Below are 144179 nucleotides of genomic sequence, written 5' to 3'. Positions count from 1 at the left end.
GTGGCTCCCCAAAATTCATATGTTGAAGCCTTAACCTCCTATGGGGATAGTATTAGGAGGTGGGGGTCTTTGGGAGGTAATTAGATATAGAAGAGGGTAGGGTCATGAGGGTAGGGTCCCCATAATGGGATTAGTGCCCTTAGAGAAGAGGAAAAGACACCAGAACTTCTTCTCCATGTGCACACACACCAAGAAAAGGCCGTATGAAGACACAGTGAGAGGGTGGCTGTCTGTAACCCAGGAAGGGGGCCCTCACCTGACACTGAATCTGCCAGCCCCTTGATCTTGGACTTCTAGCCTCCAGAACTGTGAGAAATAAATATCTGTTGTGAAAGCCAGTCTACGGTATTTTGTTATAGCAGCCTGAGCTGACTAAGACATTCCTCAGAACGCTCACCCCTCTCAAGAAGAAACCACTGTGCCTCTGGCTCAGGTGTTGGGAGATGCTAATGGGCTGTTCCTCCTCCCAGGCTTCTCTTTGCCTGGAAAGGCAGAGTCCCAGTGATTGCTTCATCTGCACTTTGGTCTTTCTCCCCAGAGGATGCCCATCACTGGTTTCTTCCTGAATCACCTACAAGCATATGCCACTATGGAAACCAATTTTTTTCTGAGGATGACACAGTCTAGTCTATGAAGAAAACCTATTTTTTTCTATTTACCTGACTCTGACCTTGTGAAATAACACTTGCCTTTTTATGCCATATGTATATTTGTCTCCTTTCTGAACTATGTTCATTACAAAAAGCCCCTCACCTCAACCTTCACCCCCACATTATCTGAGATTGCATTTCAGGATGGAGGGCACTATCTCCACACAGCTTCTGCCTGGAAAGTGAGGGAGGGCCCATTTCAGTTCCTCTCCACAGGCATGCTTTTCCTTTAGACTGCAATGTTCCTTCTTCCCCAGTTCCATTATCTAAATGTCTTCTGCTTGTCTTTCGCTTCTCAGCTCAAAGTTCCTCAGGGAGTTCGTTCGCTCGTTCGTTCGTTTGTTCATTCATTCATTCATTCCTTACTTCCTAGCTCTGTACCAGGCCCTGGGCCAGATGTTGGAGATACAATGATGAGCCAAGACAAGTATGTCCCTTATGGAGCTCACAGTCTTGTGGGAGCAGACAATCAAGTTGGAAGGCATAGAGTGCCACTGTGATAAGCTCCAGGAATGCATCACTGGACAAATTGGACACATTTAGGGAGGGCAACAAGGGAGATGTATGAGCATTCCAAGCAGGGGAACCACCCGTGGAAAGGTCGTTCGTCAGGAGGGAGCAAAGCACGTATTAGGGATTGAAAGAGGGCTGGGCTGGCTGAGGCAGAGAGTGTAGGCTGTGTTTTAGTATGAGTTTGGGGAAAGGGAAAAGGGCAGAATATCAGGACTTTGTAGGATATGTTCTGGAGTTTGTCTTGACTCTTAAGAGCAAAGAGACATTGAGATTTTCAGTGTTGGGAAGGGGGTGGGGGTGTGGAAGGGTAGAGGAATAGAGGTGAGGGTAAGGGTGGCATGATCAGGTTTTCCTTTCAGAAGACCACTGTGGCTGCATTGTGTAGAATGGACTGCAGGGGCCCCGGGGTTGGGGGTAGACCCGGTAGGGGTACTACAGTGGTAAACACAAGAGACAACAGTGCTAGTGGAGACAATGGCAGTGAAGATGGAGAGAGGTGCAAAATTCTGGAAGATACTTAGGAGCACAATCCAGGGGCTATGGTGTGGGATTGGTAATGGGGAGTGAGAGGGTATGAGGATGAGTCCTTGGTTACTGGCTTCCACACAGGCATTGGGGGTGGGAGTTCTGTGTTCCCAGATGGATAGGACTAAAATAAGACCTGGTTTGGGAGGGCAGATCCTGAGTTCTATTATGCCCTCCCTGTACAAACCCAGCCAGCGCTCAGCAGTGTTGTCATTAATCAATATCTGGGTAGTTATGTGTTTATTGTATGAATTTTCTGGACAATTATTCATTCCACGAGGGTGGGACTAGAGTTGGTCTTATTCACCAGGAAATCCGCAGGGCCTGACTTGCTGGCATTCAGCAAATGTTTGTTGAATAGATTAGTGACCATCTGCCTTGGTCCGTGTGCCATTTGAAACATTTGCCATTTCTGTGGCCTCCATGTATCCCAAACTGAATTTGTAACTAACCTTGCATGTTGGAGTTGAAAAGCGCTGGGCTTGGAATCAAAAGATCTGGGTTGAAAACCTACTAGTTATGCGCTAGGCTAGCCAAAGGTCTACAGATGAGTCAGAAATATTCAGAAATATGTTCCCTCTTGGGTAGAGCAACCTGGAAGCCAGGCCAGTCAGAATATAAACACAGCAAATTGAGAAGTGGTGATTATCATTCTGAAGGTGCTAGCTTTAATATACCTGTAATAGCTTATTTTATCATTTCACTTCATTTCATTTTTATTATTTTTAAATGGTGGGGTCCTAGAGGGGCCTCAGAGTAGATCAAAGGTCTCTAAGAAGGGACTGAGTTTCTCCCCAACAGTGGGGCTTCCCCAAAAGGAATTTCTCTAGGAGACATTTCTCTAAAAGACATTTGCCTTCCATCATTCTTTCCTTGGGAAGAAGTCAGAGGTCAGAGGGGTTAGGGTGTGAGCTCTGAGTCACGCGGGGGAAGGTGGGAGCCCAGCCTCAGGAGTCCTGGTTCCAGACCCAACCTGCCATGTGGTGATAGAGAAGCTAGCCCCACCCCAGCCAGAGCTTGAGTTTCTGCATGTAGAGAATGTACTAATTTAATGCCGATTCCCAGGGTGGCACTAGGTATTGGGGGTGCTGTTGCAGAGGCAGGAGAGGTGGTAGCTTACAAGGCTAAAATCAAGGAGGCCAGAGTTGGTGGGATGAGGCTGCTGACCTGATACCAGGAGGCACAAGTTTAAATCTCCAGCCACCTGAGGTCATTCTGTTGGCTCATCAATAAGGCACCCCCTGAACCCCAACCTAAAGTGGGCCCCCCATTATTTCCTATCATAGTGCCCTATTTTTGAAATAAACTATACAAATTGTGCAACTTTAAACTAAATATTTGTGTGATTATGTTTCAAATGTGTCTCTGCCACCAGGCTATAAGTTCTATTAAATGACCATTCTGTATGAACAGAACTTAGCATAGTGCCTGCCAGGCACAGAGTAAATGGAGATCTGTTGAATGAATGGATGGATGGATGGATGGATGATTGAATAGATGAATGAATGGATGGATGGAGGGATGGATGGATGGAGGAGTGTGTGAGTGAGCGAATACGGAAACAGCAGTTCCCATGCTCCAACACTCCCTGTTGTACTGGGACTTCTGCCTTCCATTTTTGATAAGTTCACTCCCTCTTCCCCAATGACTGCTCCCATCCCCCACCCTAGCAGAGTCCACGCCACTTTCCTTGGCCCCAGGAGAAGACCCAGATCTCTTCAGCTCACGTGCCAGGCTCAGCAGTGGGACTCTTTTTACTACTTCTGTGGCTGCTGTCCTGGTAGTCTTTGCTTCTGTGATTAGAAGGGCTAGAAATTAGCCCAGTTCTGAAGATTACTTCACGGGGACTAGCTGCCATCCAATTTCTGGCTTGCCAGGAGTTTGCCAATACCTCCAAGATGACTGTGGTCCTGACAATGACAGCAGCTCCATTATTATGTTCTTATTACTTGTCAAGCTGTGCTGAGCACTTCCACATCATCATTCATTCTCCCAGGCATCCTGTGACATAGATGCTATTCCTGCCTCCACTTCCCAGATGAGGGCACTGAGGCACAGAGGGGGCCTGTCCATAGTCATGCAAGTAGCAATGGGCTGAGATGAATTTGGATTCAGGCAGTCTGAGTACAGAGACCATGCCTGTAGCCATACGATAATTTCCTCTTGTCCTAAAAGTGTGTTCCTTTCCGTTGAGTTCTGGCTTCAGCTGTGAGATTTCTATTCTAGGGTTCATATTGGGTCTCCAAGTAATGCCCAACTGCAAAGCGGGTGGGTGTGGAGAGGGCTGCTGTGTCCTGGGGAGAGGAAATATTTTGATTTTTGAGTGTCAATGGTGCATACAAGTTCTGCAGATTGTCCTCCTGGGGGTGCAGGCTGTGCTTTCAGGAAAGGCTCAAGTATCCACTCTGGATGCGATCAGCCCAGGGAGGAGGGGCAGGTGCCCGACCTCTGAATGCCAAGTGTGGGCCCAGGACAGTGGTGATTCTCACACCTTGGCTTCCCAATAGAAGGATGCTGAAGCTCTGCTGCATCTCTTTCTCATTGAATTTATTTCAATTTTAAACAATAAGGATTTAAAAAATCAAATTTAGGAATTAAATCCAAAAGTGTGCCAAACAGCAGACTATAACACACGGAGGATTGATGAGTATTTCATAAAGCACCATTTTAAAGTAACAGAAACGCTCCCAATTAGTGCTTTTAACCCTTTTTTTAAATTGCTTGGATTAAAATCAACTCTTAAACAAGCCTGGAACCAATATGCTGTTGTTTCTTCTGTTTGTATCAATCTTACAGCTGTTGCCTTGCTAGGATTAATTTGTCTCCGAGGGGTTTCAACACTATCCTCCCTAGTGTATTTTCAGAGCCCATAATGTCATGTAATCGGGACCATGTTATTTTTGTCTGAATCTCTGGGAGTGATGTAAGAGGAAAAAGGAAACCAGCTAACTCCCAACCATTTGACCAAAGGTTAAATTAGTCTTGGCCTTTCCCCAGCTGGACGGAATGCTGCTCAGTCAAACATTTATTCCACCCAGCAGAATGGAAGTCCTCTTCCTTTCTTCTTGAATTATTTTCCTTACAATATCCTTCCCCATCATGGCCCCAAGTAATATGCCAATACTCGCGTCCCCCTCCTGGGCCCCCACCATCTTTATGTTGTTCATTATGGATCATTGGTACAGAGTAGAAGTATGTAGAAAAAGTCATACGAGATGAACAAAGATCCTGACGTGGGAACTAGAGGCATGTTATTCTTAAGAAAGATTTCAAGCTGCTAAGTGGCTGCAAGGAGAACACACTGCTTGGCCCCTTGGTCTTGTCACCAATGCAGATGCACGGTGTTGCCAGCATCTCGGGAACACCCTGATGGCTCTGATTGCAGCTTCTTCTGAAGCCAAGCAGGACAAGCCAAAAACCCCACATGAGCCAGTAGATGGTCCTCTTATGAGACCCATAGACATGTTGACTTTCACTCCATCAAACTTATACTTCCTGTAAGTACAGGAAGCTCTCTCGGAGCCTGAGAGCAGGTCTTGAAAAATTAACATCTCTCCATTGACACTATCTGTTTTGTATTTGAAGAAACTTCAGGGCATGAGTTGTGGCTATTGAATGATGTAACAGGCCCAATGAAATAGTCATGTTTCCTTTAGGTGTTCTTCTTTTGTCAGCAAGCCGATTTATCCAGTGGTAAACTACAGTCTCCTGAAAATAATGTCCCCCCTCCCAGGAGTGGGGACACTTTGGTAGAGGAGAATGATCTGGGACTTTGGAGCTAGAAGAGCTGGAAAAGCAACAGCTGACATTCATTGAGACTTCACCAGGTCTGTGCCAAGCACTTTACGTGCATGATTTCCTTTGGCCTATGCAGTGATCCCAGGAGGCAGGTACTTTTGTTGTCCCCATTTTCCAAGAAGGAAATTGAGATTTTGAGAGTTTGGGTAACAGGCCTAACATCACAGAGGCAGGAGGTAAGAGCTCAGTCTGGGACTGTCGGGACGGGTTTCCCAGGCTGCTCCCTATTGCTTCCCTGGGAGTGGGTTGTGGATGCGGCCTCACCGTCTTCCTCCCTGAAATGGGAACAATAAGACTTGTCTTTCCTACAGAGAGGGTGGTTATAAGACTCGAAGGAGGTACAGATGTGAAAAAAAAGGTGGGCCTGTGAAACAATATGCAAATGTCTGTTATTTTATGGTGGAGAAGTGAGGAGCACCAGGGACCCGCTGCCTCATGAGGCTCTGTTTGTAGTCTGAGCTCTTGTAATCTGTAGGACAGTTTGTGGGGATGGGGGTCTATGTGGACGGTAGTGGTGATATTTCAGTTCTTAATGGATGAAGTGTAAAATCAAGTAGAAGCAAGAAAACAGGAAAGGGATCTAAGACAACAAGGGCAACTCAGTGTTGTGGAGAGAGGAGAGAAGACAAGATGCTGCAGTGTCAACCCTCAGGTCAGTTACTTTCCCTCTTGCCTCCTAGCCTGCAGTCCATTTGGTCATCCTCACCCAATCAAATTCTGTCAAATGCATCCCCCAAAGAGCTCACTCCCATCGACACTCATCTTGTCACAGCCTCTACCTGTTCTCTATGCCTCTAGTCTCATCCCTTTCCTCCACCCTGCCATCAGAAAACTTACCCTTCAATGGCTACACAGTTCTTTGAAGAATCATGTCTAAATTCTGAGCATGAGTTACTGCCCTTTAGGACCCAGACACTGCTAGGACCTGCAGCCTCAGCCACAACTCACAGCCCTATATTCCAGCCATATGGAAGCACTGGCCATTGCCCATGCCTGACATTTCCTCTCTCAACCTTTGGGAGGTGGAAAAGATGTCCTTCCCTTCCTTACCTAGAACTCCTATGAGAGGTCCAACTTATGAATTGTCCTTCTGTATATTCTGATTGGACTGTACTTGAATTATCCAACAGTACTGTAATAATTTAATACCTGTCATTCTCACTCAGGATTTCTTAGCTGTGGGAACTATGTGTTAATCTCTAGAACTATAATCCCCAGTATTGGTGTCTGGCACATAGAAGGCACTTGAGAGAGGTTGTCTGAAAGGATGAATGAGCCTCTAAATTTGGAATTGGGCTTGTATGCAAGATGGGTCTTCCTCTTCTCTTTGTTCAGTTCACTGGCTGTGTTCTACAAATTTTCATGAGTTTTTCAACAATTGTAGAGATTGTATTCAGATCTTATGATGTGATATGGCTACTTCTGATTATTCCTGAGTTGGGGGAGTGGGTGGTAGGTAAATTATCTTAAAGCAAGTAAGCCAAAAAGAAAGCTTTTTTTTTTTAACTGGAAGAAGAAGAAAAGATTTTGGTTCAGCACAAGGTTTGAACAAAATCTCTGCCAGCCAATTAATCCAGGAAAATGAACTCCCCACACCTCCCTTATCTGCTCTTCTCAGTGGTTTAACAGAAACAACTGGAATGTCATTGACGCCACCATGTTATCCAAAGGAGCAAGATTCAGAGCTGTTCTTTCCATCAAAAGGAAACTATATAAATTCTGCAAGCTGAGGCATGTTTCTGTTATTTTTTCATGAAAACCTATTCCAATTCAGTGGGTTAACCACAGCTGTTTTGGAGATACACTGTATTAGGTGTATAGTCTCAAAGCCAAAATGTCACAGACATTTTAATTAGTCTAGTTGACTAAATATTAATTCATATATATATATTCTGTTCTGAATTTTCCCCATCAACCAGCATATATAATAACCTAAAAATAGAAATAGATTTAACTTTTAATTTTTGCTAATCTGATTACAAATGAGAAATCCTGTGTGGCTAAAAGCAACAGCAACAACTTCAGTTAAATTAAAATGAATAATGTCCACTGAAAGCCTCTCTTTAGAAATATTTCTTGGGCTTAGCCAGAGTTCTAGCTGAAACCAACTTATTTTCTAGGAAGTTGCTATACTGGGAACAGTAATCTGGTTCAGTGGTTCACAAATACTAACCCAAGGATTAGTGTAAGGCAGGTGGCATATGGAGCTTGAAAGGAGATTTTCAAAAGTGCTATTTCCAGATCCCCCTAGATATTGGGTTGGCCAAAAAGTTCGTTTGGGTTTTTCCGTAAGATGCGTGGAAAAACCCGAACGAACTTTTTGGCCAACCCAATAGATACTGATTTGGTGTGTCTGAGTTTCGGGGAGCCTGGAAACCTGTACTTTTGCAAAGCCCCAACTAATTTTTATGCAAAGTTGGGTTTGAGATCCACTCCCATCCCATCCTTCACCTTGTATGGGTCTAATTTAAGATAGCATCTTGGTACTTCTTTAAGTGGCATCTCTGTCCAGGACCTAAAATATGTGGCAGTGCCCTGCATGCTGGTGTTCTATAGCGAGAGCCACAGGCTAAATGAAAATGTGTTTGCCACTCAGAGAGCCAGATTTTGGTATTCCTGGGCAGTCAACAGCCTCTTCATATGTAAGTGATTTGTCACAGATTATTCTGGAGTAATTCTATTACGTAAGAGAAGTGGAACGGCCTAAGAAAAGCCACTCTTCAGCAGCCTCTGCTCTCACGAATTCTGAAGTTTTTCTCAGACCAGGGTAGGAAAGACCTAGTCTTTCAAGCTAGACTGTCTTCATCTGGTACAGATCTGGCCCATGCGTCTAAATGCAAGGGCCTTTCCCCACAAGGTCAGCAGAAATCAGATACCTCAGCCTGTTCTCCCAGCTATATATCAGAGGCCTGACTGAGGGATAAATGTTCTGGGAAAGCTCTTCAAGGATGAATGGGGCTGTAGCTACCTTAGAACACCCAGTAATGGCTGGACTCTTTTATTTTGAAAGCTGGGTCAGGCAGAAACATAGTGAGTTATGGAAGATGGCTCATGTCCAAGGCAGCAGGTGCCCACTGGACATGAAATTGTTTCTTTCAATACAAACCATTAAGCACTCTACACTTCCTTATTTGTCATTAGATATGTATAATAGAGTTTAAAGAATATATTTTTAAAATTTTTATTTATTTATTTTTGGCCACACCACGCAGCTTGCGGGATCTTAGCTCCCCGACCAGGGATCGAACCCATGCCCCCTGCACTGGAAGTGCGGAGTCTTAACTACTGGACTGTGAGGGAGGTCCCTAAAGAATATTTTATTATTTAAATTATCTTGTCCACAAATATGGGAAAAACAATTTTAAAAAATCACTCCAGCTGATTGTACTATTCCTATCCAGGCAAAGAAAGTAATTTAAGTTTGGAGAAAGTAGCTGAATCCTCGTTTTTCTTTCAGTTATAAGTTGGAATGAATAGATATAGATTTGTATTTCTTAGTTTGCTTTTCCTTAGTTCCTTGATTTCTTGTTATAAAAGGAATTTCCCCAAAGGGAAGACAATTAACTAGGCAACAGCAGACAAAACTGCTGCTACTGAGAGAGAGAATTTTAAGTTCAGTAGCATGAATCCAAGTGTTCAGGAGATTAGCACTAGTAGCAGAGATCACTTCAAAACCTCAACACATTTTACATATTTCACCCTAAACCCAGACACTTATTATCTCTAGAATTGTGTAGAGATGAATCCTAGAATCATTGGTTCTTCAAGGTGAAATGAACATAGGGAGGCCCTTATCCAGTCCTGTCTTTACAGATGAGGCACCAAAGCCCAGATCAATTGTGTCATCTCAGGCCATAGAGATGTTAGTGGCCATGCTGACTCTGAAACCTGGGATTGTGATACACACCCAGGCCACAGCCCTTCCTTTTCCAACCGTGAACAGTTAATCCTGGGATGAGGGATTAAGACCCCTGACCAAAGGAAACAATTGTGTGGCTAATATGTGTTTCCTTAATGATGACAACTGACTCTGTCACTGCACAGTCCTGTTTTCAGGATCTCCAGTTCCTCCCCAATCAAAAAAAATCAGCAATGTTAAAAGAAGCCCTTTCCCTGCACTATGTTCAAGGCCCTGTACTATGTTCAAGTGTCTGAATAACCAGCACATGTTCCATTTTTCTCTTTGGGAGATGTCAAGAACAGTGTCTATGAGGATTCATTCCTCCCATCTAGTCACCACCTTGTGCTCGACTTGTCCTTCAGATCAGACCAGTTCCTCTGCAGCAGAGAACAGCTCATAGTCCTACTGCTTCCCTCTGAGGAGACCCCAGTGGACTGCTGCACAGAGGGGCTGCAACAAAGTGTATGTAGGCAAAGTCTCTCATTTCTTCCTCCCTCCCTCCCTCCCTTCTTTCTTTTTCCCTCTTTCTTTCATGTAATTCACCCCAGTCCCAGATATTTGAAACCTAGGGTGTACTGAATGAGCCCCACACTACATGTTAGTAGCTGGAGGTTTCCCTCACATTCTTCTTCACTTCAACCCATATCGGGTACATTGGTAGTACAGTCTACCTACCGCCAACAGCAGACCTTGCCATGTGAGTTTCTTTGCAGTTTCAGTAACTTTCACTGATAATTTGGAAAGCATTCTACTAACAGTGTATTTCCTATTTCTTTAAGGAATTGAGATTTGTAAGCATAACTTTCCCTCAAAGCTATTGGTACTATATCCTTTCCTTTCCCTTCTTAGCAATTAATTTGTGATGGCTGCTCTGATGGACAGACATTATCCTGGTATTAGGGTCTAAGCCTCAACAACAATGTGTAGGTTCTCCACCAACCCCAAAGAGAATTCACTTCATGAACAAGCTTTTAAAATATTAATTCTCGTTGGTGGCACTCATTAGTCATTATTACAAATCGGTCCGAGTTATTTCTTACGGTGGAGATTTTAAAAAATCTTTTGGCATGTAGAGAGACATTCACTGACATCCCCTGGCTTCATCAACAAGCACTGAAGTTACAGGAGAGATGCTGGAAGTAAATCCCGTGCACTGAGGAGTGTGCTCAACAATTGCTACAAACACTCAGATGCTGGAAAGGAAGATATGCCACTAACAATCTCCTGAATGCATGTAAAATACGGTAGGTCCGTACTAGAAAAACAAAAATTCTCAGATGCTACTGCGAGAACCCCATCACCCAGAGTGGTCCAGGAGGCAGTGGGAGCCTGAAAGATGGGTAGGCTGAGGAGCCCACGCTCCATCCATCACCTTCAAAGCAGCAGCCTGGGTGGGAGTGCTTACCAGGGTGGGCTCCGCTGGGCAAACAAGTGTCCCATTTGCATTTCTTTGTTGCACTGTTTTCATTTTGCACTTCACCACTTGTCAGTACCCAAAGGTAGAAGTTCATTAAAATATCCTCCTCGCTCAGGAGATAGGGTTTCCCTTTTCCCACAGGAAAAGACTTCAGGGAAGTCCAAGGTGGCCCCTTTTCTTCAAGACAAAGGAACTTGGTGCTCAGAAGCTTCTCCTTTGTTTTCCGAGCCCCTTCCTCTTCTCATTTATATCTAAATTTCATGTCTCCTTGGACATATCTACCCCACTCTAATAAGCCTCCTTAGATTAACTTTGTGGATTCGAGAGAGTGAAGCACTTGACTCTATTCACATAAACTTCTGGATGGACAGTGGGTCTGACCAGATGGAGTGGGATCACCAACACTTCTCTGCAGATACACACCCTGCACTTGAGAGCTGAGCATCTCTGTTCCCAGAGGCATCTTCTGGAGGCGATGAGCACTGACTCCCAGAGAGAGGAGTATTTTTCTTTAATATTTCTGTCATCTCCAGCTACTTCTGGACCTATTGACAGTTGGCACCCTGTGAAGGGGCGCCCCCTCACATGGTTCACGGCATGTTTGGATGAGTTTTTGAAACTTTTCTTTAAAGGTTACTTGGCTCTATTTATCTACTTACACTTATTTGCCACCCAAAACTAAGATAAAGGTGAAACAGCTGGAAATTATGATCACTGTTTCATAATGATATTTTTGACCTTTAATGAATCTTGGATTAAAATATTTCTTCTTAGGAAAGGTAACTACTTTTTCTTAAACAGATAACAGTATGCAAATTCTGCCCATAGGGCAACATGTTTGAAAATGGCTCTGTTAGAGACTATCTACACAAATATATGTTCTCATAGAGGATGTTTTAACATGTTTCTATCCCACCTCTGTAAAAACAACAAAAACTGTATTTCAAACCTTTCTCATTGCCTGGTTTTTACAAATGAATTTTAAAGTTGCCATTTAATTTAGTAAAAAGTTAAATCCTCTCTAAAACTCTTGGGCAAACTACTTAAACTCTCCGAGTCTCAGTTTCCCCTCTGTAATTTAGGGATAATAATGATACTTGCCTCCCTGAGTCTTGGGGACCAAATCAGATAATATGTGAAAGTGCTTTGGAATACAAATATTAATTGGTAGTGATTTCCTTGGAGCACTGATGGGGAACAAGAGAACCATCATAACCAGGATGTGTTTTGTCTTTGCCCTCAAGCAAAATACTCATGCCATGAGTTAGGCTTTTACTGGGGTTGCACTTTTCCTAAGGAAGTCTGGTGAGATGTGTATAAAGAAAAAGACATTAACATTTTACAGGCACAGAAATGAAGCCGAGTCTGAGTGTTTTTATGCCTTGGAGAATTTAACTTTGTATTATTAGAGCACTAAGCCTTGGAACCAGAATCTGAACCAGGAGCGTAATTGAATCTCTCTGGTCTTAGTTTCCTTATCTGTAGAATGGCATTAGGCTAAATGTGGGCCTTCCCATCTCGCATATGGAATGATTTTTGCCGACCCATTGTAGGAAGGAAGGTAATGACAGTAAAAGCTACATTATTGAGCCCTTTCTACATGCCAGCCACTAAGTTGTTCACATGTATTGTTTCATCTATCTGCACAACAACTGCCCTTGGCAAGTACTACTATTATGCTTATATCAAGAATGAGGAAACTAAGGCAGGAGAAGTTAGATGACTTGGCTAAGCTCAGACAGAGTAAGTGGTGGAGCCAAGGTATGCACAAGACAGTCTAGGTTCAGAGCTGGAAATGTTAACTATACCCCATGTTGAGATAAATTCTTTTACACACACACACACACATATATATATATATATATATATATATTTTTTTTTTTTTTTTTTAATTCACTTAACGTATTCATTTAAACTAATCTACAAACACATTCTTATAAGAAATTGAAACTTTCCTGATAGAGCTAAAGTGCCCTTTGACAACTCTCCCCTACCAACCGATGGCAGGCCCCTCCCTTGAGGTAGCCACTAATAAACATTTGGTGTGAATCTTTTTCAGTCTTTTTCTAGACATTTACAAGAATACAAGTGCACTATGGACATATATAGTATGTTTGTGTGTGTGTTTCAACCTACATGGTATCATGCTTTATATATTATTCTGCAATAAGCTTTCTTCACTTAACATTCTATTTAAAAACACATTGTTTTCCCTCTTCCCAGCATGTGCAAAGGAGTCAGTAAGTGTAATTTATTTCATGGTAGAGCTACATAAAGTATACTTAACTAATATTGATGGCATCTCACTGTGAATCTGCACTGCCGGGATTACTAGTAAGAATGAGGATCTTGTCATACGCTAACTAAACAGGCCTTTATGTTTATTCTTCTTTTATTTTTCTCTTGAAGAATATATTTATTCTTCAATAGTTTTCTATTGGCTTTTCTTTTTCTTATTGATTTCTAGGAGCTCTTTATATATTCTAAATACTGATAATTTGTCTGTTACATATATTGCAAATATTTTCTCCTAGTTTGTTGGGTGGATGCTTTAAATCCTCATAGCACTGCAAACTATATATTACTCTCTCTTCAGTTTTATAGGAAAGGAACATGAGACGCAGAGGATAAGCATCTTGCCTCAAGTCACACACAGACAACAGAGTCAGAATTTGAAGCCTACCTGTCTTATTCCAGACTCAGTCTTACTATCACTCTTGACTTGTCTATTCTAACAGTTCCACTTGGCCAAATGCAAGGATTCTTATAATAGACAATGAATATAAACTCTTTAATTCAACTAGTAAGTTCTCATCCATTTTCCATTAATGTCATTTGGTGTGACAATGTGCAAGCAGGTCCAAGAAGTATAAATCAAACCACAAGCCTCTTAAGGCCGGAGCCAAGTCTTGCTCACGGTGCTACACCAGAGCCCACTGCAGTGCCTGGTATGTGGAGGTGCTGGGAAGCCATGAGGTGAAAGTTTCTGTCTCTAGCAGGCAGAGTTCTACTTGCCTGGTGTTGCCACCCATGGAAGGATTTGTGTTCTTCGGTGTCCATGGGGATGTCTTTCCACCAATGCATCCCTATCCTGAAGCCTGGGTTAAGAGCTGTGTGACTAGATCTTACCCTGTAGTGGGTTCCCTCTTCCTGACCATTCACTGCTCCTCCTGGACTCCAGCAGAGCAGCTTTCAGTCCACTTGCCAGCCTGGTACACTAGAAACCAGGGGCTAAAGATCACAGAGCAAAGGAGAAGTGGACCTTGAAACTGCATTTATCTTCAAGAGCCCCTCTTCCAGAACGTGCCCCATCCACCTCCTGCAAGGTCCATTTAGAATTTCAGAGAAGAGTGTGCAGTCATCCCTTCCATTTGTTGCCTTCAGTTCTTGGTCGCTTTCTGAATCAGTCTTCAAGGCTCTGCCAACACCTCACTGTTCTGCTTATGCACACTTAGAATCTATCCCTGCTTGGTAGACAGATATTTTCCCCTTGAGGTTGATTCCATATACTTTCGGTTTTCTTTTGTGGCTTATATCCACACTTTTTTTTCCCCTAGAAGTTACTGTCCCAGAGTCAGTATGAGATTAAGTAAGATTCTGGGCTTTGGATATGCCTCTGAATCTCCTAACTATGTGCCACTGGGCAAGTAAAAAATGCCTGCTATGTAATAGGCCACATGGTAAATCATAATGTTCTCACTCTCTAATCCCTACCCAGTGTTCATCCTTCTAAAATACTTCTGGAAGCAGGGAGGTATTAAAAAAACTCAAATGTCACCTTCTGCATAAAACGTCCCCCCAAACTCACCCTAGCTCCTGCTCAAATCAAAGTTTATCACTTTCTTCCTCTGCCTTCCCATTGCAAATTTTCTTCTTCGTACAGCACTTATGATATTACAGTGATTTATTTCTCTGTCTCGCACATTAGACTGTGAGCTCCAGATGACCAACACTTCTCACTGGCTAGGTATTCCCAGCACCTAGTATACGCCTGAAACCGAGCACAGGGCAATCATCCTGCTGAAAGTATAAATAAATGACAGAAAGAAAGGGGACGTCAAGGGAAGTGGGGATGGGTTCTGGGTGGGTGGCGGCGGGGAGTAAGTGTCAGTGAGCAGAGTGGGAACAATACCAAATGGGTGCGCTGGGGCTGGAGGAGGAGATGAGTGGGGGGATGTGGTGATGGAGATGTGTGGCTGGGCAGAGGCTGGGGGTTAGGGTCCCATCACTTCTGATACTCCACCCCAAGGCCTGGAACTCTAGTTCATATACTGCGGCTCCTGAGCTCCTCTCAAATCTCACTGCCATCAACGAAATGGGACTCATGTACCTCCCTTTCAGGGCAGTGGTGAGACTGAAGTGGAACAACGCAATGGGAAGAAACTGTGCGGAGGAGAGACACCAGCACGTGCAGAGGAGGACGCTGGCTCCAAGGGTGTGGCGTCAGCACACAGCCGGGACCAGAACCCAGGTGCCCGGACTGTTAGTCAGGGGTCCCTCCCACTGCAGAGGGCTGCCCCCATGGGAGCTCTAGAGTGAGGAACGTTGGATTTTAAGTAATGCGAAGGAATTCTTCATATGCTCACACACAAAGCCCATACTCATGGCCAGCTCCAAGGCGAGCCAATTGGATGCTGAGAAACAGGAAACAACCAAGCTATGAAGTAAACTGATCCAAGTGTTGAAAAGATAATACGTCCAAAAACAGACCCCTGGTGAAGCTTCACTGTGTTATTTATTAGCTAAGGGCAGGAGTATGTGGAAATGGAGGGTTGCTGGGACCACTGCTAGAAGAACCTTAAGGCCATTACTAACTCAAATATCAGGAACGAAGGCTCTTTACTCTCCAGGATTTCCACCTCCTTTTCTGGGAGGATTTTTCAGATATGAAACCAGTCAACTTTGGGAAAAAATACCTGCGTTCAAGTTTTTGATGCCACCAAAGACAGAGAGAGGAGGGAAGGAGGCAGTGCCCATGGTGGAGCTCTTATCTTCCCAAGGGCCTGGGGAGATGCATTTTTTTCACCTTGCCAGGCTTCCTTCTGAGGCAGCACCTGGGGGTCCCAATCATTCATCCAGCAATTTGGAAGCCCAGCCAGGTGTCTAGCTCTGAGCGCAGGAGACCCTTCCTGGCAAAGTTCCATGCGAGGGGCACAAGTCAGCTCTCCCGGCTTCAGGAGAGGAGAGAGAATCTGGGGCTGGACACACCATAGCCCTTCAATCCCATACAGCAGTGGCCTTCAGCAAGGCAATGACAACAGCAAGCATAGGCCTTAAGACATGCCAAGCACAGATTCAAGGGCACCATACATCAGTGCTGCTGTCAGTTCCCAAACACTCCATGAGGAGTGATGTTTTAATGTCTGTGAGCTTTAGTTCCCCCATCTGCAGTAGGGAAGCTCTAGAGGAGACACCCCAAATGCCTATCTTCAAGCCAGCTGTACCACAATCACTTGAGCTACATGTTAAAAGCACTGATGACATCTTTGGAAAGATACCAAGAAACTGATATCAGGTCTACTTTGGGAAAGAGGGATGGGCGATGAGGGCAGGGCACTGGAAGGAAGCTTTCCAGTATACAAATACTTTTTTTTTTTTTTGTCTTTTGAGTTTTGAACGTACCTCATGTAATTATTCAAAAATAATTAAAATAACTCACATTTAAAATAAGATGAACCACAAATATAGATTTCCAGGTCCTACCTGAGTCCAGAGGAAATGGGGCAGTGTTTTTAACCAATTCTCCAAAATGACTCTGATGCCAGATTCAAGGACTCCTATCCTCGAGGATGACACTTCCCTCCTGACGAAGGACCCTGTTTTACAGATAAAACTGAGTTCTGAGAAGGGTAAGGATGGGGCCAAGTCACACTGTTGCTTAGAAACAGAACAGTAAGTAAAATCTAGGTTTCCAGTACCCAGATCTTCAAACATTGTATCCCTTACCCTCAATCCCATGGGGGCCTCCAGCATCTTCTCCTCTCAATTCTACTTCTCTACACAAGAAAGACTTTTCTTGTCTCAGATCCCTTGCCCTTCAAACCCTTCCTTCAAGCTAATCTGGTAAACTGAGTGATGATGTGTTTAGTGGGTAATAATGGGCAAATGCGCTCTATTAAAAAACACTCATGAACCCTTCTGGAAACATTTGCAATCAATGACTGCATTTCACTTCTGTAAAGTAATATGGGGGATTCAGTATAAAAATTTTTCTAAAAGTCTATCCCAGGAGGCAGGGGAGAAAAAGCAACAGACTTAAGTTCCAAGACCTGGGTTGAAAGGTTTACCGTGTGGAAGTCATCTCTCTTTTTGGCTCATTTTCTACATCTGTAAAATGAGGGCATTAGACTGAATAATTCAAAGGTCCCCTTTAATGCTTAAAATTCTATTATATAATCCCTGACTAAATCTGTCTTTTCTGTTTAAATCTATATTTTCAACCATAGGCACTAGAAGATATAATTGTCCTTTTGGAAAAGAGTTCTCAGTAACTAAATACTGTGTAGCTCTGAGCACGAGTAGCATGGTTTTAGCCATTTCAGGATTAGGTGGGTGGCAAAGGGGACCATTCAGTGCAAATTCAATCTTGACCACAAGAAAGAGGAATAGCTTGGGATTCGCTAAAAGAAACTGAAACCAAACAAAAGTTAAAGATGGAAAATAGCCTATTAGAATAGGAGAAGACCCAGCACGGGAAGCTGCAGGTCAGCATGGACACGCCTGATCCCTAGTGATTTCTGCTCCTGCTGAGGGAGGAAAGCCAGGTATACGTCTGAGAAAGAATGCTCAAGAAGAGATGCTCTATTTTTCATTCCCTTAGGTCCCCCTGTACCAGCTGGGATAAGGAGCCTTGATCTAAGGCTTCTCTCCTGCTAAAATGCAAGTGTCCTGAGAGCCAATACTCTAAGTCTTATCAGCCATATACTCACCCCAAGTGCATATGAATTTATCAAATCTTTTTATGAGTAGGGCTTTTTAAATTGTGGTAAAATATACATAACATAAAATGTACCATTTTAACCATTTTAAAGTGTATAGTTTAGTGCCAATAAATACATTCATAATTGTGCAATCAATACCACCATCCATCTCCAGAAATTTTTCATCCTTTCCAGCTGAAACTCTGAACCCATTAAATAATAACTCCACATTTCCTCCTCCCCCACTGCCAGTAACTGCTATTCTACTTTCCATCTCTATGGATTTGACTATTCTGGTACCTCGTATAAGTGGAATCATGCAATCTTTGTCCTTTTGTGACTGGCTGATTTCACTTAGCACAATGTCTTTAAGGTTCATCCATATTGTAACGTGTCAGAATGTCCTTCCTTTTTAAGGCTGAATAATATTCCATTGTATGTATGTAGCACGTTTTGTTTACCCATTCAAGGACACTTGGACTGCTTCTGTCTTTTCTGTAAATAACACTACTGTGAACGTGGGTATCCAAATATCTGTTTGAGTCCCTGTTACGACCAGGTTTTGGCGGAGTGGGAGAACCAACTCCCTACTTCAGGGTTTCTCATAGCCTTCCCATGGCACAGGTCCCCCACCCTCATTGCTTTAGGTCTGTTCACACCCCGGCATCTATCACAGCAGATGGAGCCCCACACACCAGTGAGCCCTCACTAGTTGGCAGCTGTATCCAACACCCCCCGGCTCTCCTTCCCAACCAGGAAGGGCCTGGAACAGCACAACTTGGTGGCTCTGTGGAACGTTTTCCTCACAAGCGTGGACCTTCCTGCCTCTTCAGCTGAGGACACGGATTCGTGACTCAAACTCACGTATAAGAATATCTTCCAAAGTCTTAATGACCTTCAAAATAGGAAACAATTTAATTGAAGGGTATGGGAACCTCTCTCCTAGAGTAGGACTTTAAAGGTTACCAAAACATTTCTGAACAATGTGTTGAATAGACAAGACTAACATTGTGGTTGAGTTTCCTGAAAAGAATGCCTGACAAGCTTATTTATTACAAAGCCCTTGATGTCGCTGAGCGTAAGTGGAAAAAAAAAAAAAAAAAAAAAGACAAGTGTTTCCAATATGGATGTGGCTTTGTGCATTAATTTATTTGTTATCTTTGAGAAGGAAAAGAAAAAAAAAAGCCAAATCAGAATCCTGGGTCATCATGCCCCAAGTCGAGCCCTCGGGATTGAGTTTCCAGGGTGGTTTTATTTTCCCTAGGTTCTTCAAGGTTATCGATTCTTCTTGTGGGTAAGCCTTGTAACAGGTTTGTAAGAATAACAGTTTCTTGTGGGAATGAAACAGACAAACAGGGAGCAGAAGAATGTGTTCTGGGCATTTTTCAGGTTTGCTCTCTGTGGCCCTTTAGGCTTAGCTGATTTGATGTAGGTCCCTGCTTGGGACAGGGCTCCTGTTTCCAACATCTGGGCCTGAGCTCCTCTGAAAGGGCCAAGAACTTGCAGAGAGTCATACTTTGTAGCTTCAGGGGAGAGGAGATCTTTCAGATTGTCACTCTCCCATAGGTGTTACCATCCCCTTCCTGAGAATCACTGCTGGGCTTCAATTTAAATATTCAAACCAGACAAGTGATTCCCCTCCCAGGCAAAAAAGCCACCATGTTCCTTGAATTAGAGAACGATGACAACAACAATAATAATTTAATAATATTCTATTATTTTCTGTTACTATATATAATAAAATAATAACGTCAATACAGCTGACATTTATTCAGCACAAGGTGGTAAAACCCTCTTCTGGGTTAACACTGGCCTGTCTCACCCCTGTGCCTCTTCTTGCTACCTGTGCTTTTAAACAAATGGGAGCCATGATATCCTCTGTGTTAAGAAATCCTTAGATCTCGGTGACTCAGCAAAACTGACTGGGCACCAATGTCATTTTAAATGGTGATTATCCTTCCAGCCTCCCAGCATTCACCAAGATTCCTAGTTCCAATCCCACCATCTAACACAGGTGTCCTCCTGCCTGGCTTCTGCACAAGAACCCAAAGCCCCAATGTGCTAGACGAAGGCCAAGGGAAAGTGAGATTTACACCTTCTTTGGGACTATAGCGCTAGTGAATACTTACATATTTATTCATTTTTAATAGTTGCTATTTTTTTTTTTTTTTTTTGCGCTCTTACAATGGGAACTATTCAGCACTTTACATGTACTTTCTCGTTCCACTCTTACGACAACTGTGTGAGGGAGATAATTTTATCACCCCGTTTTCCATGTCAGGAAACTGAGGGTTGGGATGGCTAACTGATTTTCCAAGGGCACACAGCTGGTGAGCCGTGGAACACTTTAGGATTCTGCTCCTTTGGCCACTGGAGAAACTCTTTATGTTACTAACAGGCTTCCCTTTCCGGAATTAGTGTGTCAGATCTGAATTTAAAAGACTAGACATATGATGGATGGACAACTTTACACACACACACACACACACACACACACACACACACACACACACGTGCACGCCCCTGGTCCCCAGCCTTTGCCTGACGAGCTCCTGTCCCCACCTGCCGCTGGCATTTCTTTTAGCACACACAATTAGAGGCTGGGAGCGGACACGGCTCCAGGCTCTGAGAGTGTTTGGGGGCATTACACCTCCCGCAGGGCCGCTAGAGAGCATGAGCTAATTGTATTAACAAGTGGCATCTGAAATTTATTCAATTTTACACGAACGCTGCATTGTTTATGAATGAAACTAACTTGGGAAATGGAGACTAGGATCCCGGCTGTTTAACAAACAGACCCTTCCCTTGGGTTTGCCAAGCTCTGGCAAACTAACAAAGCACTTGGGTTCATGTTCACTGCTATCCATTGGCTACCCCATGCGAGTCTTGAGAGTTCTTATTCTAGGTTATCATCCAATAGGACTTGGGCAGAGGTCCTACATTATCCTTCCATTAAACTGGATGCACCTGCCTGGAGTCGGAAAGAGAGAGGTCTTCCCAGGGTCCTGGAATCCCCGTGTTTGGCTCCAGAAGGGGTAGGGATTGGAGGAGTCTCTATTCTTTGCAGCTCAGGGGTGCCTGGGTTGGTGTACTTTTTAACCTGCTCAGAGTATAAACTATGAAATCAGCTGCACATTTCTGCAAAACAGGCTGGGGAAATGGTCACCGGCAAAGCCCACCGGGGTCCTCGGGATAAATAAGATGGAATCTAGGGTGGTAAGATAAAGTCTACCATTAGTCTCTTGCTATCTGAAACTGTCTGGTGTGCTCTGTTTCCAAGAGGTTGTTAGACCATTCGCTCAGGGATGCGAAAAGTCAGGGTGGAGGCCTGGGACAATCAAGCACGTCTAAAAGCAGCTGGGGAGAAGTCCTGCTCCTCCGCCCGGGGTCAGGACGCCGCCCCAAATCAGCAGAAAGCAGTTACAGACAATGGACCTGTGCCCTCAAGAATGAGGAACAGGGCAAAAGACACAGGAGGGACTTGTCACCGGCAAAGCCCATTAACCATTCCCAGGCAATAAAAATAGAGTTTGGATAATAAAATAAAGCCTAACCTTTTTTCTTTTTCTTGGTGCTTAGTCTGGTTGCTCTTGCTCAGAGGGGGCCGCGTGCAGAGGCCTCTCAACCGGCCCTTCACACCAGAACTCCTGGGGCAAAACAGCAGCGCCCAGCACCTCAGCTCCGGGCTGTGAGCAGAATCGCCGCGCTCAACACTGCAATTCAAGATGGCGGCGTCAGCGTCGGCGGGCTGTGCGCAGAGACGCTGCCCCCGGCGCTGAGATCTGGAGCCCGGAACTGCGCCTGCGCCTGCGCCCCACCCCACCCTAGAACCCCACCCCCTCCCAGCTGAAGGATCCCTATAAAGCAGCCACGCCCGCCCACAGCATGTCGGGGGAGTGTTTTGGACTCCAGAGCTGGAGCTCGCACCTTTCCCTTCTCTGATCAAAAAACAGAGTTTCCCTTTGCTTCTAAACCGAACTCAGTCTCATTCTGTTGGTTCAGACGACACGGGGCAGGAAGATCCTTGTTGGGGACTGACTTGGAAGGGTCGGTAACAAAACCATGTAGTAAACGAAATTTGTCAACTCGAGCCGACTTGGTAAATAACATATATTTCATTTCACGAGAAGGAAGACAGGGACCTGCTCTTGAGAAACAAACCAAAAAAGCAGGGTTAAAAGACCTTGAAACCATTCAGAGGCATTCCTGCTCCAGCAGTAATGGCGCCTGAGCCATGCTGGCTTCAAGTTCCTCCTTGCTGCGTAAATGGCCAAAGGAAACATTATCCAGGAGTTCCACATCAAAGGCTAAATGGCAGGCTGATTTTCCCTTTAATCTGTCCAATAAGCAAATGAGGATTAGACAATGTACATGTTTAGGAAGAGGACTTCATGCCTTTCCAGAGTGGACTTCCCTGCATTCTCATTCCCAGCTGGTCCCCACCGAGGAGCAGCTGTTGTGTAAAACATTCAGGGTGGCACAGACAGTCCGGCCAGAGCTTGGAGGTCTTGTAATCACCCTATAGAATGTCGGAACAATGTACTGAATATACACAACCAAAACCTGGGGAACAGTTGGAGCTGCATTCACCGCCTTACTCCCAGCTGGCTTGAGGAGTTCAGATGAGGTCCACCTTTGGGAAAGGAGGCCTCCTGGAAACCACAGGAAACCTGTCCTAAAGAGTCAGGTTCTACATGACGGCCTCAACACTGGATGAGAAATGATGGATTCTGATGTCCTATGGACTGAGCAGCAAAGCAACAGAGTCATCTTGTTCGTACTTTTTGTGGTTGTTTAGAGTTGTATGTGTGCAGCATGACATCTCAGACCAATAGAAGAGATACATCATCCATGATGTTGTTTAATGCTCACACAACGTTGTGAGGTAGGCAGGGCAGGAATGATCATCTGGATCCTACAGAGGACGAAGTGGAGGCCCATGGAAGTTAAGTGACCTACGCAAAGACACACAACTTGCAAATGGCCAGTTAGGGACTTCAGGTGAGGACTTCTGATCACTTCTCTGACCCTCTGATGCTTTTCACTCTGTGATGTTGCTAATCGGCTATTTCTGTGTGCAAAGTTGTCACTCTGGATTACCAAGAGGACCTGGAAAAGGTTCTACATTATCCTTCCATAAATTGAATGTATGTGCCTGGCAAGGAGTTAACAGCGAGAGAGCAAAGAAAACTACCAACTCTTGGCTCGGAGTTGCCATATGAGACCATGAGATTCACGAAGGCAGTAGCCATGCCTGGCCCGCTCTGTATCCCAGCGCCTGTGCTGGCATCTGGCATAGTGAACATTTGTGGAGGTAGGGAAGAGGAGAGGACGGGAGGGAGGAAGGGAGGTTAATTTCTTAGGATCACTGGCCTGCGGTGTTGGCTCTTCTCTCACTAGATTATCAGATTCCCCTAAGACGAGTGATGATAGGACTTTGTAGAATGTGTATTTTCTGGTCTCATTTTGGCTGCATTAGTTTCTCACCTTTGTTTTGTTTTTTCCTTTACTCTTGCTTTTAATTCATGTGATTTTGTTGTTTTCATTTTTTCTGTTATACTTTAAGCATTGCTGTTGCTGACTAAATATTTCTGGGACATTAGTCAACCAAAAAAAAAAAAAAAACCTAGAAAAGTGAATAAATAGCTATATAAACACATGTAAGTAACAATGGGCATTTCTGTTCTATTTGTGCCCCTCCCCCTGCCAAGAATGCAGCCCATGTGACATTAACAAATTCTGTGGGGAGATTTTTTTTTTTTCCCAGCAGTCTTGCTATCCCTCCTCTTCACACCTTTCCAAATTCTACTCACTCTTTTAACACCTATTACACGGACAGTTTCCTCCTCCCTGACCTCAGCTAGCTAAATAGAGCTCTAGTTTCTTCTAACTGAATGTAGCATGTGCCACTTTTGAGCTCTGAGGAGCTCTGAGGCTGGCAGGAGCACGGAGCAGGGCAGTGCCATGGAACTCTCCGGCCGACCCCCATCTGACCAAGTTACGGCATGTGGTACCTGCTCTTGCTGGTCCATCCTCTATCACAAAAGCATGCCTTGGCCTCCCTCACCTCTGTGCCTCTGCAGGTTACTCCTTGGAGCAGGAATGCCTTCTTCTTGCTCCCTTGCCTATTGAAATTACATTCCTTCCTCAAGCCTTGTTCAAAACCCACCTCTCTTCCATTAACTTGTCTCTGACTGTTCTCTTTTCTTGGGTGCCTTCCTGTTTTAATGACACACTCCAGTAGAGTCACTGTTCCTTTCTGCTCTTTACTCCCTACATCGCAATATTTTTGTCTTTTATTATCTAAAATGTCATTAAAAAGAAAGACACTGTCAATATGAATGCACTGAGGGTGTTTCGGAGGAAAAGGTACAATGAAAATCTCAGGGGTTAACAAAAAGACTGTAATTATGTAGTGCCGATGACAAATCACCAATTGGTGTCTCTGTGTTGGTTTCATTAATGACACCTAAAATGCCATCTCTCTTCATTTTCCTTTATGTCAGCATCATAAATGGATGAGGTTTGAGGGACTTTATGCTTTGAAGAACTGTCAAATTATGCCTTACTTTATTCCAGATTCCTGCTATCTATAACATCTACTTGGCACCTAACAAAGGACTTTTACATGATTACTCTGTGTCCATCTTGTTCTCATTTTCTCCCCGATGCCCGGAGTATTGAACACGAGGTAAATTCGCAGAAAGCCTACAGCCTACGTTTCAGAGTTCACCCCATGCCCCAGGGACAGCATTCTCCGACGCCCAGTTTGTTCCTCTGAGGAACAAGATACCAGCAGTCAGAGCAAGGAATCCCAGTCCAGAGCAACATGTCTCTCCCTGGGTCTCACTTCCTTTGTGTCTAAGTCATCAGTTTTTGTTTTTGCTTCACTTGACCAGGACTTGGGTGGGGAAGCACGGTTGGAAGGAGGGGATGTGCAGGTCTAAAGGGTGGAAACCGCTCTCCAAAAGCACAACCCTGAGAACACAGAGAAAGCAAACAAGCTCTGGCTGGTCCTACCGTCACCATTTACAGCTTCGTTTCTACAGCTGCAAAAATATTACATCAGGTTGTCAGTTTTTGACTTTGTTCCACTTCGGTAAATAAAAATAAAGCTACTGATAAATGCCATTAGCAAATGTGAGCTCTCATCACGTGGTCCATGTTTGTGAGAACAGGCCTGAAGACTCCTCTACATGTTAGCTTTCACAGAGGCTCCTTTGGATGAAAATTGTCATTTCATATGTTTCATACATGGTTATACTTGTTTGCCACACAGAACTGTATGTATACCTGGATTTTAAACAGTGTCAGAAATAAGGGTCTTGTTTACCTTATGGCAAGAATACCCTCCAAATTCTGCTCAGTAGCCAGAGGCAGCAACATACCTGAAAAGCCCAGCAGCTGAGAGAAGGACCTAGATGGACTCAGTATGACACAGAGACACTGATAAACACAGCCAAATGATCCCGAGGAGTACACAATATAAATGCTTTATTGCTAGCACAGAGGTTTCTTTTTAAGTAAATTAAAAGAAATAAATCTTCATTTTCACATTCTATATTGCAGTTCAAAGGTAACTAGCTGGTTAATGGATATGTTCACTGGGACACAGGCTATAGGAGGAGAGCATGACATTCACAGGAAAGAACTCAGAAATGTGGCATCTCTCAAGGCATCTGGCCACTGTCCTTTGTCAATAACAGCAAGGAGAGGTTTCTTTAAAACATCATGAATAGTCAAGGGTTATAAATAGAAAACCGGTATGGTTAGAAAGCAGAAAACCATTAAATACAGAAGGCTATATATGTGTTGCCCATATTTCATATATTCTAGGTTATGTTTGGTACTTTTAAATAAATGATCTTCATCTAGGTTAGAGAATGAATTGGATTTGGCAGCTGGAAAGAGGGAAAAAGGAAAGGAAGCTGACACTGCCCATGTCAGAGGTGGAGCCTTCAGTGGGAAGCAGAAGAGGAGCGCGTGGCTGGAGGAAAGGGAGCCAGCCTGCTTCATGCTTCCCCCTTGGGAGGCCAAGAGCAAGAGTGGTGTGTGGACGAGCCACGGGCGTGACAGGTGGAGATCTGGTGCAGCGTGGCAATCGTGGCACACTGGAACTCTACAAATGGAGAAGGAAACCTCCGAGCCTGGCCAGATTTTCCAAGGTTACTGCCAGTGGATCTAGGGCATGGGAGGCTGAAGTAACACCCACAGCACTGGGACTGGGAGGTGGCGTGCACCAGGGACAGGGGCAGGGACTGGGGCGGGAGGGCCGGTGCAGAAGAAGCTATAGATTCCAACTGCAGAGATAATTCATTTAGTATGAATTGTCAGCAGTATTGGAAATGGAATTATTTCTACAAGGCACCCAGCATTACCTTTTTCCAAATTCTCAAGCCCGCTCAGATCAGTTTTTGGATGATTTTAAAGACAAGCTTTGGAAAAGATCAATCCATGAAAAACAACCCACCCCCTGACTTATTCCAGAATGCTCAAGAAGGAATTACATGCACAGATGCGCACGCGCACGCGCACACACACACACACGTCCCTCTCTCTTACCCCCTCAAACCATGCAGTGATGAGCTCCGAGGCTATGAACTACACATGATGATCTCTGGAGCTCCATCTCCTGATCTTTCACTCATGTTATATATGGATGTAAGAAAGCCAGACTGGGTCAGGAATATCCCAAGTTCTTTCTCCTTAGTACATCTGCAGTGTACCAGCTCCTGGCATTTTCAGTCTGGTCTGGCTCTAACTGAAACCATTTCATGTTTTGCTTTGAAGAAATGGATGACATGAAACGGTAATTTGGCTGCAAAACCTTGGAAAATTGTTCCCGGCCCAAACATCTGCCCCAGATGAGCTCAGCTAAGATCTCCTTGGAGGAGCGAGAGGGGTGCGTGAGCAGGGAGAGCCTGGAAGGGGGAAATGAAGACAATGGAAAGGCTACCTTTGCTCACAAGCAAAGTCCTGTGTGACAGAAGGCATCAAATAATACAGCTCCCTCATTCAGCCCCTCACCCCAGAAAGAAATACTGGGTATGCCCCACAGCTACTCCTCGTGCCTTTATCCCACTTTCCCCAATATTTGGTACTGTTAAGGTGATCCCTCACAGGGTGCCAAGAAACCACGCCCGACTGGTTTGCTTTCATTACGCAGCGAATGGCCTGGCCTACCTGCTGTCATTTAAATCGTTAAGTAAGGACTGAGTATCAAGTTTGGATTCCTGAGAGCTGGGCCCCACAGGGAAAGCAGAGGGGGAGAGTCGTGCAGGCTGGCCTTCACCTTCCTTCTTGGCCATCTTAAGAGTTCTTCTGGGGGATCTTTACTGTCACAGTCTTAACTTCGGAGTACTCTCGCAAACCAAATTCTCCCCTGAAAAACAGAAACGGGCTGTATCAGGTACCAGAGGCCCAGGCAGCCCAACATGGGCTTTCCTCTTCAAAAACCCTGTTCCAACCACTGGACGCCCAGGATGTGCCTGTGCTCTAATGGCTCTCCTAGAGACCCGGTCCGCTTTACCTGAAAGAAAACCACGAGGGTCCTCTCGGCTTGATGGTCTACATTCCTTCTCACTGGTCCTTCGGTTTAATAAGCGGAAACGATACCCAAAGGCCCACCACAGAAGAGTACAGATCACACGCAATGCCTTAAAGACAGAACCCTGAACAAATACCGTCTGCGGCCTCCACAGTGTCAGGGGAAAGAGGAAATCAAAACAACGGACGGGATAGGAATTGGGAAGTGTGAGTCAGCTGTCTCCCGAGACTTGCCCTCGGCCACTTCCCCTCCTGGCTCGTGCCACCCTCTGGGGCCTTGATCAGGGACCAAGGATTTCTGTCATCTGGCAAACAAACGTTTATTGCACTGTTACTGTGGGGCAGCACCGTGCTGGGCCGGGTGCAGGAGAAGGTAGATAATCGGCCCCGGCCGCTGAAGGGCCCGTGGGTGGCCGGGCCTGAGAGGGAAGAGCGGGAGCCAGGTCACCTGCCTAGGCGGCCCCGGGAGAAACAGCGCCTCCGACCACTGCTTGAAGGGCGCTGGCGCGTGGAAAAGCCTCACTGCTACGGTGCTCCTTTTCTTCCCTTCTCTTCTCTAGTTCCTTCTTATTCCTACCTCTCTTTAATTGCCTTTCTTTCTTTTCTCGATTTCATTGTCACATCAAGCATGTTCTCTTAATTTTTTTCTGCAAAATACTTGACATTTTCTTCTTCTTTTCTTTTCAAAGTCACTCCTCTGTGAAGCTTCTCCTCAAGTTCTCAGCAGAAGGAGCGCCCCTCCTCCTCTGTGTTCAGAGCACCTTGTACCCACCTCTACCACAGCCCTGTCATGCCAGGAGGGAAGGCGGGGGCTACTCGAGCGTCTCTGTCTCCCCCACCAATCTGCATCTTCCTGATCTTGCTTTCTGTCCTCCCCCAAACCTAGCGTGCGGCCCACAGCATCAGGCTGAAAGAAGGCACTTGATAACTGTGGGAGGGAGGAAGGGGGGGCAGGCTTCTTCCTACCCCCTCTTCCCCAGTTCCACCCTGCTGACAGACCATCTCTGCCAGAAAAAAACATAAAAGAACGCTTAGAGATATATTTGAATAAGAAAGGATTAAGAAAGGCCGTTTTTAAAAACAGTCTTATATAAAAGGTACAAAGTTACTGCAACTGGGCTTTACAGTGAAGACCCGCTGTAAAGGATACATTCTGCTTCCCTGGCCCGACACAGAGCTGCCCTCGCTGTGCCAGCAGCTCCTCTGAGCACCAGGGCACCTGAGTGGTCGCGCCCCCCTCCTCCCCCACAGCCCCCAGAACGTCAGCGACTCAGGCGGCATGCTGCTCTCTCGTCTGCACTGGCCATTCTGCGTGCAGGAATGGGAAGAATAAACTTGGGATTGCCCCACTCAGTATGTGGCTCCCTCATCCGCTCTGTCCAGGCTGTCTCTTTATTACCAGCTCAGCGCTGGCTCTCGCTGGACTTTCTCCTGCCCTTGGGCAATTGTGCATGTGTCTCTTCATCACGGACATCATCTGCCTCCTGTCTGAAGTGTGGCTACTCCCTTCTTGTTCCCTCGCTTGTGCACGCACTTGGGGCAGGCCCTGAACCACTTTCCTCCCACTCAGATCTCTAACCAGGTTGTGAGAAATGTAAGAAAGTCTACAGAGCTAGAAACCTTGCTTTCGAGTGTGACTGCCGGATCCCAAATCTCTGAGTGCTCAAAGCAACGGAAAATTCTGCTGGACTGGAGGTGCTCCTCTCTCGGGTCCCAGGCGGCCATCTGCTGCGTGGCCGGCACACAGCCTGCTCCGAGATGGAGGAGTGGACTCACATCTGCCATGAAAGGAAATACTGCCCATGGGCCCAGGCCTCAAGGAAAGCCAATGAGAGGTCTCAGGGCAGCACGTGGAGCAGAACACTGAGGGTGGGGGTCGGCAGACAGGAGTGCCAACTCGGCTCTGCACTAACTGGCTGTATGACTCCAGCTGACTCTCTCCCTCCTCTTGGCACCCGGTCGTCTCTCTGACATCAGTTCCTGAACCTTAATATACACATATCAGCCAGGAAGCTTGCTTAAGCTGTAGGTTCCTGACCATCCCCCACCAAAGATTCTGTTCCAGCAGGTCTGGGGAGGAGCCCAAGAGACCATGAGACGGGTGGCTATTGGACCCACTCTTGGAGCAACACTGCTGTAAGGTCTCGGAATCCAGTCCCTGACATTTGGATTCTTCAGCTATTTCGCCATCTCATTCCAGGGTCTTTCTCTCAAATCTACTTAAATTTTTCTCAATCCAGTTAAATTCTGTGGGACATAGTTCCATAGTTAAGGAAGAAGTCCACTACTGCACAAAAGGCAGACGTATTGTTATTGACATGCCCCAATCTCTTTGTATAGTCACCTTTCCAGCTGGGCCATGTGTCAGGGCACAGCACATTTAGAAGCCTGTATTCCTGCTTCTTGGCCAGACTAGGTTATATTCCCAAAGATGAACCAAACTCGGCATACGTAAAGGTAAGGTAAGATGTTAGATTTTGGTGTCTCTCAGCCAGCCATTGTAGGAAGTCACTCAGACTCACGCATAAAACAAATAGGGATTTCTGCTTAGGGTGTATATTTCCCTGCCCTTTTCTTTGACTTACAGCAGCATTTCTCAGAGCAGCGTCCCCAGACCACCTGCACGAGAATCATTCCAGAAGCCTGTTAAAAATGCAGGTCCTGGGCCCAAGCCCAGATCTACTAAATCAGTATCTCTGAGAGTGGATCGCCAGATAGGCAGGGTTAGAAAGCCCCTCTCCCAGCCTGCAGGTGACTTTCTGTGCATACGCATGCTGTGCACACACACACTGACTCAGAGCGTCCGAACAACACTTCTCATCTTCAAAGCGTGTGTCCCTAGTTTTTAAAATGCTGAGGTTCACAGCTTTCTTTCCATCCCCTAGGTCTGTGATACATATTTTATAGTTTGGGCTCTATGACCTCTTGTCTCAGGAGAGCTTAAATGAGACAGAAAAGGATGGGAAGGCTAAAATAGATGGAATTAGCTGGACAAGCAGAACTGAGAGAAACTCAGCCCAAGTCTCTGACCCTGGGAATTAGAGGCCAGCCCATCGGATAACCTGTAGAGGGCAGCCCTCTCCACAGCTCTCTGTGGGGTAGCACTCAGGGGCTCCGACAGCCTCCTTGGAGCTCGTTTCCAGAAAGTGCTACTTCCCTTCTCTGTTCCTCTTAGAGGTGGGCAAGGAGATGTCAGGGACCAAAGCTGCAAGGAGCCTGCAGGCCATGAGATAAACACTTCTGTCCAGGTGGAAGGCTAAGCAGAGTTTCCAGGACTGTATTAAATGAGAAGAAGAGTGGGGAACCAGGACAGGGCAGGTTCTTTTATTTGAAGCATTTCCTACCACTCCAGGTCATTTAAGGAAGAGAAAACATGTTTTGGGGGCAAACAGGAACAAAGACTCATATAATTTAGATAAGATGAAGTGAGTCTCATCAAAGAGCACTGTTTCCTAATTATTTTTTAACTGCACTGGGAAGGCCAAATCACTACTGTGCCCATGAGACGAGTCGAGAAAGGCCACTGTTCTGTGTGGTTCTGACACAGCCAAACTGTCTCTTGGACCTTCTTTCTAGGCGAGGGCGATGTTTCTGACAGGAAGAGACTGCGCCTGAACGATGTCCCAAGCCCGAATCCTGGTAGGAGGCTTGCCTGTGATGAGAGCGCAGGGCTAGCCTGAGATGAGAAACCATCAACCAGCAATCATTTATTTCAAGTGTATTTTATGCCCATGATACACCCTGTTAATGATCTGTAACAGTCAATGTGAGCAGCATTCCCAGAGCCGGCGATGGCCCCAACATTTCAGAGACTGGGAGAGCACAAACACAGGGGCAGGAAATGAAAGAAGTTGAATGCATCTTGAAAAGTGGAAGCAGAAAGTTAAGGCCATGTGCAAGTTAAGAAGAGCTACTCAGAGTACATGAAGACTTTATAAAAGCTGAAGGAATACTAATAACTTAGCAAATAGGATCCAGACTGGGTACGGGTTCTGGCTATAAAGCAAGTGGGAGGCACTGAAGGCCACAAGCAACGGTTCAAGCAAGAGCAGTTTCTCCCTTTCTTAATACATTTATTAAGAAAAAGAAGGACTGCCTACATTAACAGTCATCTACTTGATCAATAATGATGATAGTAGCTCACATTTTCTGAAGGTTTGCCAGATACCTTGATGGATGTTTGGCATACATGATTCTAACATTTAATCCTCACAGCAACTCTGTAGGGTAAGTACTATCTATAATTATTCCCATTTTATAGATGAGGAAACTGCGGCTCGGTGAGATTAAATAGTTTGTCCAAGGCTGCACAGGTATTAAGCAGTAGAGCCAGGGTATATATCTGTGCAGTGTGATTCTAGAAACTCTGCTCTCAGCCTCAAAGCTATATCTACTTCATGGTTTCATGGCTCGGGACTAGAAATTACCAGCTACAGTATCTGAAGATGTAAATCCCCTGTGTTAGTCATGGGTTCACTGCACTTCCCCCCAAACACCATACTTATTTCTCCCACAATGCCTTTGCTCACTCTTCCCCCACTGCTATCCTGTTTTGCCCACCAACCATGAAAAACTATTCCTCTCTCCTCACCTACTCAAATGTTCCTCTCCTTTAAAGGCCAATTCAAATCCCTACAAAAGATCACATCTAAAGGTTTCCTGGACTTCTCCAGCTCACAACGATCTCTATCACCCCTGAATTCCTCTACCACTCCACAGGCTTTTCTGGAATTCTTTTGATTCTTTCAATGTTGCATATTTCATTTATCCAACAAAATTTTAAGTAATTTAATGAGTTGCACCTTCCCCTACAGACCAAGCATCATGCTTTGCACAGAGTATGTATGTGCTCAATACTTTTTAGCAGATTGATTGCGAACTAAGCATTTGTTCAAAAAAGTATGCACTCAGTAATGCCAGAGGGAACAGGCATGGAAGATGTTTCCTCTGATGAGTCACAGGATTTAGAAAACATGGATCTAGCTCCTTTCGAAATGAGGGAAAATGAAAGTTTTTGGGGATGAGGGGAGATGTCAGCTCAGGAAGACCCTAGCTACCATTCATTCTCCGAAAGCAATTCTAAAAATCCATTCATATATGAAGTTGCAAATGCAATCCCTCTAGTTTTCCTCTGCCACAGTCCCATTTTTCAAGTCCTTAGCATCACAAGAGGGCAGCCCAGCTCTGATTCTGACCCGGAAGAGTCCTTACACCTGGTTCCCATGCTTCCTTGGCCAGACATCATGGAAACTAAGCCACTAAAATTTAGGTTCAAAGCTCAGATCTGCCACTTACTGGCTGTGAGACTTGGGCAAGCTACTTAACCACTCCAACCCTTAGTTCCTCATCTGAACCATCTGTAAGATAAAGATAAATGTATCTATCCCATAGAATCACTGTGAAAAGCAAATGAGACAATGTTAGGTAAGAAGGCAGAATAAAGCCATATGCAGAGCAGGCATTTAATTAATACTTATTATTGTTATTGCAAAATCCTTGTAATGGGTCATCTTCCTGTAATCTCTGCCAAAACATCCTCTATACACCAAGAATGTTGGCCATAAAAACTTTGGTATCCCCTCAGCTCCCACAGCATGCCCTTTAAAAACCCTTTGAGATTGGGTTTAAAGCAACCTCTCCACTTGTATCCTCAGCAAGTCTCCTCCACGCATCCTGTGCCCTAGGCTCTGCAGCCCCAGACTCAAAGATCCTATAGGCACTGAGCAGGTGACAGTGAGTGAATTGGGTACGTGTAAAACTAACACAACCAATATTCAGTTCCCAGAAGCAGGCATGATGGGGAATAAGGAAAACTGCAGAGCTCATAGCTACAGCAATTTTGCTTTCGGGGAATGAAAATAAGCAAGAAATCTAGATTTTTATGGAAAGTCTCCTCATTTTGAATGTCAGGTAAAGGTTTTTAAATGTTATAAGGAAAAAAAAAAAACAAAACATTTCTCTAAGCCAGATTTGTCCCTGGGTGGGCAGTTGGTGACCTCTGTTTTAAACACGCCAAACTCTGTTTTGTGTCTGGACTATTCTGTATTTGCTATGCCTTCATGCCTTTGTTCTTGCTATTCCCTCTGCCTGGAATGCCTGCTCCTAAGAAACTGAAATGTTATTTCCTCTGTGAAGTCTTCTGTGACCTCATCAGGCAAAATTAATTGATTTTTCCTCTGTATTTAACAAGATATTTGACATACTTGTATAATAGCACCTATTACATGGAATTATTGGTACATGAATTTTTCTCCATTCCCACTTAAGGTAAGGGTATTTACTGTGTTTTATTCATCTTTGTAATGTGTGTTTTGCTTATACATTTATGTTTTCAACAAAGTGTTTGTTTAGTGAATGGATGAGAGTAAGAGAATTCACTGATGTTGTGAGTGCCCCTCTATGCTGCTATTCGCAACCCTGTTTCTCTTCAGGCACCAGCAACTCTGGACACTTACATTTCTCTCCCATTTCCAGACATCTTGAATCCCCCAAAGGGACTCTGGGCATTTAAGGCATTGTAACAATTGATCCTGAAAGAAGAAAACATGGTACTGTTAGTGTGTATTCTGCTTACACAGAAACAATCCCACTGGCATGATATTTCTTTTGTAAGTTCTATTTTTTAATTCCTTTTTCCCCACATGAAAATTTTATAATTTAAGATTTACTTTGATTTCCTGATCTAGCCAATAGGAAGTATCCTTTCTCAGGGTGAAGTCTTCGGTCTCCCCCATCCTTCCAGAGCCTATGCTTTTATTTCACGCAGGCTCTGGAGAATTACAAGCCCCCTTCCACCCTCATGGAATGTGTTATGGCCAGAACGAGACTGACTCTGGTCTTACCAAACAGTCCCAGCTTGCATTGCAGAAGACACCGTGAGGGCCTTGTTGATGTCATTAGTAAAGACAGCTGCTACAAGTCCGAAGTCTGAGTTATTGGCTCTTTCAATAACTTCATCCATAGTCTTAAACCTCAGAATTTCCTGAACGGGGCCAAAGATCTGCAATAAAATAGGTTGACCAAACATGGTTGCTTCGCCATCCTTTCACCTGTTTTCTATGTTTCAAAGCAAGTTTACTCTGCCTTCATCATTTAAGTGATGTTTAAGTTTAGCAGAACATAACTGTAAAAATATCCCAAACTTTCCCAGAATAAGATTACATAAGTCTACCCTTAGAGTTTAACTCCTCCACTCCCCCACCCTGCCTGGCAACACTTGATTCCACAGTGTGTTCTAAAGCTGTGTTCTCCATCATCCCCCAGGCACTGCTCCAGAACTGAGAACTACCGCTCTGGAGAGCTGGCTGATCTGCAACTGGTCCTCTCCTACAGAAGCGTGAGGATGCTTGGGTGCTTTCTATTTCCTGATTAACAGCCTAATGACCCATATTTGGGGAAACTGAACTGTTGACAATGTATCACTGAGACCAGTGATTGGGTTTTACGATGGTTCTGTTGGCTAATAACAATTGAGATCATAAAGCACATCACCTGGCCTCCATCTAGCTTGCTTACCTCTTCGTCTAACTTATTTCTTGAAACTGGGGATTTTCATAGCCATGTTTATTGCTATTGTACAATGTATATAAAATACAAAGAACTAAACCTCTAATATTGTCTACTAGAAATGCCCTGGAAACCATCCCAAGGAAGATGTGGCTGCTGTTAAAATCTACGTGATACCTCCTCCTTGGCAATCCGCATGTCGTCGGTGACGTTGGAAAACACTGTGGGCTCGATGAAAAACCCCTTTCTGCCCAGCCCTTTGCCTCCACACTCCAGCTTGGCGCCTTCGGCCACACCACTCTGGATGAGTTCCAGGATCCTGTTGTACTGTTTCTTATCAATCTACAGAAGAAAGTGCCTGATGACTCCAAGTAAAATCTTCTATGAAAATGGAAATAAGCAAGTGCTCAAGAATCTCTCTCATTTGTGATTTTTGGCCAAAGCTTCATTATACCTAGTCAAATCATATGGAACTGCTGTTAATTAACCATTTTTGACCTATGAAAAAGGGTAATTTTGTATGGTTCAACCTAATACATCAAGAATTCCAGTGAATGCACTGCTTTGATGATACTGCCAAATCATAAGTACCAGGTCAAGATTTAAGCAATATTTCTAAATGATGGAGATACTGGCTAATTGATTATTCACTGTTTACATAAGTAAAAATTAACCTTATAAACAAATGAATATTGGGGTATATTTTTATGGAACTACTGTTACACCATCAGAGGAAAGGATTAAGTTTAAAGAGTGAGAGCTAGCATCCTAGTCCATAAAATAAGGTCATACTCGCCCCCCACAAGCCCCCGAGTTATAGACTTATCACTCAGTTATTACGGTAAATAAAAAAGAAACCTACATTCACCTGAGTTTGAATTGCTGTTACAACTTCAGTCTTCTCTCAAATGGCCCCAAAACTAAGGAGATGTTGCTTATCAGGAAAACCCATGCTCTAGTGATCCAGATGAAATCTGGTCGACATATTCCTTGAAAAATTCTCAGTTCAAAACCAGAGTTCCAACTGGAAATATACCTTGATGACCATGGAGAACCTGCAGAGCTCAAGAGTGCAGCCGGCAGGGACCTTTGTGGCCCTCCTCATCCACCACAGTGCATGAAGCATTCAGGGTAAGAGAGAACCATATGGCAGAAGAGAGAGCAGACAGCTCTCCATTCCCTACACATTTACAAACTGCAAGTGGTCATCCCAGAGTAGGTCAGGTTGGTGGAGAGAATCCTTGGCAGCTGGTAAAAGTATAAATGGGTTTCTGGGAATGAGAGATACCTGCCCTCCTTGACTGTGGCACCTGTGGGGATGTCTTGAATCCAGCAGTTAAGGACTGGGGCTGGGTTCTAGTCAAGATCCATCTTGCCATGCCTGGGTCCCTTTTTGGAGCTGAGAGACTCCAACCTACCCCCAAAGTTCAAGATATCCTTAAGGCAATCCTAATCTCTTGGTTTTTCAAGGATAAAATTTAGAAACAGAAAGAGAAGCACAAGACGTAAGCAAGCAATGCCTCACTGGCTACATTTCCAGCCATGAAGACAGATGAGGAAGAAGAATAAGGAGTCAGCAGAAAAAGGAAGATGATGCTTTGTCGGGTTCCACCAGAGTGTCTGGTTTCTGTGTTCATCAGAGATTAAGTAAAGAAACGGCACTTCCAGCACATGGAAGCAACCTAAGTGTCCATCGACAGATGAATGGATAAAGAAGATGGGGCACATATATACAATGGAATATCACTCAGCCATAAAAAGAAATGAAATTGAGTTATTTGTAGTGAGGTGGATGGACCTAGAGTCTGTCATACAGAGTGAAGTAAGTCAGAAAGAGAAAAACAAATACCATATGCTAACACATATATATGGAATCTAAAAAAAAATGGTTATGAAGAACCTAGGGGCAGGACAGGAATAATGACGCAGATGTAGAGAATGGACTTGAGGACACGGGGAGGGGGAAGGGTAAGCTGGGATGAAGCAAGAGAGTGGCATGGACATATATACACTACCAAATGTAAAATAGATAGCTAGTGGGAAGCAGCCGCATAGCACAGGGAGATCAGCTCGGTGCTTTGTGACCGCCTAGAGGGGTGGGATAGGGAGGGTGAGAGGGAGACGCAAGAGGGAGGAGATATGGGGATATATGTATATGTATAGCTGATTCACTTTGTTATACAGCAGCAACTAACACACCATTGAAAAGCAATTATACTCCAATAAAGATGTTTAAAAAAAAAAAAGAACGGGCATGTCTATGATTTCTCTACCTGGGGTCCCTGCTCGGTGGTGGGGTCAAAGGGGCTGCCCACGACGCGCCTTTTAGCCCGCTCCACGCTTCTTCTCACAAACTCTTCATAGATGGACTCCTCCACGAAGATGCGAGATCCTGCAGTGCAGCACTGGCCTTGGTTGAAGAACACACCCTGGTGAGCCTGCTCCACGGCATGGTCCACTACAAGAGGAGACAGACAGCCATGCTCTCAACACTGCTTTGCCCGTGGAGGGGCCCAAGGGACCGAGCCTCTTCCCTCCCCACAGTCCCAGGTGTAATGTCATGCTCCCCACAGAGCAGAACCGTGAGCAGCCCAGTGAAAAGCACTGGACTGAGAACACAGCTTGGTTCTACTTCTAACCAGACCCTGACGTTACTGGCTGTGTTAACTTGGACATCTTCACTTCTTGGAATCCCTTTCTTCTGTAAGAAGAGGGATTAGACCATGTTATCTATAACAGGAGTCTCAAACCCCAATAACCAAAGGGGCTAGGCAGATAATAGTAAAGCAATGTGACAGAGACTCAGAAGGAAAGTACTGCATTTGGCTGTTGCTATGCATAAACATAGCCCAGGGATGCCAGATTTCCAGTTTTAAGAAAAAACAGAAATCAATATTTTGTGTAATACTTAGAAGTAAACATAGCCATACCTTGCATCTGGCCTATAGACTGCCAATTTGCAATCCCTAATCTATAGGACCTTGCAGCTATACTTTTAATTAGCATTTTGGCAAATTAAACTGTAACAGCAATGATCGTCTTTGAAGACACTAAATTTCCTCTGTATTTACATGGAATTGTATAGTAGCATATGGTAACTCACTTACATCTCATGTGAAAACAAGAGATACTAAATAATACTCAATATAGTATTAATAAATCTGGTGTCTGCTAGTTGCTAAATGACTCACTGACTGAATGAATCAATGTACTGTCAGTGGAGTGCCTACACCTTAATAGGAATTTAGGTACAGAATTCTGATCCTCTTGACAACTAGTATAAAGCTGAAGCTGAACTCCTTGCAAATTCCAAGCTGGGGCTGAAATTCAGGCAATCTGCTTTCTGCTCTCTGATCTCTCTAGTAGTGAAATTGAGGAAGCAGTGCTGGCCTGGCAGGATGTGAAGAAGAAAAAGGATGCCTGAAAGAGGTTTTGTCATTTCATTCCCTGGAAGGTTTTTCCAAACATGAGGAGCACACCCATGCAGAGTGGACTAGAGAGCATCCTGCCTGGAGACGTGGGGTTTCTAGGTTATAGCTCTAGGCCTCTGTATCGTCCTACTGCCAAGATGTAATCACCTCCAATTGAGGTCTATTCATACAGAACTGACCATAGTGTGTTGTCATCCTGACTAAAAGCCATGGGAGCAACAGAAAGGTGTGGGGATGGCTAAACAGAGAAGGGGGTGTGGGTTTGGGACAACGTTGGTAGAGCTAGTGAACTAAAAAATTTTAATGATCTACAAAGCCACCAGGCATACATGAGACATTTCGGGTTTCTTGAATCTAGGCAGAGGTTATATTTCCTTCCAGTGTTCAGAGGCTTAGACCACGGCTCTTTCCACTATACAACACCGACGAGGGCTTCACCTCTTCTACCCTATTTTACAACAACACAGAGTCAAAATGTCTTACTATGTCTAGAAAACAAACTCTATCTGATTGTCAACTGATAAGTGGCCTTTACCAATATTATTTTCTCCTTAAAAGGAAGGGTCTAGATTTTTCTCCTTGAATGCCACTTAGCTTCAAAGACCTTTTTCTTAGTGTCCTGTTGAAAGTGGAGATAATACAAGTGAGCACCGCAGGCCAGTGTGCCAGGCCACGTAAGAGATCTGTGGTTGACTTACAATCAGCATCTGCAAAAATAATATTGGGACTTTTCCCTCCAAGTTCCAGAGTTACTCGTTTCAAATTACTTCTTCCAGCTGCTTCTTGGATAAGCTTTCCAACCTGAAAGAAGGGAAATGGAGAAAGGTTTTGCACACCTTGCAGTTGAGACCGTCAGTGGCCAGAGCCAGCTGTGGGCAACAGTGGGACACAGCAGTAATGGATCCTGCAGGGCAAAGCACCCACCGGATACACAGGAACAACTCCTGTGGTCAACTTGTGTGGACAAGATATAAGTCAGTTGGGATGCAGTTTAATGTCTGTTCTGAAGTGAGTTGGAAGACTGCTTTAGTATCATGATGGAAGGAGCAAGGAAAAGGGGGTTAAACCTGGAATCTTAATCACTGAAAGATTTCTCTAAAAAACAACTGGCAAGCAAAATGTAACTAGAGATTTTCCATCATGGCATTGTGACATTTAGCTTTGGACTCTGGCCTCCAGAAAAAAGCCAACTGGCTCCACTTGAAAGACATGATGAGCGTAAAACAAACTCTTTAAGTGCCTCCAAAAGTGCCAGGTATGACTTTAATCACATGGTCCAAATATATATATTGATGTGATACCTTTGCTTCTGCCTAGGGCTATAGTAAAAGGATTCCAGAAAGCTGAGGATCTCTCTTTATTTGTGCAATGCCTATTTACCTAGAATCCAAGCAAATAAGAGGCTGAGTTTGAAGAAAGCATTTCCCATTGTGTAGACTCACAATGCTAATAAAATTGAGTGTCAAGATGGAAACACGGATGCAGCACCTAGAGCCCCCTTTCAAGGAAGAAGGCACTGCCTCAGTGACAAGGAATGCTGTCGGCTCCTTCAGAGTCACCTCAGCTGAAAAGAGCTTCCTTGCCCAAGGGGATGCCCACCTTCAGGTGTCCCACATCCACCACCTGATGGTGGCGGTGGTACCACCACTAGGCAGCTCTGAGAGACCACGTCTGCTCCCCAACAGCCAGGTGCTTGGCTGAGGCCATCAGGCCTGCACTGCAGCTCAACTTCCCGTTGTGTCAACTGCCCTTCGGCTGGGATCCCTAATAAATAACCTGCACGGCAAACTCCACCTCAGCGACCCCTTCCAGGGCACCTGGCCTGTGACAGGGTGCTGCCCTAACGGAGGGCAGAGGTCACTCTACGGAAAGTGCTGGGCCACCCTATAGCTCTTACAGGCAGTTTGCCCTCATTGAGATGAAGACTGCTACTTGTGCCTGGAATCCCACTGAAAATAAAGTATTTTAAAAGGCTGGGGGGGGGGGGCTTCCCTGGTGGCGCAGTGGTTGAGAGTCTGCCTGCCAATGCAGGGGACACGGGTTGGAGCCCTGGTCTGGGAAGATCCCACATGCCGCAGAGCAACTGGGCCCGTGAGCCACAATTACTGAGCCTGCGCGTCTGGAGCCTGTGCTCTGCAACAAGAGAGGCCGCAATAGTGAGAGGCCCGCGCACCGTGATGAAGAGTGGCCCCCGCTTGCCGCAACTGGAGAAAGCCCTCGCACAGAAACGAAGACCCAACACAGCAATCAATCAATCAATCAATAAATAAATAAATAAATAAATAAATAAATATTAAAAAAAAAAAAAAAAGGCTGGGGAAGAAAAATGCTAAATATATGCTGGACCCCTCTGGTCCCTGCCTGAGATCCTCAGGAAGGACGTGTAACTCCTCAAGCAGTATAGTAGAGCAGCGGTTAAGAGAAAAGGCTCTGGAGCCTGCATTTTTTTTTTTTTTACTGATTATATCACTTAACGACTGTTTGACCTTGGGAAATTTTTTATCTTCTCTGAGCCTCCGTTCCCTCCTCTGTAAATGGAGCTAAAAACCATATCCACCTCAGAACTTAGGTGTCCTGAGGATGAAGTGACTTAGGGTCGATGGCCCCCAGAACCCAGACTGGCATGCAGTAAGCGCCTGCACAAGTTAGCCGCACGCAGGTATGAGAGGCCAGGGCCCCTTCTTCCACGCTGGGCGCAGAGAAATGGAGGTGGTTGTCGGGGGCGGAACCTTCCAAAGCAGGTCTCCTCCCAGGGCCCCTACACTCTCTGTGCGTGTCAATTACCTCAGGAAAACCCTGAGGAAGCCCTCTGACTTGCCACCAGTCTCCAGTATTGCTCATTAGCTGGGCTAAATGCTTTACATGTTTTTATTGTTACTCTACCTCGTGCCAAAACATTTTTAGAAAATATACTCTCATTCTGAGGAAATCTAACTTTGGTGAAAAAATAGTGATGTCTCTGAAAGAGGTAAAATTAGAGTCTCTTAGATGCAGAACACTGTTACTCATCAAAGGTTTAAGAAACACCAACATCTGGCCCTAAGGATTAATGGGCAGACATCAGCCCACAGCCAGACGGCCCTTCCCCACCGGGCCGGCTTGTCTCTCTTCTACCTCCAGGTAAACCCCCTAAGAAGACGGGCTAATGAAGGCCCCGTTCTCAAGCAAACATGCTCTCCTGCAAGAGGAAAGTATGGATACACAAAGGAAAGGAGAATCTGGCCCTCCATCCTGGCAAGAGAACAGCAGTCAGGTGAGATTAGGACTGAAGCCTGAGACCCTAGCAGAGGGGACCCCACACGAGGGCAGCAGGGCAATAGCACCGTGGGGCGTCCCTGAGGAGGCTGTGGCCTGCAGCTGCCTGTTCTGAGCAATTCTACTGTGCTTGTCTCTCTCTGCCCTGAGGAATCCATATCAACTGAAGGGGACTCATTTCAAAGTCCAGGAAGATAAAGAGACAAGCGCTTTCTCAAAGAAGATAACCACTGGACGTCATGAACATTATTATTAATTATATTTTAAAAACTAGCATTTATTGAGTTGGTTTATATCAGACATTTACATGTATTCATGCATTTAAGCCTCTCAAAAACCCTACAAAGTAGGTATTACCTCATTTTAAAGAATATTAAACTCAGGTTAGAAGTCAATGGATGTTACCAGGTTACCCGGCAGTTACTCGCAGAGCCTGTTGGACTCTGTGCAGGTTGACTCCAGGGCCCAAGTGTGGATCACTTCCTCTCCTTCCCTTAACCTCCTCCCAGCACTCTGCCTCCCCTTCTATATTTACTGAGCACCTAATGCATGCCACATACCACCAAAACCTTATCCCTGAACTCCAAATTAATTTAAAAGTGAGGAGGAATATCACTTTTTATAGACACAAATAATGACCACAGTTCATCAGTTACAAAAGGTATATTCCGCCTTCAGACTGACATTTGAAAAACAAACAAAAGCAAGGAGAAATCACGGATTTTACACATAGGAAGATGCTGAATAAATGTGTGGAGTTGGTAAACAGAGTGCCGACTCACTAGCATTACATTTCCGTTAGCTCTGCTCCCCGACATTCATCAAAGTGCCCTATGGGTTGATATTTGTTGCACTAGGAATGCTGTCCAATGATTAGTATTTTCATGGCTACAGTAACTATACAAAAATCTTGCTCAGTCTATGGTCAACAGAGAAGAATACCTAAAGAATAATTTTTCCTGCATCAATGCTTTGCCATTTTTTCCTTAGAAACCAAATTCGTGCTAAACACCGAAAGGCGAATCTCAGATGAATAATGATTTTCCTTTTCATCTTTGGAAGAAGATCAAGTTGCAGCCCAACCTCAAGAAAGAACTGGATGTGTTACGCTACAGGAGAACCACTTCCATCTGGAGTGGCCTCAGGACAGGATACTCTGAAAAACCCCAGTTGTTCACCAATCCCCTTCATTCAACACTTACTCCTGGTTCTCCTACTATGTGCCAAGTGCAATGCTAGGCACAGTTCCTTACCCACAAGGAGCTCACAGCTAAGAGGATTCCCATGTAAACCTAACAGGTGTTCAATAAGTACAGAAAAATCTGGGCCTGATTTAATATTAGATCTGAACAGTGAAATTATAGTTGTGCAGCATTTTGTTATAACCCAGAGTCAGGCTCCTCTGGGCCCCACCCACAGAAGTGGGCTAGGTGTAAAAACCTTCATTAATTACGTGATTGGGTATCATCTGCCTTCCCATAATGCTCTCAGTTTGCAGGTCAGACTCTCTTTGGAGAACATATTACTACTCATGAATTCTCCCTGCGAGTGGAATGAGGTTAAGTGACCCTGAAGGGAGGCACTCCTCACTGTCATTACCATAAGGGGGAAAGAGACAATACGAAGAAGAGATGCAACTCCAAAGCAGGGAATTCTTAACAGGAAAGAGTAATGTTTAAAAATAAAGAGTTCATGTGAGAGCCAACTCTTACAAAATATGATAGGTCCTGTGCAAACCAACCTAAAATATTACTTGTACAAATCCCATGCAAAGGTTTCCAAAGTTAAAATCTATGGGGTAGGAAAGTCCAGGAAAGAATGAAGTACAGACATCAAACAAAGGCCTGGGATTAAGTGACCCATCTCAGAAAAGTAGTAAGTTCCGCAGGGATATGTATGTGCTACGCCAGTCATATTTATACATGACTACAAGGTGGGAGCATGAGGTGAGATAAATGAGGCTGCCAGGATGCACAGGTCTTCTGAGTGGTTCAGGTCAAGTCAACAGGGGTGGACTTCGTAACACCAAGCCCTATTCTGATAAAAAGGCAACCTGTGAGATAAAACAGAGAAATACACAGTTTGAGAAATTAAATCTTGTATGTGAACACAGATTAAATAGAATAAAGGCACAGAGAACAAATTTTGACCAAGTTCATCATTATCTTTTTTTTTCAAATCAGAAAAGATTTCATAATATACTCTTATTATACATCCTGTCCTATCTCTGACAACCTAGCTAATTATAATCGTAACCAGGTTTATGGACGACAGTTTGGCCCACAGGAGTGAGAAGACCTAGTTTCTATAAGCTCTGGCTTGGCCTCTAACTAACCTTTGATTTGGGGAAGCCACTTCACCTCCTTGGGCCTCAGTTTCTTCAACTGATGAATGAAGACACAAACCAAGCAGTTACTCTGGCCCTTAGTACCCCAGTTAGTTGGAAGAGTTAAAAGAGACTCAGGGCCCCTGCTCATTCTGAGAGTCTGTCCAGAAGAATCCAATTCTTCTGGATTCTTCTTGTCTTACTGAGCAGACCTTGCTTTTCACAGAGGCACCACAGCTGCACTGAATGGTAGATAAACCTGACCTTTTTCGGTTCCCCACAAAGAGCTCATTATGAGAGAGTGAGTGATAATGTTCCTGTCATGGGGTGTCTTAACTTGGCACTCCCTGCAGAGTCTCTCAGCTGTATCTGTGTACCTCAGACAGGCAAGGGCGAGGAACCAGGGGCTCGCCCACACATAATGGAACTGGGCTAATTCTCAGCAGGAATGTTGGCACACATCAACTCTGACTCCCATCCTCATTCTGAAGAGTCTTCACGATTGATATCAGGAGTATCCCTGGAAGAGCCACAATGTACCAGAATCATGCTCACAGCAATGCAGCAGGGCAGGAAATGCAATTGGGAGCTTTGCATGGAAAATAATTTGTTATACAGGACAAAAAGACCATGGAAGGCTTTCTGTGCCCTCTTTATTCAAGGCTGTTGCTCCCTGAACAGAGTTTCTAAAGTCTGGTAAAATTTTTATTTTTATTCATTAGTTAATTACCCATATTTCTAGGATGGGTTTCTTCTCAGAGACATTTCTTTTTCTTGATTAGTTAAGTATACATATTGGGGTGGATTCCTTCTCAGAGATATGCCACCTTTTTTAAAAGATGGAAAACTCTCTAGTAGAGATCTCAATAAACAGGTTGAAGATGAATGCTTTTTCCAATATATTTTCCTTTCTTAAACCCCAAACAGATTGACTCTGTGCTTCTTTCCTCCTCTCCTTTCTTGATTTTCATTGTGCTACTGGTTCTATGATAGAAATAGAAGTGCCCAAAATATGTATAATTGGACATTTCTTGTCTTTCTGAAATATCCAGAAATAACAGACCAAATCAGTCTGTTCAGATCTGCACCAGAAAGTCACAGAACCAAGGCATCTAAGCAGTTCCTTTAATTTAAGGGATAATAGCAATTTCAAAACTTTGTGAAATTCAGATTGTGAAAAACGATGCAGCCTCTGACTATGCTTCCAGCCCCTCTCCTCCACCACCATTCTCACCACCACACACTCATCACTACAGCACAGGAAACCACTTGCCCTTCCTGGAATATGACCGTGTCTCTGTATTAGCTGTTTCCTCTGCCTGAAATGTCTTCCCTCTCCTTGCTTACTCATTTTTCCAGCCCTACCTTTGCCACTTCCTCTGAGAAGCTAGCTTTCTAGATACACCCTTGCTATAGGGTTTGGTTTTCCCACTTTTCTGATCCCAGATAACTCTCATACTGCTCTTGTTTAACAGCTGTCTTCCCTACCAGACTGACCGTGCGCAGAGGGACTCCTGTGCACGCACATGCACGCGCACACACACACACACACACACACACACACACACACACACAGATTTTCAGCAACATTTGATGAGCCAATGAGCCAGAACATGACAGCTGCTCTTGAAGTCTCTGGAAATCAGAGGCTATGAAGTCTTCAAGGAAACAGAGGTGAGCGATTAGAACACGGAATGCCTATGTCCAAGGCTTTTGCCTTGACACCACTGGCAGAATGATCTTGAGCTTTCCTCTTCTTACTTATCTTTGGCTGAAATTTCCACATCTTTAGTGAAGGGGATGGCTTCATGGTTCTGACATGACTGCACGTTGGAGCTCCCGGAGCACTTAAAATCGTTTTCTTTGTCTGGGCTCTGCCCCCAGAGATTCTGATCATCTTCGTCTGCAGTGGAGCCCATGGGCATGGGTAGTTTAATGTGCTGCTAGGGTTAAGAACCATGGAATTAAAGAATCCTTAAGGGCGTTTCTCTCATACTGTCTCTAACCTTTCATTGTTGGTTCTGTTTTCCAACTGTTGAACATTATCATTTATTGAGCACCTATTTTGTGCTGCTTGTTCTCACAAACATTATTTAATCCTCATGGTGATCCTGTGAGGTAAGAATTATTACCCCATTTTAGAGCTGAAAAAAAAGCATGACAGGTCAAGAAATGACTTGCTGACAGGCGCTCACTGAGTGGCAGAGCCAGGACTGCTTCTCTTCTCCAGATGTTCTCCTGGGGTTATATACCCTCTGCTATGAGCAGAATTCTGATGGCCAAACACACCATCCACAGCTAACAGATATTCCAGAGCGACTGCCCTGTACACTTAGCCCTCCTTCTGTTACATAAGACTCTCCCTTTTAATCTCAAATAAATTTTAAAAATCAAGATTTTGATTTTGGGGGAGGGCTCTGCTTTGATAGGAAGAAGCCTGGAATCCTCAAGTCAAAGGTACTACATGTCCCACTAACCAGGTGGACTAAACGGATGGGCTTCTTAGGATCGGTTCATTCTCAGCCTGAGCTCTGAGGAGATAAATCTACTGCAGAATGAATCAAAGAATCTCAGCTAGCAGGCCAAGACAACAGCATACTCTTTCCTATGCTTCAGTACTCAAGGTTTTATTTAAGTATTAAACAAGAAAAGGAAGAAAGCTCATAATTTAAAACCTGTACATCCAAAGGTTTTGACACAACAAACTGGTATTTTTCATTCAAATTCTGGATAGTTTACTAATGGACTCATACAACCTTAGAAAGAGGCTTATAAGTTGTTTTAAAAAAAAATAACAAAAAAACTCTAGCAGGCCACTTCTCCCCACCTACAAAGAGGGGTGAGGCTACCCAGAGGGGAGAGCTGACCTGATTCACTACTCAAGCAGCAGAGAGGGTGTCTGTATCATGTAAGATGACATGCATCTCACTTAGGAAATGAAAGGAGAACCCTGGCTGCGTAAATTAGAATCAGTGATAATACAGCTGTTAGCTACAAACATTTGTTTGGCACAGATCAGTCTGGACTCTCCTGTAGTTTGCTTTGATGGTCTCTCTACTATCTTGTTGACTAATGATGAAATCATGGTTTGTTAATTTAACTGAATAAAGAAAACATCATACCAAGCAAAATGCAAACTGTTTTCCTGTACTTTATTGAGGTTGTTTATTGACTCTGTGCTTATAAGAGCCCTTTTATATTCACTTATCAAATATTTACATTCATTGCTTATGTATTTAGCTGCAGAAGGAGAAATTAATCCTATCTTTTGAGTCACTTTGTTTTCTTTTTAAAGGCCTTTTGCTAAAGTAAAATGGAAAGCAGCCACCTCAAATAAGCTTCTTGTTGCTGACTGTTCCAGACATTTTGTGATGTATAAACAGGTCCCCTCTACTAGGATAATCATTACTGGAGCCACATTCAAATCCATATTTAAGTGACATGTACCCTCTGGAAGAATCTATACAGTTTCCCAAGTAGCCTACAAAATTAAGAGAGGGTAGATAAATAAAGAAGTAAAAAAACTACAAGCTGTAAAGGGGTTTGGTGATTACATGATTCATTTGCCTGTGAAAGTTCTCCACCTACCACCATTAATATAATTATAAGGTGGCTTTCGTAGTCTAGTCAAATACTTCTCCCTCTGGTTCTCTATTATCTGTCAATGATATCATCCCAGAGAAGAAACTTGGAGATACTCCAGATGCCACAGGATTTGTTTCCCTCCTAGTAAATGTAAACCCCTCTAGAGAGAGAAATATCAATAGACTCCGCCAGAAAACTTAAGGTGAAACTTGCTCTATGCACACTGCTATAAGCTATCTCACTGTGTGAACGTTCCTAACAGCAAAATACTTCATGGGGCCACCTTTCGTCTTATTCTCTTTCCCAAACTCTCCCTTCTCTCTCAGCTCCCCCACTGGATATCTGCTTTGTTGAAGATAACATATTAGTTGTTAATGTTCTTCCTGTGAAGATAAAGAATTTCCTGTGTTATATAAAGCAACAGTGAGACAGCACTATACCCCTATTAGAATGGCTAAAATTATAAAGACTGACCATACCAAATGCTGCTGAGGATGTGAAGGAGCTAGAAGTCTAATACATTGCTGGTAAGATGATACACCCACCTTGGAAAACAATTTAGTAGCTTCTGAACCTAATAAGATCCAGCCATTCCATTGCTAGGCATTTATTTACCCAAGAGAAAAAAGAATCAATCAATCTATCTATCTAACTATCCACCTACATGCGCACACAGACACACAGACACACACACACACACACACACACACACACACAAAGGACTGGCACATAAAATGTTCACAGGAGATTTTATGTATAGTAGTTCCAAACTGGAAACAACCTAAATGTCCATCAACAGGCAAATGAACAAACTGTGATGTATCCATAAAATCGAACACTACTCAGCAATAAAAAGGAATTAATTTTTGATATATATGCAAAAATGTGCATGGATCTGAAAATAATTGTGCTGAGTAAAAATAGTCAGACAAAAGAGTACATACTGTATGTTTCTATTTACATAAAATTCTAGAAAATGCAAATGACCTACAGTGGCATAAAGCAGATCAGTGCCTGGGAATGGGAATGGGGGGAGGAGCAGAGCGAAAGATGCAAGAGAGATTACAAAGGCGCAGTAGGAAACATTTGAGGCTGATGGATGTATGTACTATGTGAACTGTGGTGATGGTTTCACAGGTGGATACATATGTCAAAACTTACCAAACTGTACACTTTATGTGAAATTTATTGTATATCAATTATACCTCAATAAAGGTGTTAATAAAGATATATTAAGCAATAAAAATGTTACTTTATTAGAGTAATTATGCCATACTTCTTTTTGTTGTCCTTTGTGAATTATTGGTGGGGAAATTATATTGAATCCACATGACTATTTAAAATATGATTTAATGGTTTTAATTAAAGTTAAATGCATTAGAATAAGTTAATTAAATTTTAAAATAATTAAAGCCTGACAGGGAAAGAGAACAAGTGAAGAGGAAAAAAAAATAAACTTAAGGGAAAGCAAAAGGTGGTGAAAACAAAGAACAGATTAGAAGCCAATAAAAGAAATTATTGGAAGTAAAAGGGTGACAAATTTTGAGATTATGAATCTAAATAAGAATAAAGCATCATACTCATTATAGAAATTGACCAGTTCTCATTTATCTGCACAGATGGTAGAACAAAATCATTGAGCTAAGATCTCATTGGGTAGATAAGGGAAGGGTGGTCATTTTTGTCAGAAGAAATGACATGTGCAAAGTCACAGAACTGTGGGGACTTCCCTGGCATTGCAGTGGTTAAGAATCCACCTGCCAACGCAGGGGACACGGATTCGATCCCTGGTCCGGGAAGATCCCACATGCCGCAGAGCAACTCAGTCCATGCGCCACAACTACTGAGCCTGTGCTCTAGAGCCCGCAAGCCACAATTACTGAGCCCGTGTGCCACAACTACTGAAGCCCACGTGCCCTAGGGCCCACGTGCCGCAACTACTGAGGCCACGTGCCGCAACTACTGAAGCCCATGCGTCTAGAGCCCATGCTCCACAATGAGAGGCCACCACAATGAGAAGCCCACGCACCGCAAGGAAGAGTAGCCCCACTCGCCACAACTGGAGGAAGCCCATGCACAGCAATGAAGACCCAATGCAGGCAAAAAAAAAAAAATTCAAAATCAGTTTATTCAAGCAAGCACCCCAGGTAATCTTCCAAAAAAGTGAAATAGAACAGCAAAACAAAACAAAAATAAACATTTATTAGAAGACAAAAATATTTGTAAAATATTTATAAAAGTCATAAAACAAACAAAAGGAAAGTAAAATTTCTAGAGGAAAGCAGGAATTCGTTTTCGACAGACATATCCTTTGCAAACAGATTCAACTAGAATCAATCAGATTCAACTAATATTCACTGAATTCTTACAATGTGCCAGCAATAGGACTGGAACTTTCAAATACACTATCTTCATTAATCCACAAATAAACATGTAAGCAGTTCTTCATAACCCCTCTTAATAGATGAAGAAATGAGAGATGAGAAAGACTAAATAATATGCCAAAGAGAGCTGGGATTTGATCCAAGCTTGGATGAATCCAGCGCCCTTCTATATTACACCACATTTTCCCAAGACTATATTGTTATATAAATTTCACTTAACAATAAATAGAAAACAGTAACAGCTAATATTTATTGACACTTTACTAAGGGCCAGGCCCTGTGCTAAATACTTTAGATATACTAGCTTACTTCCTCCTCACAGTCGATGAATTAGGTACAATCATCCCTTATCTACAGACGGAATCTGAGGGTGGGAAAGATTAAATATTAACATATACTGTGAACAAATGCACACTACCATGAGAGAGGTTTAAATTATGTCTAGTTTTCTCATATAGATCTGATATTTAATCTTGATTGCTTTTAGGATGATTTGAAGACTATGTTTGGCATTTCTTACTGAAAAAATACTTTCCTCTAGTTTTTTTAGAGGTAGTGTGATGCAGCATTCTTTCAAGCTTTCATTTTAGCAAAGCCATGAGGAGTACTTTATTTTTCTTTAAGAGACTCTAAATAAAGGATTGAAAGAAATAAACTCAAGGTGAACTACATTAAAGCTCTAAACTCCCTAATGTAAAATTCTGTGAGGAGGTCTTCGTTGATCGTGAGATTGATCACATTGATTATTAACCCTTCAGCTCAGTTATTACCTTTGCTTATCATAAACCACTGGATAGTTCTGTAGATGGAAATTAACTTGGCCTGAATGTAGGTGAGAGTAATATAATCTGAGCATTAGAAAGATGATTTATGGAAAATGGGTATACGGGAAAACCTAATATTTTTCCTAGCTTTTGCACACTCTTGTGTCCCTTAAATATAAAAATACTTCCACTAGAACACTGGAATTATGTGTTTAGCGGTCACTGACTGAACATCTGGTGTCCAGCACTAGATCACTCTACCAAGTGTTCGGGGCACGAGGAAATCAGACACCCACTAACTCCTCTACAAGTCCCATCTGTTCTGATTTAGATTCATAGGGCTATTTTTTCCCCCATCTCTATTAGGCTTTTCACTTTAGAAGAGATTTTAAGGATATACTGAATTAGTATAAAATCTACAGCTCTGGAGTTAAAATGCCTGTTAAAAGCAGAGCTGACAAAAATGCAAAAAACAAAAACTGCATCTGCTATTGAGAGGCAACAGTGAAACCTAACGTCCCATTTTACATTCCAGCAAAATATGTATCAAGCCTTTTGAAAGTGCTGGACTATCAGGCATGGGAAACGATTCTGAGAATTGAATGATACCAGTGTTTGATGATTATTCCCCAATATCAAGCAACACATTACTCACAAGGATCCCCACAGCTGCGGTTCCTTTCCCACAAGTCCTTTTCGAACTTTGGCTCCCATACCATACCACCATAATTTCATTTTCTCCAAAGAGAAAAGGAAGATAGACCTATATTTTCCACAGTTGTGAATATTAACAACTGTGGAATTAAGATGTAGAATTATCTTTTTCTTAAATGGTGTTACCTTTGAATGAAATAGCTTTTCGTTTGAATTTAGACATCTTGAACACATTATATTTCTCCTTAATGCACAGATATAGATACATTTGAAAACCATGTTGAGCAAAAGAATTTTAGTTCTAGCCTTGGTCTTAGAAGGCATCCTCAATAAAGAAGTATTAAGAGAAATGGTGCAAAATTATTCTTCTCTTTCTCCATGCTCCCATACACACCACACTATACTAGTTACATATTCACAGACTATCACTGGGTTAGACTGAATTGGACAATTTCTCTAAGGTCTAACATTGTACATGATATTTAGTTAGTGCTCAATAAATATTTGCGGAGTCGACAAGACAGCTTAGGTTTAAAACTGTAAGTTCTATGCCAGAGATCGTCCACTGGAAGCCCTATAATGTATCGAATAAGATTTAAAGAGGCTAAAGATGCGATTTTAAAGTAAATTTTAGAAAAAAGGAAAAAAAGTTGAGTTAGAATAGTGTCTATGACCTTTCAGAATTACATACGTTTGACCATGCTTTGAACAGAATATGTTCCACTGATATTATCCTTCCTAAGTATCCCCTTTGATATGTCATTCCTGATTTTAATGGCTCCCTCCTTCCATGGTACCGAGTGCAGCCCCTTAGCAGCATAGCACTGTCATTTGAAGTGTAAGCTCTGGGTATGATTCTCAGACCCACAACTTACTAGCACGTGACTACGGGCAGGTAATTTAACCTCTCCCAGCCACACTTGCTCATCAATGTATCTCCTAGAGCTACTGTAAAGATGTAGTGAGATGATATATGCAAAGCACTTAGCAGGTACCTGGCATACAGTAAGTGCTCAATCGATGTTGGCTATTAATATCCACAATTTTAAGCCTTAAATACTTCTTTAAAAACATCCATTTTTAACAGCTTTATTGAGATATAATTCATATACCATAAAATCTACCTTTTGAAATTTAAAATTCAACGTTAGTATATTCAGACAATTGTGCAATCATCTCAATGATTACTAGTATCTAATTCCAGAACATTTCATATCTATTAGTAGTCATTCCCCATTCTCCCCCTTTTTCCTGCCCCTGGAAACTACTAATCTACTTTCTGTCTACAGATCTGCCTATTCTTGACATTTCATAGAAATAGGATCACACGACATGTGGCCTTTTGTGACTGGCTTCTTTCATTTAGCATGTTTTTAAGGTTCACCCATGTCAGCCTATATTGGTACTTCCTTCTTTTCTGTGACTGAATAATATTCCACTGTATGGATATGGATACACCCACATTTTGCTTATCAACTCATCATTTGATGGCTATTTTGATTGTTTCCACTTTTTGGGAATTAGGAATAATATTTCTGTATGTTTCTGTGTGGTGTTTGATTTTGTCAAATGCTTTTTTCCATGTCTATGGAGATGATGGTGTGGTTTTGTCCTTTATTCTATCCATATGGAATATTACACTGACTGATTTTTTGGATATTAAACTAACTTTCCATTCCTGGGATAAATCCCACTTGGTCATGGTATATAATCCTTTAAGTTGCTGATTTCTGTTTGCTAGTATTTTGTTGAGGATTCTGGCATCTATATTCATAAAGGACACTGGTGTATAGTTTCCATGTGATGTCTTTGTCTGAAAGGTCTTCTACTCTCTGGCCTCAATTTTTAAACTGAGAATTATTTTCAATGGTTTGATTTGCAGAATAGTACTTTCTAGTTCATCTGCCTGCCAACCTTTCTCCCCAACCCCTTCCCTATCCCTATTCTGCTCCACTAAGACTTTCTGTACACTCCAGCCTCTAGTTGTTGACTAATTCTACTTCTTCTCCGTTCACTCTACTTACCCATATCTTACAAAACCTGTATCAAATCCCTCTTTCTCTTGAAGCCTTGACAGATCATCCAACTCACAGAGCTCTCTCATTTTTTAGAATGCTAATGACATTACAAACTAACATTTGCTTGTTGCTTACAACTTATAAAACTCATTGTGCATTTAATTCTCACAACCCTGAGAAATGTGTGCTTACTATTAAGCAAATTTTGTACAGAATTAAGTGGTCCATAATTATATAGCTACAAAGTAAAAAATATTAAACCCTAAGCTATTAGTGACATTTTGAAGAAAGAAAGTGTTCCACTGATATATCACCTTCTAGCTCTGAGATTAAGCTTTTATTTCTCAAATTCAGTCTTTCCTCCTTCGTGTACCTAACAAATACTTATAATTCATGCTGACTACACATCAGATGCTACGCGGGGTAGTGAGAAGAATGACTAAAGGATAGAATCCAAAGAGAATGCAAACCACCACCCCCCCAAAATCGGTATGTTTGACCAGAAACTGTAATCTTCAAAAATTAAAGCTAAAAAATCACCACTAAACTGATAAGCAAATTATCTCACCCCCAAAGATTAGAAATTAGTGTTTTATAGGCAAATCTTGCATAGAAATGTTATCATTTGTATAATAAATAAAATTAAAATAATTTTAAAAAAGATTAGAAATTAGTCATTTATGGGATTAAAATACTTTAAAAATATTCTACACCGAAGAAACCAAGGACTTTTAAATCCAAACATTGTTAGGGTTGTATTCTTAAGACTTTAGTTGTATCAACAGAAGTATATAAATTTGTAACCTCATTGAGTATAATATATTCAATTTGAGACGATGATAAACTATGAGAATCGGTGACCTGCCTGAAACCTACCTAACCAAAGGCAAATTAGAATATCAATGGTGATTATAGGAAACTTTTGAAATCCTCAAACTTACACAGGTCTAAAATTTCCCAAACTGAATGGAACACCTATTTCAATTGGTAATTTGATGCTTCCAATCATTAACAGAGCTTACTTTCAGGAGACCCAAAGAGCTGTGGGAAACAGAGACTCCACTCTTAAAGGGCACACACAACACATGTTCTGAGACCAAAGGCAGCAGCAGTAATTTGAAAGAAGCCTGGGTCATACCCACCTGCTGATCTTACAGAGCCTACCAGAGAGGAAGGGGGCAACTGGGGCTCACCCAGGGGACACCAACGCTGGCAGCAACCATTTTGGGGAGCTCATTCTACCACGAGGGCACTGCTATTGGCAAGTGCCATTTTGGAATTCACCCTCTAGCTTATTAGCACCAAGACCTGGCCCTGCCCACCAACCAGTAACCACCAGTCCTGGGACACCCCAGTCCTAGCAGATAGTGGTGCAGGGACACAGTCCCACCTACTAGCAGGGCTGCCATAGGACACCCTGAGCCCCAAGATGCCCTGGAACTGGCCCCAGCCACCAGAGGGCCCAGGACCCTGCTATACCCACCAGTGGGCCAGCACTAGCCCCAGGCCCCCAGGACCTTGCAGCCAGCTGTCGGGACTGGCCCAATCCACCAGTGGGCTGGCACTAGCCCCAGGACCCAGTCTCACTCACCAGTGGGTGGGTACCAGCCCTGGGATCCCTTGGGCCCAGCCATACCCAGCACTGGTCAGGACCCAGACCACTCACCAGCAGGCTGACACTAGCTCTGAGACTCCTGCCCCTGCAACCTGCCACCCCCTCCCCTGGGACCCAGCTCTGCCCACCAGTGGTCCAGCACTAGCCCCAGAACCTCTGAAGCTCTGCAGTGAGGTGCCCTGTGACCCAGTCCTGCCCACCAATGGGCCAGCACCAGGACCAGAACTCCCAGGCCCCGTGTAGCCAGTTGTGCCAGGACCTGACCCTGCCCACCAGCAGCCAGCAGCCTCCACATTAGGCAGAGCCTAGCAACCAACCAGGCCAGGGGCCAGCCATGCCTACAAGTAGGCTAGCAGTAGTCAGCTCGCCACAACAGAAGGGCCCACAAAGCCCACACAGAGGGGCCTCTAGAGCAGGTAGCTCTGCTGAACAAAGGGGAATGTACTGCTGGGTCCCATAGGATGTCTCCTACATAAGGCCACTTTGCCAAGATGAGGAAACATAACCAACATACCAAATACATAGAAATAAAAATAGGAAATTAGGCAAAATGAGGTGACAAAGGAATATGTTCCAAATGAAAGAACAAGATAAAACAGCAGAAGAACTAACTGGAGGTAAGCAATCTACCCAATAAAGAGTTCAAGGTAATAATCATAAAGGTGCTCAAAGAACTTAGGAGAAGAATAGATGAACACAATGAGAATTTTGACAAAGAGAAAATATAAAGTAGAACCAAACAGAGCTGAAGAATACAGTAACTGAAATAAAAAATACACTGGAAGGCATCAACAGTAGATTGTATGATACAGAGGAACAGATCAGTGAACTAGAAGACAGAGGAGGGGATATCACCCAAGCAAAAAAGAAAAAAGAAAAAAGACTTTTGAAAAATAAGGACAGTTTAAGAGACCTCTGGGACAACATCAAATGTGCTGGTGGTCCCAGAAAAAGAAAGAGAAAGGGGCAGAGAACATATTTGAAGACATAATAGCTGAAAACTTCCCTAACCTGGGAAAGGAAGCACAGAGAGTCCCATACAGGATTAATGCAAAGAGGAACATACCAAGGCACATTGTAATTAAAGTGACAAAAATTGAAGATAAAGAGAGAATATTAAAAACAGCAAAGGAAAAACAACTAGTTATATACAAGGGAATTCCCATAAGACTATGAGCTGACTTTTCAGCACAAACTCTGCAGGCCAGAAGGGAGTGGCATGATATGTTTAAAATGATGAAAGCAGGCCTTCCCTGGTGGCGCAGTGGTTACGAATCCGCCTGCCAACGCAGGGGACACGGGTTCGAGCCCTGGTCCAGGAAGATCCCACATGCCGCGGAGCAACTAAGCCCGTGCGCCACAACTACTGAGCCTGCGCTCTAGAGCCCGCAAGCCACAACTACTGAGCCCGCGTGCCACAACTACTGAAGCCCGCGCACCCTAGAGCCCGTGCTCCACAATAAGAGAAGCCACCGCAATGAGAAGCCTGCGCACCGCAACAAAGAGTAGCCCCCGCTCACCGCAACTAGAGAAAGCCCGCGCGCAGCAATGAAGACCCAACACAGCCAAAAATAAAATAAAAAATTAAAAAAAAAAAAAATGATGAAAGCAAAAAACCAAGAATACCCAGCAAGACTATCATTCATAGTTGAAGGGGAGATCAAGAGTTTTACCGACAAGTAAAAGCTAAAAGTGTTCAGTGGCACAAAACAGGCTTTATAAGAAATGTTAAAGGGACTTCTCTAAGCAGAAAAGAAAAGACCACAATTAGAAATATGAAAATTATGAGAGGGGAAAAACCTCATTGGTAAAGGCAAATATACGATAAAGATAGCAGATCAACCACTTATAAAGCTAGTAGGAAAATTAAAAGACAAAAGTAGTAAAATCATCTATATCCACAATAAGTAGTTAAGGGATACACAAAACAAAACTTATCAGCCTGGTTTCTCTGACTCATATCTGCTAGTTCATATGCTTGCTGGTGAAGGCTAGGCCCAGCATTGGATGAAAGCTGCTAATTGGGAAAATCCTGAAAGGTCTCTAGAATTAAAGCTGGAGACCAGCCCGCTAAGTTATATGACCAGGCTCAAGCAACTGCTAGACAACTTCATCAAGCAATTCCTAGGACTTTTCCAAAGCCTGTTGACTGGGACAAAATTCAAGCTTGCACGCAAATCTGATGAACCTGTTCATGACTATTATAATTAACTTCAGATTGTTAAGGAAAATTCTGGTCTTCCTTCAAATGTTGATCCCACCTGGGGAGCCTTTAATTTTATGTTTATCAATAGGCTGAACCGGGACCTTTCCCTTCTGGTAAAAAGGACCAGGATAGAATGGGAAACTGTGTCCACTTCAGATTTAGGTAATCTGGTAAACCAGCTCTCTCACACTCTAGAGCAGTCACCTAAAAGGAAGATCAACAAAATTCTTAATCTTCAACTCCAGCAAATGAAGGTCCCTAAATGAAACCAAAACCCTCCTAGTTTCTGCTATCTTTGCAAAACAGCCAGGACACTGGAAAAGAGATTGTTATAAATTCAAGCACTTCCGGCACCTTCAGGCCTCTAACCAGTCTTCCTGTTGCTCTCCCAGTCCTCAAGGAAGTGGCTCTGAGGAACTACAGGGGCTCTTCCCAATCCTCCCTCTTAATCATCTTAGGGAAATGTTTCTCCAGATTGGGGCTGAATCTCCTCCAGTCCTAACTGACACCAAAGCCAACACACCCGGTGCTCAACTCTGCTACTATAAAGCAGCCCCTGCCTTGGAGTACTAAACAGTTCAAATATCAGGGATCTCTAGTGAACCACAAGAGGTTCCTGTCTTTGAACCTATACTCTTTTGTTTAGACCCTTTGAGAAATACATACTCTTTTCTCCTTAGTTCCTCCACCCCTATCCATTTTTAGCTAAGACTTCTTAGGGAAGTATCATGCCAGAATTTCTTTCTCCCAAAACAGGAGAAAAATTCATTACTGCCACTGCCCTTTTGGTGAAGGCCACCACGAAAAACTATTATGGGATCCCCTTTAACCATTTTTGTACCTCATGCAGTAAAAGCTCACCTGAATTCTCATCATATTCAACAATTCTCAGTCAGCTGCCTCACCTCCTCTAAAGTCTTTTTGTTAACTGCTCCTCACAGCACTCTTTTACAGAGTGACGGTAACCCTGCTACTCTTCTCCCCTCTGTCACTGATGAAGTCCCTCATGACGGCTTAACGCTGATAGATCACCTCGTGACTCCTTGAGGTGATCTGCAGGAAAATGCTTTGGGTAACACTGATTTCTCATGGTTCACTGATGGTTTCTATTTAAAAAGTGACAATGACAAATATTGTGCTGGACATGCTATTACAACTCCTTTTAATGTTGTTGAAGCAGCATCTTTACTTATGGCTACTTTGGCGTAACAGGCTGAATTATGTGCTCTTACACAGCCTTGTACTTCAGCCAAGGACAAAAGTGCCACTGATAGTAGATGTGCTTTCAGAGTAGCTCATACTTTTGGAATGTTGTGGAAGCAATATGGCTTCCTTACTTGTAGTGGAAATAAAATTTAAAATGGCCCTTATATTAAGGAATTGCTAGATGCAATATTTTTATCTGCTGCTTTAGCTATTATTAAGATTCTAAAGTTAACTTTCTGGAAGCTAAAAGAAATCACCTTGTTGACATTTCCACAAGGAATGCTGTCCTTAAAGGAACCAACAACAGCCAAACCTCTGGCATGGTCCAAAGAGATATTTCCCCAAATTATAACTTAGAAAAACTGGTTAGAGAAGCCGAACACAATTGGCCTCAGAGAAGGAAAAATAAGACTGGAAATTCAACAATTCTTGGTTCGACAGAAAGAGAAAGCTCTGGTTTGGACCAAATAACAACTCAGTCCTAGCGGTGATTCTAGAATTCCCAATCCTAACCACTGTACATACATTAAACCATTGGTCTACTGACATAATGATAGCATTCATGAATCAATATTGGTGAAGAAACATTAAGAAGGTTGCAAGAAGTTCCTACCTCACTTATCCCACTCGTCTGAAATATAACCCCGAGAAGCCTGTTTGCACTGCTCCCGGACATTTCAAACTGCCTAATAACCATTTGAGGTCTGGAAAAAGCATTTCATACAACTTCCTCTGTCTCATGAATATAAATATGTTTTAGTCCTGGTCTGTCTGTTTTCACACTGGGCTGAAGGCATCTCTTGCAGACAGGCTACTGCCTCTTCTGTGGCTAAAGTCCCTTTGAAAAAGATTATCCCTACCTGGGTAACTCCTCTTGAACTTCATAGTGATCAAGGAACTCATCTTACTAGTCAGTACTTTGACAACTGTGCACTGTTTGGCCAGTTTTACAACGCTTTCACCATGTGTACCACTGTCAACCCTCTAGTTTAGTCAAATGCACTAATGATATTATTAAGACTCAAATGGCAAATTTGTAGAGTCCCTAAAAACACCCTGGCCAAAAGCATTGCCATAGGTCCTTCTAAATCTTAGATCCATCCCTTTTGGAACTCATAAGCTCTCATACTTTGAAACAGTCATAGAATACCCAATGCACTTGGCTCCTGCCTCTTTTGACTCACTGATAAGAGAGATACTGCAATATTGCAAAGGCCTAACTGCTTCTATTAAAAATAACCATGTTTTGTTAGAGCAATCTTTTTTACAGTGTGCTCTTGGGAGACAAACACGTTCAGCATCACACCTTGTACCCTGGAGATTTTATCTATTGGAAAAGACCTCCAGAAAGACTTTCTCCAACCTTGCTGGAAAGATCCCCTATCTGGTACTGCTAACCAACCCTTGTGCCACTGAACTCCAAGGAATAGACTTTTGGATTCACGTGATACACTAAAAGAAAGCACCAAACCCTGACTGGACCTGCACATCATCTGGGGACCTGAAAGTAAAAATTTCCTAGAATTGAAGCAGACACCACCTGATGAGATAGCTTTCTCAAGATAATCTGGACCAGTCCTGTTGGAAGTTTGCCTGCCAGACCTTTAATGATGACATAACACTTCAGAAGATCTCCTAGGTCTACAATTTTGATAACACATGGATTTTAAACAAAAAGTGACTGAGAGTTCTCCCTCCTATCCCTCCTTGTTACTAGAATGTGACCTCAATAGGTTTTCAATCTGTGTACTTTCCCTCTGACATGGGAAACTACACCCAAGGTCCTTCCGGGCATTGAGAGACAAAAAGCTGCTGAAACCAGAAAACTGGACTCTTGATCAGCAATGCTTTCAGAGAAAGCTCTTGATCAAAAGGGGGAAATGTAAAAATTAATAAACAGAAACCTCAATTAAGATAGAGCTGGGAGACCAGAAAGGGGAGCTCTAACACCTATGACAACAGCAGAGCCTAAGAGGAAAAAGAAAGACTTTCTCTTCTTGCCTGGCAAGAGCTCATCCAATTAGAGGAGACTGTCACACCTCAGCCAATGAAAAGCCACTATACTTCAAACCGTCAATTTCTCCAATGGATTCTGTTTACTATAGCCCTCCAATTTCCTTTTCCCTTCTTTAAGAGTCCTCTCCTTGCTGTGGAAGGACTTGCATGTGGTTTGCCATGGTTGCAGACCCCAAATTGCAATTCTTTGCTGATTCTGAATAAACCCATTTTGGCTGTAGGAATAACTGGCAGTCTATTTGTCAAAAACTGTCACTGGACTTGCCCTCTCATGGTAAACTAGAAAGGTACATGAAATTGCTTTCTTTAAATGAGATATCAGGCAGTATGGGACTGTGATTCTAGAGATAAAAGAAACAAACAAGGGAAGATCTTTCTGCCAAAGGACTTTCTAGATTGCAGCATGGGATGGGGAGACCAAAGTAGAACACGGTGGTCTCACTGAATTGATGAAATAGATCAGAGTTTAGAGAGAATAAGGTGGTTAAAATGTGAGGGGCTTAGTACCAGAGGGAGACAATGCAGTCAAGAAACCTTATGGGGGTCCCATCAAGTCTTTGGCTGAAGGCTAAACTGGGTATACATATGGTGAAACGCCACAAGAATGGATAAAGAACAAAGACCAGGTAATTTATATGCTGAATAATCCCCAGAGCTCATACAGAGTTGGGGACATTTGAGTTCTGACTAGCCAGAGTGGAAAGACCTAGTTGAACACTGAAAACATTCAGTAGAAACTCCAGAAGGATCCCAACTTAGTAATCTTAATAAAGTTTAGTATCTTAGTAAAAGATAAGCTAGTACTTAACAAAGCTTAAAATTAAGTGTCAAAAGGGTCAAGCTGTACTGCAAGTGACTTAACCACTTTACAGAAGAAAGTCCAGCACTCTTTAAAGAAAGAAAACAAAATCCACATGTTCAATAAGGTAATGGTCACAATGTTCAGCATCCTTTCAAAAATTAACAGACATGAAAAAAGCATATATATTTGAAAAATAACTGCCAAAGTTTTCCAAATTTGATGAAAATACAAACTCACAGATCCAAGAATTTCCAATGAACCTCAAATGGGAAGAAAAACAAAGAAAACTACACAGAAGCACATCATAATCAAATTGTTGAAAATCAGTAAAAAGAAAACATTTTTAAAGCCCCCAGAGAAAAAAATTATATACAGTAAAACAAAGATAAGAATGACTATGAACTTCTTATCAGAAACAGAGCAAGTCATAAAAAAACAGAATGACATCTTTCAAGTGTTGAAAATAAAATAAAATAAAATAAAAACTGTTGAATCAGAATTTTATATTCAGGAAAAAGTCATAAAAAATGAAAACAAAATAAAGACATTTTCAGACAAACAGAAGCTGAGAGAATTTTTCACTAACAGACCGGCACTATAAGAAATGTTAAAGAAAGATCTTTATATAGAAGGAAAATGATATCAGAAAGAAACATGGACCAAAAAAAACAAAAAACAAAAAAAAAAGAAGAGGGTCAGAAAAGGCAAGTATGTGAGTAAATGTAAAATAATTTTCTCATTTAAAAAATTTTTTGAAAAGATAGTTGAATTTTTAAAACAAAAAGTGTAGCAATGTACTATGGGCTATATAACATACATCAATAGTGAATTATAGAACAACAGTAGCATGAAGGATGGGATGAGAAATAGAAGAATTCTGTTGTACTGTTATTACATTACATATGAAGTAACATAATACTTTTAAATAATAGACTGTGATTAAGATGCATGTTGTAATTACTAAAGCAAGCACTTTAAAAAGAGGCTTAGCTGGGGCATCCCTGGTGGCGCAGCGGTTGGGAATCCACCTGCCAATGCAGGGGACACGGGTTCGAGCCCTGGTTCGGGGAGATCCCACATGCCGCGGAGCAACTAAGCCTGTGAGCCACAACTACTGAGCCTGTGCTCTGGAGCCTGTGAGCCACAACTACTGAGCCCGCGTGCCACAACTACTGAGGCCCACATGCCTAGAGCCTGTGCTCCGCAACAAGAGAAGCCACCACAATGAGAAGCCTGTGCACCACAACAAAGAGTGGCACCCACTCACTGCAACTAGAGAAAAGCCTGCACACAGCAACGAAGACACAACACAGCCAAAAATAAAAATAAATAAAATAAATAAATTTATATTAAAAAAAAGAGGCTTAGCTAATAATCCAAAATAAAAGATAAAATGGAGTACTAAATTCATCCAAAATAAGGCAGAAAAAGAGGAGAAAAAGAACAAAAAGCAAATGGGACAAGTAGAAAATAAAATCAAAATGGGAGATTCAAACCCAATCATATCAATAATTCATTAGATACTGAACAACAACCCCCTCACCAAAAAAAAAAGCAGGCACAGGAGAGTACATATTGTATCAGTCCATTTATATGAACTAATAGAATAAGAAAAATTAATAAAAAGGGTCACTGGTTGCCTGGGGCCAAGGGTATGACAAATCTTTTTAGGGTATGGAAATATTCTGTATCTTAATCTGGGTGATGGTTACATGACTGTGTACATTTGGTACTTAAATGGGTGCATTTTATTGTGTGTAAATTATACTTCAATAAAGTCTTTTTAAAAGTTTAAAAAACTTTTTAAATGGCAAAACAGAGATTTAAACCCAGGCAGCTTGGAAACAAGCACTTATGTTCTTATTGATTCACTATGTCACTTCTTGTCTGGCCTGAAAGATTAAGTCATCATTTCCATATAACTTTCCAATACACGGTACTGTGACTTAAAAAAAAAGTGCTCAGTTTTTAAACTGAAATATCCTTGGAACAAAAAGTTAAATCCCCAGAAATTAATTTATCAAGAAAGCCTAACATGTAAATGATGATATCAGTGATGAACATTATAGGACAAATAAATGAAGAGATTTATATTACGTTCCTAGATGAGAGGTCAATCTTCTAGAGAGAGCACTTATCCCTCAATTTAACATAGACAGGTAATATGACACCAATCAAAATTCCAATGAGAGTTTTGTAGAGGAAGGTAAGATACTTGGGAAACTAATTTGATATTTTATCTGAAAGAATGGGAAAGGATAGCCAAAAGGTTTTGAAAAACCAAATAAGAGGGCATCTTGCCTACCATATTACAACACATCTTTTAAAACCTAATAATTAAAGCAACCTGGTACTAGTGAAAATACTGAGGAGTGATGTTACAAAGATGGCAACATAGGTTGTTCCAGACTTTGCTTCCCTTCACGAGAAGCATAACTAACAACTATTAAAAAAAACAAGACATCACTGAGAGAATCCTAGAACACAAGGTTAAGCCTGAAGCACTCCCCTGCACCATAGAGACCCAGACAGACTCCATTAGAAGGGTTATGAAAAGCGGCCTACACTGTGACCGCATTGCCCCTCCCCCAGGCCATTGCAGCACCATGTGAAGAGATCTCTCCTGACCCTCTGGTTCCTCCAGTGGGAAAAGAGAAGCCAGAATTGTGAGTTAATTTGTGGGAGCCGCTACTCTGATCTCGTACCACAGGGATTGCAGGGGACTCTGCGGAGCTCAAGCACTGGGAATGTGACTGTGACAGTGAAGCGGGTAGGGGCTTGCAGCACACAAATCTTGGCAGACTGAATTCCTACCTGCGGTGACCAAGCAGTAATCCCAACCAGTGGCTTTGCCCATCTGCAGAACCAAACTGGGGGCACACTCTGATCAGGGAACACAGAGGGTTGCAGATCTGCCTGATTCAGCTACTCAAGTAAGGACTTTTGCTAGTAGCCCTAGAGCCCTGCCCAGACAAGGAGCTGAATCACGGCACCACCCACTGTAGAGTGTCTTCCGGCCCCATGTGACCAGAAGGGCTGATAACTCCTGAAAGTTGTGTGGCTCAGTAGTGCTTGAGCCAAGAGGCAGGCAAGCAGAGCCGACTGCACCCAGAGCAAAGCCAGTACAGGACATGGAGTGCTGGCCTGTAGCCTTGTTCAGCTTATACATTACCTAAGGCTACTTCGTGCTACAGGGGCAGAGTTAAATAGTTGCAGCAGAGACCATACTGCCGGCAAAGTCTACAATATTTGCCATCTGGCCTTTTACAGAAAAAGTTTGCTGACCTCTACTCTATATCACCCCTTATGGCTCATGGCCATAGTAAGCTGCAAACTTCATCTACAGGATTTGGTGATATAATAAGACCAGAGATTAATTTAGATCTCCAGTTCTTTTTATTTTTTTTTTAAGATTTTTTTGATGTGGACCATTTTTAAAGTCTTTATTGAATTTGTTACAATTCTGCTTCTATTTTATGTCCGCGAGGCATGTGGGATCTCAGCTCCCCGAGCAGGGATCAAACCCGCACCCCCTGCATTGGAAGGCGAAGTCTTAACCACTGGACCGCCAGGGAAGTCCCTAGATCTCCAGTTCTTACCTTATGATCTTGATTTAAGAAAGTGTTCAGAATCCCAGCTTCTGGGACACTTTTGTGGGACAGTCTGTTAGTTTGTTTGTTTTTGCCTCTGATATGTGTTCCTTTTATTTCAAAATATAATAATAGGGTTTTGTTTGTTTTTCTGGGACTGGTCTCACACAAATGGCATACAAAAAAACCTCAGAGATCTGTGGCATCAAATAGTCAATGCACACCTTTACTTTGACATTCCTCAGTCTTCTAGCTATGATACCAATGCTGCTCGTTGAGACCTTGGGTATTCACTGCTCTTTAGGTGTTCAGCCTATGGGTAACATTTTCAATTTTCTCTTAAACCCTCTACTCATTTGCAGAACTGTTCTTCAAGCTATGGTTTCTCAGGCACCTACCTCAGTAGACCCTGTGAACGCAATCTTGTCTATGCCAACGTGAGAAGCTATTGCTGCCCCGGCTGTTGGCCCGTATCCTGGCAAAATATTGATGACTCCCGGTGGAAAGCCAGCCTAACAAAACAGAATTGGAGGAAACGTGGCTTGTGAAAGCTGATGAAGCACGTTAAATCGGATATGCTCCAGTGGGCCCCAACTGTAAGGAGAGTGGGAGCCACTCCTGAAGTCAGTTTCTCTTACCTCCTTGATGAGGGCTCCCATGTAGAGCGCGCTGAGTGGTGTTTGTTCTGCTGGTTTAATAACTACTGTGTTGCCACAGCACAGAGCTGGAGCAATTTTCCAGGCAAACATCAGCAGGGGGAAGTTCCACTGAAAGGCAAAAACTCAAGGTTGATAGATGAAAAATATTCCTCCATTACTTTGTTTTCAAGCTGTGACTTCTCAGATGTCTCAGACTAGTCCTCAACATAAATCTTGTCCCACCAGAGTATAGACGTTTGGATTTTTTAATTACTTCATTAAGAACAGAATAGGATTGACCGTGAAAATCTCTCCTTTTCTCTCTGGTCAGCAAATTACTATTTCCAGCTACCCACAAAAAGAAATCCCATGGTAAAAAGGGAGTCTTTGTTTAGTTTTGGTTTTTCATTGTTGTTACTTTATATGTTTTTAAAATTAGCCTTTGGTTCCAGTAAGTTCTTGTGTATGAAAACTTTTCCTTGCATTTGTGATTTTTATACCAGGATTTCAGAATGGTATGAAAGCTTTTCAGTGTGGAAGAACTAGAAGTCAGTGTATATTTCCAGGCAGCACCTTTTTCTTTACCTACATGTATTGTCACAAAACAAATGATTACAAAAAATAAAGTGCATCTACTGATGAGTATGCAAAAGTTTTAGTTTGTCTCCTTGACACTGCAAAAAAAGCTAATGGAGACTAAAAAATATATGTGAGTATCTGAGTCTGCAGCCTAAAATGGTTTAAACTGATTTTAAAAGGATATTAAGCTTGTATTGTTATACGTGCAGGCATGAGCCTCAGTACTATCAGGTGTCGTTGATAATTTCATTAAGAAAGAAAACAAAAATCCTGGTCCCCTGGCTTCAGCCCCTGACCACAATGTGTTTCTGCCTGAAGCATCTCAGCTGCCATCCTTCAAAGATTCTCACTGGCCCTGGCAAGCTTGCAAAAATATACAAGTGTCTTGCCTTCACCAAACACCCAATTTCTTTTCCCCTTAGTTGTTTATAAACTTGGGAGTACACAGTGATGTTTTAATTCCATCTACAGTATATAAATCTTGGAGTGCAGTAATTGAGCCGAGCTGGCTGACAAGCGGCTCTTGCCCTGTCAGTGAAAGCTGCAGCTCCAAGAGTCTGGGGACAGGCAGGAAAAGCAGGTTTGAGTTCCTGCAATTAAGGTGACAGACCTCAACCCTGCTCTGAGCTGAGTAGGATTTCCCTGGGTGGTTTAGGAGCAGAAGAACTTAAACCAAATCTCTTATCTTCTCTTTTCATTCTCTAATAAATCTCACAGTAACCTAGAGCTTATGGACCACTAAAATAATATATTAATACTTCTCAAAAATCTTTGGTTCCCAAAGCCAAAGATTATCTTGAATTATTCTCCTATATTTTGAGAAGAGAAAACTTCTTGTCTATACTGTAAGAATTTAAATTGAGCCTTCCCTGAAATCCTTGCCAGAACGATTAGCTAGAATCTTCTGTTGGCAGATTTGATGATGTTTTGTATAGTGCCAAGGCTGTGTATGAGACAGAGAGAAAAAAAAATGTTTAATGTTCCAATCCAAACACTAAGCACTACATTTATTTCCCTGTACAAGACACACAACAGCCCGGCATGGTTTCAATTATGACTGTGACGTTAATTGTACTGCTGTGTCTTCTGTAGAGTCTTCTATCTAGATTCTTGTGAAAAGAAACAGTGGGAAAGAATGGGATTAAAAGACCATATAAAACAATATGCCTGGAAAAATGGTGAGTCACAGTTCTAAAAAATAAACAAGCAAATATAACAAAGTATTAATTTTCCATAAGCAGAATGGACATCCATAACCAAGGGCAGGTTATTAATACACTGGACTTTGCTTATTTTAATCATGAGAATTCCATGACTTGAGAACTCAACTCCTGGTAACGAAGCTGAAACCCTATTAACCTGTTCAAATAAGCATTTGCAGGGAGGCTGTTAAAGATATGTCAACAACATGAACTCAGTTTTTTTTTCCCCCAGTAATGGAAAACACACATTGCTGAGGTCCATGTTTTATGTATCTTTAAGAGAACTGGTTCAAATGAAAATAAATACGAGGCGTGAGGAGATACACTCACTGGGATGATCTGTCCACACACTCCAATAGGTTCATGTCTTGTAAAGGTAAAATAGTCTCCATCTGAAAGAAACGAGCACCGTCACTACCACAGAGTTCAGACTAGAAGAAAAACTGCAGAGGGAGAACTTGGGTGGCAGCAAAAAGCAGAAATAAAGTTGAGAAAACTTTTTGTCCATGGTTCCTACTCAACTGTGTATGAAAGCTGGTAGAAGAGCTGTCACTTGGCAAAGGGTTTCTCCAGATACGGTCCCCAGACACCCGAACAGAGTACTGGTAAGAGGCCCTCAAAGGCAAAATAAAAGACAAGTTTATGACACTAGATGCAGTCCTGGGGGTGGAGGGTGGGGCAGGGAGGGGGGCAGGCGGGCCAGGGAACTGGAAAATAGTAATATTATATTAAATATTAAAATGATATTTATATATAGAACAGTTGAGTTAAAAACTGAGGTACCTCAAAATTTTAAATAGCTTTCTGAAAGTACTAAAAAAAAAGAAACTAAGTAAAATGCTATTGGGTAAATTTAAAATGCTAGGCAACTGGAAAAGGTGAGGTGTAAAAGTAAGATCTATTTCATAACTCAATCCTGGTGTCCAAATGCACTTCCAGGCACTGGGGGAACCCAGGCATGTCTAGGCCTATTTCAAGAAGGCAAAAGTTCACTTCAAAGAAGATTACATTGATAACCCAAAGCCTCCACCCTCACATCAGCCATGGAAATGAGGACAATTTAATAATCTTGTTTTCCCTATAGGAGCAATGGGAAATTGGAATAAATACCCAGGAAATCCAAACCAAATTCTTCTTTAGGAAAGTACCATTATATTTATCTGAATTATTTTAAGTGGCTAATTGAGATAACCAAAGAATGGCTTGTTTTTTTTTTAGCATAAAGCTTTTCATTTCTGGTATTGGGTCTTTGTTTTTCCCTCAGTTGCCAACGCTTTGGCTGCTTCACTGATACTTGTTTTCTCTCTCAAAAGCCATTCACTAGGGAAAGTGAAGACCCTCAGTTAATACTCAGGAAGAGCATTACTATTAGGGATGGGAATGAAAGTGGGGACAGGAGGAGATGCTAATTCTTCCTAGAATTAACAGCTATCTGTTGCTGGTACATCTTTTCAAAGAACTTTTTCTTCCCACATACATTAGCATCCTTTTATCCCCTCTCTTTTTAAAAAAAAAAATACAAATGGGGTCATATTATTCACAGTCTTCTATACTTTGGTTTTTCCCACTTTTTTCATATAAATCTAACACATTTTTTAAGCTGCTGAATGTTATTCCACTGGCTCAATAAATAATGGTACCACTGTAAACTGTCCTGAAGGACAACAGAGATTGCTTTCAGTTCAAGCTATTATAAATAATGCTGTAACACTATCATTTTATATATCTCTGTATATCTGTGAAATTTCATGGTCAGAGTGTACATGCATTTCACATTTTGATCAATATTGCCAAATCACTCTTCAGAAAAATTACACAATTCATAATTCCAAAACAACATGTTTTTTTCCCTACCCTTTAACACTGGGGTTTTTCAAACATTTTAATTTTGGTCAACCTGATAGGTAAGAAAATGACAACCTGTTTTGATTTGTGTTTGATGATATATGGAGTGAATATTTTTTCATGTTTAATGGTCATTTAAAATTTTTTTCTTCAGATTTATATCCTTTCTCATTTTTCTACTAGGTTATTCTTTTTTAATCATTTAGAAAACTCTGTGTATATTAAGAAAATTAGGCCTTTGTCATGTGTATATGCAAAGTTTTCCCCTAGTCTGCTACTTGTCTCCTAATTTTGTTTCATGTATATTACTTTAAATGGAAGAATTTAGGAAGTAGGTAAGCTCAGCAACTGTAGGAAGGAAATTATTTTAGAATGTATCTCCACTACAACAAAAAAAAATAGCCAAAATGTGGAAACTGTCCACAGGATGATAATAAGAAGTCTGAGTAATATTTTAAAAATCAAGTTAACTATCTCAGCTTTGTATGCAGACAATTCAAGAACTTTCATAGATATCTTTTTTTACAATAGTGCAAGTTACCACCATTCTTCAATTTATAAATCTCTGAAAAAGTTTTTTTCTATTAATACGTTTTAATGTTTCACATTTTTTTCCCAGAAGATATAAATGCAATATTAGGCTCCTCTTCCTGGGAAGGTTTTTCACGGGGAGCAAAAACACTGATCAATAGGCTAGAGAGTTTCATTTGCAAGGAAATCCTTCTCAAGTAAACTCTGTAATCTGGCTAAGGTGATGTATTCGGGTATTAATCAAAGACCATAGAAAGAGAGTGTAATGTCAAGATGGAGTACAAATGGCCTGAGAAAAAAATGGGAATATGAACTGAAGAACCACACAGGTGTTTATTTTAGCAGCACTAGAATGGTTCAGAGAGAATTCACAGGGCACTTGCACAAGCACAGCATGGTAATTCATAAAGCGTTTCCCCCCTCTACATTCTAAATGCTGAAGAATTTAGTTGTATTACTTATATAATTTTGAAAGTTACTGAAGAAATGAAAGAGAAGAAAAAATGTAGGAGAATCTTAAAAAGCTGACCTCATAAGGAATTGAACTCGACTCCATAATTGATCCCAAGAGAAACCTGAGTTATGGGGAATGAAAACTTTCTTGGATAAACTGTTCACAGATTTGACAATGGCTGGCGCAATGAAAGAAATCGAAGAATCTTCCATCTAAGTTCCTCTAAGCAGTAGATAAATAAAGGGTGTTTTGGTGCTTGAGCTCTTCCCAAAACACCGCTGAGTGAAAGACATAAAGAAAGGGTCCCAGACCTTGCGCTCAGTCCGTATTCTCATCTGGTTAGTGGAAGAGGATTCTGAACACCCTTAGTCTGAACAGAGTGCCCAGCACACACGAGAACTATACCTCCTACGTGCACCCTTGGCCAGGGCTGGAGGCACCGCAGAGGTCCCACACAGCTACTATGACCCTGCTCTGGATCTCACCAAGCTTCTAGGCTAAGGTTACCCAAAGGCCAATCGCTCAAGAGCCACCTTCTTAATTTTTGCCATGTTCAAGTATCACTTACCCTATTACTTATAATTTCTTAAATTAACTCATCTTTTAAAAGCTATTTGTCAGCTATTTGTTAGCCTCACCTTAAGGAAAATCTATGAAATAACAGATTTCATGAGCTAGCAATATTTTCTTCTAATATTCTTCAAACCTAATAATTAAAATAAAACATGCTTACTGCATTCCTGTAAAGAATCATCTTTAATTTTTATTTTTTATTGAAGTATAGTTGATTTATGTTTCATGTATACAGCAAAGTGATTTGGTCATAAATATATATATATTCTTTTTGAGATTCTGTCCCATTATAGGTTATTACAAGATATTGAATATAGTTCCCTGTGCTATACAGTAGATCCTTGTTGTTTGTCTATTTTATATATAGTAGTCTGTATCTGTTAATCCCAAATTCCAAATTTATCCCTCCCCCCCCTTTCCCCTTTGGTATGTTTTCTATGTCTATGTTTTCTATGTCTGTGACTCTATTTCTGTTTTGTAAATAAGTTCATTTGTATCATTTTTTTAAGATTCTACATATAAGTGATATCATATGATATTTGCCTTTCTCTGTCTGATTTACTTCACTTAGTATGATAATCTCTAGGCCCATCCACGTTGGTGCAAATGGCATTCTTTCTTTCTTTATATGGCTGAGTAGTATTCCATTGTGTATATACACACATACACACACGTGTGTATGTGTGTATATATATGTGTGTGTGTGTGTGTGTGTGTGTGTGTGTGTATATATATATATATATATATATATATATATATATATATATCACATCTTCTTTATCCATTCAACTGTCGATGGACATTTAGATTGCTTCCACATCTTGGCTATTGTGAATAGTGCTGCTATGAACACTGGGTGCATGATTCTTTTTGAGATAGAGTTTCCTCCGGACCTATGCCCAATAGTAGGATTGCTGGATCATATGATAGCTCTATTTTTAGTTTTTTGAGGAACCTCCATACTGTTCTCCATAGTGGCTGTATCAATTTACATTCCCACCAACAGTGCAAGAGGGTTCCCTTTTCTCCACACCCTCTCCAGCATTTATTGTTTGTAGACTTTTTGATGATGGCCATTCTGACCGGGGTGAGGTGATACCTCATTGTGGTTCTGATTTTCATTTCTATAGAATCATCTTGCAGGTTACCGGTGCCACATGGTATGCCATGTTGTGCTTCTCAAATTTAAATTTGTACACAAAGCACCTAGAGTTCTTGTTAAAATGCAGATTATGAATCTGTAAATCTAGGGTGGGACCTAAGAGTCGGCATTTCTATATAAGCTCCCAGATTATGCCAACGCTTCTGATCCACAGACCACACTCCAAGTAGTGAGGTTCAGAGGAACCAAGCAGGTAAAGGGTAGTCCATGTGTATTATGATGACCTACAGCTGCTGACTTCATTTCTATTTACTTTTTGCCTCTCTGATAACTACTAATTTGCCTGAAAGGAGTTTGAAGTGTAGGAGAATCTAAACAATGTTTTTAACACTTTTAAAATAGGAAGATAAGAACAAAAACATATATACTTCTACAGAACCTTCCAAAATATTTTTACATGCTTGCCTCATTTCATGCTCAAAACAACACTATGGAAAAATTAGGGAAAGTATTATTATTAGAAATTTACAATTAGAGAAAATATGGCACAGAGAGGTTAAGTCTAAAGTGATATCACTGGTTAAGTTGTGGCTCCTGCACTTGAATCTGCATCATCAGACTTCAAATTCACTTCCCTTAGAAACATATTAAAGGCTCTTTTGTGAAAAAGGTGTTGGATTTAGGTGGCTATCACAAAGCATAGAATCAGAGTGTAACGTCGAGGAGTGCAAATGGGGGGAAAAAGACAACCCTTTTACGAAGGGTAAAGATGATTCTTTGAGGATGTGGTGTGTGGACAGAGAACTCGCATAGACTCCTGTATCTTAAGTTATAAAGGGAACGCTACAGAGCAACAGTCCTCTCCTCAGGTGGGGGAGCCCAAGGCTGAGCACCTCTCTGCATCTGGGGTGAGTCGACTCCAAGAGGGTGCGGAGTGTTACTTCTCCCTCTCTCTCTTCTATACCTAAGATGATGTATAATGAGTACTGCTCTCTGCCTAGAAGAAAAATTGCAGCCCATTTTCCCATCTTTGACATTAATAATGATCTCTAAATATGGCAAGATGATTAAAAATATTGTTCCCATCATTTCTCTAGCTTTGTGCTATAAAGCACATCAGCCTGACATAGAAAAAATCTCCATCCAAACTCCGATACTCCATTTTAGGCTATGATGATCTTAGGTCTTCTTACCAAATATGAGGCATTACAGAGAGAGTTCAGATTCAGCAAGAAAGGATTGCATGTGATGAAAATACCAAATAAATGTTCTGAATATCACATTCTGAGGCAACAAGTTAGCATACAACTATGGTGGAGAAAACTAAAGAAGCGATGAGACATCAAAACAGAGATACTAATTCACGTGTTTAGAACTTTTTATCTGTCAGTCTCTTTTCCATTTCACTCAAGTAAAAAATACTGTTCTTAAAAGGAGTTTATTTTAAGACACACCCAGAGACAACTTCTCTTACGTGTTTTCATACCTGAATGTTATACACCTTTATGAAGAATATAAAAATCTTACAATTAAAAACTCTATTTTACCATGAATTTGGTTGAACTATGGATCAAACTTTACTGAGTATGTATAGATTGAGCCATTTCTAGAATTAAACTAAGAAGAGTCTTTGTCTCTAGAGATGAGTAATAAAAAAACCTCTTCCACATTTGTGAATGTTGAGGCACTCTTCTATGTTCTTTCATGGGGGCTCATCAAATTACACAAGCAATATAACAATTACTTAGTTATTTAGAACAATTTAAATATTTGGATTATTCCTTCAGGGTAAACATTACTTCTTAAAGCAGAGTTTATAGTTGTTTGAAAAAAAATTTTGACAGAATTATTATTCTCATAAGAATATCTAGCATTGACACAATCTACACATAAACTAGACAGAGTATGATTAGGTAATACCTATGGTCAATGAAATCAGAAGAATCTGCAATGTGCCAGAAATTGAGAAGAAATTTATCAAATATGGACCCCAAGAAATGGCTCCCAGGAATGCAAGGATTCTTCAATATACGCAAATCAATCAATGTGATACACCATATTAACAAATTGAAGGATACCATATGATCATCTCAATAGATGCAGAAAAAGCTGTCAACAAAATTCAACACCCATTTATGATAAAAACTCTCCAGAAAGTAGCCATAGAGGGAACTTACCTCAACATAATAAAGGCCATATATGACAAACCCACAGCCAGCATCATTCGCAGTGGTGAAACACTGAAACCATTTCCACTAAGATCAGGAACAAGACAAGATTGTCCACTCTCACCATTATTATTCAACATAGTTTTGGATGTTTTAGCCACAGCAATCAGAGAAGAAAAAGAAATAAAAGGAATCCAAATCGGAAAAGAAGAAGTAAAGCTGTCACTGTTTGCAGATGACATGATAATATACATAGAGAATCCTAAAGATGCTACCAGAAAACTATTAGAGCTAATCAATGAATTTGGTAAAGTTGCAGGATAAAAAATTAATGCACAGAAATCTCTTGCATTCCTATACACTAATGATGAAAAATCTGAAAGAGAAATTAAGGAAACACTCCCATTTACCATTGCAACAAAAAGAATAAAATACCTAGGAATAAATCTACCTAAGAAGACAAAAGACCTGTATGCAGAAAACTATAAGACACTGATGAAAGAAATTAAAGATGATACCAACAAATGGAGAGACATACCATGTTCTTGGATTGAAAGAATCAACATTGTGAAAATGACTATACTACCCAAAGCAATCTACAGATTCATTGCAATCCCTATCAAACTACCAATGGCATTTTTCACAGAACTAGAACAAAAAATTTCACAATTTGTATGGAAACACAAAAGATCCCAAATAGCCAAAGCAATCTTGAGAAAGAAAAACAGAGTTGGAGGAATCAGGCTCCTGGACTTCAGACTATACCACAAAGCTACAGTAATCAAGACAGTATGGTACTGACACAAAAACAGAAATAAAGATCAATGGAACAGGATAGAAAGCCCAGAGATAAACCCACGCACATATGGTCACCTTATCTTTGATAAACGAGGCAAGAACATACAATGGAGAAAAGACAGTCTCATCAATAAGTGCTGCTGGGAAAACTGGACAGCTACATGTAAAAGAATGAAATTAGAACACTCCCTAACACCATACACAAAAATAAACTCAAAATGGATTAAAGACCTAAATGTAAGGCCAGACACTATAAAATTCTTAGAGGAAAACACAGGCAGAACATTCTATGACATACATCACAGCAAGATCCTTTTTGTCCCACCTCCTAGAGAAATGGAAATAAAAACAAAAATAAACAAATGGGACCTAATGAAACTTAATAGCTTTTGCACAGCAAAGGAAACCATAATCAAGACGAAAAGACAGCCCTCAGAATGGGAGAAAATATTTGCAAACGAAGCAACTGACAAAGGATTAACCTCCAAAATATACAAGCAGCTCATTCAGCTCAATATCAAAAAAACAAACAACCCAATCCAAAAATGGGCAGAATACCTAAACAGACATGTCTACAAAGAAGATATACAGATTGCTAACAAACACATGAAAGGATGCTCTACATCACTAATCATTAGAGAAATGAAAATCAAAACTACAGTGAGGTATCACCTCACACCAGTCAGAATGGCCAACATCAAAAAGTCTACAAACAATAAATGCTGGAGAGGGTGTGGAGAAAAGGAACCCTCTTGCACTGTTGGTGGGAATGTAAATTGATACAGTCACTATGGAGAACAGTATGGAGGTTCCTTAAAAAACTAAAAAGAGAACTACCATATGACCCAGCCATCTCACTACTGGGCATATACCCTGAGGAAACCATAATTCAAAAAGAGTCATGTACCACAATGTTCACTGAAGCTCTATTTACAATAGCGAGGACATGGAACCAACCTAAGTGTCCATCGACAGATGAATGGATAAAGAGGATGTGGCACACATATACAATGGAATTTTACTCAGCCATAAAAAGAAATGAAATTGAGTTATTTGTAGTGAGGTGGATGGACCTAGAGTCTGTCATACAGAGTGAAGTAACCGTATGCTAACACATATATATGGAATCTAAAAAAAAAAAAACAAACAAAAAGGTTCTGAAGAACCTGGGGGCAGGACAGGAATAAAGACACAGATGTAGAGAATGGACCTGAGGACACAGGGAGGGGGAAAAGTAAGCTGGGACAAAGTGAGGGAGTGGCATGGACATATATACACTACCAAATGTAAAATAGATAGCTAGTGGGAAGCAGCCGCATGGCACAGGGAGATCAGCTCAGTGCTTTGTGACCGCCTAGAGGGGTGGGATAGGGAGGGTGGGAGGCAGACACAAGAGGGAGGGGATATGGGGATATATGTATATGTACAGCTGATTCACTTTGTTATACACCAGAAACTAACACACCATTGTAAAGCAATTATACTCCAATAAAGACGTTAAAAAAAAAAAAAAGAAATGGCTCCCAACTACAATATGAAGAGTATTTCAAGAATTGCTACAAATCTTACATATCCAGTAACACTAAAAATGAGTTTACTTAACAGCATCAAAATCTGTAACACAATTCAATGAACGGATGGCCATCTCCTAATCTCTAATTTGTGTACAGAATTACCTTTCAAGGAGCTAGCAACCCTTTTGGTGACCCCAGTACTAAACAATTAGACCAACTACATTGAACTAGTTCATTTTGTCCTCTAGCAGATTCCTATGTATTCTGAGACTGAACAGACCTCACTGAACATTTTACAGGTGTAAGGATAAACTCTATAAATGCTTATACAGACACTGGAGATGACATTAGCATACAGTGGTGCTAACATTATTTCTCCCAAGAGGCTGCTGGTAGCATCTCAGAAGTTAAACTACATGTTCCTGAGTCAGTTATGAAGATATATTAGCTCTACTACTACTCCCTTACGTCACCTTGGAAAGTTACTTTACTTCTCCGGACCTCAGTTTCTCTGTCTGAAAAATGAGGTGACTGGCCTTAGTGATCCCTGAGTTCTTCTTCAGCCTTAACCTCTCAGAGAGGTTACATGTGAAGCAGACTTTGCGATCTCCTGTCACCACCAATTCAGGTAACTACCTACCCTGGGTTCTTAGGTGGGCAGAGCAAATAGCTCCTCATTCTCATTCTGAGTGAACAATAAGATCTCACCATATGGGTTCTCTGCTGACAATGCTAAATTAGATTGAGCTGTTAAAGGCAAAACCTTAGGATATGAGTTAATTTCTGCATATTTTTAGCCTATTTAGTTCAACAGGTAAAACTGAAAGGAGGTGAAGTAGATAAATAATTACAGATGGCCTGAGTAGCTTTTTAAACTTTTCTATATGCTAATGCATCATAAGGTCATTTTTATGTCAGAATTCAGCTTAAAGCATGGACTACATTTTCTCTGCTTACGTATCACAAAATAAATAAAATCAATACTGTTAAAGAGAAAAATCATTAAGTAATGTAAATCAATTATCCTCTATTTTTCCTTCAGTGAACTAAAAACGATCTTTGTTCCTTCCCCCATCACAAGGAGTTTGTGGCCATGAGAGGTTAAAAATAATACAGGTTAAAAATAATCAAAATGGGGATAAAACTACTTCCCCTGGAGGGCTTCTATGAGATTAGAGATATTGTAATGGGCACAAAGAAAGTGTACAATAAATCATAATAATGATTATTATTTATCATCAAAATTAGCAGATGTTATAGCAGAAGGGTCAAAGCATAGGATTTATGGTCAGAAAGAATGGCTCCATTGAGTACCATAGCAGGAAATAATAGACAATGTTGTAAAGGGAAGAACATCAAGACCCTGAATCAAACTAATACCACATGATTCTGTGATAACATCCAACTGTGGGCCTTGAGGGGGATGTGACAGAAAGGGATGGGAGAATCTTTCAATTCAGAGGGAGAAACAGCTGTCCAGTGGATGGCTCAAAAGTGGTCATGCCATAACCCTTTTCTCCTCCTCCCAAATATTCTAGAGGGAGGCTACCCTTCAGGGGGAGGGGAAAAAGTACATACTCACTCTCTCCAACTGATTATCCATTATGTAATCAAAATCTCTTTCTAAAACACAATTCTGATCAATGTATTCATTTACTTAAAATAATTCAGCGACTCACCATTACTGTGGAATAAAACTTGCAGCATGGTGTCCCCAGGCCCAGAGCCCCTCTGTCTTCTAAATCTGGCTATACTTTCAGATCCACTAGCACACTGTACTCTCCTCCCTCCATACTTCGCACAGGTTATTATCACTGCTGGTGATGGCCCTATCTCCATCTTTACTTACCTGCCCTTGTACAGGCATCACCTTGTACATCCCACTTCCTTCTCCAGGAAGCCTTAATACTGGGTGAGATGCCTTTCCTATGGAGTACCATTGTACTTTGTACTTCCATATGTGAATAAGCCACTCTGTATTGCACTTGGCTGTCTACTTGTTTGTTTCCTTTACTATTCTATGGACATCTTAGTTGTTCACCTTTGTAACTCCAGTGCTTAAACACAGGTGCTCAAAAAAAAATCTGCCGAATGAATAAATGTATGAAGAAATGAGGGGATGCCTGAGAGACAGGCTGAAGCCTGGTAGAACAGGTGAAGGAAGAGCTCTTCCCATTACGAGGCAGAACGCCCAGCCTTCCTAAATGGGAAGGAGTCCAAGAGACAATAGCATAATTCTTCCCACTCTTTCTGGTTCTTATCCTTTAGTGTCAGGGATACTAAGCTAGATGAACCATGGAGTACGATTCAATGTAACAAAGCAGCCTTATATTAAAAAAAAACTTTCAGGTTTATTTTTATGGGTGACCAGGCAGAACTGTGCTTTCCGTCCTTGTATTTCTCCTAGGAGCAATGGTTCAGTATTTACTAACTCAGTGTCCACGCCAACTTTATAGAACATAACTACCATGAATAATGAGAATCAACTGGATGTTAATCTAAAAATCGGAAGAGGGTGACTGGCTTCTTCCTTTTGCCACCCTGCTGTACACGTCTCCACAAGAGGGTCTACAATGGCTTAGGCAGAAAGAGACTTGGGTTTAAATCTCAGGCCTGCCACTTACTCACATGTGACCTTGTTCAAGACACTAAACCCTCGCTGTCTCATTTTCTCACCTGCAAAATGGGTACAATACCTTTTAAAATCTGACCTGTTTCACAGGATCATACACAGAATCACATAGATCCTGTATGTGAAAAAAACTTTTACATGCTCAAGTGCTTTGCAAACATAAAGTACGTTATCCCTTTATATTAAAATTTCAAACAAAATTAGGGTGTTTCACAGGAAATGTATGTAACACAATAAAGACCTCATGGTTAAAGGCTAATGGCTTTCCTACATTCCAGATTTCATTGAAAAAAGCCAAGAACACAGAGACAAAAATCAAGCTGATGTTAAATTATAAAGTTACAGATGACAAATAAAACATAAATGGATTGATTGAACAAATTTGAGAATAAATAAGTAAATAATAATGACGCTCCCTTTCCCTGATCTTCCACTATCACCCCTCTGGCTTAGCCAACTAGATTCCCTAAGCACTGAACTAGCCAAAGGGGTTGTGAGATGAATTCTCAGGAGCCTACAGGCATGTCCAAATATACCTAAAAATGGAACGGAAAGGAAAGCGGCCAAGTTCACGTTTGCCGTCATCCTTCCTTTCAACTGCTTGAGGCACCACAGCAAAAAGGTCTTACATCCCAGACCCCCAGCTTCCTAGGAGCTCTGCTTAATGACCTGAATCCCTGGAGAGTCCCTCATCCTGGTATCCCTCTAAACGCACTTAAGGAAAAACTGGGGAAACAAAAATTACTTGGCATTTAAGGGAATTCCTCACTTTTTTTCCTTCACAGGCTGGACACCAGTTTATGAGTAAAGGTGGGAGAGACTACTGTGAAAGACTTTTCTAAGCCCTGTATTTCTAATTCAGAATCCCCAAAGAGCATCAGATGAAAATTGAGACTTATAGACCAACCACCTCTACTGCCAGATAAAGTTACAGTAAAGTATCAAACATTATCAGGAACTCCAATAAATCTTTATCTAATCAAACAAGGTCTTCTCTCCTAAGGAGGCAAAAGAAAACCAATATATCATTAGGTCAAATGCCAGGTCAAATGTGTACAGCCTTCTGTTTCACCTTATTTCTAAGATATCTCTAAATCATTTGAAAAGATGTTTAAATGCCTGAAACATATTTGTTGTCTTAGTGAAATGGCAGGTGGGGTGGGGTGCCAAACACCCAGGGCCTTTGATCCTGATAATTTCCTTTCTGCACTGAAGCAGAAGAGGTCAACCTGAAAAGGCTGGCGCATGACCTGCTCTTGACAAAGGTTTTCGTTCCCAGGCCCTCCCACAGGTATGCTTACGCCAGACAACGACTCTGCCTCACTTAGGCCATTCCTTGATCCTACGAATGAGGCCAGAGAACAGTGGTCTGTAATATCCCAGAGCCAGGAGTGAAGTAAGATTCTGACATTCCTTAAGAACAGTCTTCTCCATCCTTCTGAGTCTGCTGAACGTGGGAAACTTCTGGATGGCAGGGAAGAGTCCCTATAACCAGAAACGCATTTTCTAAAGACTGACATTCCACATGTCACCATCATTCACGGAGGTAATTTTAAAATAGTCCTTTGAAGCCTCATCTCTGTCCCTTCTCCCTTCTCACTGTGACGTCTTCTCTTCTTGCTAAATGAGGCATCACAGTGGCCACATGGTTGGTGCTGGTCTCTGTATCGTCTCCTCACTACGCAAGGCAGAGAACCCAGCAGCATAGGCATCACCTGGCAGCTTGTTAGGAATGCAGAATCTCAGGCCCCATCCTAGACCTGCACTTGAAGAAGATTCCAGGTGATACATATGCACATTCAAGTTTGAGAAGCACTGCTCTAAGCCAGCTACACTATCATCCAATCATCCCCTTTTCTGGTAAACCAATCCTACTCAGCCTAGGAAGGCCCAAACTGGGCACTCCCAAGTTCCCAGCATCACTTTCCACTCCTCCTAGTATGCACATGGGAAGCAGGCTGTTTTCCAGAGAACACGGGCAGAGTACCTGGCATGTTACTTAGCAGCATTCAGAAGCCACTCAAAAACATGTACTTTCTTTCTTTATATGTATTCACCACTGCCAATATCGTCCTATCTCTTCCAGTTGGTCCCTTTCCTGTCGTGATATCTCTTCTACCCAGTATCTAAAATGGATCCTCTAGTGAAGTCATTCACCAGGCTCTAATGTCAAAGTTTCAGCTCTACAGTTTATTTGCTGGGTGAATCAGGAAAACTAACCTTTCTAGGCCTCAGTTTTCTCCTCTGTCAATGAGGATGTTAATAACAGTGCCTTCCCCTTGGGGCTGCTGTGAAAGCATTTCATTTGATATTAGCTACAGCTAGTATTCATGCTCAGACCCACACCTTTCCCCCAACTTAGTTTGGATACTTTCCCTTTCCTTTAAAGGGCTACAGCACTGACAGGCCAAGCCACATGACTTAGCACCTAAGTGTAACTCTCCTGTAGAGATCTTTGTTTTGTGTTACTAGTTTTGTCTCCAAACCTGGATCTTAAAAAAAAAGTGTCAGGATGGTGGTTGTTTTTACAGACTGTGAAAGTAATTTATAGGGAATACAGAAAATACAGAAAAATATGAAAAAGAAATAATAAATAATCCATAATCTCACCACTAAGAAAAAAACAACTGTTAACATTTTAGAGGATTTCCTTCCAAACAAGATCTTATGTTTCACGAGAGCAAGGGCCAAGTCTTAATCTTCTCAGAATTTTCCCTGGCTTCCCCACACCTAGCGCCTCTCCACACTCCCAGCACCTAACCTACCACAGTGCTAAGCACTTTGCAGCTGACAAACACACGCCTGTTCCTTAGCTGAGAGACGTACTGATGTGGCTTGCCCCTACACCTGTGTGTGGACTGTCTGCATATTGAAATAAGGATACTGTCAGAATTAGTGACACAATCTGTTTAGTTCTTTGTTCGGTTCAAGCTGCTGTAAAAGTGTGCTCAGATCTGTACTCCATGTGACTGCTGTTTGTGTTTGGTGGTGAAAGTGTGTTTCTGGTGAAGCCTCATGTTTCCCTTTTCAACATACTCAGATTACACATACCTACAGGAATGGTCATCCCGTGAATTTTATCAGCCCAGCCTGCGTAATACCGAAGGGTTTTGATGACTCCTTGCAAATCGATGTAAAAAGCTTGCAGGAATGGTTTGCCACCATTTAGGGATTCCATGGTCTGTAGGAAAAGAAATGGAGAGAACTTTCCAATAATACACTAAGTAACTTCTACAGCAGAAGAAAAAAGGAATAGAGAGAATACAAATGAATCTGAACAATGATGCATACCTGGTCAACTCTGATTTCCCAAATGAAAAGATTTTTAGTACCGCGTGTTTAGTTTAGTTTCCAGTAAAAACCACAATGAACTTATACGTGTGTGTTCTTGTGCCTGTGTGTTTCCAGTAACCACTATCCCAATATATAAACACAACTGGTGATAAAGAAGTGTTCTGCTTGTCAAACCAGCTTCTGTTGTATTAATGATCAGAGCTGCGTGGGGATTTTTCAGAGTCTACACCAGTATTCTGAATCCAAAAAGAGGAGCAGGGACATGGGCTTTTATGCAGTTGATGAGACTATAAAACGTTCTCCACACTGCCAAGACCCCTGCTGAGAAATGGAATAGCCACGGTGCACAGCAAGTTTATTTATTACCAACAAATAAACAAGATCTCCTCTAGGGAAGCTCATACTATAACAACTTGAGGGCTGTTTTTTCATAAATATTTATGTTAATAACCATTATCTATTAAGAGTGAAGTATCTGGTCTATTTAATAAAAATACAGTTAGAGTTATTAAGCAGTTTTAGATGATAAATGTTATTATTTTAATGACACAGTCCTAAATAGGGTAAATCTGTAACATAAAGAATTACAAATGAACACAATGAGTATTTTGACTTGAGAAATAGTAAAGGTGTTACATATTTAACAAATAAAATTAAAAAAACATGTTTGTAATCTCATGTCCTTCTCTTCAAGGACATTTTACAACACATACTGGTACGAAAATTATTTGAGTGCTGACAAAACTAAAATTGAAATATTCTCCATTCAATGACATGAAAATATTATTTACAGTGCAATTTTTCCACTTACCATGTGTATAAGATGGAACTCATTTTAAAATATCATGTGACCTATTCACTGTATACTGGCTCACCTTTATTAAAGGAAATCAAGTTATTTCCCAGTTCTTTTTAGAATATTTATATGTCTGTGAGATGAGCATTACATTCTCCACACAGCAGGCATAGAGCCAAGGTCTTGACAGCATAGACTGAAGTAGAGTCAATAACCAGAATCTGGGCCACCTAAATGGTCCATCCCTATGAGCTGTTGACACCAGCTAAACTTACCTGAGAGTTGCCAGCCCTAGGTTTATTTTCAATTGTGTTTACCTGGGTGCAGTATTAACTTCAGTATTCTGGTCAGGAGCTCCCCCTATATTCGAGAGGCTACCTCTTAACAAAACTCACTCCTCTCATGCCTTGTGAGTGTTTAAAAGTAGAAATCACATTTAAGTGTGATGGGAAAAAGGACTTGACCACAGTGAGACATATGTCAGAAACAGGATGGCATATGAATTTTATGACATGAAAATATAACTGCAGAAATGAACTATATCATCATCTAGTAAGTACTGCTAATCTAATGTTATAAATATTATGTGGATTTAACTCAATTAAACAGACACTTATAGACCATCAATGTGCCCCCATTCACCGTTTTTGTGTCACAAACTATGCTAGGATTACAAAAAATGGAGTAAAATATAATTTTCACTTTCAAAGAAATCATAATCCAGTAAAGAGACAGCATATAGACCAGCATTCCCCCAAGGTACTCCAAAGAATTCTGTTTTGTACGATATTGACAGGTTAGCCAGAAAAATAGTGTTGAGGCTCCAACAGGTTTGAGAAACACTGAGTAGGGCTTGTCAGAGTCTTTAATATGCTAAGTGTCTTATGAATCTCCATCGAACACCTTTTCCCAATATATATAAACACCTCATTGGAAACAGTATTCCTTGAAGTACCAAACTAGAAAATATTTTTATAGATCAATAAATGTTATATATAGCAAGAGTTCTAAACCATCTCCACAAAGGATTCACTTTTGTTTCCACGCTATGAACAGACCCATGAAAGGGATGGTAGGAGGGAGAGCCATGGTAGAAACGACACTGAGGAAGGGTACTAATGCTTCCCTCTCCCAGAGCGAACCCAACAGTGATCTGATTTCCCAAACAGAGGGTAGAATATAGTATTCATGGCTTTAATGCCCTGACTCAACGAGGATGCCCTAAATATTAAATGATCAACTATGGGTCATGCAGGTGGAGATCCCTGCAAGACAGGTATACTGCACAGGCATTCCTAAATGGTTCCAATTTCCAAAAAAGTTGGTATTCTCTAAGAAACTGACTTTTATTTTTAAAATAGCAACAACAACAATGACAACAATAAACCACTAGGAGAGGGGACATTCCTTATGTGAGAAAATGATTGTTTTAGTGAAAGAAAGTTGCTGTCTCCTTCTGTCTCTCCTATTAGTTCTAAAAGAACAGAGGGAGCAGAAGTATATGAGAGGTCCATATCATGCTCTCTGCTTCTGAAGGATTCTCTTTAGTCAAGAGGGGCTAACTCTGGAGAGGTAAAACTCTTTTGATTGCCAACAGTAATTTGGTATTGGTTTCCTGCAAGGAGCGTGGTGACTCTCTTGCTGCTTGACTGTTTTTGTTCTTTTTGTTGAGGGTGGGAGGAAGGGGGACGAGGAAAGCAGGAAGGTCCTTACCAGTCATGGGAAGCTATGGTTTTGTTCTTCAAAATTCAATAAGAAGAGACACTCAGCTGGTCCTCCACTTCCCCATCTGATCCCAAAAGCCAAACCTCTACCATTTTTCATGTGTATTGTACCCTTTAGCTTGTTCCCCAGGTCTGCTTCATATCATACTTTCAGAAAGACTGAGGAATCTAAATTTCAATGGAATGGTAAATTTGGGGTAAAGACGTGATGCTTTCTTAGGTTACTTACTGCAAGGACTGCCCTGTCTCGTTCCACCAAGTCTGCAAGCTTATCCAACAGACGTCCTCTTTCTGAAGCATCCATCCTTCTCCACACTGAGCCAAGAGAGAAAGCCAGGCGGGCTGCCTGCACTGCTTTGTCTATATCTGCCTGTTAGAGAGGAAGAGGCACAAGTGAAGAGAGAGATTGCTACAAATAAAGGAAGAACCATCTGCTTTCACAAAAAAGGTGATGAATGAACATCAGTGGTGATGTCTGGAGAGCATAAGTTTATTGCTTTGTTGTCTGAAGGTAGTTATTTCATGAGAAATTTTTTTCTAAGACAAACATACCTTGTCTGCTTCTTGAACTTCACACACCTGTTCTCCTGTGGCTGGATTATAGACAGGAAACACTCTCCCACTTTCCGAGTTCTGCCACTCGTTGTTAATAAAAATCTAAGGGAGTAGACAACAGAATGGGATCCATGAGACAGGTGACAGGAAGTCAGTCAATGGTGCCGTATTATATGGAAGTACCATAGTAGTAATACTTGCTCTGTATGCTTGCTGGTATATAATTAAAGTATAGAATTTGAAGTGTTACAAGAAACCCTTGATCATTATGCAGTCCAGCCTCACCCCCAATTCAGAAATTTCCTTTGTGGTACTTTTAACTCAACGTCATCCAAAGATTAAATATAATTCTTACCTTTAGTGAACCTGTCAACTACTGAGAGAGTCAAACAAGGAAGGAAGGATAGACAGTCTCACATACATACAAACCATACACTGAGATTGAGAAAATATTTATTATAGTCCAAGCTCTGGCCAATATCCCAAAAGGGTAAATCGTGGATCAAACTGACAGTCATCCGGCCTTAGCTACTAGTTTCTCTGTCAGAGGCATAAGTGACTTCACAGGGAAATCTGAAGGGTGCTGGAATAAGCATTTGCCTGATTTATAGTCAGATCCTGAACTGAGCAATGACTCTGACCAAACCAACTGGTGAGTTAGACAACTTACATGTGTAAATCCAAGTTAGATTTCTTTCCTTTTGCTGGGTAGGCTATGTGGCTCAGCAAAGGGAAAAGGCCTATAACTTTCAAATGGGTCTCTCTAGGATTTCTTAAGAGCCTTGGTTTCTTTATATAGGAAATGAAGATTATATTAAAATGGCAAAGAAATGGTTTAAGAAATTATTCAAGTCAATTTCTCAGAAGATTTGTAAGATATGCATTAACGAAGGAGGGAAAATATAGGCAAAAACATTTAAAAAATTTTATTGATATTAAGAGAGAAATCCAAACTAATATTTTTAGACTATGAAAGCTCAAAGAATACACAAAGATATTTTACTCTATAAAATTTATGGCACAACAGTGAAAATTTCTGAACCTATGCACCATTCAGTAGTCAGTCAGTTTAGAACAAACACAATGATAAACTGATTTGCTACTGCCTGGCATTTTAATAATCACAAACGAGGCTGAGTGTAGATCTACAATTTAAAAAATTAAGTTCTAGATTATGCCAAAGCTTTGCTTTTTCCTTGATTTGATAAAACAATGAATCTGTGTTGAAGGAGTCTTCTTTTCCTGAAGGCTTTTTAAGATAAAGGGGGGCGTGGTGGAGAAAGACCTTAAACCTGTAAAAGCACTTAATACAAATGTACTGAGCACAAACACAATGACCTTGTAATTAACAATTTTTTTAAAGTTTTTACGGTGAATGTCTAAACATGCTTAACATACTGTATTCATTTGTATAATGTATTCAATAAATGCATAGATATTTCTAGACACAGGAGAGGCAAAGATGATTAAGAGTTCCAGCCTTCCAGGGTCAACAGTCTCTAGTAGTTCATTAAATACTCACAACAGGGCTTCCCTGGTGGCGCAGTGGTTGAGAATCTGCCTGCCAAAGCAGGGGACAGGGGTTCGAGTCCTGGTCTGGGAAGATCCCACATGCCGCGGAGCAACTAGGCCCGTAAGCCACAACTACTGAGCTGCGCATCTGGAGCTTGTGCTCCGCAACAAGAGAGGCCGCGATAGTGAGAGGCCCGCGCACCGCGATGAAGAGTGGCCCCTGCTTGCCGCAAGTAGAGAAAGCCCTCGCACAGAAACTAAGACCCACACAGCCAAAAATAAATAAATAAATAAATAATAAAAATAAAGGAATTCCTTTAAAAAAAAAAATACTCACAACAACCCTAATGGCAGGATTTTATTATCTCAACTGAAAATGAAAAAAATTGAGAGGTTGAAAGTCCGAAGAAGCAGGTTCTCATCGTGACTCTGATTCAAAGTCTGCTGCTCTTTCCACTACACCGTGGTTTCCAGGACTGCTCAGCCCAAAGAAACACAACTAGTTATGTCCAAGCCTAAATCAGATCTATAATTCTTGGACTCCTGATCTAGTTCTCTTTTCACTCCATTTAACAAATTTCCTAACATTTCACAGCACATCAAATCTGCACACGCCTTTGAAATACAATATGATCTCAAAGGTAGCAAAAGAAAAAAATTAAGAGGTTAGTTTCATTAAAGATTCACTTCTAGCGATTACCAGGTTTAAAGGAGAATGGGTCTTGCCAATATTCCTTATTCCTTTTATTCACTATTTGACTGAAACTTCTTAACCCTTGGAACATCATCAGATCCAATTATAGTTTTAAGCTTCTTTGTTGAACAGTTCTAAATGTTATGTAAGGATTGATATTTCATGACTTTTATTGTTTCTTAGAGGTCTTCCAAAGATCAAAGAGAAAAATTACTTATTTTTTAATAGAATAAAATTCATTCTCTTACTGTTATCATTTAAGTACACTGATCGTTTTATCAATCTAAAATACATTATGGGATCTTAGTTAGCTTTTCCTGTATCTTGAAACATATTGCTAATTTCATCATTCTTGGAATTATTTCATCACTCATCAATTATTTCCAACTATGCTTAAAACAACCCTAAAATAATAAGGAAACAAAAACATTATGGAACTGTCTAGAAATGAATAAATAAATACAACCCCACTATTTCATCATCCTTTGGTTTTATTATTGTATTATCCAAAGTAATGCATTATGTCTCAAAAGGGTATAAATAAAGAAGTGTGGAGACACCATCTTTGTCATATTCTTTTTACCTTTCATTGAACACAGTTAAGAATTCAGAATTTTTCATTTCTGTCCATAATGAGAAAGAGAAGAAAATTAATAGAAAAAGACATTTCATAACTGTTAGATGAGTCAGAAGCTGAAGGCAAAGAGACAGAAACACTAGAGACTGCTGATGAGGGTGAAACTGACTGTATAAGCAAAATCTTGGACTATGAGTCTTTAGGATAAATAAATGCATTTTCTCCAAATTAATAATCAGGGAGCAAACAAGATACTTATCAACACAAAAAGGAAATATGATAGTCTAACCCAACTAGTCATTCAATAGAAAGGACTTAATAATTTAAAACCATCCTGTTTTGATAAAAGAACATGTAAGAATTCTTTTATCTTTCATGATATTTGTGGGTAAAAATTTACTTGATATGATTCAAAAATGGACAAATGCTGAAGGTAGGTGTATACACAAAGGTGACTGGGAGTACAGATATTACGTAGAAATAAAAAAGTTCATTGGATTGATCAATCTAATTTACATTTATAAAACTAAAAATGAAAATGTTTTTGTAATTATGGAACAAAAATGGCCATGCTCTTTTCTACAAAATTATGAGCCTTCAAACTTTTCAATAGTATTACATTATGATAATACAAATGCAAGAAGAACCAGAAGTAACAGTAAGATATAACCTATAAGAGATGTGTTTAAAATCTGCAATCAGTATTTATGGCATAAATATTTCCAGTTTCAAACATGATGGCTGATGAGTAGTTAGTTGCATTCAAAGGCCATTGTTCACTTCATGTACATATACCTCCAATACCAGGAAAATATGGAAGAAAAATTGGTTTTATTATGTTTAAATTCTTGCTCTGTTGTTTTCACTGTCTCTTTACTTTCACTTTTCTAAATTTTTCATAAAATAACTTAATTTTAAAACTTTATAGCCTCCATTGGACCCAGATGGTAAATGTGATGACTATTTTTCCTGGTATGCCAAACATTAAAATATTTCATATTTTTACTGTGCTATTATTTTTTATAGACCTAGCCTTATGACACTTAAAAAACAAAGGAAAGCAAATTCCTCCAAAATACCTGAAGGTTTTCATCTTCTCTGAGCAATTTCAAAAGTTTTGAATGCTGTCCAAAGTGTTCTTCTCTGACCAGGGCTCCTTAAAGAAACAATATATCTCAGGGCTCTAGAGGGAAAGGACAAGATGATCCTGGAATACTGTGGTGCCAGAAATCAAGTACATGCTCAAAAACTGATGGGGACATATCAAAAGGACACAGCAGCCAACATGAAGGGGCTCCCAATGGCCAATACTGGGACAATTTAAGCAACAAAGCAAATAGTGATAGTAATGGATTATTACCCAAAGAATAAAAAAGGCATCCAAGAGTCCAAAATGATATAAATTTTTTATGAATAAATAAATGGGGGATAAGGAAAAGCTGTTCTTAACAGTAGAATTCAAACTAATAGCTGTCAAGGAATGATGGAATTAGATTATCATCATGTGTCAAACCCCACAATAGTAATTGCTTCAGGCAAATATCATCAATGGATGGTAAAATTAGTGGGTAAAAGTATAATGAAAAATTGGATGTTTATGTAGTCTCAAAGTATCTCCCCTCAAGACGCTTATTAATGACAAAGTAGAAGATAGTAACTTATCATTGGAGAAACTTGGCATACAGCACCTTAACCAAGTGATCAAAGTTAACATCACCAGTAATGGGACAAATTGATCTTTCTTAACATTTCATCTGCTTGTCCTACTGATAATTAGAAAGCTGTGTTGAAATCTCCCACTTTGGTGGTAGATTTGTCAATATATCCCTTAGCTCTATCATTTTTATACTTACAAATTTTAGGTTATTTTATTAGTGAATTTAAGTGGAACTATTAGATTCTCTGATAAAACAAAACCATTTATCAATATGAAGTGACCCTCTTTATTACTAATGAAGCTTTGTGTCTTAAAGACTATTTTGTTTAATATTAGTAAAGTCACGTAAGCTTTTCTTTAGTATTTTCCGGATAGATCTTTTCCCATCATATTACTCTCAATTACATCTTTATTATTTTCATGTGTCCCTTTAAATGATGTATGGCTATGTTTTATTTTATTCAATATGAAAATCTCTTTTAACTGGCAAGTTTAATACATTTGTATTTATTGTGATCATATTTTGGGTTAAATAATGTATCGTGTGATATTTGGACTTAATGCTTTTTATTTGTCTTGCTTTACTTTACTTCCTGTCTTCTCCCGTCCTGCCTCTTTTTTCAACTTGACTAATGTTTGTTGTTTGTTTTATAATTTAATTTCCCTCTTTTATTGGTTTGGAAGTTGTATATGATCTTTCATGTACATGAACACGTACATCTTTCAAGAACATGAACATCTTTCATGTTCTTTCACTGATTATCTATGATATTTTATCATGCATATCTAAGAAAATTAAGTATAAAGTTAATATATATCTTAACATTCCTCCCAAACAATTACAAGGGCCTTAGAACACAAAATCTAATCACTCTTCTCCAGGGGCATGTTATAAAATTATTATTTTATACAGAGAAGGATTTCTTATATTTAGTAAGATTTAAAAATTTTTATTCTCATGATTTCTTAGAATTTCATTTAGTAAATATTTGTTGGGGGTAAAGTCTCAATTCTGAACATATATTTATTGCACCCTCATACTCAAAAGATACTCCCAGAAGGTTACTCAATTCTAGGAAGACAATCATTTTCTCACAATACTTTGAGAATATTATTCCAATATTTTCTATCTTGCAATGGTGTTTACAAGAAATCTCTGCTGTAAATCTCTGGTTATCATTTCTTTGTTGATGATTTGCCTCTTCTGTCTGGTTGCTTTTCAGATCTTGTCTTTGTCTCAGTGTTTTAAGATTCATCACAATATGTCTATGTATCAATTTCTTTTTTATTTTGATAGCTAAGCATTTTGCTTGCAGCGTCTCTGAGTTTTTGTCTCTTATAATTTCTGAATATTCTTAATCACTATCATCATTTCCTTGAATATCATTCTTTCTATTCTCTGCTCTGGAACTCCAAGCGTTATACCTTTTTAGTCCATCCTCAATGTCTTTAACCATTCATATTTTCCATCTCTTTTTAAAAATATTTTATGTAAATATAGCTTTGTTGTGTTTGTAAATGTGTGAAAAAAATACTCTTCTAAACAATTCAAACTATACAGGAAAGCAAAGAGAAGGTTAAAAAATCACCTCAAATTTCATCATCCAGAAATAACTAAAGTTCACATATTCATGACCATCCTTCTAGACATGTCTCTAGGCAGATATACACACATACACTATTTTACGAAACAAGATCAATTTTACATGAGCTTTAGAATTTGCTTTTTAAAAAGTTAACAATATGCTACAGACATTTTTAATGGTTTCTTTGGACTCCAATGTGTACTTCTGTGTGTATGTATATAGGTGCGTGTGTGCACGCACGCATGTGTGTGCATGGGTGTAGCTTAATATATTCAATCAGCCCTCTACTGAAAGACATTTAAGTTGCTTCTGTTCTTCTCCTTTTTCCTCTGTGCTGCAGTTGAATAATTTCTTCAGATCTATCATTCAGTTCTCTTTACTAGGGTCTAATCTGCTAATTTCAATGTTTATATTTTTATTTCTAAAAGTTCTGCTTTGTTCTTTTTCAAATCTGCGTGGTCTTTTTGTTTTTGTATTAAAAATTAATACTTTAATTTTTAGAACAGTTTTAGGTTTACAGAAAACTGAGCAGACAGTACAGAGAGGTCCCATATACCTGCTATTCCCCTCCTCAGTTTCTTCTGTTTTTAATATCTTGCTTTAGTGTTGTACATTTGTTACAACTGATGGACCAGTATTGATAAAGTCCATAGATCATATCAGGCTTCACTTTTTGTGTTATACAGTTCTATGGGTTTTGAAAAATGCATAATGTCATGTATCCACCATCACTTAGCACAGAATAGTTTCTTCACTGCCCTAAATATCCTGTGCTCCACCAATTTATCCCTCCCTGTTCCCCCTAAACCCCTGACAAACACTGATCTTTTTTACTGTCTCCTTCATTTTGCCTTTTCCAGAATGTCATATAGCTAGAATCATATAGGAGGTAGCCTTTTCAGACTGGTTTCTTTCACTTAGCAATTTGCATTAAGGATGCAATGCATAAAAAATATTGCATCCTTCATGTTTTTTCATGGCTTACTAGCTCATTATTTCTTAATGCTGAATAATATTCCATTTATGGATGTGCCACAGTCTGTTTATCCATTCACTTTTTAAAGGACATCTTGGTTGCTTCCAGTTTGGAGGAATTAAGAATAAAGTTGCTATTAACAGCCATATGCAGGTTTTTGTGTGAACATAAATTATCAACCCATTTGGGTAAATGCCTAGGAGAGTGCTGGATCACATAGCAAGACTATTCTAAGCTTTGTTAGAAAGTGCCAAACTGTCTTCCAAACTGACTGTACCATTTTGCATTCCTACCAGCAATAAATGAGAGCTCTTGTTGCTTCACATCCTTGTCAGCATTTGGTGTTGTCAGGTTTGTTTTGTTTCATTTTGTTTGGATCTTAGCCATTTTAATAGATGTTCAATGGCACCTCATTTTAGTTTGAAATTCCCCAATGACATATGGTGTTAAGAATTTTTTCGTATGCTTATTTGCTGTCTGTGTATCTTCTTGGGTGAGGAATCTTAGATCTTTTGCTCATTATTTAATTGAGTTGTTTTCTTAGTGATGAATTTCAGAGTTTTTGATATAATTCGGACACAAGTCCTTCATCTAACATGTGATTTGCAAATATTTTCTGTCAACTTGTGGCTTGTCTTTTCTTTCTCTTTTGCAGTACGTTTTGCAGATCAGAAGTTTTTCATTTTAAGGAAGTCCAACATATCATTTTTCCCTTTCATGGATCATGCTTTTAGTGTTGTATCTAAAAACTCACTGCCAAACCCAAGGTCATCTATATCTTCTCCTATACGATCTTCTAAGATTTTTATAGTTTTGCATTTTACATTAGGTCTATGATCCATTTTGAGTTAATTTTTGTGAAAGATGCAAGGTCAGTGTCTTGATTCATTTTTGCATGTGGATGTCTAGTTGTTCCAGCACCATGTCAAAAAGACTATCCATTCTCAATTACTGCCTTTACTCCTTTGTTAAAGATAATTGACTATATCTGTGTGGGTTTATTTCTGGGCTCTCTATTCTATTCCATTGACCTATTTGTCTATTCTTTTACCAATAGTACATTGACTTGATTACTGTAGCTTCACAGTAAGTCTTGAAATTGGGTACTGTCGATTCTACAACTTTTTCTTCTCCTTCAATATTATTGGCTCTTCTGCCTTTCCATATAAACCTTAGAATCTGTTTATTGATATCTACAAAATAACTTATCAGGATTGTGACTGGGATTGCACTGAATCTACAGATGAAGTTGGAAAGAACTGGCATCTCGACAATACTGAATTTTCCTATCCATGGGATATCTCCCCATTTATCTAGATTTCCTTTGATTAATTCCATCAGAGTTCTACATTTTTCCTCATAAAGATCTTGTACATATTTTGTTAGGTTTGTACCTAAGTATTTCTCTTTTTTGTGGCAATACAAATGGCACTGTGTTTCTTATTTCAAATTCCAAGTATTCATTGTTGGTGTATAGGAAAGCAAATGACTTTTGTATATTAACTTTGTGTCATGCAACCTTGCCATAATCACTTATTAATTCCAGAGGCTTTTTTTGTTTTTCGGGGTTTTTTTTTTTTTTTTTTTGGTCAATTCTAGGGATTTTCAACATAGAAACCATGTCATAAGCAAGGACAGTTTTATTTCTTCCTTCCCAATCTGTATACGTTTTATTTCTTTTTCTTATCTTAACTGTATTAGCTAGGACTTCCGGTACAATGTTGAATAGGAACTCAACATTGAAGAGAGAATATTTCCCAGTCATAGAGGGAAAGCATCTAGCTCCTCACCATTAAGTATGATATTAGCTATAGGTTTTATATAGACGTTCTTCATCAAGTTAAGGAAGTTCCCTTCTATTCCTGGTTTACTGAGAGTTTTTACCATGAATGGTTGTTGGATTTTGTCAAATGCTATTTTTGTATGTATAGATATTATCACATGATTTTTCTTCATTAGCCTGTTGATGTGACATATTACAGTAACTGATTTTTGACTACTGAACCAGTCTTGTACACATGGAATAAATTCCAGTTGGTTGTGGTGTATAATACTTTTTAAACATTGTTAGATTTTATTTGCTAATATTTTTGAGGATTTTGTATTTATGTTAACGAGAGATATCAGTTTGTCGTTTTCCTTTCCTGTAATGTCTTTCTGGTTTTAGTATTAGAGTAATGCCGGCCTTATAAAATGAATTAGGAAGTGTTCCTTCTGCTTCTATTTTCTGGAAGATATTATAGGAATTGGTATGCTTGGTAGAAGTCACCACTGAAACCACGTGGACTGATGGATTTTTAATGGGGGAGGTTATTAATTACTGATTCAATTTCTTAAACAGATATAAGTCTATCCAGGCTTAGCCAGTATAAGTCTCCATCCTCAGCTCCCACCATCAACTATTCCTTCCTTTTGTGTCTCTTAGGTCAATCTCAGGAGAGTGGCAGTTGATTGGGTTCCAGTACATCTTTTCAAGCCAGTCTTCAGATGTAAATTAAATGACTGCCCTTGGGTCCAAACATCTGGAACCAGGAAGCAGAAAGTCATGCAGTACGGTTTGAGTCCATTTAAACTCCAAGTCCTGGGTCAGGATAACTTACGATCAAAAGAACCATGGAAAGGCAGGCAAGAAGTGATGACTATTTCAGGACTTGGTGCCAATTTGGTAGATGTTGGGATTTTAAATATATATTGGTAATGTCTTTGGTTTTGGTGTCAGGGTAATGCTGGTCTCAAAGAATAAGCTGGGAAGTATTCTCTCCTCTTTAATTTTCTGGAAGAGTTTATGTAGAAGTGGCATTATCTTTTCCTTAAGTATTTGGTAGAATTCACCAGCAAAGGCATCTGGGCCTGGAGTTTTCTTTGTGAGAAAGTTTTTTTAGCAACAAACTCAATTTCTTTAATAAATATGGAGCTATTCAAATTTTCTATTTCTCCTTGTGTGAGTTTTAGTAGAATGTCTTTTAAAAAATTTGCCCATTAGTTATCAAATTTGTGAGCATGGAGTTGCTCATAATATTCCTCTGTTATCCTTTTAACGTCCATGATGATTTCTCTCTCATTTCTGATATTAGTAATTTGTGTCTTCTCTCTTTTTCTCTTTGTTAGCCAGGCTAGATGTTTATCAATTTTATTGATCTTTTCAAAGAACCAGCCTATGGTTTCATTTATTTTCTCTATTGTTTTCCTGTTTTCAATTTCACTGATTGCTGGTATAATTTATTATTATTTTTCTTCTGCTTGACTTAGGTTTATATTGCTCTTCTTTTTCTCGTTTGTTAAGGTAGAAGCTTAGACTATTTATTTTCTAATATATATACTCAGTGCTATAAATTCCCCTCTAAATACTTCTTTCATTGCATCTCACCAATTTTGATAAGTTGTATTTTCATTTAGTTCAAAATATTTTTAATTTATCTTGAGACTTATTCCTTGATCCATGTGTTATTTAGAAATGTGTTGTTTAATCTCCAAATATTTTGGGATTTTTCCAGGTTATCTTTCTGTTATTAATTTATGGCTTAATTTCACTGTAATCTGAGAGTATTTTTTTATATGATTTCTACACTTTCAATTTTGCCAAAGTGTGTTTTATGGCCCAGAATGTGATCTAACTTGGTTGAATGCTTCAGTGTGAACTTGAGAAGAACGTGTATTCATGGAGGTTTAGTTTACTATTCCTAGAACTAGTATTGGCATTTTGCTTCTAGAGAAAACTCAGCCTTTGCATTTTCCTTCAGCCCCTTGATTTGTTTTCAGATCACTGTTCTTTTAAGTAAGCAATACATTAAAAATAATATATGCAAGGATAGCTGCTCCCACTATTTCTATTTAATATTGTAATAATATCTGATATTATTAGGTCAAAAGGTTGAAAATAAAATAAGTAGTATTTTCTTTATTTTCAGACGACATGATTGTGTAGAAATTCCTAAAAAATCTACCAAAAAAGTACTAGAAGTATAATTTAGCAAAGTCCCAGGATACAAGATCAATATACTATCAACAAATCATTGGAAACTGAAATTCAAGTACATGTATTTACTCACACACATTAATTCATACAAGAGCTAGTTGCATTGTGATTGAAGGATCCTTTAGAGTATGATAGTTTACTTTAATGCCAGAAGTGGAAATCCTGGGCAGCAACTATGAATCTTTTAAATGATGTAAATTAAAAAATAATAATCTAAAAAAGAGTCTAAAAAAGAGTTAATGGATCTAAGTTGCAACGCAACCACTTCATAAAATTGAGGGAGCTGCTAAACCCTCTCACTCCTCCTCTGTGAAACAGGTTTGATAGAACAAAAACAGCGTGAGTTCAAATTAAGTGGGGAAGGAATAGCTGAGCAGAAATTTGATTTCACAGAAAAAAACTGCAAAATGTTCATTAAAGGCCTATTCTAACCAGGGAGCTGTTTGTAGGTACCACTGAAAATCTACAGAAGATGTGTACTCTGCTGTCCTGGAGCTTATAATCATGTTTCAAAGACAAGATTACTTGCAGGAAAGTTAAATAATGTTAAGACACTCTATGATTTAGTGCCAAGATGAATGGTAGAGATAAGCACCACAGGAGTTTGCTTCAGAGAAGGGAGATATTGGTGTGGGCTGACATGTTAGAAGAACACTTCAGGGAAACAAGAAATAATGAGGGAGTATGACCTGGGGTAGGGAACGGATAAGGTAGAAGAAAGAAACTCTATCCCTAATAAAATTATTCAGCTGGCCTCATCAGTCCCTCCTCCTTGACTTCAGCTCCTCTCAAAGATTATCTGATACCCGGGTTGAAGATGTGTGACAGAGAAGGAAGAAATACAAGTTTAGCTTCTCTCCTTCCCAGCTAAAAGTCCCCGGACCCTACAAGTAGCTCCAGTGGCTGAGGGCCCCAGCACTCTCTGCACTGGCCTCTACCACAGCACCGTCTTCAGAGCGAGCAGGGTACCTTCAGGCAAACAGGGCCAAAAAGCCATGAAAACTCACAGTCAGAGTAAATAGGTCAGAAACACATAAACCTAGTCAAACAGAGTCATATAAAGAAGGAAGACACGAGAAAAGAGAGAAGAATTTTTAAAATATAAACTAATCACATTTAATAGCAGCAATTAAAGGAGTGAAAAATACTGTAGAGGAAACAAGAAGAGGAGACTTTTAAAAGATAAGGAAATGAATATTGAAAAACAGCGTTAGAAAACATATTTATGTTTAAAAATACAGTTCTGTTTGAATAGAAGAGACTAAGAAAAATAAGCCTTATTGATTTCACACTGAGAAACAATGAACTGAGAAGGGAACCAAGGATGAAGGGAGGTGGGGATGGAGGGAAAGGGAGAGGGTACGACAGGGAAAATAGACAGAGGTGGAGCTCATCTGTCATGAAAGTTCAGGTATTCAATATTTTGAACTATTCAGTGCTGAATGACTAGCTTTCTTTTCTTTTTGCACCATGAAAATACTGTTAGAAAAAGCAATTAAAGCAAGACCAGCTAGAAAACATTCATAGTCTGTGTCATAAGATCAATTTTATAGCCATATACTTGCATCATCAGAATCCTACTATTTGCAGACATATACCGTGCTTGGGGTCCTCATCAATTTCTGCATTTTGCTAGTATCCCATGCAATGGAAAAGGAATTATACTGTAGGGGAAGTGTGGTATTCCTTGGGTAGCATAATCCAGATATTCATAAGTATGTGTACTTGGGCCAAAAGGTTCTCAGAAGCCATGCAAAGAAACGCAGAAATAAAGACAAGGAGTCCCTGGAGATCAGTAGGGACTTTTTTGTTTTAAAAAGTCTATTCTAAACACAGCTGAACTCATGAGGATATGTCTCTTAAAATATGGGTTTCCATGGTCTCTTCCTATTGAACACCCTCCCTTCCCTTCTTCCCTTCTTTTCTTATCTCCTTCAACAATTTTTATTGAGTGCCTACTCCCTTCTAGGCATTGTGCTCACTAGTGTCTCCTTAGATTTCTATATTTTCTTTCTTTTCCAGGCTGAGCAAATTATGTCTTTCAGGCTAAATATATCTGTCTGTCTCCAGTATATGACCTCAAGAGTATGAGAGGGCTAAAGGGGTTCCTGTGCCAGTCATCCCAAAAGACAAAGGCCAATGCTTCCATGTAGAGCACCAAAACACATCCAAATAATTTTTTTAGGAGAAAATAAATGACTCACATTACTGATTTGCTTGTAGAAAACAGACCTGGCTAAAATAAACTCAATTGTGTATAATCAGGATACCTACCTACTCTACTGTCCCACGATTCCCATATCTGGGAATGCTTTTCACATCTGTTTTAGGAAAAGTAGTAAGACAACAGTCAACTGGTCTGAGCAGCCTTATCAGAGCCACAGTGAATTACAGCATTTGTTACTCTGTTACATGTTGAAGCAACATGGCATTAAAGCCAAGTACACACCAATGTCAGTTGTGACATATTCTCAAATTGGCAGAAACTTTGCTTGCCATCAGTGATATGGCAGAAGGCAATGGGAATTGCTACTGGTAATGGTTAATGTTCATTTCTTCCTGTTCCACTTTCTATAAACAAGGTAATGCCTATACAAGCTCATTACTGTAAACTGAGCACATTTAAATTGGCAGTAAAACCAGAGTATTTACTCTAGTGCACATATAAAGTGCCTCATCCAATGTTTTGGAAATGTTTCAAGTTTTGAAACCAAGCAGCTGGCAGCTTTACAAGCCAAACCTTACACTTAAATCACTCACTCTGGAAAGTTTTTTGGTGTCCCGTGTCAGGTAGTACCATTCAGCAGACATTCATTCCCCACCCCTTGGATTCTTTTGCAATAAATTTGCATTCATGGGGCTCTTATAACTGTTCCAGCACCACAGACTCCAATGGCTGTTGATTAAATGTATATATCCTGTGCGTTTAATCTGACTTTCATTATGGCCACTTCATAAAAATGCCACAGACTGGACAAGCGATGACACATAGCAAGAACCTGGAATCCCTGCAAAGCCTCAGATTAGGTTTTTTTCTCCTTCTTTATTAATAGTGACCATTTTGTGGCCTAGCTCTAAATCAGCAAAAGTATTTGACAGCAAATGTTCCTATCTATGGATTATATATAACCCGTCCTAAACACTAGATGAAAAAGGGATAACCCCAGGAAAGGAAGGGCTGGCTTCCATGTAAATCATGTTACAAATTGGACAACACCCAGAGAGTTCATTGTTCAGCCTCAATTGTGAAGGCCATTCCCATTTACTATTCCCCTAGAATCGATGTTAATTAAGGCAGACTGAGACCATAAATCAGCCTGGGAGTTTACAATGTAATACAGCATTAAACATACATATTTAAATTAAAAGTAACTGATTAACCACAAGAGTTTTTCCAGAATTGGCCGAGGCCATTTCTTTATATGAAGACATGTCACCTTTCATTTTTGTGAAAAGGGGAAATGAAAGAAATATTATCTTCTAAAAAGGTGAATTAAGGCTAGTAAATGACTCATGACACTAGTTATTGGGAGGAAGGGAGGAGCTGAAAAGAGAGGGAAAAGAAGAAAAAGGACAGTCATGTGTGAAGGGGAGTGTCTTTGTCCTGTCTCCCTTAAAGTTATTAATTTTTCTGTTATTCACAATCACTATATGGTAGGCACTATGCTAGGCACCGGGGATACAAAAATAAATAGGGTCAGCCCCTGCCCTTGAAATAAGTGTTCAGCACTGTAGTGGGGGAAGACCAACACAGGAACAGCTCCAATGGTATGACATGGTAACAACATTCAAAAGTATTATTGAATACCTACTATGAATATGCTTTAAGGATAATAGATTTTATATTCTAATTTTATAAAACACTAGACAAGTAATTTGTGTGCCTCGGAGAAATCCAACCAAAGAACCACACCTGCCTGATAGAAGCCAAGAGAACATCCTTCTGAGGAGAGGACTTGGGCTTCATCAAAGAAAGCACCAGATCTCTGAACCCACAGTTGAAAAAACAGAACTGTTTGATAAGTAAGTCCTTCTCCAAGACCTGTGCTAACAGAGCACACCTACACAGGCCCAACTATACCATGAAGACCAAATTTGTTTTAACCCGAAGTATATGGATAATACACATTCAAAAAATAATTCTGATTATTAACATTATTAGGTACCCACCATTTACTGAGCATTTTCACTATTTCACTTAATCTATATAACAAATCTGTGATGTAGGTATTTTCCTTCCAGATGAGTAAACTAAGATTTATGTTACAAGTCCAAATTTATACTGCAAATAACTTACAGGGCAAAAATGTGAACCTAGGTCTCCCGAAGTGAAGTACAGAGCTTTTTCATTCCTCTTAACATTACTGGTTTCCCCCCCTCTTCTCTGCTGAACTATAACAGTAAGTTAAAGATCTGTGTTCAGTTAGGCCAAAGGCAGTAGAAAGAACATAATTAGGAAATTTACTATAAAGTCAGAACTGAAAACCAAATGGATCAAGAGAATAATGATGAAAGTTAACATGTGAGTGCTTACTATGTTCCAGGCACTGTTCCAGACACTTTACATGTATTAACTCATTTAATCCTCAAAATTACCACATGAGATAGGCACTGTCATCATTTCCACATCATAGGCGAGGAAGTGGAAGCTCAGCTATGTAAAGGAACTGGGGCACGGCAGTGGTCCTCCTTTGACCACTACCAATTATGTAGTTTGGCCATTTTATAGCTCATTATTTAGACTGATTATGCCTGGGGGTTTATTTATAAGAGGATACCACTTTAGGGCTTCCCTGGTGGCGCAGTGGTTGAGAATCCGCCTGCCAGTGCAGGGCACACGGGTTCGAGCCCTGGTCTGAGAAGATCCCACATGCCACGGAGCAACTGGGCCCGTGAGCCACAACTACTGAGACTGCGTGTCTGGAGCCTGTGCTCCGCAACAAGAGAGGCCGCGATAGTGAGAGGCCCGTGCACCGTGATGAAGATTGGCCCCCGCTTGCCACAACTAGAGAAAGCCCTCGCACAGATACGAAGACTCAACACAGCCAAAAAAAAAAAAAAAAAGAGGATACCACTTTAACAGTTCTATTTTCTTCCACAGCGAAAGGAGGAGGAGGAGGTGAAGTGCTTGTGCTCCGGTCTTGGTTTCACACTAAATGTTCGGCAAGTCTCCCACCATCCCTCTTCCATCTATGACAATACCAGACTTGGCAACTGAAGACAGGCTCATCGATGGCACCTGTGATACAAATCCTCTGTCCAGTCCCTTGACAGACTTTGATAATTGATCATGACACTTCCCAGTTAAACTCTTGAATACTTTTCAACATGGCACTTTAGAAAGCTACTACCAATTGAATGGAAGATGCCATCTCTAAGGACTTCCTAGTTCTAATACTCTGCCTGTCTGAGGTACTGGGTATAGAACACACGTGACCACCAGTGGGCGCTCAACAAGAGAGTTTATCAGAGGTCCTGTGACACTGTAGATTTGTTTTGTTCCTTTTCTAAGTGCAGGTTGATGTTTCATAACTACTTGAATCATATATCTCCATGCCCATAGCCTACTCCATCCTCCAGGTTCAAAAGTTACTGCCTCCTTTTCCAATTATGTCATATACTTGAACACGCAACTAATGTGCTAGAAAGATACCATTTGAAAAAAGTGAAATTTAGGTGGAAAAAAGTCCTAGAACAAACATGTTTAAACTTATGCAAAGTGATCACCAAGAACAACTGGAAACAGCTCACCTCCCGCAAAATTGGTTTTAGTTTCTTATTGTGAAACTATGCAGCATGCCAAGCTCATACTTTAACAGCTAAGCCTTATTAAAGTACTATTTTTAAATGCACTAATGAATGAATATCTTTTTTCTTGGTCTAAATATAGTAAAGGCTGCTTTAATCAAGAAGAGACAGATTCAAAGAGCTGGAAAGGGCTTTAGATACAATCTATGCAGAAGGAAAGTGTTATATAAATAAACTTGTCAAAAGAAGTCCAATGACTTGCCCATGGTCATACAGCCCATTAGTGGCTGAATAGGGACTGGAACCCAATATCCTGATTCCCATCCCAGGGCTTTTTCTAAATTTAAATTTTGTTGATGTTTCTTTAGAAAGAAGATTTGATGGTCGACCAGGAAATATGAGCACCTCTTTCACAATGTCTCCTTAAAATTATTCAGCACAAGGAATTTTGTTTGAGTCCTTTTTTCCTTCAGCACAATGAACACGGGTGACAGCAAAATACTTTTTCATTTTCTTTCTTGAAGGCAAAATGTGCTATGGAAACAGTGGTGATTTACATTCCTAGTGGATTCCACTCAGAGGTGAGGTCCTGGGACATTTTCTGCATTCTCCTCACATGCAGAAGCAGGAACTTCTGCCAGAGGACAGCAGCCACACTATTGTCGTCTTCAGAGAGAAAATTATTTTCCTAGGCTTATTAAAGAAAAGTTTTGTGCTCTTACAACCACAGGGCTATATTTGAGGGTCCAGGAAGGGGACTTCAGAACCAATCCCTATCCTAACGACCTTCCACAGAAGGGTTGGTTTTGGATGCGCGGAAGAAAAAGGGAAGGGCCAACCTTGCCTGATTTAGGAGCTGGTTACAAATTCACTGCATCAAAGTGCTTCCTTTTTCATATGTTCCTTTCTCTGAAGAATCTAGTTATCAAAACAGGCATCAAATGCCAGTCTTTATGAAACGATCACAGCTACCTGGCTCTCAGTTACCTCACCCAGCTAAGGGAATTAAAATTAAAATTCATAATGGCAGTTAGTTAGGGACATACCACACAGGCATTTGGAAAAAACCTGTGAGTACAATTTCCTTCTGTAATTACTTCATAGCATCCTAGAATTCTGAGAACCTGGTCAGGAAATGTCATCTATTTCCCCATCTCACAAATTTTATTCCCTTCCTGGTGGAATGCTTTTAAGAACTCTAACAAGGACAATACTCCACATGCCTTCTGCCAAACAGAAGTGTCCCTTCCCGAACCTGAAAGGAACAGACATCTCATAGCATCCCAGAGAGGTGGCCTGAAGTATGAATGAAATATATGGTTGTGTCCCTGGCTTTAAACAGTAAAGATGATAAAGGCAGGCTTTTTGAAAGCCAATTCAAGATGACTGGGTTGGTTTATACAATTTTTTTCAAAACACACCACCAGGATAACAAAGTAACATGCAAGTCTGTTCTCCCCAAGACAACTAGAGAGACTGAAGTTGCTTAATTATTCAACAGTAATGGTAAGATGTCATGAGGGTCATGTCTATGTATGTAAAACAAAGTAGGAAATTCATTGAGCACTGAGGTGATTAATCTTGCATGTACTTCTTTATCTTCCTTATAGAACAAACTAGAATGGAAGTACTAGAGTTGAAAGATCTCCATTTAAAATCAGTCTGCCTTTTACCACTTGTGTAATCCTGAGCCATCTAAAATAGACTTTGAAATTCTTTGAGCTTTGTTTCCTTTTCTATAAAAGCAGAAATAAGGCCTGTTCCTTGCAGGGCTATTGTACAATTAGGTGAGATAAAATGTGAATGTGCCTAAGGCTTTGCTGGCTAAAATGTAAGTTTCTGCCTTTTCTAAGTTCCTTGAAGAAAGGTCTCCTGGCATCATTTGGATTCCCCCCACATTCTAACACAGCACTTAACATGCAGACAGTTTTCAAAAGATTTAATAAATCATGTTACTGGGGAAAGAAGCAAAGGTGGGATAAGGAATTCAGACTGGCTGTCAACAGGAATTTGATTCTTCTAAAAATTGCTTTAATTTGTTTTATAAATCTCAGCAGTTACTTGGATAAAGATTCAAAACAGTGAAGCTTAGCCACGCAAGCCAAGCCACATCACTTGGCCACTTCTGCAGCAGGAAGACAGTCAAGGACAAATCAGGCTTACCACACTGCCAGCCCACAGCAAAGTGGCCGTGACAGTACAGAGAGGCTGCCATGAATTTTCTAACTGGAGAATCTAAACCCCTGAGGAGTTCTCAAAGCAGCAGGCATTAATAGGAGTTAGGTGTAAATAACTTCCTATCCTCAATGAATCTTTGACATAAAGCTGCCATGTTTTATTTCAGTAATAAAATGTTTTGTTTTTTTAATAGTAAATGCTTCAAATGATTTGTATTATATCCTGCAGTAGATTATGCCTTGGCGAGTTGAATTTTACTCGGTTTGCCGCTAAACTGCTTTTGGTTCATCAAAGGAGAGTACCAGACAGCAAATCAATAACCAGACTGATCTATTTATAGGAAAAAGTTCAATTACTTTTAATTAAGAGTGGAAAGAAGTAGTTTGAGGACTTGTCATACCTTAGTTATCTCCTTTTACATGATTGTTCCATTGTTTCTGCTGATGTACTTTATAAAGAGATTTACGGACAACAAAGTACAGACAGCACTATCCTTTAACTATATAAAATTAAATTCCTACTGTTATAAAAAATTATATTGATGATCACCTCAGTATGCTACCTTGCAAAGCTGGTAGCCTTTAAATATTATAATCAAAGGCAATAAAGGTATTTTTAACTTTAATGAACAAAAATCCCCACCTTATTTTACTTCTAATTAAGAGGACACCTATATAAAATAAAACAAAGAAGCAAATGTCCAGATCACTTATGGGGTGAGAGGAGAAGCTTCCTATTGAAATATCTAGGTAGTGAGAGCAAAAGTGGTCCTGTTGCCTTCCATTCTTCGCTTTGCTTCACGCCAAAACATCTGGCTAAAAAGTGAAAAAACACCCAAATGGCATTGTATAGGAAAACACCTAGATGATTGATTGCATTTTTCGCTTTAAAGTCAATGTTTTGATATTATCGAGACATGGCCTTTGTTCAATAGGTGTAATTGTTTCCTGGCAAAAAGCATGGTTTTACAAAGCCTGCTTTGACAAGGACTAGTTTATCAATCTTAATTTTAATCAATTAACAGTTTTAAATAATAGACTCAATATTGTATGCCTTGAATCCCACTTATCCTGAGTCTTAGGCTGAAAGGCAGGAGAAAGAAAAAGCCTTCAACAGAAAAAACTGCAAACTAGACTTTGAAAGTATGTAAATAGCACAAAGTCAAAGAAATGAGAAACTAGAGGCAACGTTTTAAAATAGCTTTAAAATATTAATCTAAATTGATTGTGCCAGAGTATTTTAAAATAAATGCTGTATGCCCAACATATTACACTAACATGCCATGATTACACAAATTATGTTAACGCTGTAAACAGAAATAAGTTAGGATATTAGCAGTTAGGTAGCCAAGATCCACCCAGCTTCTCACATATCCATCTAACCTCAAGGTCTGTTTCTGAAAGTGAAAGGACACTGATGAGAGTACAGAGACAAACGATCCCCCAGAGGACAGTTCAGTTTGGCCAGCCTTCAGGGGACGAGGCTCCATCCAACTGAACTAGGAGGCGAAGTATGGGGGGTAGGGGGCTGCCTTCTTTCCCAGAATGAGGCAGCTAGGATTACCTAGATTAAAGGGCTCTGAGGGTAATTCCAAGAACCTGTGACACAGATTAGGGCAGACCTAGTGATTCAGGATCCCAAGGGTTATGGCAGGGTATCTCTACCACAGACCTAAACTGTCTGATTTTCCCAGCCTCAGTCATATCACCAGGTTTGACTAGCACCTATGTTGACTCTCATGGAGGTCTTTTTGGTCTTCTTAGGTGTCCTAAGATCAAATTCTGCCTCCCCATTGCTCTCAAACTATTTCTTTATGGATCAAATTTCTACATGTATAAAGATTACTAAACGGTGTGACTTAGGTGTGTCATTTAATCTTTCTGTGGCTCAATTTTCTCAACTCTAAAATAAGAAAATCACCTCATCCAGTGGTTGTAAGGATTAAAGTATTGGATTACTGAAAAGTCTGGTATAGTGTGCACTCAAACTCTTAACTGATTCTGATTCTGAATGTAAACCATCAATTCAAGGCAATTTATTAGTGCTCTTAAAAAGCTAGACACTCCTTGTTCTGTGTTTATTTGTTCATTTATTCTTCTCTCTATTGCCAGTAAGACCCCTTTGCCAAACCATGAGAGACACATAGGGCAAAAGGATGAGAGAAGAAGGTAAAGATGGTGAAGGTCATCCCACACTCCGACTAGTCTCTCAGAATTTCTGATTGTGACCCTTGCCTGATTCGGCCATGAAGACAGACTAATGCGGGTCAGTTCAAACACACTACTGTAGCCTGGCCCTGAGAGGGTCTGAGCAGTGGTGTGGGAAATACCCTTGGAGAAGAGCGAACTTCAGGAAGGACTTTAAGGCCCTCCTGTCGGTCCTGAGAAAGCAGAATGTGACTTGATGTCTTTTTGACTTCTGCTTGGAAACAAATGTTCCTTTGCCTATCTTTCCTAGGTTTAATTAGTCTTCTGTCTCTCTCAGAATTCAGCCTGTTCATTTGCAAATGGAAGACATCAGAAAGGCTAGTGAGTGTGGGTGTGGGCGTTGGTGGGGGGGAGGAGACTGAAGTGTTTATTTTCAAAGCCACAGGGGTCCCCATTTGAAAAAGCACCCAGCTTATCTCAATGTTTTTGTTTGTATGATTTTGAATTAAAAGGTTGGGGCAATTCATTTAGGAGATTAAGCTGTCTTACAATGGGCCTAGTTGCCCTATTTATTTACTAGTACTGCTAGGGTTAAAAAAAAAATCTTTCTACGACACTCCTTTTCATTATTCAAGTGCAATAATTTTAAAGGATTCCTTTGGTCTTTGATTTTATTGCCAATTTATTTTCCATTAAAATGATGTTTATTTGCTGGTCACAGATAAAAATCACAAACCATGTGTGTAACAGTTTAGGGTTGCCAGTTTTAGCAAGTAAGAATATAGGATGCCCAGTTAAATATGAATTTCAGAAAAACAACTAATTAAATTTCAGAATAAGTATGTCCTAAATCACTGGCAAATCACGGGGCATACTTATATTTAAAAAGTATTCATTATTTACCTAAAATTCAAATTTAACTAGGCACCCTATATTTTACCTGGCAACCCTACCAGGTTTTTGTGGATGTTGTACACGCTCCAAGGATGCCAAGGATGAAAACTGGGAGAAAGTCCATTTTATTACTATATTTAAACTTGCTTCCTGCAGATTTGAAGTACTTTATCAGTCAGAATAATAATTCCCAGTTAATAAACAGATATACTGACACCTCAGGAAATCAAGTGAATTTTGACTACTGGATGAGACCCAGTTCTAACTACCAAAGCCCATTCCATTTATAGTAATTTTTCTCATTAAGAAAAAGTAAAACACAAAAGGGACAACTGATATCTTCAGTTGAATTAGAAGTTAATGTCATGAACTACTACATTTAAAGGCCAATATCATCTTTCATTGATGTTACAAAGCAAATATCCTGTGCAAAGAGGGGCTGAAACACCCCAGTGCATATCCTAAGGTTGAAGAGGCCTTTGAACCAATAAATGAGTGATTTCTCCACAGGAGACTAAACATTTCCTTGTGACAGTAAACAAACAACAAGCTGAATTTTATGTTGCACAACTATTTTCATATATCTGTTGATATAAATAGTTAAAAGAACAGAGGGATTATTGAATTTTTTCTTTCAATTAAAATTAAAATTTTTGTCCTTGACTTAAATGTTAGCAAATACTTTCAAACATAATTATACCTATTTTGTACTTAAATAATTAAATCCTTCCTCTTTGCTCTTGGCCATTACAAATATACAGAAAGGTCCACGTGATACCTTCCTTACCCCAGGAATTGGATTGTAATATTTGTAGTCATTCATTCCTAAAGCCCTGAGTTAATAAAATGTGATGAACTAATGAGCCAAATTAAGCATAGCTTAGAGAGTCAATTTCATTACCTTAAAGTCACATCTAATATTTAGGAAGAAAGTGTTTTTTTGTAGACCTCAAATCACCTTAATTTTTCTTTTCCTTTCTTTCTTCTTTTTCTTTTTTCTTTTGTTTTTTAATAGTTACCTTCCCAGAAAAGGGAAAAATAGGAGACATCAAATGAAAAGATCAAATTAACCTTGAAATATTTGGTTAAGAAATCCCTTTTTGCTATTTACATAAACCATAAGAAAAAATCTTGCTAGGACGTGATTTTGAAGTAAACCTCATGTTGGGGGTAAGGCTTGCTAAGAAATGCCACTGAAAGCTGCCACTTGACCCGGAATTCCTCTACAAGAAAAACTAGCCATAACTACATGTGAGACTTATAAGAGAAACTGCCGGAATGTCAACTTCATTTGCAGCAGCCCCATATGGCCTGATCACTCTCCTTGGCATGATAAATCACTGGCAGAATCCTTACCTTCCTACGTTTGATCTCTGCTCAGCAAGATGTGGTTTTGATGTGAAGAACTCCAGATCTCTTGGGTCAGAGACAAATAGCAGTGGCACTGACCTGCAAAGTGCTAAGTCTCTATTAGACTCAAGTGAAAAGCCGTAGCTTCTGACAAGTTCCCTCTCCACAGAGTTTACCCGACCCACCGTGGTTTTCATGAGCTTAGGTTGACAAAGAAGCTGCCAAAATGGTTTGGAGGAAAAGTGCCAACAAACCTTTCCTTTCTACCACTATTACCAAGTATTAAAATCAATGTTCTCTAAGACTTAAAGGAGGAATTCTCTTGGAAGTCACTGCTCTAATTTCTAGTACTCTAAGTGTTCAGTGAACACAAAAATTTTTATTTCCAGTGGATCTTTATGACACTGCTAATCACTCATTTATATAAGGAGAATCATTAACAGAGATTTCTGTGGGCTACTTTTTGGTAATTATAAGGACATCCTTGGTAAAATATTTTTAAAAAACACTGTTCTGAGTGAAAATTTTGGGTCCCAGAAAGACTGTAACTAGATATACAAACAAGTTTGGTATTGTCCTTCTGATCTCATAATCCCAGGTTGGGACCCAGGAAATTAAAGAGTTCTGCAGAGTCAGGGTGGGATAAAGAAATCTTACAACTCTTCTAATCCAGTCATTTCTATAAGTACTAGGTGGGTTAGTAAATAAGCAACTCGTTCCGTCCTATCACTTTATAAGTAATAAAAGTGATGTCTAAGGAATTTAAGTAAGTTACCCAATATCACAAAGCATTTTCATATCCTGAGAGCCTAGCGTACGAGGAAGTACCAAATAAGCGATCGAGTAATTTGTTCATTCATTAATTCAGTGACTATTTATCGTGTGCCTACATGTACAAGGAACTGCTAAATGAGCATACATCCCTGGCAGAGCTGGGACCAGAACACAGGTCTTCTAATGCACAGTCCACTGTCTTGCTCACAACTCTACAATGTACCCCGAGGGCTTCTATTTCAAAGGAAGGGGTAAGTGGGAGTGGAGGAAGGGAGTTTTCCTTGAGAGAGACAGAGAGAGAATATGCATGCACTTTCTTTAAAAAGAGAAAGCTATTTATTTCAAAACACTTTACCCTGGAATTCACTTTCTAGTCCCAGCATTCTGTCTATTAGTAACTCTGCAAATGGATCAGACAATATTATTTTCTAGTATTCATCCATTTACTCATTTATTCAAACACAAAAATGTGCGGACCACACTTTGTGCCAAAGGTGCGATGATACCAGCTTTCATGAAAATTTGAATCCAGGAAGATAAGTAGACCAGGCATTAAGCAATAATTGAATCCCTTGATGTGACATTATCAAACACACAAGTTATTTAGCAGTAATAATAAAGATCTTAGATAAACCTAAAAAAACACATTTGAAAGATTTCTCACAAGATAGTTGGTTTGTTCAGAAGTCATTTGTGACTATAAAAATAATAGCAGAATCACTCCAAAAATTGTAAGACAAAAAATAATGTGAAATTTTAGTTGCCTGTAATGATAAGGAGTTCTGAGAAAGCAAAAAGTGTGCTATCATGTTAACAGCTGCGTTATTTCAATAGCCGTCCCACTACACCCTCACAATTAAAGACACTCATAAATAAGCCCTTCATTAGCTCTCTGTAGAACTAAGTCACTGACTTTGCCAGTGTTCATAAAAGCAGAATGTTTGGTTTCTGTTTTAGCTAAATGTAGTTTATGTACTCATATTTATACATACGTGACTATACTTAATGTTGAGCAATCATCTCTCTCCTTAATTTGGATCATCAGGAGTTCCAAAAATCACTCCGAAAAGAACTTCTTTTCTTTCTTTCTTCTCTTTTTCTCTGTTGGAATTCCTGGTAATGATACCAGAATGTGGGCAAACCTCATTAGTCTCCCTGCTGTTTACAAGACAGGATTTATGCTCAGTGTGCTGAACACAATGACACACATCACTAAATGGCTACAACTACCACCCAGGCTTTAATCTGAGAAATTTTTCACTCGGTACAAATACCTATCAGCGTGGAGAAACATGGAAGAGCAATTACAGCCAACACATGTAGTCTTTTAAGAGTACCCAATAAATACCCATTTGTGAAGGTTAATTTAATGCAACCTAGGCTGTTATCTGGAATAGTATATGTCACCAATTCAATCCATTAAGTAATTACTAAATTCTCAAGAGGGCTCACAGGAGTCAAATGTGGTTATTCCAGGTTCATTGCTTCTGGTCTCCCTAGGGACCATTCGGGCCAACAGCTGGAAGAGCTGACTACAAAGGTTCCCAGGCACAGCTAACCACTTTATGAAAACAGGTAAATGAGTCTAACCAAGGAATGAGGGTCATCAAGGGCCTGTCTGAGAGAAATGCTTAGGGAAGGAGAAGAGAAGCACAAGTGCGTAAAAATTTAAAAGGAGATGGAAAAGGTGAGAAGAAGGGATGTCTGACTGGGAAGTAGAGGAGAAAGAGAAATGTGTTCTCTCTAAAAGTGAAGACAGAAATTGGGAGACTATAAAATCTGGCTTAAAGGCAATAACTTGACAGTAGTTTCTTTAGACAGGATTTTTGAGCCATTTACAATGAAACATTAATTGTGCATCCCAATCACCACCACCCTCTGTCACTGCAACTCTGTTAAAGTTTGGTTATTGCATGAATTCCTGCGGACCACTGTTTCTCTATTCTGCATCCCTGCTGAGGTTACATGTAATAGATGGATCTAACAGTAGTTAAGCCTTAGTGAGAAATGGTTGCTCATAAAGGCAAGATAGAACATATCCACCCAACTCTTTCTGGCAAGTGCCTCTCCCACACAATTTATAGTCAAATAACACAGAATGATGGCCTATGGGGAGAGAGGAAGATTTGAAAGACTATGAAATATATTCGCTTTCAGCAGTCTCATTAATCCTCTCTCCCAAGTGAATCTGAATAACCATACCAAAGAAAAGCACTTTTTGACTGAAAAAACAAACAAGCAGGTGTTATTAAGGGCCATGTGTGACTACCCAACCAGTGACAATCCAAAAATACAGTTCTTTCCCATAGCCTAAAGAACCACACCTACCCAGGTGATTTATACCTAAAGTGTTGATTATATCAACTTTTATTTTTTGTTTGTCACACACTCTCATCTTTATGTCAGGTTGAAATTGTTGCTAGTGATAGCTATAACAATACCAACTGGACTTAAGGTTGGGATTTGTAGTCAGAGAACTGGGTTTGGGATTATCCTGTAAGACATTTAGCAGAGCTTTAGGCTAATAATCCAAAATTTTTTGTCTTTGTTGTGGTTTTTGTGCTTGTTCTTACTGTTAGGAGGAGGGAAGGAAAAGGATTATTTGAGTCTTGGAATTGTCACCTGTAGCTATTGATCCTGGAAAAATTAATTAACTTTAATATGCTTAATTGTATCACTTATAAAATGGGGATATTAATATAATATTCACATAATAGGACTGCCACAATTATTAAAAGCAATCATATGTGAAAAGTACTTTGGAAACCGTAGCATTAATAATGAAAGGATAATATATTAATGAAGTATTAATAAAAAGATAATTCATTGCTATTAGTAGCTATTAATGATAAAATATAACAAGTATTCATTCAACAAATATGCCCTAAGCATTTACACTGTAAGGCACTGAACTAGATGCTTCCAAAATACCAACATGAATGAAAGTTTATAATCTAGTACAGTTTAGGAGTAGAAGATTACGTAGAAAAATATAATACAAGGCAAAAATTGCACATTTTAGTAGTAGTGCAAACAAGTAACAAGGGCTTTCAGAGAATATGTTCATCTGTTAGGTATTACATAAGTAACATCCACAGAAGGGCTAGATTCAGTTTTAAGGTTGGAGAATTTCATTCTTCGGTAGGTTCTTTAGAATTAGAGGCACACATGCACAGATCAAATAACTTACGAAATCCAAATACGAAGGTGAATGTATAACACCAGCTTTGAGTTTAAAACACAAGGAGTTCAAATATTAACAAAAAACAAAGTAGGGCTTCCCTGGTGGCGCAGTGGTTGAGAGTCTGCCTGCTAATGCAGGGGACACGGGCTCAAGCCCTGGTCTGGGAAGATCCCACGTGCCACGGAGCAACTAAGCCCGTGTGCCACAACTACTGAGCCTGCGCGTCTGGAGCCTGTGCTCCGCAACAAGAGAGGCCGCGATAGTGAGAGGCCCGCGCACCGCAATGAAGAGTGGCCCCCGCTTGCTGCAACTAGAAAAAGCCCTCGCACAGAAACGAAGACCCAACACAGCCAAAAATAAATAAATTAATTAATAAAAAACAAAAAACAAAGTAATGTTATTTTCAAGCCTGGTGCTAAGGAATAATTTAAATTCTCTAAACTAACAGGATGAAGCATAGTACTGAATTAGTTAGCCAAGATATAAATGGTACCATTTATATTAAAAGGTTTAGCATGCGAGACAATAACATATATCATTTATGAATGCATATACATGTATGAATACGTACACCAATGGGAAAGATAAATGCTAAATACCTCTGAGAAAGGAAGGAGAGGAGAGAGGGGAATGGGAGAAGTTCATAGGGGAAGCGTCAGTGTACTTCCTTAAAAAGATTAGAAGCAAATAGGGCAGTTAAGAACAAACATCTGGGTATATGTATGCACGCTTGTTATATTGTCTATACTCTGCTGTATGATTGAAATATTTGATTTCCTCTCAAGTATGTCTAACAATACAATGTGCTGTTGCTGTGCTGAGGCTGAAACATCTCTTTACCTTCTGAATCATCATGGTGCTTTAAGTGCATTCATGTCAAGAATTTAGCATCTTCTATCATGCACCATAGTTATCTGTGTGCATGTTCTCATCCCACACCCAAATAGGAATCCTCTCCAGCCTCCCTCTTCAGGACAGGGTACACATCTATATATCTTTTTGTGCCAGACAGTGATTAACAATGCTTTGTACACAAGAGGCTCTAATAAACATCAGATGAAGAAACAAGCAAATAAATTCAGGGGAGCAAAAGGGTAGCTCTGACTGCAGTTAAAGATAAAAATAACCCCGAGATAATACAATTAGATAACCTTCCCTGTGAAAATCAAGTTATATTGGTATGCTAGTTATCAGACTCTAAAATATAGATAAGGCAGAATTCACTGGTTTCATGTTCAACCAATCAGTCTGACACTATTTCCTGATTTCCTCCCAAAAAGGATTCAGTGAGAGAGTCCAATTTTCACACCTGGGGAAATAAGACTTTAAGTTATCCTCTGCAGATCTGTAGAGACATTTCATCATTTTGTCTTCCCAGGCAAGGTCTTCTTATTTCCCCTCTTCCTTCAACCTAAACCCTACATCATTACACACACCTCAGTCCATATATTTGGTGTGTGTCAATGGTGGGGGTTGGAGGAGGAGGGAAATAGGTGATTTCTGCCTGTTAGTGGGTTTACTAAATTCACACTACCTTGGTAGATCCACTTACCTAGAGGTAGGCTCCATCCTTACTGAGGGAAGAGCCATACAACTTATACCATTTTCTGACTCAGCTTAATCTCTTAGAAATCCCTAGAAATGACCCAGGGCAAAATATCCTAAGAGTCATTGGACTTGAAATCCGAAGACAGGCTAGACAAATTAAAATTATGTATAAGAAAATGTATAAAAATATAATCTTTAATTATTTTGAATTTTTCCCCTATAGTTTGTAATCAATATTGGAAAGTGTTTTGGTACCCATGATATCCTAAATTCTGTCTAAATAAGGTGTTTCCAGTTTCAACTGGACAATAGGTTTTATCTTTCCAGAGATCTAGGAATAAAGAAACTGCTACTTTGGCTCTCCAAAGGTCAGATTGTGGTAAGGAAAGGAAATAGAGCAGGTATCGACTTCTGGAGGTAACAGAGCTGAACTGCAGTAAAAGGAAAGTTTCCTTCTATAATAAAAATTAGAATGTTCACTCACAGACATTCTAATTTTTAACCACATTCTATAGAAGTCAATAAACCCGCACGTTTAGCCCCAGGGAAGTTTTGTTGAGAGCCTGGCAAAAGTCTAGATGGCGAAAGCACTCAATTATTATTCCAACTGGAATTTTCAAAGGCTGGAAGTGTTTTCAAATCATGTGACAAAACAGAGACTTACTGTAAATAAACTCATTAAGATTTTGAAGGGAAACAATTTACACATAACTCCATCATCTTAGAAGTAGACAGACTAGCAATAGAGAAATGCCAGAGATAAGAAATTCCCAATTTGGGTTATCTCATATATCTGAAAGGTAAAATGGAATAAAGCTCAAAGACATGTCTGAAAAGGCAATTAAAAATTAACCAAGGTGACACTATGGCAATCATTTCTCTGCATTGGTTTGCTGTTTGAGGGGAAATGACTGGCTTTGAAATTACCTGTCACAGCAAACAAAGAAATTAAAGAAATGCTAGGAGGACTTTCAAAATGGTCACTATGTGGGTACTTTTACTTTTTGGAGGGTGAAGTGCCCCCAGATTGGGCAATCAGGACCACTGAAAGACTCTTCAATTTTAAATTACATAAACTAAGATACCTTCCCATTTCCAAAAGGTATCTTCTGAGAATGTCCTCCTGTGCTGCCATACTTCCCAGATTTTTGCACCAATGACTTGGCAAGATCTTTCTTCAAACTACTTAAAATACCAGAAACGACTCTTTGCCATCTGACATTTAGGCCCTGCCAACTGGGTATACTGAGGCATATGGATGCAGAATTTTGGCACAAGTGTCAGACATCTAATTTGATTAGTAAAATACTGGCTGAGAAATTGTTTTAGTAACTTTTTAGTAAAGAGAAGTCCTTGGTAGGGAAACCTCCAAGGGATCCCATTTGATGAAAATCCAGTGTAAACATATAAGGATTCCACAGCTACCCAGAATATTAAACTCTTATACTTAATTAAAATTGTAAACAATGGCCTGTTTCAGAAAACTTTACTGATCATACATTTCTGATCTTTCTTAAAATGGGCATCCATTAATTTGAAACAACAAATGTATTCATCACTTCCCAAAAATGAAATGGATCTAGCCCTTAGCTGATTATCATTATATGCCACTTACTTTCACACACCTGCTCGCCTAGTCCTGACAATAACCATCATGTAAGGTAGGTACTATTACCTTAATTTTGACAGATGTAGAAATTGATACTCAGTGAAGAAACTCCCTGAGAGGAGGCACTGTCCATACCTTGCTTACTATTGCATCTCCAGAATCTGGCACCATACCTGGCATTGTGTGGTGAATAAATGTTAACTGTGCACATAGCTAATAAGTACAAATCTGACCTAGATTTGAACAAAGGCCTATTTTTATTCAGAGCTTTTCTTTTTTCTAAGTAAGTCAAGGGCTTATAAACTTTTTCTGAAATGTGGGTCATACAGTCCTGTTGTAACTACCTGACTCTGCCACTGTAGTAACAGCTACAGACAATATGTAAGTGAATTGGTGTGGCTGTGTTCCAATAAAGCTTTATTTACAAAATCAAACAGACAGTCTGTAGTTTGCTGACCCCTACAAGCTGTCACTAAGATAACTAAAAAGATAAAAATAGACATTAGTATTTGTCTTTCATTATCCAACTGAGAAAGACTTGAGACAGAACTATGTTGATATTTGAGATGTTTTTGTTTTGGTCATGGTTTGATCATCACGCTAATCATCGTCTAATGCAGCAGAGAACTTACGCACGCCTGGCTTCTCTTAAGCCAGGCTGCAAGGAAATCAGACCTCACAGAACGCGCTCCTCAGAGAATCTTCTACCCTTACATAGAGAAACTATAATTCCTCATTTTATAGAAATAAAGGACAAAAGCACCTCAGCAAATGATGATTCCACATGATTCCTGCCTGTATAGTAGAAGGCATCAGGCAGGACCCCCGAAAAGTTATCTAATTCAAGTCCTGCAATGAAGTTGTTTAGCTTCCCTGGGTTAAATGGAGATGATACAAACATCAAAAAGCTGTCCAATTATGAAAAAGTATAGTTTTGAAAACCTGAGGTCCCCATTAAACGCGAAATATGATTAACAACTCATGATCAAGCAGACAATCTTGATTAGAGCTTTGGAAGTAACCAAACCTGTACCATCTTTTAAGAAATAATCCCTGGGATAGGCAAGAATCTTGCCTCAGACCTAACCCCCCCCCCACTAACTCATAGAAATAGCAAATATAGTAATTTAAAGTCAGGGAATCAGAAGTCACAAAACGTAGCTCCTTCTTAAAAGAAGTAGACCAGTTCATATTCTCTCCATGTTTGCAACAGAAGCAATATACAAAAATAAAAATTTAAAACTCTTTCTCTCAAAAAAAAAAAAGTATGTGACTGTTAGGAAAAGCAAAGTGTATGGTGAGGAAAGCTCTTATCAATTTTTTATAAGTCAAGGCCAAGGTCTTCTTTATCAATTATTCCTACTTTTTCCTACTCTGTCTCCTTCAAAAGGTTTTGCAAGGATCAAATAAGATATGTATGAAAGTGCTAGGTAAGTCATTAGGTCCCATACACGATATAAGTGGCATTATAAGTATTATCATTATTGTTATTATTACATTGATCAACTGAACTACTGCCATACTGATAACCAAATTTTGGCATTCCATCTTTCTAAAAAGACCTTAAGCTCCTAGGAGGTCCATGCTTCCTCAGCCCAACCAGCTTAATGAAAAGCACTGTTGTTAGGAAGATGCCACTTAAAAATCCTTTGAACTGAATTGAAATTGATCCCAGAAAACAGTAGGTGTTCAATAAAAGGTTGTTAAATGAATAAATAAAAGAATAAATAGTAGTTACCCAATGCACATTAGCTCTAATTTTCAGTTAATTGCCTTTTATTTTTTTCTCTTCTAGTTCAGTGGGTCAGTTCTCCATAACCCCCTTCTTCCCTATGTCTTAGCTCCTCACAGTATCAAATGCTAGAGGAAAACAAAACCCTTTATGTTAGTGTTAGTTATGGGCATAAACTCCCACTGAAAAGTGATCAACAGAGAGACAGCACAATGCATGTGTGTATAGTGGGGGGGTGGGGAGGAGGGACTAGTAGAGTCAGAAAAGATGATAGAGACAATAGAGAAGGTAGGGGTGGGATAAAGTCGGAAAGTTTTCAAAGATCTTCTGGGAATCTGGAAGAGATCGCCCCTGCAGTTAGGGGCAGTCAGCAAAGAGCAAGCCTTGATTTTATAATGTGTGTACTCCTATAATATATTCAGATATACAAAAATTTTAAAACCAGACTGATAAAACAGGAACAACTCAGAAAATCTTTAATTCATAAAAGCACAGCTAAAAACAATAACACTCTTATGCTAGCTGTTAAGCAGTCTCCTTAGGACACAAGGAAGAGAGTGCACATTCTCCCGGCCCCAAAGTGGTCCCCTCGCTACTTGATGTTGGTGGAGTTATCAGTCTTTCTTGACTAACGCAGTCTGTAGTTTTTTGTTTTGTTTTGTTTAAACATATTCCTTAAAAAAAGAATCACTTTTAAAACTTGGGGTCTAGCTTGCTGTATTAGGAAAATAAAAATAGACATATTCCAAAAAATGGTATTGCTATTGATGATCAGTTCTAAATGGGTGTTGGAACTTCAGAGAGGAAGGCTTATTTGAAAAACTAAATGCAATTGCCCGAGAGTCAATACAAAAACCACGAGTTCAGCCCTTTCAGCGTTCTTGGGGATTGAACTTTAATTTTGGAGCATTTTCACTGGACAGACAATAGCAGTAACTTTTATTTCGTATGATCTCCCCTATTCCCCTTTTATAAAAAATGTAAAATACTTTTAGAAGAAGAAAGAAAACGGTGAAAAAATACAGAAAAATACAACATCACAAGTGCAAAGTTTTCTGAATGCATGCTACTTGAAATACTCAAAATATCACCACTTATATAAAAGTAGTGACTTTATACTGGTCCTCAAGTCATATTTTAAAGTCCTGTCATTATATATCCTTCACTGAAGAGTTTTTGTTTAACAAGACAAAAATTATTAAGGATCCATCTATATTTGTCTTGTACCATTTTCTGACACAAATATTGTATTTCTTTCCTACATGTTATTCAACAATCACGCTAGCATAATAATATTTTAGCTATTACCCTTTAAAAAAATCCTAATGAATGTGGTATCACTGTTCTAAAGGACTGTCTACTGTACCTTGTTCATTCTTGTGCTTAAACTCACTAATATAATTTCCTGATCATAAGTGAATTTTTTAAAACTCTCCATTAATCTTACTTTCCTTTTAAGTAAAAAAAAAATCATTACCCATTACCCTCGGCTACCAAAAGAGCAGCTTCTGCTCTTCATGTTAAAGATGCTGCTTGCCCATGCCGCTTCTCTCAGAAAATTCAGAAGTCTCTCTAAAGAGCTGAGGAGGAAAGCTGCTGGGAATGTTCGCAGATACCTGATTTTACAAGGTTTTGTGAAAAGAGCTTGCCTTTAGATTGGTAATACTCAGTGTTTATGAGGGTTGTTTGCCAAGCCTAAAATAAGGTGCCTCCTCCCCACAAATTAAAGAATCAAGTTACAATCCATTATTTCATTTTTGATTGTTTTTCTTTGTAATAAGTGGGAAAGTGGATACTGGATAAAAGTCTCCCCTGAGCTAAAAGACTCCACATTAAAGGCTTCAATTAGCTATAAATCAGTTGTCTTTCCTACTGGGGGAGAACAAGACAAAAAAAGAGAGTGAGGGTTGTCAGAGAAAAAGAGAACTGGAAGAGTTTCAAAATTAAATTCCTAGATACTTAAAACTCCTTTCCAGGGGCTGTGAGGAAAATCCAATCCAAAGTAAGACTAAAATCGAACCCTCCCAAATCTGAAGTCCTCTCTCCAGCATAGCTCTTGCATCCTAAGACCTTTAAAGAGAGCCTGAAGAGGTTAGGGACCCTCATAAAACAAAACTCTTTTGCTGCATGCTTTCCCTGCTTGTTCCTAAACCCGGAGAATTGCCACACATTGGCACCATTGTTATGCAAACAACGCCTAAATGCTTGTAACCATTAACGACCTCTCCTTAAAATGGCTTTCAAAAATTTGTCACACCATCTAAAAAGCTAACAGGTACATTAAATCCATCTAAGTTGGCATTCAAAACACAAGTCACCCTGATTTTTATCCTAAAACTTAGCAGGTAAGATTTCAATATTCTGATGGATTTTTTATAAATTTCTCTTTCAACCCTTAAGCCAAAACCAAACTATTTACTTCTGGACAAAATTTAGTTTATCTCGTAATAAGCATGATGGAAAACAACTTTAACCGTATTGTGTGTGTGCAGTATGCGTTTAAGTTGATTGGGCGATGTCTGTAGTAGAAATCAACTAAAAGGAATAGAAAATCAAACAGGACAACTGTAAAAGGAACTCCAGGAAACATTATTTTAAATTGCATCTATTTCTCTCTCTCTCCCACCCCAATGCCATAACATAACCTCCCCCCCCCCACCGTGTGTGTAATCAATGCATTTTTTTCCATGTCGAATTTGTGGGAAGTAAATTCTATTTACATTAAGGTAGCGAACTCATTTCCTTTTTATGTTGTGGTGCAACAAAAAAATTCCTGCTTGGCCAACCCGAGATGTCAGAGTTCGTTATAAAAAGTAATTTTTTTTTTTCAGTTCAAAAGCGAACCCATTAATTTGCACGAATTTGAAGACTTCTCAAGTTTTCCAGGAAAACTGCCACTGCCTACAGAATTCGAATGAAATGCTGACATCGGATCTACTGTACTCAGCAGCCAGGTTTCCATGAAATCTGCAAAGGCGGCCAGAGCGCTGCGTGCCGGACGATCCTACGCGAAAGCCGCTCGCGGCGCACCGTGCGGACTGCCGAGGACCCGAGCGGGGCCAGCAGCCCTGCGGCCCCTGAAGGTGCACGGCCGAGAAGAGACGGCCAGGCTGCGTGGCCGACCTGGCGGGGAACCCTTCTTACCCCTTTGAGGAGTGGAAGCGGTGCCGACGCCTTCCCCGCAGCAGTCGGGACGCTGAGAATTCGACCAGAAGGCAGCGGCAAATGCGGTTTGGGAAGGAGCCGTTGACGGCGACCCTCAGCGCCGCGCGGCAGGCTGGGGCGAGTCCCCGACGCGTCCCAAGATCCCGGCAGGACTTCAGAAGCCCCAACGCCGAGGACGGGGTGTTGTCCCTCTGCTGCGCGGGGACGACAGGCTGGCCCGGGAGACCCGGGCCCCAGACCCCGTCTCGCCACCCTCTCCCCCTAACAGACCATGGAGAGGAAGGAAGGTTCTAGAAAGTCTCCGTGGACGGCAGGCCCTCTCGGCGCCTTACCTTGGTGTACTTGATCTCGAGGTTGGGCGTGGGCGACGGCAGGAGGTGCAGGGACGCCATGAGAGCGGCGGGGTCGGCCTTCACCTCGCCGGGCATCTCGATCTTACTGGAAGTCATGAAGGCGGGACGAGGTCTCGCTCGCCCGCGGCGTGGGCTGTGCGGGCTTTGCGCTCGGTCCGCTAGCCGGGGGCGCGCTCGCCTGTATATAGGCAGGTGTCAAGCTGGGGCTCTTCTTATTGGACGTGAGGGCCGAGGCGCGGGGGGCTGGTCCATCCTACCTAGGACGCCCCGGCTCAGCCCCGATTTACATAAAGCCCGCCGCCGGCGCAGCGCGGCTCGGACGCTCGGGGCCCACGGTCAAGTGCGCCTGCCGTACCCCTGTGCCCCCTGGCCGCGGGGACCGGCCCACGCCCAAGCGGCCGCCGCAGTCCTCGACGGCGGGAGACCAAACCTGCGCCGCGGCCGCGCGGGGCTCAGCTGGCTGGACTGGCCTCGCTCCGGCCGGGACAGTGTCAGCGGAAGGCACACCTTGGCGGATATGGGGCGCGGGTCGTGGACCCGGAAGCGGAGCGGGGGCTGGCGGGGGACCCGAGCGGCCCGGTGCTGACGCGGCCCCGAGAGCGGGGCGCGGTGTCGGCGGGAGAAGCCCGGGGCGCTGAGGGGGCCCGGCAGAGGATGGGGCGAGCGACGCTGCAGCGGACGCGGAGATCCCCTACCGCTCGGCGCCCGCGGAAGCCCGTCTCCACTTCTCTCCCAGGGACCCGCGGGACGCCCTCCGCTCTCCTTCCCCGGGCATGTGCGCCCGGCCCTCCGCAGCGACCCCAGTCCCCGCGCACACGCACTTCCCGAAACGCGGCCCGAAGCGCGCCGTGGCCACAGGGTAGGGGACGAGTAGTGATGGGCGCGAGTCTCTCGCCCCACACTCAAAATGAGTATCCCCGCGAGCCGGTCGACGCCGCGCGGCCCTCACCAGGACTCTCCCGCCCAGCTGCTGCCCTCTGCTGGCCGGGACCACCCCGGGCGGTCTGGGCTGCGCTGGGAGGATGGAGCCTTGGTCCTGGTACGCTCCGGGGAGTTGCAAGTTGCATTGACGCCTCTGGTCTTTCTCGCATCCCTCTTTCCAGCCCGTACTCTCCTCGCCTCCAAACGCACAAGGATACACCAGTTTTGCTTTTCTGTTGTTCTTCACGCTAACAGCTATCATCCCGCCAGACACTGGGCTTCTCACTTAATTGCCCCTTTGGGGTTGAGCTCCCATACCTATACCCCCCTAATTTAAACGTTTCTGTAGCTCCAACAGATCTTCTAGTTTGTGGGACGCTAGAGGTCAGCATGTAGGTCTACGTCAAGAACACAGACACCCCATGTCAGAATGGGCTTTGGGCTCCGTGGGCTAAATCTGGGGTCCAGATAAAAAGACCTTTATAGGTCACTTCCCTTCCTCACTCTCAATGTAAGCCTGGCGGAGGCCTACTGATTCTTTGGATGTTAAGGCCTACTGATTCTTTGGATGTTAAGTGTCAGCCAGAAAAGATCTTGCCTTAGATACTTTCAGTAACTAAAACTGCCCTATGCTCAGTGCTTGGATACTAAACAACAGTAGAAATAGACCTAAATATTTCATTTTAGTATTAAGTCTAAAGAAATAACTTCCAGCCTCTCAGAACCCAGAGTATCTACACAAGGTTACCAGAGTGAATTGGGTTTTTGTTTTGTTTTTGTTTTTTTTGAGAAACTAGGAACCTTAGCTTAGGCAGTTACAAGATTTCAATTCACAGGGGATCTCTATGGCCAAAAATTATGCCTTAATAATAACAGTATATGCTCATGAAATAGATGAAAACCTTATAGGGTTAGAGATACAACTGAGAGATAAAAAGTAAGGTTAGTTGAGGAGAGGGAGAAGTCTATAGCAAGGGAAATCAGTGATGCTTGTGGAACAATTCTACAAACATGTTTGCACCTTCCAATGCAAGGCAAGGTGCTAGACTTGTTTACAAATAAGATGGACAGCCCTGGACGTTAGTGAGCTTAAGCCCTTCCCCATAGAGAGGGAGATCACTGACTATGAGAGGTTGTGGTGAAAAGTTACAAAAGAGCATCAACAACATGATCTGGGTGCCCCATCCAGGAAGAGGCCAGCTCTCTGGGGACGCTGACCTTTGAGCTAGGCCTTAAAAGAAAGGTCAGGCTTCAACAAGGGAGAGAAGGGCAGTATAGGAAGAAGAGCCCACAAGAGCAAAGGTGCGGAGATGTGAGAATGCTTTTTACGGGACATCAGTGGTGCTGGGGGAGCAGCAGATGAGGCTGGCAAGGCAGTTGACTCAAGGTTGTAAGGGCCTTTTTTCTTGAGGCACTGAGAAGGACAAGTCATCAAAAGATTCTGAGGAAGAGCAAAGGGAAACCTGTATAAATTAAACTGATAAATGAATATTGTCAAGAAAGACTATCATAGGGACTTCCCTGGTGGCACAGTGGTTAAGAATCCACCTGCCAATGCAGGGGACACGGGTTCGAGTCCTGGTCCAGGAATATCCCACATACCGCACAGCCACTAAGCCCATGAGCCACAACTACTGAGCCTGTGTGCCACAACTACTGAAGCCCATGTGCCTAGAGCCTGTGCTCCACAGCAAGAGAAGCCACCGCAATGAGAAGCCCACGCACTGCAACAAAGAGCAGCCCCCATTCACCACAACTAGAGAAAGCCTGTGCACAGCAACGAAGACCCAACGCAGCCATAAATAAATAAATTTATAGAATAAAGTTTAAAAAAAAATTAAAAAAAAAAAGAAAGACTATCACAAACCAGAAACCATTGATTTATATTCTCCACAAAGTATAAGACAGGGGTGTTCACCCTTGACCTACCTCTGGTGTGCTAACTCCAGTTCCATCACCATGGCTGGAAGGAATAGGATGATAGAATTATTAGCGTTTTTTACACAGTGAGGAAGAGTAATAAAGAGATTCCCTTCTTGTTCAGGCAAGAAAGTGAGGATCTCTTGGCTTCTTCTCCTAAACATTTCCAAAACATTTCTTCTCCTAAACCTTTCCATTTCCGCTGACTACTTCAACCATAAATGAAGGTAACTTTCCTAAGCTCTCTGATTGAGGGACATTTTCTCTTCCTGATCTTAAGTTTTGTTTCACTTTTCCCCATCTTTTACTATAAACTCTTCTGTTCATAGATTTCTAAGATTTTTTTCTTTGCATGATCATTCTCTTTTCACCCTATCTTCAGCTCATGATTGTGGCCATTTTTTTGTCCAAACTCTTTAATTCAAGATGAGGGACAAGATTTAGCAGAAAAGAATAGTGAATTATAACTACTTCAGTCTTCTTGGTTTCTATTAGTAGAATTTATTCTGTTACTTTCAAAGCTGCCTTAAAATCTCCTCACATTCTTCTTCCTTCCTCTTCTCTTTCTTTTATCATCTTGTTTTGTTGTCCTCTCATTTCTTCCGTAGATTTCAACAATGGTTGAAGTAGCAGTCTTTATCTTCAGGTTTCTAACATTTTGAATTTCAGTCTTTTCCCTGATTTGGCTAAGAAACATATTTTTTGCCCACCCTTATAATGTTTCCTTCTCTCACCCTCCCCCACTTGTAATTATCTATTTTTTAGGATACATTTGTTTAAAACCCCCTGCACAAGGGAACATAAGCTACAACATGCTCTATTTATTTCCTTGTGAAAACATTTTATTAGGCCTGGTGGAGCCAATATCCTGGGGCTGTAGGGAGAAAAATAAATTCTTGCTTCATATTTCCTCACCTAAATAGTAGAATTGCAAAGTTGTAATTTTCAGGCATCAGCTTTATGTGAAGCTTGACTTCAGGTATGAAACCATAGCAATTTAGGCTTCTCTTCAGATTACAGTTAAAGGGGAAAAGTATTTGTTAAACTGAGAAACATGTTTTAGAAGTCAATGAGGGAAACTAAGTAGAGCACAAAGATTCCTTCCAATGAAGGAACACTTTTGGTTTTGACAATAACTGAACGGCCAGCTTGAACTTCAATCTTTCGTGTTTAGGGGCTATTTCAGCCTCAGGTGGCCCTGCTTAATTGCCTTCCTGTTCCCGTCACTAACCACGATGACAGCCTACCTTTTCTAACAGATACACTTGCATTTTAATTTATCTGCAAAAATAAATCACACATTATAGCATTTCCTTCTTCTGAGCTAATTGAATCAGTTCCTTAAATGTCTCTAAGTCTAATGATTTGAAAGAGGCATGGTGTTTGAAATATTTTAAAAATTAGGGCCCTTGGGTTGTATGCAGAATGATCTCAGTGCTTATTTCAGATATAAGTGTTTCCTAATGATCTCATTCATCTCAAATGGGATACGCCTGGCTACTTTATTTGAAATGTTTCCTGAAAACTCTAACAGGAAAGCTTAATGTAAGGTGTATTTATAGAGAAATGGTATTTAATATATTAACAAAAGCGTATAAGAGCTTTACATATTTTTATCCAGAAATGCTTAACGAAGTATTTTCGACCCATTATGAAAACTTCTATAAAATAAATTCACTTATATTTTTAATTTAATGTGAATGTTAACTTTTTATTGGGATCTAAATGCTCACTTAATTATTCTTTTCCTTCCAATAGCTAGAAGAAAAGAGGCTGAGATTGTGGCATTTATTAACCATAAAAATTCTCTACATATTAAGTCCCCATGCCCAATGTGGCCTCTGGTCACTATATTCTATGAAAAAGAGTATTTACGGTTGCAGGGAGTAGATTCCTAATTGGTCATGACTCCAAAAATCATGTTTTGTTACAAAACACAATTCTTTCCTTTTAAAATATATCCTCCACCTTTTGAGAGCCTCAGGAGACTATTTTAAAAGTGGAAACTAGATTCCTCTTTGTTGTAAAGCCCAGTTCCACCTCATATATGTTTTAGAGGCTTAATTTTGGGTGCAGAGATGAGCTCAGTACATTATCAATAATCACGCTTAACAGGCGTAGGGAGAAATTAAAATCCCAGCTCTGCAGCCTTTTCTGATGAGCCTGAGGAAAAAGGCATTAGCTCCCTCTGCAGTTGATGGTATGTATGTGCAAGTGAATATTGTCATTTAAAAAGCAACAGCTTGGATTCAATGTACTTGTCTAATACTGATAAGTCTTTGTTAGATGTTACAGTTTTAGTCTGAATTACTTTAGAGGAAAAAAAAAATCTTCAAGATCCAGACAAATTTTACACTGCAGTTAGTTTAGGAGAGGGACTTTCATTAAAAGACTTTGTGACTTTTAAGAAAAGAATGATAGGGTTCATTAGCCAAATTTACCATAAAAGGTGCAGTACTTAGAACCCTAGAGTCCCTTTCACATTATAGTTAAGAGAAGGTAATATCCCAGAGCAAGCCACATGGGTGTGTCTCAGGTTGGAAACAACTATTTTTATCATCATGAGTGAGGAAGAGTTACTAACAGGCAAGCCCCAGAATTTATTTTTTTCCTCACCCAGATAAGTGGTTGACATGTAACTAAGTTAAGTTTGCTCTTCTGTTTTTCTTTTGTGTTCCTTAGTTTGCATTTTTCTTTTTACTTTAAAAATTCTTCATGTCTACACATAACTAACTCTTAACCATTACTACTACTCACTTTAAGACTCTCCCATTCTTAAATATAAACTTCTTTCCCAACTCTTTCTGCCCTTACACAGTCATTTACCCAGAGGGTCTTTGGGCATAAGTAATCCTCATATGAACTTTGGTGATATTTGGGACAGGGACCCATGTTCATGTTCACTAGAAAATGAGGCTAAATGAACAGTCATTGTTCTCCTTTACTTGCTGGAATGAGCCATTGAAAAGATAATGAGGAACACTTTAGATGTCTTGACAATAGAGGGGGAATGCCAGCATCTTTCTTCTCAACCCCACAGTTCAATCTGTGAAAGGCACAGGGCAAGAATGGGAGGCATTCAGAGCCAGGATATAGACATCCAATTTGGACATTGAGCCCCAGACTACAAAGGAAGGGTCTCTTGCTTCAGATATACATACTCCCCCGTTCAGAGCATCTGTGACTCCTTGACTACATTGGTAAACCAGGACATTTTTTCTCCCCCTATCAATCAAATAGCTTCAATTGAACAAATATTCACTGATGATACATTATGAGCCAAGCACTGACATAGACTCTGTGAAGAACAAAAAAGAAGTGTGTGGAATGACAGTAACTGCATATGTGAAACAATTCAAGGGCCATATGAGACAGGAAAGAAGTGAGAATATGCAGTGCAGAATGAGAGTGAAAGAAAGTGATATCAGAAAGGAGACAACCTATTACAAATACTTTTGTTGGGGCTTTCCATAGGCCTAATACTCTTCCAGGTGCTATGAGGGACATAAGACACAAGTGATAAAGGTAACATTTTCCAAAACATGGCCCAACAAAGAACTTCTTTGACATTTTTTAGTGTAAAGATAACTAATGTTATCCAGTAAGTTAACTATTTGTAGAACTGGAACTCCCAAAAGCAAATACCTGGATTACCTCCCACTTCCCAAAATGTTAAATGTTCTCAAGTAATAGCCCGGCACAGGCCTAGCCAGAAGAGAAAACACAGTAGGGACTAAGGGCAGTTTATTTTTTTCCCCACTTAAGAACAAAAGAGAGCATTAAGTTTGACACTACTAATGCTTACATACCTGCCATCGACCTGCCACTTTACTCCTGCTATTACATTCATGGAATAGTCCTGTGGTTTTCAGCCCAGTTTCCAATTATAATAATTTAGGGAGCTTTTAAAAATATGAATGCCCGGTCCAATCTCCAGAGATTTCAATTAGTCTAAGGTGGGGCCCAAGGCATTGATATCTTTAACAAAGCTTTCTGGTGTCTATAAGACACAGCCCAGCTAGAGAACCACTGGTTAACCCACAGGATGTTAACTCTGTGGGGTTACTTGAGTCCACTCTGCAGCCTCTGGATTGGAAAAGTGGACTCCATGCTTCTCACTTTGTAGTGCTCTTTGATTTGCTATTTTTAATTTACTATTTGAAAAACACATCAAGCCTCAAATGGATTGACCTTTCTGCTAATGTAATTCACCTAAATTAACAGAGGCAATTAACTAATTTATATTGGAATTGTGCACTTTCCAGTTCACATTTATCAACCCTTAAATGCTTGATCTGGTGTTGCAGTTTAAATTTTTAATTACTACCCTTTAAATCTGAAGAAATGTCTTACATCTAATTAGCCAAACTTACATATTCAATTAATAGAGTCATTACAGGCTAATGAATATGGAGGCAGCACCAGGGTAACATCTGCTTGCCAGTTGAAAAGACGCAAACTTTTCTACTATGAAAAAAGAAAAGCGTCTGTTATATAACTAAAACAGCTTGAGCTTTCAGTTTTAACATTTCTGTGTACTATAATGCTCTTAAGGAGTTTTATGAGCCTGCTAACCTAGCAAAAGCAGTATGTTGTCCAGAGATAGCTGCCTTTCCAGAGAAATATGGAAATCAGAATTGCAAAAGAAATACATATCCAAAGACACTTTTCAATATGAAAATTACATGTCTAGATTGTAATCTCAAATTATTAAGTTTTTCTAACCTGAGTTTTTCATTAAAAATGCCTAAGATAATGAACTCAATGAGAAAATTAATATCGCAAATTAAACAAAACCTTTAATTTACTATAATATACTTTAGGATCATCCCAAATTCATGTGATTTTATATATTTAAAGATATGGCCAGACATTATTTTGGGAACTAGATGTTCTAATAGTCAGTTATATTTGTTGTTGTAGTTGTTGTTTTTGATGAGGACCTTTTTTTTTTTTAAGTCTTTATTGAATTTGTTACGATATTGCTTCTTTTTTTTTTTTATGTTTTGGTTTTTTGGCTACAAGGCATGTGGGATCTTAGCTCCCTGACCAGGGATTGAACTCACAACCCCCGCATTGGAAGGCGAAGTCTTAACCACTGGACCGCCAAGGAAGTCCCTGTCAGTTATATTTGGATTCTAGATAATTCAGAAATCTAAAATGAATTTCCACAATATTTCCAGTTATTAAAATTCTGGGTTTTTATTTCTCTGGCTACGCAGGAATAGGCATTTTTAGTAATTATGAAAACAACCATGAGTTTCAGGAAAGGTGGGTGAGAGCTAGAATTCACTTGAATTAGAGGTGGCAAGAGTGTGAGGAAAATAATCAGAAATCACTTCTAAAGCATGTGATATCTTCCATGTCAAAGCAAGAATTAAACAAGTGACTTTGGACCTATGTCTGCAGGTAAGAGTATTTCAAGACATGTGTGTGCTACTCTACTGGAGCCTTAAGTCTTTTTTTTTTTTTTTAAAGAATTTCACTTTATTTATTTATTTATTTATTTATTTATTTATTTTTGACTGTGTTGGGTCTTCGTTTCTGCGCGAGGGCTTCCTCTAGTTGTGGCAAGCGGGAGCCACTCTTCATCGCGGTGCGCGGGCCTCTCACTATCGCGGCCTCTCTTGTTGCGGAGCACAGGCTCCAGACGCGCAGGCTCAGTAGTTGTGGCTCACGGGCCCAGTTGCTCCGCGGCATGTGGGATCCTCCCAGACCAGGGCTCGAACCCGTGTCCCCTGCATTGGCAGGCAGATTCTCAACCACTGCGCCACCAGGGAAGCCCTAAAAGTCTTTTTTTTTTCTTCCATTTTACTCCTTATATTCAAGCTGACACTTGGACTATTAAAAGACCATATTTCTTACTTTCAGTTATACAAGTGCAAAGTCCCGATATCCTTGTTAGAGTATCAACTGCACACTAATCAAATATTCTAAAAATGAGTCACTGCAATATTCACATGTCTAATATTGATGGCCTCTTAGGTACCTAGCACTGGCAAGACTCCCTGGGAGTATGAAAAAGAAAACTATAAAGTCACACCTCAAGAAATTCACAACTTGATCCTTGTAAGGAAAATCTTCATAACTGACAACAAATGTACTTAGGCCCACAAGATTTAATGTGTTTCAAGGGCAGTTAACACTTTTCAGTATCTGAAAAACAGTGCCAATGTGAGTAACTCTTCCCTACGCTATTCTCAGTAGATGTAAGGAGCACAAGAAAAGACAGAAGGGGGAAAAAGTTCACCTCATGTGCTCAGGGGGACTGAGAGGAGACCATTTAAGCAATACCTGAGTAAGAGGAATGTCTGCCCTGGTACTCATGCTGTAGAGGGGCCGCAGTTACAAATACACAAAAAACAAATTCAATAAAGAATACATGAGCACCTCTGTCACTCAGGATCTGACTCTCAGTGTTCATAAACCTAAACACCCACAATCACAACTAACACCATTCAGGTCCCGAGGAAATGCTCTTCCTCATCTCTTACAAAAGACAGCATTCGCATGCTGGAAGATTAGTGTGTTAAGTGGCTGTCATCATTAGAGTGCAGGCAGGATTTGATCAACGCAAGCACAGAGATGAGAGGAAAGACAAATGAATTCACTTACCAGATCCTTTCTCTCAGAGAGCATGAATGCAGTAGATTCTTCGAAAGTGGAAGCATTGTTTCCCAAGAGTGCCAAGTGTCCATTTTCTTGCTTCTCTTTGTGTTCCAATTGATGGTTTATAAGGTTGTCAAAAATGAAAATGGGAGATATTCTTAACAGTTCTATGAACTGAGGAATATTTTGCAACATTAAATAATTTATAATACTCTAAAATTTGTATATATGTAGGTCTAGACATAACATGCATTAAGTATGATATTGCTGCTTTAACTTGGCAACTAGATGGACATTAGACTCTAGAATTTCTAATAGTTTTATTTTTATAAAAATATTTTATGAGATATAATTATATATTTTAAAACAATAATTGTACTGTTTGATACTCATTAATTTTAATTTCTATTTTGCCTTTAATTTTAATTAAAAATTTTAAATATTTTAGAAAAAATAACTTTTTTGAAAATATAAGAAATACTTTAATGTTTCTATTTTCATTTAATTAACATTTTTGATGAAATATATTCAAATGTGTAACTTCAAATTCTTTTTTAAAAGAAACTTTTAAATTATTTCTGTCAACATCACCAAATTACGTGAAAATCTTGGTTATAACAATATAGTGATTTTGATGAAATAAAGGCAAAAGGTGCATTTTTGTGGGATAAATATATAATTATGAGTCATGTATGTCTTTATTGTATTACTTACCCAAACACTGCTGGCACATCAACAGAACACTAAGACATACCCGATAATAATGAAATTCAGTAGTCTTGATATTTTGCTGACTTTCAGTCAAATAAAAAGTATAACTTTACATATTTAAACACTTTGCCATCATGAAGCTCTACTGGTTAAAGCAGAAGAGAACCTTATATTTAAGGATTTATAAGTCTAGTTAAAAATTGTAAAATATTTAAATGTACGGTGGTTGGTTCTTCATTTCTCTTCTTTATCTGGACCCCACAAATGTTAGGGGTGGGTGCAGATACAGGGATCTGCTTTTCTCTATGGCCTTATGAGATCACTGTTTCTTTTTGTGCTGATTCTATGGGACTTTCCAGAGACACCTGGTTAGTTTGCACTGCTCTCTTGTTGTTCATTGCGCTATGATAATCCTCCTGCATATTTTTAAAGTTTTCTCTGAAAAAAGGCATGTAAATTATTTCCAGAAACACTGCTTTAACTTGAACTCAATACATTAATTGGCTGTTCATTGTAAAGTGGTTTTCGTGTACTGTTAACAGGTTGAGTCGAGGTTGTTGGAGTTTTCTCTATCTTGTAATACTTTTCTGTTTGGTTACCTGATTTCAGTATGGAAAAGGCACTGGACCCGGATTAAGGAAACCCAAATTCTAGTCCTGATTATTCCCTTATTCACTGTTTGAGCCACTGAAATGTCTCCTACTTCCTCCAATAGAAAATGTCCATGCTAATGTGACTGTATCCTCATGAGAAGTGCCAAACTTTGAATTAGGAGATCTGCATTGTTATTTTTTTAACTACAAAAGGAAAACAATTCCAATTTTTAATCTATGTTACAAAGCTATTCTCACAACTGTGGAATAAAGAACTAGGGCACGGTTGAGCTAAACAAGTTGTGGTTTCAGTAAAATGTAGTCATTACATCTTCATAATCCAACAAAAACAAGCATAGAACTCCTAGGAACTGAGGACTATAAAAGTACATAAACCAGCGTCTCACAACAAGGAGCTCTGTGTTCAGGCCAGCAGGGAGCATAGTTGAGGCATTATGCTCTAACAGGTGTACAGTGCTATAGAGGTCAGAAGAGAGAGTGGTTATGTCTCCATGGGAATCAGAAGGATGGCATTTGAGCTGTACCTAGACTAGCATGGTGGCAGGAAGAATGAAGTAAATCGTGGAAAAGAAAAGTGTTAACATGCCTGTAAAGGAAGGCTTAGGACATAGCCTAGATGATAAGCTAAGAAATTGATTTAGTAGAATGGGGAACTAGAATAAACCAGCTTTCTATCTCGCCTTTTTACTGTGGGATATTATATGGGTTAGGTGGTAGCAAGCCCTAGAGAAACGTGATATGTAAGTTACTGCTATTCAACATTGTAAATAGCCAGGAAAAAGCAGAAAAAGTTTCAAAAGGTCTATGCGTGAATCAAAGGATTCCCAGGAATGGGAGAAATTCCTAGGGCCATTGCAGGAGGAAACATGATGATGAAAAAGAAAGAGTGGTGAGATGCCTGAAGGTGCTCCTAAAAAAGAGGTAAGCTCTCACTCTCACTCCACTGGCTATACAATACCTTACAAGGCACAGACTGGTCTCTGTGTTAATCCTTTCTTCACCAAGTTCTATATCTTCTATCTCACTAACATTCCCCTGTCCTGCCCCTTCTCTCCACCTCTAGTGCTGCTGCTTTGGTCCTGGTCCTCCCCATCTCTTGAATACCATATGTAGCTGTGCATGACAACAAAGAATTTCAGTTAAAATTAAGTGATACCAGATGAGTTCCTGTGGTATGAGGGAAGCAAGATTGCTCCAAGCCACTAATTGGAAAAGAGGATTTCTGGACGATTGTAATAATTTTGTCCTTACTGCTTCTCCTTTTATAACACCCTTTACATTACATAGTGGCCTTTCAACATCTTAAGTCTGATCATGCTACTCTTCTCATAGTGACTTCCCAATGCCTACAGGATGAAGCCCAAACTCCTTGATCAGAGCCGTGACTTTGGAGGGTTAGTTGTATAACCATGTGTTAGAGAAGAGATAATTTAGATGAAGACCATTTATTCAAGCCCAACAAGGGAATTGGCGGTCATCTAGTCCAGGCTTTCCTAAACTCTTCTCATCAGTTGTAAATATAAGAGATTCTTAGTTTCCTCCCAGGCCTGCTGGATTGTTTCCCAAGGAAGGGTCCAGAGTCTGTGTGATTAAAAACTTGAGCTTCCCCAGAGCATTCTCGTGTTCAGGTGGTTTGGGGACCTGATGAAGAAACTTAAGTCCAAAGAGAAACACTGGTTGCAGAAGCCCAGAAAATGAGGGCCAGGACCAGAATGGAAGGACCAGAAAGGAAGGTAGCTGTGAATGGGACTGCAGACCTCATGGCAATCTCACCAAGGTGTCCATGCTAGAGCCAGATATAAAGGCCACCTGGGGGCTCCTGGGAGTAAGTGATCATGCAGGGAGGGCCTCCCTCCCACCTTCGTCAGCCCTGTGGGCACAACAGCAGGGCTGGAGGGGGCAGTGGAAGGGCAAGAGAGGGTGAAAAGTCCTGGGCTGTGTTCCTGCTGAGGAACCAGGCAGAACATGGGGTACTTTTGCCCCAAGCTTCTAGTCCTTCAGAAACAGCTGAAGAAGAGCAAGATTTGCTTGAGGGCAAAATTGTGAGTGAAGCAGAATTTGCTGTGGTGTTCACAGCCTTTCTTTTTTGCTTTCTTGCCCTCCTTGTTGGTGTCCTCACTCCTTCATCCTGCCAGTGTGTCCTTGTTCTAAACTCTTTCTTCCCTAGATGCATAGAAATGGCTTTGTTGTCTTCATTCACACTTTGACTGAGACAGTGTTTTGCCTTGACCAGCTTTCTCTACTTTCTACTCAGCTTCCTCTCTCCCCCTCCTCCCTCTCTCTCCCTCTCTCTCTCTCGTTCATAAATGTAAAGCTTAAAAAAGTAAACTATTTCATCACTAGGCAACTTTTAACAACTTGTGACTTTTTCTCTTATAAGCCCCTAATTCTTTCTCTTCCCCCAAACACTCCTTTGGGGTTTCCCAAATCTGTGTCTTCCCAATTGGAATTCTTAAGATCCCATGAATAAACTATTTTGTTATTGAAAAAAAAAAAAAGTAAACTATTTCAGGCAATAGTAGAAGTGGAAAAAAATATTTGCAATAGAAGCTCAAGGGAGCCACCTTGCCCTTGAAATGGCAGTTTTCTAAAGTTTGCCTTAAAGTTTTGTTCTGTCATTCAAGTCACATTTAATGAGCGAGGACCTTGTGTTAAGCACTGTGTTAAATATTTGGCATTCAGGAGAGAACAAGGGACATGTAAAAAAAAAAAAAAAAAGAACAACAAAAAGAAAAGAACAAGTCTTGGTCCTTTTCTTTGAGTTGCTCATAATCTGTTGAGGATAAAAATTCAACCAGATAATACTGTAAGACAGAGAGGTACATACCATATATAGAAGCCTAGGGAAGAGAATAGTTAACCTTCTTTGGATGGAACAAGAAGGCTTTACAGGGATACAGCTTGAATTTGGACTTGAATCATGAGAAGGTTTTCACTAGGGAGTTAACAGGGAAAAGGAAGGACATTCCAAGCATAAGGAGTACCATATACAAGGGTTCAGAGGCATGGAGAAGTTCGTCATCGTCAAAGAAAAAAACTAAACAAAACAGATCAGTCTGGAAAGTGTAGGGTGAGTGGCAAGGAGTAGAGGGAAATGATGCTGGAAAGGTAAGCTGGGGGCGAAGGGTCAGGTTAAGCCATATGGCAGATTGTATTTTTCACAGGTGACCTCACAATTATATATCCCATTCCACAGGATCTTACTTTCCTCCATCTGGAAGTAGGGTCTCTGTTCCCTCTCTGTGAACCTGGGCTGCCTCTATAACCTCCTGACCAATAGGACATGGCAGGAGTGATGCTGCATGACTCCCAAGGCTGGGTCATAAACGACAATATTGCTTCTGTCCAGTGTGCTTCTTCTTCTTCCTCCTCCTCCCCCTCTCCTCCTGCCTCTCTCCCTCTCTCCCTCTCTCTCTGGACCCTTGTCTTTAGAAGTCAGCATGTTGTGAGGAAGGCCAGGTCAAAAGGAGAGGCTTGGTGTAGATGTTTGGATCCTGGCCCCAGCCAGGCCCCAGCCAGCATCAGCCATCAGACATGGGATGAACAGGACTTCAGATGACTTTAGCCAGTGAGTCTCTTTGCAGGGTCCTGGATACTGCAGAACAGACCACTCTTGCTATATTCTGCCTGAATTTATACCCACAGTAACCATGAAAGAAAATTAGTGATTATTGTTGTTTTAAGCCACTAGGTTTTGGGGTAATTTTTTATGCAGCAGTAGATAACGGATACAGTCATGCCAAGGAATTGCACTCTATCTTAAAAACACCAGGGAATGAGAAAACCATAATTCAAAAAGAGTCATGTACCAAAATGTTCATTGCAGCTCTATTTACAATAGCCAGGACATGGAAGCAACCTAAGTGTCCATCAACGGATGGATGAAGAGGATGTGGCACATATATGCAATGGAATGTTGCTCAGCCATGGAAAGAGGTGAAGTTGAGTTGTTTGTGGTGAGGTGGATGGACCTGGAGTCTGTCGTGCGGAGTGAGGTGGGTCAGAGAGGGAAAGACAGGTACCGTATGCTGGCACGTGTGTGTGGGATCTAAACAGGGATGGTCGTGAAGAGCCTAGGGGCAGGACGGGAGTGGGGACGCAGACCTACTAGGGAATGGACTTGGGGATGCGGGGAGGGGGAGGGGTGGGCTGGGACGGAGTGGGGGAGTGGCATGGACGTGTGTACACTACCAAACGTGGGGTGGATAGCTGGTGGGAGGCAGCCGCGTGGCGCAGGGAGATCGGCTCCGTGCTTTGTGACTGCCCGGGGGGGTGGGATGGCGGGGGAGGTGCAGGAGGGAGGAGATGTGGGGACATGTGTATATGTATAGCTGATTCACTTTGTTGTGGAGCTGGGGCTAACACGCCATTGTGGGGCAGTTATACTCCAGTGAAGATGTTTAAGAAAAAAACAAAAAACCACCAGGGAACCAGTGAAGGTGTTTCATCAGGGAAGTGGCAAAAGAATTTAGAATTAGAAAGATAGCCCTGGTGTCAATATGGAAATAGGATGGTGGGGTAAGGGTGGCTTAGAGGCTGGGAAAACAAGGCTATGCCAGTTATCCAGGCCAGTGGGAACCATAGGGCAGGAGAGTATCTGTGATTTCTTAGGAAAACTTTGAGTTTGGTTTATGAACTCTTTTACTTTTATGTACCCAAAAGGTGAAAGGCAGTAAGAACAGCAAAATTCTTGAGCTGATTCTTTCCCACCCTCCCTTACCACAACCTTTTCCTCTGCTCCCTTATCTCCAGACCCTGGACTTTTAGAGTCAGTTTTCATGGTGCCCTCATCCTGCCCTATTGATGTCCACTGGCTAACAGTACACTCCTAGTTGGAGTCTTCTCCTTGCCTTTTCTCCAAGTATGAAGGTCATGGTGCCAGTCTCATAACCTAGAGTTTCTTTTGCCTCTAGCTCATCAGTATCTAGGGTCTTACAGGGGGCGTGGGAGGAGATGTTTGACGGAAAGATGATCTCAACTGTTGTGGAGGCAGATCCTGGCCTTTTTAACATAGGTAAGTGAAATAACAATAATCATGAGATTTATATGACTTATACTATTTCATACTATTTTGACACCAAAGATAATTGTAAATACTGAAGGAGTAACAACATGTTTATTAATACAGATGGTTTGATTGTATAGTGTTAAGTGCATAATATCATTCACCACTTAGAGCAGACTCATTAACTGTTACCCATTGTCTAGCATATATAGTAGAATGTAAAAGTCAAAGAGATATGTAGGAAAGCAATGTAAGCTAAAAATAAAGTGAATTAAAATTCTTCTTTCACTTCATCTCTGCTTCATTCTTCCTACTAAATATTAAGCTCATCTCTAGATTTATCTAGGAGGAGTTGGCAATAATATCCTACATGTACTGTCATGGATTTTTATTCACCTTGGTAAGATTTTTGACTCAGCTTTTTCAGAATTACTTTATTGAGCCGTTTGTTTCTATCAGGATCTTTTATATTCATTGTCTTACTCAACCCTCACATAAATCCACAAAGTAGTATTTTACCTCTATTTTACAGTTAGGAAAACTTTTCTGATTTGACATGCTGAAGGTTAAATAGTTCAGAGTGATAAAGTGGGACCTTGACGCTAGGTATTCTGATGCTCAAATTCAGAATTCTTTTCACTGTGGGCCAGAAAGTATGGAGGACTCAGGCCATATCTTTACAATAGCAGTAACTGAAGGCAAACTGCATTTGTCGGTTATAGCCATATAACTTTTTTTTATCCAGACAGTGACAAACTGACAGATGATACTCACAAGGGTGGGCGGATGCTCCAATCTTAGCTGCTAAGCCTTTTCATATGTAGAAGTTTTCACTAGCCTTGTATGAACATCTTCCCTAGCATCTCAATCATTCTCTATCACATTGTCAGAATCCGGCAGGCAGTCATGGTGCTTAAAAATCTCAGATTCTGGAGCAAACTATTTGGATTCAGATCCTAACTCAGCCTCTTGTGAGTTCTGTGATCTTGATCAATTATTCTTCCTCCCTGGGCCTTAGTTCCTTCACCTTTGAAATGCAGATAATAACACTGTCTATCTTGTGAGTTTGTTGTTAGGATTAAAGTGTGTTAATATAGACAAAGTACTTAAAACATTACCTGAAACATACTAAATGCTATGTAAGCATTAGCCATTATTTTTATCATTATCGTTATTATTATTACCACAATTCCAGGAACCTAAAGGCAATCGATAAATAATTATGAAATCAGTATGGCAGTTTAACAACACACATTTATGTGTATATGTATGTGGGGATATGTGTATAGCTGCTTTTTTTTCTAATTTTCCAACCAAGATTTAAGTGTTCCCATTGTCTGGTACTTGAAAAATCTCTTTCTCTCTTTGATCATAATGATAACTTAACAAAATAAGTGCTGTCTTGTATTAGTTTGCTAGAGCTGCCATAGCAAAACATCACAGACTGAGGAGCTTACACACAGCAATTTATTTTTCTCACATTTTTGGATGCTAGAAGTTCAAGATCAAGGTGTCAGTTTTAACTTAATAACCTCCTTTAAAGGCCTTATGTCCAAATATTGGCTACATTCTGAGGGAGGTGGGTTAGGTTTAAAACTTTAATATGTGGGGGACACAATTCAGCCCTTAATGTGATTATTTAGATTATATTTACATGTCTACTTGGTAGGAGCTGTGGTCCCCCACTAGAGTTATGCAAATCCCAACAATTTCCCAAGGATATTGCCCCAGGTAGTAGGACACATATATAGACATGTGGTTGAAATATGGTAGCTTGTAAAATCCTCTTGGGCTTTCATTTGGATTGCTGAGTTCTAAATGAAAATACATGAGAAGGAAAGCCACCTCTGAGGGCCCCATGTGCAACCAGTCATCAACCTGCCAGGGGTTGCTATACATATTTGCAACACAGAGCCCTGTGGGACACAGAAAGTGGATCTGCTGAAAAATGCCAACGTTGATCAGAACATTTTCTGTGGGTTAACTTCAAAAGTTTTTGATAAACTTGAAAATAAAGTTAAAACTTGAAAATAGCTATACTTGGCCTTTTCCAGGCAGTCAATAGAGGACCTGAACAGAAAGAAAAGAACGGAGGAGATTGGCCAGCAGGATGGCAGAGTAGAAGGATGTGAACTCACTCCTTCCTTCTTACAAAAACACTAAAATCATAACTAATTGCTGAACAACCATCGACCAAAAAAAAAATGCTGGAAGCTAACAAAAAGATACCCTACACCCAAAGACAAAGAAGAAGCCACAACAAGATGGTAGGAGGGGCACAACTGTGATAAAATCAAATCCCATACACACCAGGTGGGCAACTCACAAAATGGAAAATATTTATACCACAGAAGTTCTTCCACAGGAGTGAAAGTCCTGAGGCCCACATCAGGCTTCCCAGCCTTGGGGTCTGGCAACAGGAGGAGGAACCCCCAGGGAATCTGGCTGTAAAGGCCAGCGGGGTTTGATCACAGGAATTCCACAGGACTAGGGGAAACAGAAACTCCACCTTGGAGGGCGCACACAAGGTCCCATTCGCACTAGGACCTAGGGAAGAAAGCAATGACCTCATAAGAGACTGGGCCAGACCTACCTGTTAGTATTAGAGGGTCTCCTGTGTAGGTGGGGGGTGGCTGTGGCTCACTGCAGGGACAAAGACACCGGCTGCAGCAGTTCTGGTGAATACTCAGGAGTGTGGGCCCTCCCAGAGGTTGCCATTCCCCCCCACCACCAAGACCTAACCCCACCCAACAGCCTGTAGGCTCCAGTGCTGGGACACCTCAAGCCAAACAACCAACAGGGCAAGAACACAGCCCCACCCATCAGCAGACAGGCTACTTAAAGTCTTCCTGAGCATGGCCCTGCCCACCAGAGGGACAAGACCCACTCCACCCACCACTGGGCAGGAACTCTCCCACCAGGAAGCCTGCACAAGCCTCTGAGACAGACTCATCCACCAGAGGGCAGACAGCAGAAGCTAGAAGAACTACAATCCTGCAGTCTGCAGAACAGAAACCACAATCATAGAAATTTAGACAAAATGAGATGGCAGAGGAATATGTCCCAGATGAAGGAACAAGATAAAACCCCAGAAGAACAACTAAGTGAAGTGGAGATAGGCAATCTACCAGAAAAAGAATTCATAGTAATGACAGTGAAGATGATCCAAGATCTCAGAAAAAGAATGGAGGCACAGATCAAGAAGATGCAAGAAATGTTTAACAAAGACCTGGAAGAACTAAAGAACAAACAAACAGAGATGAGCAATAAAACAACTGAAATGAAAAAATACACTAGAAGGAATCAACAGAAGAGTAACTGAGGCAGAAGAATGGATAAGTGAGCTGGAAGACAAAATGGTGGAAATCGCTGCCATGGAACAGAATAAAGAAAAAAGAACAAAAAGAAATGAAGACAGTCTAAAAGACCTCTGGGACAACATTAAATGCACCAACATTCACATTATAGGGGTCCCAGAAGAAGAAGAAGAGAGAGAAAAGACCTGAGAAAATATTTGAAGAGATAATAGCTGAAAACTTCCCTAACATGGGAAAAGAAACAGTCACCCTAGTCCAGGAAGCACAGAGAGTTCCAGATATAATAAAGCCAAGGAGGAACATGCCAAGACACATAGTAATCAAACTGACAAAAATTAAAGACAAAGAAAAAATATTAAAAGCAACAAGGGAAAAGCAAAAAATAACATACAAGGGAATTCTCATTCATAAGGTTATCAGCTGATTTCTCAGCAGAAACTCTACAGGCCAGAAGGGAGTGGCATGATATTTAAAGTGATGAAAGGGAAGAACCTACAGTGAAGAATACTCCACCCAGCAAGGCTCTCATTCAGATTCAACAGCAAAATCAAAAGCTTTACAGACAAAAAAAAGCTAAGGAAATTTAGCACCACCAGACCAGCTTTGCACCAAATGCTAAAGGAACTTCTCTAAGCAGAAAAGAAAAGCCACTGCTAGAAACAAGGAAATTATGAACGGAAAAGCTCACAGGTAAAGGCAAACATAAAGTAAAGGTAGAAAATCATCTGCACACAAATATGATATCAAAATGAGCAACTGTGAGAAGAGGAGAGCACAAATGGAGGATACTGTAAAGGCATTTGAAATTAAGACACCAGCAACTTAAAACAACCTTGTGTATATATAGACTGCTACATCAAAACCTCATGGTAACTGCAAACCTAAAATCTACAGTAAATACACGCACACAAAAAAGAAAAAGGAATCCAAACACAACACTAAAGTTAGTCATCAAATCACAAGAGAAGAGAACAAAAGAGGAAGGGAAGAAAAAAGACCTACAAAAACAAATCCAAAACAATTAAGAAAGTGGCAGTAGGAACATGCATATTGATAATTACCTTAAATGTAAATGGATTAAATGTTCCAGCCAAAAGACATAGATTGGCTGAATGGATACAAAAGCAAGACCCATATGTATGCTGTCTACAAGAGACCCACTTCAGATCTAGGGACACATACAGACTGAAAATGAGGGGATGGAAAAAGGTACTCCATGCAAGTGGAAATCAAAAGAAAGCTGGAGTAGCAATACTTATATCAAATAAAATAGAATTTGAAATAAAAACTGTTACAAGAGACAAAGAAGGATACTACATAATGATCAAGGAAAGAAGATATAATAAGTGTAAATATATACGCATCCAAACTAGGAGAACCTCAATATATAAGGCAAATACTAACAGCCATAAAAGGAGAAATAGACAGTAACACAATAATATTGGGGGACTTTTACACCCCACTTTCATCAATGGAAAGATCATCCAGACAGAAGATCAATAAGGAAACACAGGCCTTAAATGACAGATTAGACCAGATAGACTTAATTGATATTTATAGAGCATTCCATCCAAAAGCAGGAAAATATAAATTCTTCTCAAGTGCACATGGAACATTCTCCAGGATTGATCACAAGCTGGGCCACAAAGAGAGCCTCAGTAAATTTTTTAAAACTCAAATCATATCAAGCATCTTTTCTGACCACAATGCTATGAGATTAGAAATCAACTACAAGAAAAAACTGTACAAAGTGCAAACACATGGAGGCTAAACAATATGATACTAAGCAACCAATGGGTCACTGAAGAAATCAAAGAGGAAATAAAAAAATACATAGAGACAAATGAAAATGAAAGCACAACAATCCAAAACCTATGGGATGCGGCAAAAGCAGTTCTAAGAGGGACATTTATAGTGATACAAGCTTACCTCAGGAAACAAGGAAAATCTCAAACAACCTAACCTTACACCTAAAGCAACTACAGAAAGAAGAACAAACAAAGCCCAAAGTTAGTAGAAGGAAAGAAATCATAAAGATCAGAAAGAAATAAATGAAATATAAAACAAAGAAAACAGTAGAAAAGATCAATGAAATTAAAGCTGGTTCTTTGAAAGGATAAACAAAATTGATAAACCTTTAGCCAGACTCATCAAGAAAAAAAGGGAGAGTGCTCCACTAGGAAGCCCCCACACTTGCAGGGACGGGGGGAGATTTGGAGCCTCGGAGGAGAGCGCAGCAACAGGTGTGCGTACGGCAAAGCAGAGAGTCCTGCACAGAGGGTCGGTGCCGACTGGCCCTCCCCAGCCTGAGACACTTGTCTGCTCGCCCGCCGGGGCAGGTGGCGGTTGGGTGCTGAGGCTTGGGCTTTGGAGGTCAGACCCCAGGGAGAGGACTAGGGTTGGCTGCTTCAAGACAGCCTGAGGGGGCTAGTGTGTCACAGCTGAGGGAGTCCAGGAAGAAACCTGGGCTCACCAGAGAGACAAGGGACCATTGCTGGGGGGTGCACAAGGAGAGGGGCGGGCCCACTATAAGAGTTTCTTTCTCCGTGTGTTCACAGGCAACCAGGCACTGCTTACATGAGCTTGAGAGGTGGGCGCAGACCGCTACCACTGCCGCCGCTACCACCAATGGTCCCGTGAGCAAGTGCAGGTAACTGCCCACACATTCCCGGGAGTCTGCGCAGCCCGCCACTGCCGAGGGGCCCACGATCTGGGCCCAACTACCCCGGGAGAATGCATGGCACACCTCAGGCTGTTGCAACTTCCTGCTGGGCTCTGCCACCACAGGCACTCCCTGCACATCACATTTGTGGCTGCCATATCCATCCCTCTCCCCGGCCTGAGAGAGCAAGTGAGCCCTAATCAGCCACTGCTTTTGCCCCCTCTCCCCTGGGTGGGGAACAGATGCCTGCGGGTGGCCCACATGCAGAGGTGGGGTCAAAACCAAAGCTGAGCCCCAGGGGCGGTGTGACAAAAGAAGAGGAATGGAAATCTCTCTGTGCAGCTGCAGGAGCAGAGGATTAAATCCCGGCAGTTGGCTTGGTAAATCCTGCATCTGTGGAATATCTGAATAGTCAACGAGTGTTCCCACAATTGAGGCTGGTCTAGCCTTAACAACTGTAGACACTGGGGGCAAGTACATGAGGGAACTGGGCCAGGTCAGAGTCTGAACTGGCCCCACAGTGCCAACATCAAGTCCAGAGACCTACCTAGAGGTATTGGAGGACTTCCTGGGGAGGTGGGGATTGGCTGTGGCTCCCTGTGGGGGCAAGGACACTGACACCTGAGGCCCCAGGAAAATATTATTATTACTGTAATTTTTTTGTTTCATTTTGTTCCACTGTTGTTCTTTTTTTATTATTCTTTTAATTGTTATTTTTTATTTGTTTTTTTCCTTTTTTATGCTTTTATTTTTAATATATTTTTTATTTTATTCTTTTTCTATTTTTACTTTACTGTTTTGTTATATTGTGTTTTTTCCTTATTTTTGTTTTTTCTTTTGTTTTGCTTTGTTTTTATCACATTTTTAACTAAATTTTCTATTTTTACATTATTTTTTTGTTGTTTCGTGTTTTTTCCTTTTGTTTTCTTCTTTCGTTTTGTTTTTATCTTTTTTTGGATGACTTTTGTGTGTTTGTTTTATGCTTTCTTTGCCTTTTTCTGTAGTTTGCTTTCTGCTTTTGATTTGTTTTTTGTTTTTGTTAGTTTAGTTTTTATTGTTTGTTTTCAGTTTTGGATTCATTTGTTTGTTTGTTTGCTCTCTTCTCTTTTGTTTTCTCTCTGTGTTTGTGTGTGTTTGTTTCTTTGTGGGTTTTTTTCTGTTTGATTTTGCTTTTACCATTTGTCTTGGGAGTTTTGTCTGTTAGTTTTCCTTTTTTTTTTTTTTTTTTAAATTCCATGCCATGCAGCTTGCGGGGTCTTGGTTCTCTAACCAGGGGTCAGGCCTGAGCCTCTGAGGTGGGAGAGCAAAGTCCAGGATGCTGGACCAGCAGAGAACTCCTGGCCCCAGGGAATATTAACCAGCAAGAGCTCTCCCAGAGGTCTCCGTCTCAACACCAAGACCCAGCTCCACCCAATGGCCAGCAAGCTCCAGTGCTGGACACCTCATGCCAAACAACTAGCAAAAGAGCAACACAACCCCACCCATTAGCAGACAGGCTGCCTAAAGTCATACTAAGCTCACAGACACCCCAAAACACACCAACTGATGTGGCCCTGCCCATGAGAGGGTCAAGATCCAGCTCTATCCACCAGAATGCAGGCACCAGTCCCCCCCACCAGGAAGCTTACACAGCCATTGGACCAACCTCACCCACTGGGGGCAGACACCAGAAGCAAGAGGACTATGACACTGCAGTCTGCAGAAAGGAGACTCCAAACATAGTAAGT

General features: G+C 40.7%; 1 protein-coding gene across 1 annotated transcript; it reads right to left on the bottom strand.

The window, feature by feature from the left end:
* Window positions 1-25201: 25201 nt before the first annotated feature.
* ALDH1A2 (aldehyde dehydrogenase 1 family member A2) lies at window positions 25202-121597 on the bottom strand. The gene is made up of 13 exons (XM_059913181.1): window positions 120673-121597; window positions 85031-85135; window positions 84708-84848; window positions 81716-81845; window positions 67378-67439; window positions 65267-65395; window positions 65027-65140; window positions 38906-39008; window positions 37050-37234; window positions 34954-35118; window positions 34113-34270; window positions 33726-33800; window positions 25202-27106 (listed from the first exon to the last, which is right to left on the bottom strand). The coding sequence occupies exons 1-13, from the start codon at window positions 120787-120789 to the stop codon at window positions 27034-27036; spliced, it is 1557 nt and encodes a 518-aa protein (XP_059769164.1). The 5' UTR covers window positions 120790-121597; the 3' UTR covers window positions 25202-27033.
* Window positions 121598-144179: the final 22582 nt, after the last annotated feature.

The sequence above is a fragment of the Balaenoptera ricei genome, chromosome 2, assembly GCF_028023285.1.
Source record: "Balaenoptera ricei isolate mBalRic1 chromosome 2, mBalRic1.hap2, whole genome shotgun sequence".
Taxonomy (NCBI): Eukaryota; Metazoa; Chordata; class Mammalia; order Artiodactyla; family Balaenopteridae; genus Balaenoptera; species Balaenoptera ricei.
The sequence above is the reverse complement of the archived record's forward strand: the minus strand, read 5'-3'. Positions and strand labels throughout refer to the sequence as shown.

Bases quoted from the DNA above. Each gene is read 5' to 3' on its own strand.
- ALDH1A2 (XM_059913181.1), bottom strand. From the start codon at position 120,789: ATGACTTCCAGTAAGATCGAGATGCCCGGCGAGGTGAAGGCCGACCCC. The intron at 35,119-37,049 runs GTAGAGAAATCA...TTTCTTCTGTAG, and splicing joins CCACCGAGCAGGGACCCCAG to ATTGATAAGAAACAGTACAA. The intron at 27,107-33,725 runs GTAAGTGTCCAG...TCTGTTTTTCAG, and splicing joins TCTGGAAATGGGAGAGAAAT to GGGAGAATTTGGTTTGCGAG.